Below are 122,732 nucleotides of genomic sequence, written 5' to 3'. Positions count from 1 at the left end.
TGACCAGATTTGCGCATTGTGTTGGTGAAGTCGGCAAACCTTTTGTTAGTTAGAGCAAATGAATCACACCGGCAGTTGCTGTGGTTGCCGTTGTGGCTTTTCCTGGCTTGCTCTTTATTCAAACGCAAAAAATAAACCCTGCAATTGTTTGTCCCCGTGTTTTCTTACTTGGTGAAATGTGCAGATAAGTGGAAGGATGGCTTTTGTGGCTTGGCATCTTGACCAGCTCCCAAGCTCCATCTGCAGCGCCTCCTGCTGGAGAAAGAACCCAGAACATGGTACTGGCTTCCAGGGTCTGAAAGAGAGCCTTAAAAATATCCAGATACTGTACCGAAAATAAATTGTTCTGCTGCTGTTTGGACTGTAATTTTCAGCTGCTTTGTGAGCCAGTTGGTTTCAAAGGCACGTATAAATATAATATTCAACTGAATTATGAATACATGAATATTATCTGTCAGAGCTGCTTGAAGATCCTAGCTCACAGAGGATCACGCTAGCCAGCGATCATTAAGTAAAAGTCTTTATTGAATTACAGTTTCCATTCTCACGCTGCTGCGCGCAAACTCTACGTCTAGTAGCTAGATCGGCGAAGCTCCGTCTGAGTCTCCGCCCCGTGTGCACCAACTTAATATCCTAGCCTTGCTCCACCTTTTCCGCCTGACTGTCCTCCTCTGGGTCCCTCTACCCCCCGGGGCTTCTTCCTTCCGGGATTCTTCTGACGCTGAACCGGACCCTCCTGCCTCCTTGCGCCGGGCTTTAGGACCTGGTTCCCTTTCGGGGCTGCTTACTGCGCCGCCTTCCTCTGCATTTGAACTTGGCGCGCGCGCCCAACCTTCCACTTTCCTCTTAACCGTTTCTTCGCTCCCCGATGGAGGCGTGGCCACTCCTGACTCATGCCCTCCCTCCTGTGGTGAGCTGCCAGCGCTTCCCCCCTGGCTCCCTTTCTCTTCCCTGCTTCCTGGCGGTGACGCTGGTCCCGATTTCCAGCTGCTCCCCCCTGAGTCCCCTCTGGCTCTATCTTCCTGGGGTGCCCCCCTAGACTCCCCCCTTGCCCTGGCCACTGGTGCTCCTTTCTGTGAATCCTCTGATTCACTGGAAAGACTGGGAGATCTCGGGTCGTCGTCATCACTCATCTTTTCTTCTGCCTCCTCCCCTTCGCTCTCTGTCTCCTCCCTTGCCCGTGCCTCTGCTCCTAAACCCCTGACATCCATCCCCCCCTCGAAGCCCCCCAGTCCCCCCTCCCCTCCTTCCGGTGCTGGAGCTGGGCGCTGCTGTTGCAAAGGGACGAACGTCGGATATCGGTCGCTTCCCGTGGCGGGCCTCCATCTGAACTCTTCCGGGACTTCCTCCCTGCTCTCGTCGACGACGGTCACCTCCGCTTCCATCTCTGTGCCGCCGTGCTCGAAACCAGGGTCGTCCCCGAAAATGTCCATGTCCGTCTCTCCCTCACTTCCTCCTGGCGGCGTTGCTCGTCCTGAGCAGTCCAGCCACTTTCTGCGGAACTGCTCCTCTGGCCTATCGTCCCACCAATACGAGGGTTCTGAGACAGATCCCGAGGGTGACCCCTCCGGGGAACGGACGTCTCGCGTTGGTTCCTCGTCCGAGTCGAACCCCCGGAACGTGCTGGCCGAAAGCGTGGGTGTGAAAAGCCAGTCGTCGAAAAAGTCTGCTGGCATAGGTCTATGTGGGAAGAGGGCATGAAACTCGTCTTTGAGCAGAGGTTCGTCTAAGGCGTATCCCGGCACCCAGCTGTTCGCACTGGCCGGGGTGCCCTCCTTGGCGAGAAAGTATTCTACCCCCTCTTCCCCCCATCTGGAGTCCAAAATCTCCGTGACTTCGTTGATGCGTTCCTTCTGTGCCGCTCCCGCGTGTCCTGTTCTGTCTCTGGCCGGACTCGGCGCCGTTCCGGGTTCCTGGAACCTGTGCGGTGCCTTGTAGGGAGTGAGCACCGATCTGTGGAATACCGGATGCATTCTGGAACCCTCCGGAAGTGCCAGTCTGAAAGCTACCGGGTTGACCTGCTCTTCGACTTGGTAGGGCCCCAGTTGTTTATGCCCTAGTTTCTTCTTGGCCAACGACCTGGCCGGCACTGCGTGGGCCGCTAACCAAACCCAGTCTCCCACGTGGAGCTCTTCTCCAACCCTTCTGTGCTTGTCTGCTTGTACCTTGTATGCGTGCTTGGCCAGCTCCAGGTGGCGCCTCAGCTGATCGTGGACTTCCTGCAGCTCCGACGCGAACGCATCTGCTGTCTGCGGCTCCCCCTCCCCCATTCTTTCCAGTCCCGGGAAGGTTCTGGGGTGCCTCCCGTTGTTGGCGAAGAACGGCGTGACCCCCGTGGATACGTGCTTCGTGTTGTTGTAGGCGAACTCTGCAAGCGGCAGGTAATCCACCCACGTCGCAGGCTGTTGATTTGCATAACATCTCAGGTACTGCTGCATGATGGCATTGACCCGCTCCGCTTGCCCGTTGGTCTGCGGGTGTCTCGCCGACGCCAGGTTGATCTTGACGTTCAGGAAGCCCATCAGCTTCTGCCAGAAGTTCGAGATGAACTGCCGCCCGCGGTCGGACAGAATAGACCGTGGCAGACCGTGAACCTTGAACACGTGGTCTATGAACAGTTTGGCGGTTTGCTCCGCCGTGGCCACCTTAGCACACGGAATGAAATGCGCCATCTTGGAAAACAGGTCCACCACCACCAGCACTGCCGTCTTGCCCCTTGAGCTGGGCAGATCCGTGACAAAGTCCAGGGCCACCCTTTCCCAAGGTTCTACCGGAGTTTGCAGCGGCTCCAACAGTCCGGCCGGCGGTTTGTGCACTGGTTTGGCCCTCTGGCAGGTGTCACACCTCGCCACGTAGTCTGCGACCTCCCCTCTCATTCCAGGCCACCAGAAATCCCTGGCTACTAATTCCACCGTCTTCTCCTTGCCAAAGTGCCCGGCCGTGGGCGCGTCGTGCAGCTGCTGCAGCACCTTGGCTCGAAGTTCGTCTCCCGGCACGTAGATGGCCCCTTTACGGATGAGCAATCCATCTCTTAGCTGGAAACCGTCGGCCGCTGCCTTGCCCCTTTGCACCTCTGCCATCTTTGCTTGTGCGAAGGAGTCCCCCTGCAACGCTCGCCGTACCGCCTCTAGGTCCACGGTCGCCGCGGCGCACGCCCACACTGTCGGTGCGAAGATGTGCATGGCGGCCGCTGGTGTTGCGTCCTCCAGATACTGTGGCTTACGGGAGAGAGCGTCTGCCATGATGTTGGTGTCCCCCGGGACATACTCTATTCGGAAGTCGAAGTTCGCAAAGAACTCAGCCCAACGTATCTGCCTCTGGTTCAGGAACTGTGCCGTGCGCCAGTGCTCTAGATTCTTGTGGTCCGTGCAAACCTGCACCGTGTGCTTGGCGCCGATCAGAAAGTGCCTCCACGCCTTGAACGCTGCATGAATTGCCAGCAACTCCCTGTCCCATATGGTGTAGTTCTGCTCGGACTTGCTGAGCTTCCTGGAGTAAAACGCTCCCGGTCGCCACACCCCCTGCGGGTCTTTCTGCAGCAGGACCGCCCCCACGGCTCTGTCCGAAGCGTCTGTCTCCACCCTCATCGGCTTGCTGGGGTTGACATGAAGCAGCTGCTCTTCCGACGCGAAGAGACGCTTGAGTGCCTGAAAGGACTGCTCCGCCTGCTCTGTCCAAATGAACTTCTTTTTCTTGGAGCTAAGCGTGTCAGTGATGGCCGCCGTCTGCATCGCGAAGCCCTTGATAAACTTGCGATAGAAGTTCGCAAAGCCGACAAACCGTTGGACCTCCTTCCGGTTGCGCGGGCTCTTCCAATCCAACACCGCTCGAACCTTGGCGCTGTCCATGGCGAGCCCCTTGTCAGACAGCTTGTAGCCCAGAAAATCCACCTCCGTCACGTCAAATTGGCACTTCTCCAGCTTGGCGTAGAGCCTATGTTGCTTTAGCCTGCTCAGCACTTCCTTGACGTGCCCGTCATGCTCCTGCTGCGACTCCGAAAAGATCAGGATGTCATCTAAGAAACAGACGCACGTCTTGTAGAGCAGTCCCGCCAACACGTGATGCATAAATGCTTGAAAAACGTGGGAGCCATTTTGCAATCCAAAAGGCATAACTCTATATTCGTAGGTCCCCAGGGGCGTGAACATGGCTGTCTTCCACTCATCACCCTCCCGCATGCGAATGAGGTTATACGCCCCCCGCAGGTCCAACTTGGTGAACACTCTGCCCTTCCGTACCTTCGCGAGGAGGTCGTCAAGTCGGGGCATGGGGAAGTCCGATGGCCTAGTCACACTGTTCAAAATCCTGTAATCCACTACGAGTCTCTTTTGGGGCGTGTCCCGCTTCTTAACAAAGAATACGGGACTGCCCCCCACTGCCTTGGACTCCCGGATGAAGCCGCGCTGCAAATTATGATCAATGAACTCCTTGAGTTCTTGCAGTTCGTCCTCTGACATGGAATACAGTTTCCCTTTAGGCAGCGCCGCCCCCGGCAGCAGGTCAATTTTGCAGTCATATGGTCTGTGAGGGGGTAGCCTGTCTGCCTCCTTCTCGCAGAAAACTTCCAAAAATTCAGCGTACTTGTGGGGAATCGCTTGCAGCGTGCCTAGCAGCAGCTGTGACTCCTCTTCCTCTCCTTCCTGCCTGGGCACTATGCAGTGTTCAGCACAAAAGGAAGAGCCGAAGGTCAGCTGCCTCTGGTACCAAGCCATCGTTGGGCTGTGCTTGTCCAGCCAACTCATGCCCAATACAACGGGCGTGTCAGATAGTTGAGTGACGTTGAAGCTGATGATTTCTCTGTGATTCCCAAGTCGCATCACCATTGGTGGCGTCTGCTTCACCACTTGCCCCCCGAGCAGCTCCCTGCCATCCACCGTGACAACCTGCAGGGGCAGTGTGGCCGGCAGCAACTGCACAGCGTGCCTGTCGACAAAGTCCTGTCCTATAAAGTCCGCATTGCTGCCTGAGTCGATGGTGATTGGCACGTCTATGGTGATTCCATTGGGCAGCTGGAGAGATGCTGTGAGCCTCACTACTGGTTTGGGCGGGAGGGGGTTCACGGGCTGTAAAATCTCTGGGGACTGCGTCACTAACACGTCTGGCTGGGCCCCAGTGCCTCTTCCTCCAGCCAGACTGCGTCGTTTCCCTGCTGTGGTCCTGCTTGCTGCGTTGCTGCAGTCACCATTGCCGAGGCTGCAGTGAGCTTGTGGGGCCTCTGGGGACACTCTTTTGCCATATGCCCTGGTTCCTCACAGACATAACACTTCCTGTTCCCTCTAGGAGGCTTCGCTTTCACTGCTGCCGGTGCTAGGGCTCTGGTCGCTGACTGAGCCCTTGCACCTCCAACCTCCATAGGTTCGGCTCCTCCTCCTGGCGGAGGCGTGGATTGCGCCCGCGCTGCTTCTCTGGGAAGGAAGGAGGGGCCCCCGGCTGGTTCGCGCCCTCCACGCCCTTCTTCCCTGCTCCACGGACGTCCTTCCAGCCTCACCCCCACTGCCAGTGCCCTCTGAACGACCTCCTGGGTGGTTCGGGGTCTCTCCCCCCTCGCGATCTCATCTTTAATCGAGTTGTGCAGCCCCTCCCAAAAGAGGTCTCTTACCGGAGCCGAATCTCTGTCCCATTCCAGGGCACTGACCAAGGCGAAAAAGCGGGCATGATACTGCCTGACGCTGGCCCTCCCTTGTCTCAGCCCATGCACCTCCTTCCGTGCAAGATCCACGTCAATACTTGATAAAAAGCCCCCATCCATCGCTTTAATAAAGGCATCCGCATTCTGGAGCGCCGGATCCTTATCTCTCCATAAATTGCGTAGCCATGCTTTCGCATCCCCATGCAGATGGGACATGATGAACCCCACTCTCTCTTGTTCATCTCTAAAGTCTTTATGCAGCAGTTGCAGTGCGCACAGTACGTCGGCTCTAAAGTTGGGATACTGTTGCAGGTTCCCATCGAAGTGAGAGACTAGCCCGCCTGTCCGTCTCGCCAACCCAATTCCCTCCTGCCGGGGTGTCTGCTTTGTCAGCACGTCTAACCTGACCTGGAGATCCCTGCAGGCAGCAGCTGCCTCCTCCTCTCTCTTCCTGGATGCGAGAACCTCGGCGTTCAGTTGTGCCACTGCTTTTCTGAGGTCCTCTATCTGCTGCTCAGCCGTCATGTCGTCTGCCGTTCGTGAGCTCGCTAGTAGGCACCTGTTTCTCTCCCCTCCTCGAGTCTGTAGATGCCCACAATGAAGGGACGGAGCTTACTGTCAGAGCTGCTTGAAGATCCTAGCTCACAGAGGATCACGCTAGCCAGCGATCATTAAGTAAAAGTCTTTATTGAATTACAGTTTCCATTCTCACGCTGCTGCGCGCAAACTCTACGTCTAGTAGCTAGATCGGCGAAGCTCCGTCTGAGTCTCCGCCCCGTGTGCACCAACTTAATATCCTAGCCTTGCTCCACCTTTTCCGCCTGACTGTCCTCCTCTGGGTCCCTCTACCCCCCGGGGCTTCTTCCTTCCGGGATTCTTCTGACGCTGAACCGGACCCTCCTGCCTCCTTGCGCCGGGCTTTAGGACCTGGTTCCCTTTCGGGGCTGCTTACTGCGCCGCCTTCCTCTGCATTTGAACTTGGCGCGCGCGCCCAACCTTCCACTTTCCTCTTAACCGTTTCTTCGCTCCCCGATGGAGGCGTGGCCACTCCTGACTCATGCCCTCCCTCCTGTGGTGAGCTGCCAGCGCTTCCCCCCTGGCTCCCTTTCTCTTCCCTGCTTCCTGGCGGTGACGCTGGTCCCGATTTCCAGCTGCTCCCCCCTGAGTCCCCTCTGGCTCTATCTTCCTGGGGTGCCTCCCTAGACTCCCCCCTTGCCCTGGCCACTGGTGCTCCTTTCTGTGAATCCTCTGATTCACTGGAAAGACTGGGAGATCTCGGGTCGTCGTCATCACTCATCTTTTCTTCTGCCTCCTCCCCTTCGCTCTCTGTCTCCTCCCTTGCCCGTGCCTCTGCTCCTAAACCCCTGACATTATCTATCTATCTGCTTCCAGACCTGTGAATAGTCAGTTTTCCTGATATATTTTGTGTTACTAAACAGCCATACAGTGCAACACAGAAATTAAAAACGCAGAAATTTAAAAAACGCAGAAATTAAAAATAGACTGCTGTTGGTAAAAAGGGATTTAAAAATAAGACTCCTGCAGTATTTTTCAGTATATCATAGGCAACTTCAATTAATTAACTTAGTAATGGTTGCTATTTGTTGCTTGATGTTTTTTAAAGCGTTATTGCTTTTAAAAGAGGCTAACTTTGATGCATTAAAAAATACCTCTTGAAGGCGAGAAGAAGGGATGCCTTTTCAGCAATGATGTGCTCAGCTACTGCATTATTTAGGAAAAACAAATAAGGGCGTTCTGCCAGCAGCCCATATTTAACTGCATTAAAGAAAACCAGCTTTCTATCTTGTTCCCAGTAGTAGCTAAAGGGTTTCTTAAGTTTGCAAGCAAATATTCATAGCTTGGGAATTTAAAATGCAAATATGCTGTTGGACGGAAATATTCAATTGTTCAATGCGAAAAATTAGGACTTTTCCTGCTGTATTTAAAGATTGCTCAAATCTAATAGGTTCACATGAAAATATTTATTTATAATTTGTGGGCAAAGCTTTCTGCCACGTTTGGGCAGAGCTTATTTTATGCGGATTCCCCCTGCAGCATGAGGCGGAGGCTAGATGTAAAATAACGCCAATGCCTATATGGCAATAATATTACCTAGTTAAAATTTTCAAATTCTAAACTGGTGTCTTTTTTGGGTGGTGGGGGCAAAATTACGCCCTTTCCGAGCCAGCCAGGAGTCGAACCTAGAATCTTCTGATCCGTAGTCAGACGCGTTATCCATTGCGCCACTGGCCCTTGGACGTTCTGTGAGCTTCACGGCACCTTCCCTATAGAGCACGCTACGGCGGGCGAGCGCGACGAACAACTGAAAAAACCTTTGCCGCGATGCATGACGGGAACTGCAGTCCTCAGACGAGCGGAGAGCAAGGCATGCTGATCTGAACATCAGTGGAACATAAAAGACTTCAAGCGCTTCTCCACCCAAGAGCATGATGGGAAACCGGTTTCTATCCCCCGAAGCCTCATTGAGCTAGAAAGCTATTTCCCCGCCCCCGGCCTGGAGTCTAATTGGCTCCTCCTCTCAGTCCTGCCCGGGAAAGGCCTCCTGCGATTGGCTGGACCTTTTATTATTATTTTTTCCCCTCTGAGGACGTCCGTTGATTGGCCAGGGCGAAGAAGTGGGCGCGGCTGCCGGGCTCCCGGCTCCTTGTGTGGCGGGACATGGCGGCGAGCGCAGCGGCGGCGATGGCGGCGGCAGCAGCGTCCGCGGTGGGGCCGGGGGCGGCGGCGGCGGCGGCGCGCGTCTCCTGCGGGAGGGACTTGAGCTGCGTCCCGGAAGTGGCGGGCACCCTGGGAGCGGTCGCCAGGCAGGGGTGAGAGGGACCACGTGGTCCTCTGCTGACCCTTGACCCCTCCCTTAAGCGTGCCATGGTGACCCCTGACCTCTACCTGCGGGTCACCTGGGACCATCCTGGGCTGAGGGCTGGTTGGGTTGGGTTTGCTTTTTTTATGCCTTCCCATTTACTCAGAATCCCGGGGTGACCTCTGACCCCAGGGGTGGTCATGCTACCTGACCCTTGACCTCAAAGAATGCAAAGGTGCTGCCTCTGTGTGGCTTCAACAGCTTCCCAGCAGGCAGAGACTCCCCTACCATAGAAGATTGTAGAATGGTAGAGTTGGAAGGGGCCCTCCAAGAGTCATCTAGTCCAACCCCCTTCAACACAGGAATCTCATCTAAAGCATCCATGACAGATGGCCATCCAGCCTCTGCTTATAAACCTCCAGTGAAGGAAAGTCCACTACCAACCGAAGGAGACCATTCCACTTTTGAACAGAAAGATGGGGATCAATGCATCCGCTTCATAGATCCGGACAATGGAACCTTTGGCATTCCTGATCTTGCTAGCCTACAGCTAGCACCGGCTTCCCAGCTCTGACGTAGAGGAACCTTCCCCTAGGGCAGCCTATCTCAACCTGTGGGTCCCCAGATGTTGAACTACAACTCCCATCACCCCTAGCCAGCAAGGCCAGAGCTCAGGGATGATGGGAGTTGTAGTCCAACAACATCTGGGGGACCCACAGGTTGAGAACCGCTGCCCTAGGGTGTGGTGTCAACTCTGCTTGATTTCTGCCACGAAGCTCACTGATGAGTGAAGCAGGTGGCACAGTGGGTCAGTCTGGCTGTTTGAGCCCACCCAGGGATGGCTGTGGGCAGGATTCTTGCAGTGCAGGGAGTTGGACCAGATGACCCTTAGGGTCCTTCCAACTCTATCATTCATTGAGGAAACACTTAAACTGTGAGTTTCCACACCCTCAGCCTTGCTTGGGAAGTAGCTTGCAACCACCTAGCCAACCATGAACTTTGATATCATCTGGGTGAGTTGCTGTGTTTAGACACTACATTCTAGATTTGTAGTTACATCCTTTGCCATATATATTTTGTAGGTCTAAAAATTTAGATTCAGTCTTTGTACTGTATATTGTAAGATTTCTTCTCAGTCAAATTCCTGTAGTTGCAAACCTACAGAGCTATAGGTGAAACCTGGCTGTTAATGTGACCATTGTTAGTGGCATATTGATGGCCTTGGAGGAGAAAAGAAATTAACTTTTCCAACAAGTGAGCGTTTCCCCCAGTTCTTGCACAAGCTTCAATTCTGTCTCAAGGGATTCTATAGAAAAAACTCAACAATTCACTGGAGACAGTGTTGATTATCGCCACTATAAAGATAACATCATCCCCAAAAAGAAAAGAAATGGGGAAGGGACATTGGTATAAGCTGTACAACCGTATTAAAATTTTAATCCACTAGTTAATCATTTTAATCCATTAATTAATAAACTTAGAAAAACTACAGGCAGCTTATCTTTTTTTTAAGCATTTTTTTAAGCATTTGCTATCCCATCTTTCAATTAGTAGAGATGCTGAAGGTGCTTACGTTCTGATTGGCAGGTTAAAACAACAACAAAAAACCATGAAATAATCAGCGATTAAAGAGAGAAGAGGCAGTAGGTAGCACATGAACTAACATTATCAGGGAAGTTAAATTTAATTGCCTGGTTGGCCAAGAGGGAAGTAAACAGCCTTGCACAACAATCGAAGGCCAACAGAACGAGTGGCCCAATCTGCACTATACTTTAAAACCGTATCATTCCAGTTCAAACAGACATAGCTTCCTCCAGAGGTCCCTGGGGAAAAGAATTGATTTGTTAAAGCACTCAGGGAATAGGCAACTCCTGACAATTCTCAGCACCCTTTGCAAACTGTGGCATGATATTGTTTTAAATGTATAGAAAATATGGGGTCTGTTTGTTAAGATGCGACTCCCTTGTCAAACTCCAGACACATCCACAGAGAAGGTTCTTTTCTGCGTCCCAACCAAACACATCTCAGGTGCTGGTGGGATGCAGGGTTGTCATTTTAACTTGCGATACCAGGATCTTAACTTCTCAAATTCCTCTCTCTTCACCCTATAGGTTTGATTTCCTTTGCATGCCCATTTTCCACCCTCGCTACAAGAGGGAGTTTTTCCAGGAGCCAGCTAAAAACCGACCGGGACCCCAGACACGCTCCGACCTCTTGCTCTCGGGGAGAGGTGAGAACTTGAGAACCCAGATTGCTGCCGTTGCTTTCTCTGTCCATTAAAGACTGGGCGGGAAGTAATGAATTTATTTACTTGTCAAAATATAGTGATATTCTCAAGGGCTTGGTGTAGGGAAGGCCCTTTGGTTTATTTTTTATTTATTTAACTCTCTTTCTCTCTAGATATATATATCTCACTTACTTTACCTCTATGCAGTTTACCAGAAACATAGTTTAAAAGAAAGGAACAAAATCGCAATAAAAAGTACAGTCATGCCTTGGAAGACAAACGGAATCTGTTCCAGAAGTCCATTCGACTTCTAAAACATTCGGAAACCAAAGTGCGGCTTCTGATTGGCTGCAGGAAGCTCCTGCAGCCAATCGGAAGCCACCTTCAGGTTCCAAAGAACTCACTTCCAGCAGTGGTATAGCGTGGGTTGTCAGCACCCGGGGCAAGGCAAGTAATTTGCGCCCCCAACCCGTGGATTTTAGCACTCGAGTCTCTTCCGCCCCCCCCCCCCGATGTTGTGCCTGGTGCGGCCAGCCCCCCCTGCACCCTCCACGCTACGCCACTGACTTCCAGGTTTGTGGCGTTTGGGAGCCAAAACATTCAACTTGCAAGGCGTTCGGGATCCAAGGTACGACTGTATGCCCATCTCTATATCCTTAACCAGTGATTGCCAGTTCAGACAAATGTTTTCCACTACAAATGCTGGGAGGTCTGGATTTGGATAAAAGTTTGGGGAGGGGAGATAGTTCCTTAGTAGGAGGTCACTGAGTACTTGTTACTGTGTGACCCATGAGTAGTACAAGTTGTTTTTTTTTTAAAAAAAAAGCTTCCATTTGGTTTTAAAGGGCAAGCTGCATTCTCATTGTGGCTGTTGGCTCTGAACAAGCTCTCTGTCTCCTAAATGAATGGTCACATTCTCCTTAACATCTTGCTTCCTTGCAGACTGGAACACCCTGATTGTGGGCAAACTGTCCCCATGGATCCGAGCAGACTCCAATGTGGAAAAGGTTCGCAGGAATTCTGAGGCGGTGAGTGAGCTTGGCAACGAAGGGTTGGGAGGTGTTTCTAAGATGGTCTACAAAGGTTTGTGTGTGCTGTTTGGGAGATGGGGAAACTGTCCACCAAGACTTTAAAAACGTACCTTGCCATGTTAGACTCAAAACTCTGTCTTGGCCACCATTTCAGAAGTGACCAGCCAGATCATAAGCAGGGGATGTTTGTCTATTAAAATCTGTGTAAATTCAATTTATTGTGCTGAATAAACATTTCAACAGAGATGATGGTCTGTGTGTTCCTGGCATGTGGAAATTGGAGGTATCTTGCATGGGAACGCCTGGTCCTAACTATCCTAACTAATATCCTCTGAAATATAAATTAGTATGAGCTTCCTTTTTTTGACCAGGTACATATAACTGGTCAATAGCTTAAGGACCGCCTCTCCCCATACAAACTGACCCGACCCTGCACTTGTCACCTGAGGCCCTTCGCTATGTCCCCACCCTCCCAGAGAGGTTCAGAAGGTGGCAGCAACAGAGCAGGCCTTTTCTGTGGTGGTTCCCCAATTGTGGAACGCTCTCTCCAGAGAGGCTTGCCTGGTGCCATCGTTACATGTCTTTAGGTGCCAGGCAAAAACTTTCCTCTTTACTTAGGCCTATGGCTATTATGGCCTGTAAAATTGTGGGGGGAGAAGACTGTTATTATGATGATTATCTTATTATTAGGCTGTAGGTTGGTATGCTTTTTACTATGTTTTTATTACGTTTTTGTCATTGTTGTTCTGTAATGTGATTATAATATTGTATACCACCCTGGCATCGTTTGATAAAGGGCGGCATATAAATTGAATTAATACTAATAATGCCAATGGCTGTCATGACCTCTGTGGCACTGAATTCCATAAATTACATGTGCATTGCATAAAGGGACAGAGCTTTGGTCGTTCTAGCTCAGCATCGGCCACTCTGATTGGTGGAAACTCTCCAAGGTCTCTTTCCAGACCTGTTACCTGATGTTCTTTTAGCTATAGATTCAGAGGATCAAATCTCTAGCCATCTACATGCAAAGCAGGCCCTGAGCCACTAAGCCAGGAGTAGCCAATATGGTACACAAGCTGCTGCCCTCCAGATGTTTCTGGACTACAACACCCATCAGCCCCAGCCAGCCTAGCCAGCGATGAGGGATGATGGGAGTTGTAGTCCAGAAACATCTGGAGGGCCCCAGGTTGTGCATCCCTGCTCTAGGATGCTGTTGGACTTCAACTAGTATCATACCCAGCATGTGTGGTGTGGCCAATGGTCAGAGATTATGGGAGTTGTAGTCCAACAAAATCTGGAGGGTGCCATCTTAGCTGCTGGCCATTTCCAATAGTTCCTCCTTTTGTTTTGTCCTGAACCTCTTGTTTGCTTGTTTCCTTGTATCGCTTGGAGTTTTTGTGGAGGGGAAATGAGGTTTCCTTTCTTTGATTGCATTGCCCTTTCAAAAACGAAACACCAGCCATTCTAAACCTTCCTCCAGTTTTGCTGTACAGTATATCTTTACAAGTTTGATTTTGGCAATAACTTTACATGTTGTTCTATGCTTTCTCTGTTCTCCACAGGCCATGTTACAGGAGCTGAATTTTGGGGCGTACTTGGGACTCCCAGCGTTCCTGCTGCCCCTGAAGCAGGCAGACAACCCCAACTTGGCCCGCGTTCTGTGTAACCACATCAATACTGGGCATCACACTTCCATGGTAAGGGCATAAATACCTCCCCCCACCCGCCGCCGCCATTATATCCACAGTACACCTGCAAAAACCTCACCTGCATCCCTCTGACATGCCGTTTCGTTTGTTGGCACAACAACTGAAAAAATAAATGCCATTCAAAGCAATGCAATGAAACACAATATTATAATATTAATATTAATATGCCGCCTATCTGGCTGGGTTGTCCGAACCACTCTGACTGGCTTCCAACAGAATATTAAAAACACAATAAAACATCAAACATTGAAAACTTCCCTATATAGGGCTGCCTTCAGGTGTCTTCTAAAAGTCAGTTTCCAAAATGAAAACCCTAATTTACCTTTCATCAGAAGGTGATGAAGGTTTTTATGCAGAGGTTGGGTGGATATCCGCCAAGGATTCTTTCTCTGTGATTGCTGCATTGCCGGGGGGTGGACTAGATGACCCCTGGGGTTCCTTCCAACCCTACGATTCTCTGATTCTGTCAATATGCTCAGGCCAGTGTTGAAGACAAGGACCGACCAACACTTTCCTTCCTGACTCATGCATGTGATCATTTCCCCCCCTCCCCCAAATTTAGTTCTGGATGCGGGTCCCACTGCTGGCCCCTGAGGACTTGCGGGATGATGTTATCGAGAACGAGGCAGTGCAGGAGATAGAGGACGAGTCCGCAGGCGAGGAGAAGACCTGGCAGTGGTGAGTGGCTGTCAGCAGGAACCTGGGCGGATGCTGGGAAGACAGAGCCAGTTTGCTACTGAATAAGAACAGAGTGCAAGCCACACTTCTAAAGCTGAGTTTTGTTTGTTTGTTTGTTTTATTTTCATTTTAACCGCCCTGAGATCTGCGGATGAAGGGCGGTATACAAATTTAATAAATAAAACAAATTTATTTATTTTAAAAAACTATTAATCTCTTCCTATGAAACCTCTTGAAATGGCTTAGCAATAAATACATAATTTCATATATGAAAACAGTTGGGACAATCACATACCTAAATCAACGTGTATACAAACAATTGCAAAGAGGTCCTTTTTCACCTGGTTGCAGCCCAGTACTTAAGGCAGGAGGAAGATGGTTTCCATAACCCCATATTCATTTATCCCAAACTGGGCAAGAAGTGAATCTAGGGGTCTTGACCTTGCTAGAGGTTATTGTCTCTCTTTAAAAGCAGGGGCGGAATCCAGATTCGTTCTTGGAACTCTTGTTACGCCGCTGAAGAACTAGATATCGTGTTCTTTTTTTAAAAAAATGTTTTGATCCTTCGATACTGGCTGTTTCAATTCGTGTGGCCGTTTGTGGCAAAGTGGGGCTGCCCTTTTGGCTCACCTCTTCCGAGACTCAACACCTGAATCTTCTGACTCACCTCCTGAACATGTCAGTTGCTCAGCTAGTTGCGTAAGCAAGTCCTGAGGGAGAAAGAGAGGAAGGAAGGGAGGGGAAGAGGACAATGCAGGTCAGAGGAAGAAACAGGAGATGCCAGCCTTCCCATGGGGCCACATGAGTTTCTTGTTTCTCCAGGTGGCACAATTTCCGGACGCTGTGTGACTACAACAAGCGTGTTGCCGTGGGTGAGTGACGAGATGGGGGGGGCACCCCCAGAGGCTGGGGGAGGGAGGCTTGCACCCCTTGGCACCCTCGAGGCGCAGAGACTGGTGCCTCTTCTCTTCCTTTGACGCCTTTTTATGCCTTCTCCTCAGCGCTGGAGGTGGGCCCCGACCTGCCGTCCAATCACGTCATTGACCGCTGGCTGGGGGAGCCAATCAAAGCGGCCATATTGCCCACCAGCATCTTCCTGACCAATAAGAAAGGCTTCCCTGTCCTCTCCAAGATGCATCAGCGCCTGGTCTTCCGCCTGCTGAAGGTCAGCTTCCCCCTTTTCTGCCTTGAGAACAGGATGCTGGGCTGGATGGGCCATTGGCCGGATCCAGCAGCCTCTTCTCGCGTTCTTACCTGCTTCTTCCCATCACCGGAACTCTGAGTTTATCGCCTGTGTGAAGGGTTACCTGTCTAAATTATTCTCTTTCCCAGAACAACTCTGGCTATTGGAAAGAGTACAACGCCATCCTCTCTAGGGCGCCATTTTCTGCAACAAATCCATTTTGGGAGAGAGCCTTGCTTTTTGCGAGGGCACGCAAGGAATGAAGGGGGGGTGTAGAACTAGCAGTAGAGAATTCTGAGCTACGGCCCCACGTGATTTTGCTAAATTAAATCCTCCTGAAGAGAAAACGTTAGCTCTACGAGTGAAAAGATGTATGACTAGAACAGGTGCCTGGCAGGTAACTCCTGAGGGACTTGCAGTCTGTGAGGTTGAAGCAGGCATCTGGGAGATCTAGCTAAGCCAAAATAACCTGCAGTTGAAATAATCTTACATTATTTGCCTGCTTGTTCCTGTCTCCATCCCTCTCCTTCCCCTGTTTCTCTGGGTTTGTTTTTAGATCTGGGGTGCGATCATCCAGCATGTGGGCCTAGTCCAGGTCTCCCTGCTCCATGTCAGACGTAATGTCAGGTGCGGGGCTGGTAAAAGCTGAGCTTGAGTGATTTGCAGAGCCTGCAAAGCCTATTGTATGGCACTTCCCAAGAGTCCGGTGGTTGCCAGGCATTTGCGAAGTGCTGCGCACGGGACTTTGACAGGTGTCAGTCACCTATCAAATGATTGATAGGCAGGCTTTGCAAAGCGGAGGTGAGGAACTGGCATGCCAGGCCAGGAAGGATCCCCGGAAGCGTCATGTACACAATTAACGCTAACAATAATTTGCAGAGCGATGGGTCACCAGGGTGGATGAGCGGATACTTTAGCGTGAGCTGGGATGGTGTAGGGGTTAGGCTGTTGGACTAAGATACGGGAGACCAGGGTTCAAATCCCCACTCGACCATGAAGCTTGCTGGGTGACCTTGGGTCTGTCACAGTCTGTCAGCCTGACCTACTTCACAGGGTTGTTGTCAGGATAAAGGAGGGAGGCAGAGAACCCTGTACGCCACTTTGAGCTCCTTGGGGAAAGGCTGGATGTAAAGAAATAAACTTGGCCCTTCCAATCCTTCCCCCAGCTTGAGGTGCAGTTCATCATCACAGGCTCCCACCACCATCCGGAAAAGGAGTTCTGCTCCTACCTGCAGTACCTGGAGTACCTTAGCCAGAACCGCCCTCCTCCTTCTGCCTACGAGCTCTTTGCAAAGGGCTATGAAGACTATCTCCAGTCGCCACTGCAGGTGAGTCTCCTGGCTTCAAGCTCCTCTCCAGCTCTGAATATGTGAGTTGCTCCCTCTCAGCCTTCGTTGTCCACCTCTGAAATTTGACCACCTTGGATGTGTGATAAGCATCAGATCAAAGATGTTACAAAGAGGAGTGCCATGTGTTTTGGCTGAATTCCACCACCCTGGTGCAAAACCCACACTGAGGAATTCTGCACATATTTTGCTTTGGCGTAACTTGCTTGGCTACGGTTTGCCGAGCGCCTCCTCTCCTGGCTGGCCTGCGCCCTTCCCAAATTTCTCTGGGGGTGGGGGCATGACAGGGAGCAGGTGAGACTGCCTCCCCTCCCCCAGCCTGTAGAGGCAAAGGAGTGGAGGGGCCCTCCCTGTCGGGCTGCCCCGTGCCAACGCCGCCTTTCGCACTCGCCTCTTCCTCATCTGACTTCCACTGCAACCTGGATTGTTGCCCAACAACAGCCAGGATTGTTGTTGGACTAAAATAGTTTTATCTATCTCTGGATGTTTAGGATGCTAATAAATTATGATGGTGATGCTTTAGTTAAGATTCCTGCATTCCAAGGGTTGGGCTAGAATTCCCTTGGGGTCCCTTGCAGCTCTATGAGTCTGTGATCTTCCCATTTGACCTCCGTAGTATGTTACTTTGGTGTGTCTGTTCCATCCGCTGATCTCCTTACCCGCAATGCTGGAAGTCCTGCTCCTTAACAAACACCCGGCCCCTTTGTTTGCTGTGTTGCCCACACTGGGTGTGAAGCCTTTCTCCTTGTGGTGCTTTTTCCCCGCGCAGCCCCTGATGGACAACCTGGAATCCCAGACCTATGAGGTCTTTGAGAAGGACCCTATCAAGTACTCCCAGTACCAACAGGTTGGTGTGTGGTGGAGAAGAGGTGTGGGGCTTGCTGAGAGGGAGGTTGGAGCTATGAGAGAGGGGCAAGAAGTGGGGAGGGAAAGAGTGGCGGGAGGGGTATGTGGGGAGGAGCACAGGCCAAATATTTGTGCTTGGGTGGAACACAGAAGCTGGTTGGAGCACTGAAGGGCCAACATGTTGTGGGAAGGAGGAGGAACTAGAGGGAAGGGTTGCTAATGGGCCTTCCTGGTGTTGTTGGACTACAACTCCCATCAGCCCCAGCTGATGGCAAATAGGGGTGATGGGAGTTGTAGTCTAGCAGTGCCTGGAGAACACCACGTTTGGGCTAGAGAGAGGAGGCCTCATAAGGAACGTGAAGGGGAGATTGGAGTGGGAACATTATCCGCTAGTTTTTGATGGCGGGGAGAGGAACTGACTTTTACAGACGCACTCCAACCCATTATTCTCACCCCTGTTAGGCGATATACAAGTGCCTGCTAGACCGTGTGCCTGATGAGGAGAAAGAAACTAACGTTCAGTGAGTAAGAATCCCAACGATGAGCTGGTTTGGCCTAATTTGACCGCCTTTGCACAGGATGCTGGGAAATGGGAGGATGTGGGAGGTACCCTTTGGCACTTTTTAGCCAGCCATTTATTGCTACATTATATTTGTTTATAAAAACATTTCTATATCAGTATGTCCATACACACACACACACACACACACACACACACGTCAAAGCTGTTTACAGCAATAAAATCATCATTTTTTATTTGTATGCTGCCTGTCCACAGTTAAAAAAACAATGATCAAGGCGGCTTACAGCATAACAAGATTTACATAATTACAAAAGCCATAAACAATAAATAAACCACATCAAAATATACACAACCAAATGGGAAACCATTTCCACATAAATCAAAATCTACAACTAAGAATTATAAGCAATAAAAAATATAAAAACATATAAAAAACATGTTTTAAGCAATAAAAACATATAACCCTACAATAAAAACATATAAAAAGGAAAACATAAAAAGGTTAAAAACAAACATTGGTTAACCATTGTGGAAGGACGTATTCCCAATTGCCTGCTGGAATAGAAGTTTTCAGCAGGGTCAGTAGTAGATGAGCAGGCAGGGAAACTTTGGTAATATACCATTTCAGTTCTGTTCAGCTTGTGGTGCCACCTTAGTAGGGATGAAACTCCTGTTCGGCACCACCTGCCCCATTTTCCTTTCATATAAGTGGATTATAAGTTGAAAAGGGCCCTCTCCCTGTTTCTTCTTACTCGGCTTGAACTCCCAGATCCTCTAATCTGCACAGTGTCTTTCAAGCCTCCCTCACCTGCAGGAGCAACAAATTTACTGCCGGCTCTTCCAAGAAAAGCTTGACATCCAAACTACCACAGGGTGCACCCAGAGAAACACACTGTTTGATGAAGCTTTCTCCTTTTTTGTCTCTATCTTGCCCTGAGCACAGGCTCCAGCATTTTCTTGTAGCGCATTAAAAATAAATAAAGAGGGATGAACAGTTCGGAAGTTTCTCATTTTTAAGAGAAATTGGCACTCCTTCACTTTTAACTCTTCTCTCGCTGAGAAGACCGTGTTCGGGAGCGCTAGGCCTGTTTCCTGCGCACACTTAAATTGGGAGCGAACACCATTGAACCCTGCAGGACCACTCCTGAGGAGTAAAGGTCAAAAATCCAACTGCGTGTGTTGGTTAAAATGAAGTAGCCCAACTTGTGTTTGAACGTGGCCTAGCGGGAATTGGCGTACTTCCTTCAGAAATGGAGCACAGATAATGGCCTTCCCTCACAAGTCGTAGGTGGGCCTTGAGTTTATTGTGCTTTCGGGGTCTGCGTCAACGGCTCTTTCCAGCTGGTCAGCCATCTTGCCCCCATCTGGAGAATAAGCTGCTTAGTTGCCTGTTATTTTAGCACCCCTCCACAGAGCCTAGGACTTGCCGATTAGAAGGTCGGCGGTTCGAATCCCCACGACGGGGTGAGCTCCTGTTGTTTGGTCCCAGCTCCTGCCAACCTAGCAGTTCGAAAACATGTCAAAGTGCAAGTAGACAACTAGGTACCACTCCGGCGGGAAGGTAAATGGCGTTTCCGTGCGCTGCTCTGGTTCACCAGAAGTGGCTTAGTCATGCTGGCCACATGACCCGGAAGCTGTACGCCGGCTCCTTTGGCCAATAAAGCGAGATGAGCGCTGCAACCCCAGAGTCGGCCACAACTGGACCTAATGGTCAGGGGTCCCTTTACCTTTACAGCGTCTTCCTCCTTTTTCCCTTCTCTCCTTCCCCATCTGCTCAGGGTGGTGATGGTGCTTGGAGCAGGACGGGGGCCCCTTGTGAATGCTTCCCTCCGCGCTGCACGACAGGCCGACAGACACATCAAGATTTACGCTGTGGAGAAGAACCCCAATGCTGTGGTGACGTAAGTACTTTAGCACTTTCCCCCCCTGGGTGGAAATGGAAAAGAAACGTTTTGTGCCCACTCTTCTGTGAGGAGAGCAGGTGAAAACCACACAGCCCCCCGTACTGGCTGTGAGGAAAAGGAAACTGGAAAACTGCAGGATTTTGGAAGGTTTACAGGACCGGGGCTCTGCTCTTCATCCTGGACAAACTAACAAATTGAAAGATTTTACAATAGTTGGTGGTAATGATAACTTGAAGGTATAAGATTGCATCAGTAAGTCCCCCGCAGGTCATTGCATCTTATTGCCTCAGGCAAATGCCCCAAAACAGGAACCGAGATGGGAGATAATGCAGGAAACCGCAATCTAGAATGTTTTGCTGTCTGTAGATTAACAGATAGTGCAAATTTTGCTCTCTGGCACCCCCCCCCCTTCTTTGTTGTTGTTTCTTAACTGGGGAAGAGAAAATGCCTTCTGAACTAGGGAGGGCTTGGGTTTCCTCTCTGTCCCCCTTCCCTTTGTATTAAATGCTAGTTTAAAATGGAAGCTTCTAGGCAGATACCTTGTACATTGGTTTGTATTCTTTGGGCAGGTTCCTAATTAATCAATAGATTTTACCAGGCTGCTGAAATATAATTACAGGCACATTTGCACTCCCCGTTACTAAATATAACAGCAATAATACTATTACCTCATTGCGGTATGAGGTGCGAAAAGGCTTTGTTCCTTCTTAGAGGCCTCACCCAACCCTGTCGTACTCCCTATATAAGCTGCAGGTGGGAGACCTGATGGCACACTCATTTTTTCTTTACTGGTGAGGAGGCTTCATACTGTGAGTCAAGTGGGGAGTTTAGTTCACAGTGCCCCCAGGGAAATGGCATTGGTTTGGGGAACATGAGGTCCTCTGGCTGTTGCTGGACTACAACTCCCATGAGCCCTAGCAAGTATGCCTGATCGCAGTTGTAGTACAGCAACAGCAAAGGCTCCCCCACAACTAGTCCACACTGTATAGATGTATTACTGGGAAACAGCAAAAGTTTGCTTTTCCTGTGACTCTCCTTCTCAGCCTTGTGCGAACGTGGTGGTTAACTTGAATGGCTTTCAAAGAGGATTAGAGAAATTCACGGAGGATTAGGTTATTGATGGCTACTAATCCTTATAGTAAGGCTCTCCTTCCACTGCTGAGATTACCAGTTACTAGAAACTGCAGTGCTCATTGCAATGAGGCCGAGGATACATTCTTCCATATGTGGTGGACCTGTAAAAGAGTATTGGGAAATAATTTATAATGAGTTGGAAAAAAATGTTTTAGAGCACTTTTCCAAAAAAAACCAGAGTCCTTTTTGTTGGGGATAATTCAGATGGAAATTCCCATGTGTCAAAAAAGGTTATTTATGTATGCCACTACGGTGGCCCATGTTCTCTTAGCCCAAAAATGGAAAGCGAGTGATGTCCCAACCAAAGAAGAATGGCAACTTAAAACTGATGGAATATGTGCAGCTTGCGGATCTAACTTATAGAATAAGAGAACAAGAAGAACATTCGTTCTTCGTAAAGATTTTAAAATGTTTATTGAAAATATGGGGGGAAATTGTGTGCACTTGAAAACACTGGCAGCATAAAGATAAATTCAACAGTGTAAGTAAGTTTTGATGGATGTAATGATGGAATACTGAACGGTTTAGTTTATTTAACATATGCATGGAAAGAGGAGAAGGGAAGTCATTGATATCTTAAGGTTGTTTAAATGTGCATTCTAAATTGTAAAACAAAATTTAATTAAAAAAAACCTGCAGTGCTGTTATGCTCCAGTTTGCAGGCTTCTCCAAGGTGTCTTGTTGGCCACTGTGAGAGGATAATACTGGACCAGACGGGCCTGTAACTTGATCCAGCAGGGCTTCCTCTGTATTCTTACACACAGATTATAAAACCCCTCGTTTTGCGTTGTGGCAATAAGGGGGAAGGTGGTGGGAGCTGTGGCGTCGCCAGAACAAAGAGCCAGGGAAGGAAAAAGCTGGGAACAGTTACTCATTCCAGCCTCCCTTTGAGTGGGGTTGAGGGGTCCACATGCCCATGCCTTGAGTCTCCCTGATGTCCTTGTGGGATTGAAATGTCGGGATAACCTGCTCTGCACACCAAGGTGTTTTATGACCCTCCTAAGCAGCCTCATAAGAAGAGCCCGGCTGAATTGGGCCTATCTAGTTCAGCATCCTGTTCTCACAGTGACCAACCAGATTCCTCTTCTGGGAGACCTACAAGCTGGACCTACCTGAGGGCAACAGCAGCTGAGGGTGAAACTGTGCCCGTTTGAGGCCCTTGACCTCTGCCTTCCCTTCCTGCAGGCTGGAGAGCTGGCAGTACGAGGAATGGGGTTCCCAGGTGACGGTGGTCTCCTGCGACATGAGGGAGTGGGAAGCCCCCGAGAAGGCTGACCTCATGGTGTCGGAGTTGCTGGGGTCCTTTGCTGACAACGAGCTGTCCCCAGAGTGCCTGGATGGGGCAGAGCACTGCCTGAAAGGTGAGTGGGGTACAGTAAAGGGCAGCCGACAGACAGGGAGAGTATAATTTGGGGGGGTTGTTTTGAGTGGGGAGGGGGCACTGCTTTCAGCATCTAGATGCTAAGTAGGTTGGGGCTACCAGCCAATTCAAAGCCCCTGATGCCTTTTCCCTTCTCCCCTTACGCAGAAGGAGGGGTGAGCATCCCGGGCGACTACACCTCCTTCCTGGGCCCAATCTCGTCCTCGAAGCTCTACAACGAAGTGCGCGTCTGTCGCGAGAAAGACCGCGATCCCGAGGTGAGACTTTCTCCATGCCCCGTGATCTGCAGTTCTGCAGCTGCTGCATGCATAAAAGAAATAAAAACTGGTGTACGTTGAAAAAGCAGGATTCTGTGATCTCTGTGAATAACACAGGCAGAAAATGCCAGTTTTCCTAACCACCAGTAATGCATGAAAACTTTGGGTCACGGTTAAAAAGAAATACCTCTTTATTGTTTCAATACCACACACACACAAATGTATTTGGAAGGATATGAGACCAGACAGCTAAATTCAGCTAAGACAACAGTCTTGTAGCACCTGGAAGATGGGAATGTATGTTACGGCCATAAGCTTTCGTGAAATGGACTCTTATCCGGAAAAGCTTATGTCAGTATTGAAGTTGAAGCTCCCATCAGCCCAAACCTGCAGAGCCAACAACCAGGAATGATGGGACTTGTGGTTCAACAACATCTGGACTGCACAGTGTTCGTTACTGATGGCTTTTAGGGCATAATAAATGTGCTAGTTTTCCAGTTGCTACAAGATGGCTCTCATATCATCTCTCAGACTCTTCTTTTGCAGGCTAAACACACCCAGCTCTCTCAACGTTTCCCCATAAGGATTGGCTTCTAGCCTAAATGTAATCAGAGGCGAAGAGCTTGTTACAGTAAGGACTAGAAACTTGTTGTTAAAGATTCGTAAAAGAATCAATGTTAAGAGCACGGGGAATGACATGGTCCGTAGGGACAGGAGAGATTAGTGACATGAACTGAGCTGTTTTGAACTTGTCAGTTCAAGTTCCACAAACCCAGCAGACGAAGGAAGACAGTATTCTTTTGAAGAAGGCCTAACACAGTTTTTGTACAACTGTCTCACTCCCCACCATCCCAAATAATAGGAGGAAATAATTGCAAACCTTTTAACATGGCTCTGTCAAGTACGACAAGCAGTCGGCGCCTATGTATGCAAGGTGAATTTTAGAACGGTGTCCTAACAGTGTTTTGTCCTGTTCCTGTCTTTCACGTCCCCAGGCTCAGTTTGAAATGCCTTACGTTGTCCGGCTTCACAACTTCCACCAGTTGGCACCCCCGCAGGCATGCTTCTCCTTCAAGCACCCTAACCCAGGTAGGAGAACCCAGGTAGCAGAGGAGCGAACCATACGTTCCCTGCTGAGGAGGGTGGGGCTTCAACTAGCCCCACGATGTGGCGGGAACTGCTAGTCACACCTTTAAAAACTGAACTGCCACAGAACCTGGGTTGGCACAGACCAGGTGAGTGGTGGGCGATCAGCTTGTGCCCTTAAGAGAGCAAGGTGGGCTGTCCTTTGAGGGAGCATGGCCTTGGCTGACCACACCCTCTTCCTTCTTGTAGACAGAGTCAAAGACAACAACCGCTACCAGACACTGGAGTTCCCCGTGGATGTAAACACAGTGCTTCACGGTTTCGCAGGCTACTTTGAGACCACTCTGTATGGAGACATCACTCTCAGTAAGTTGAGGGGAGATAAGGGGGGTTATTTATTTCATTTAAATACTTTTAAACCTGTGAAAAGTATGACAGGGCAGCATACAAAACTGCAACAAAAGCAATTTAAAACGTCAGTATCCACTGGTAGGTAAAAAGAAATTTGTGTTGCAAAGGCCTGTCTGAATAATAGGGTGTTTTTTTTAGAGACTCCCAAAAGGCAAGAATTAATATTACATTATTTATTAAATTTGTATACCGTTCTATATCTGTAGATATAGGGGTAAAATTACAATATAAAAAAACACAAAATACATAATAAAAATAAGAGCAAAAACAACTCAACAATCCCTCTTCCACAACACATTTCAAAGGGCATTGGATGTCAGCCAGCCAAAGGCCTGGTCAAAAAGGAACATTTTTGCCCGGCACTTAAAGGTGTATAATGAAAGTGCCAGCCCAAACTTCCTTGGGAAGAGCATCGCACAAACAGGAAGCCACTGCAGAAAAGGCTCGTTCTTGTGTTGCCACCCTTTGGACCTCCCATGGAGGCGGCACACGAAGAAGGGCCTCAGGTGATGATCTCGGGGTCCGGGTAGGTTCATACGGATAGAGGCGGTGTTGAGGTATTGCAGTCCTGAACCATTCCTGCTGAATGGTTACTGCTGAGCCTCTAATGGCAGGGAGTTCCACAGGGTAGGGAACCTGTCGCACTGAAGGTTTGGTTCCTAGCAAAGGCCAACAGAAGCCCAGGTGGTGGGGAACCACCAGGTGTGCCCCCTCAGAGGCTGAAGGTGTGGAGTGAGCGGTCTTGCTTTGATGTTGCAGAATGTGCCTTTTTCAATGTTTCCTCCACGTAGGTATTCGGCCTGAGACTCACTCACCTGGCATGTTTTCCTGGTTCCCTATCTTCTTCCCTCTCAAGGTAAGTGCTTCCTTGAACACTCCCTTGTAAGAGAGGAAGGCATCCCTTGTTACCGCTGGGCGGTAAGACTTTGCACCACGGGAACCTCCAAGGTGATAGGAACAGCTGTAGGAGGTGTGGGCGTTTTGTGCACTTTACATTCAGTGGGGAAAAACACAACAATATGTGCCAGGAAAATCAAATGCTATTTAAGGCAACACGGTTTCTGTCTCCTCATCTCTGTCTTTGCCACTTCTTCCCCCACTGTCTCTCTTCCTCTGCCCTTTTACACACCTTTTCTTTGCTTTTGATCTCTTTTTTACTTTTTTTGTTTGTTGGTGGTGGTAGGACTGCGTGGTTCTTCTAAATTGGTTTTCACATCTATAAGAAAACCTATTTGGGGGGAAAATAACAAAACAGGATGCTCCCAGCTAGCCCACACATTCCTAATGCTTTAGGATTAGGACTGAGAGCACAAGGCTTTTATCTAGAATAGGCAAGTGAGAACTGTCTGAGCACAGGCTGATATTGATGGAGCAGTGCCCTGTTTGCCCTAGTAGACTGCCTCCAGCGGAGAAATTATTTATTATTTCTCAAATTATTAGGTGCTTTCTTCTTTGGCGATCACTCGTAGCCGAGTAAGATTGTCTTCCATGAAAACGGTTTTAACAGTGACTGTGGAGGCCAATTCTGGATCCACATGTCCTTCCACAGTGGGGACGTAGGTTTCTGGTGGGAGTTGATCATGGTGAGGGTTTGCCAAACGTGCCTTCCTCTTAGCATGTTTCTCCCTTTCATCCCGAGTTCGAGTGTCTTCAAAGCCCATGACGCCTTTGGTAAAGGTTGTTCTCCAATTGGAGCGCTCGCAGGCCAGTGTTTCCCAGTTGTTTGTGTTTATACTACATTTATACTTGAGAGAGTCTTTAAACCTCTCTCTTGCCCACGGCAACCCAAAGTGACTTACAACCAAACAAGAGAAGGGAAGAAAAGTCTTTAGCAGACCTCTGAGGGAAAAGGACTTGTGGACAAAGGTTCCTTATATAACACTGTATTAGGGTGGTGTTATCCTGGTTTGTGAACGGACCCTCAGCTATTAATGCTCTTCTCCCCCCCCCCAGCAACCCATGAACGTGCAGGCAGGTGAGCGCATTCGCGTGGCCTTCTGGCGCTGCAGCAACTCGAAGAAAGTGTGGTACGAGTGGGCCGTAGTCTCTCCCATGTGCTCCGTCATCCACAACCCCACAGGACGTTCCTACACCATTGGACTATGAGAGGAATCAAGTCCATTCCCCTTAACCAAGTTCTTCTTGCTGCCAGCCCTGAGACACAAGAAATCCTCTTTCCACTCAGAGTAGCATCAGAGACTGTGCAGAGGCCTGGAGGGGCTCCAACCTTGTTGCGGGTGTAGGTCCAGGAAAGGTCCATTCTTAACACCTGCTATTGTTCTATGTGTTGCTTCCGGTCTGTGAAATTTCAATAAAGTCATACAAATGTGTATTTGGAGCTGCTGTCTGGTAAGGAACTCACGTTCACTATTTGGTTTTGAAAGCGATACAACCGTTATGGAATTAGCTGCCATCTTCTGTCGTGACGTCTTAACTTAGATGCCTTTAAACAACAATTAAAACCAGTTGAAGATAGCCCTGCTGATGGCTGTTAACTGTCGCAGCTAAGTAGAACTTCCATGTTCAGAGGCAGTCTATCAGGAACCAGGGCCAACAGGATGCACGTCAGCTGGAGGCCCCAAGCATCCCAGAGCTGCTCCGGTCTTACCAAGCAGAACACCCAACAGTTGTTATGAAAATATTTTCTATGCAGTGCTGGCTTATTTTATTTTATTTCCTAAATTTATACTCTGCTTGGTTGTGAAAAAACCTCGAAGCAGTTTACAAAAGAATAAGACAAACTGAGGAAAAAAATCACAACCCTACTTTAAAAGTTACAAAAGGTAAGATACTAAAACGGGTTAAAATTCCTTCAACTTCCTAAGCATCAGCAGGCGCCGAAAAAGATTACAGTGGAGGCACCTGCTTGATGTCAAGAGGCAGGGAGTTCCACAGTGCCCAAACAGGTTGAGTAGGCCCTGTATGTAGGGCAAGGCACCTGCGTAAGTTTCTCATTCAAAAATGCTTCAGCTTTTCCTTGCTGGGCAGGGTTGTGGACCCGCAAGCGCCAAAACTAGTTGCAAACCAGTTTAAATCCGATATGTGCTCTTGAAGGAAGGTGATCCCATCTCCCTTTCCCGGACGCAATATTTTTCCCACCCGAGGGCAAAGCCTCATAAGGCTACACTCTGACCGCAGGAGCAGCTTATATGAAGTACAGCTGCCATTATCATTTTATCTGATTTGGTGGTGTGCCCTTTGCCCCCAAAGGTATTTAAAAGGAAATGGCTCCTTTGTGCTTGATGCAGGATTCACGGGGAAGATAAGGGGGTGACAAAATACGGCTCTTGGGTGTCCCATTTTATATGTGTCCCCCACTTTATATGGTTTAAAGGTGGAGCGAGAGGTGCCCCAGGGGAGGGAAGCCATCTTGGATCGGGCTGGGCGATAATTGGCTTCCACCGCAGCCCGTAGGACCGCGGGAGTCGCAGCAGGCCTGTGGTTCTGTTGCCATGGCAACTGCGCGGCACAGCCCCCCCCCTCCGTTCCATCTTTTTCACAGGAGCTCAGCGGCTTTTGGCTTCTACCAGAAAAGAGGCCTTGCCGCCGCCGCGAAGCAGCCAATGAGGGATTCGCTTCCACCATGAAGGCCTCCGTCCAATCAGCTCAAGCGATTGGGTGCCGTTTCCTAAGCTTTTCATAAAATTAAATAGCTTGAGGAGCCCCATCTCCTTCGAGGAATGACAGCCAATAATGATTGTTATGGCGAACAATACTTTATTTTCCCCCGCACTTTTACCCAATCAGACTTCGTCCTCACAGTTCCTCCGTCGTTTCGGCCAATCGCCTTTAAGTATATCCCGCCTTTGGCCCACCTCCGCCTCGCAACCATTGGTTCCACTCGGGGGCGAGGGCGAAAGGAAAACCTTACCTCAAACGTTCCTGAGCCATTATCCAGTGAGCATCGAGATCACGGCTTGGAAGCCCGCCTTCGTGCCGTAGCCCGACCAATCGCCGTCTTGATTGTAATGACACCCTCCCTTTCCCCCGACCCTTCTTGCTCTTTTTCCTCCTCCTCCTCCGCTCTTAGCCAATCAACAGCGCTAGAGTCCACGCGCATGCGCTTTGGGGCCTCCGCGAGGCGAAGGAGAAGGGAGGGGGGAGCTTCTGGAGGGAGAAGTGTTCGCCGCCATCTTAGCATCGCCGCTGCTGCTTGTTGCGGCCGCGTCTGAGGAGAGAGCGAAAGACTTTGGAGCTGACCCGGGCCGGAAAGAGACCTCTGTGGTCTAACGGCCAAAGGGGAGGGGGAGGTGGGTGAGTGACTTCGAGAAAGGCCTGAGGGGAGGGAGGGGGGAAGAGCCCGGAGGCGCCGAACGGGCAGAAGTGGCGGTGGTGACGTCACGGCCGCGGCGGTGACGTCAGCGGGAGGGGTTTCTAGGGCTCCCCGCCGTTCTGAAAAAGAGACGGGAGCGCGGGCCGAAGGGCCGCAGACGCCGCGAGAGGCAAAGGGCGGGGCTTTGGGGAGGGGGCGTGGCCTGGCCTTGGGTTGCCCTCCCGCTTTCCTTCCCACCCGCCTCCCGCATTGCGGGCGGGGGCAGGTGGTGGACGAAAGGCCAGGTAGGCGGTGCAGGGTCTCCTTCCGATGGGGGGGAGGGGGTTTCCAGGCAGGTAACAAGATGGTGCCTCTGAGCCTAAAAGAGAGCGGGGGGGAGGGGTGCTAAACATGGCGGTAGGTGTGTTTTATATATGTATGTATGCTCATCCTTATTAAATTTATATGCCGCCTTTCATCCAAGAATCGCAGGGCGGTCTACAACATAAATGTTCAAGATGTATGTGGCTCATTTCCTACTTGCAGGCGGTGTTTGTTTTTGGAGTGGTGGTATAGCTTACTCCGTTTTTAAAGAGAGTTAGGACTCGAGGAGGGCCAATCTCCCTCGGGATAAGAAAGCTTAAGGCCACACTTTGGAGTGGGGGAGGTGTCTGTTGTGGTGTATCCATTGTACTTTGGTAAACGTGAAGAGGCCCTTTGAAGACTTTGGTGGGAAAGTGGGTTGTGCATATACATAGATATGGATGCTGTGAGGTTCTGATGTTGCAAGTACATGATTGCAGCCTATTGGGTTCCCTTTTAGCCTGCAGGTCTAGTATAGACCTGTGTGTCTTCCCTAAAAAGTAAACGCTGTTGTGTTCAGGTTAGCATGCATGGTATTGCAGTCCCTGAAGCACAAGAAATGCGGTTTTTCTTCTTGTGGTTTGCAGTCCCCTCGTTGCCAATCTCACCAACTCTGAAGTATGGGCAACTTTGACAGTTGAGTTGAAGGCAGAACAGGTATTAAGTGATCTGCGGGAATCTAATATTTCAAAGTTCAGTAGATTATTTGGGGTAGGCAGGGAGTTGAAGAAGAGCCAGCAGGAGTGGAGTGGTGGAGTGGAGTTCTCTAGGGATATTATTTAGGGGGAAATTTTGGAACGTTGTGAACCATTCTTGTCTGTGTCTAGATTCCGCTAGATTGAAGTTTGGAAAGCTGCTGAGTTATATTAGGAAAAGTCAAAATAAGGGTTTATTTAATGCTAGGGGTAGGCAATGTGGTGCTTTCCTCATGTTGTTGGAATACAACACGCCCAATAGTCAGGGGAGATGGGAATTGTAGTACAGTATAAGAACATTTGGAAACTACCCCTGAGAATATGGTGGCTTCTGCCCATTTCCTTAAATCCTCTTTTCAAGATAATGATTCTTCAAAGGCAACTTGCAAGAAGCATTCAAACACATATAATAATAATAATGGCTTCTGCCCATTTCCTTAAATCCTCCTTTCAAGATAACGATTCTTCAAAGGCAACTTGCAAGAAGCATTCAACCACATATAACAACAACAACATCAGTGTATGAAATGCCCTCACAATTCTTCCCATCCAGCCATTGTTGGTAGTATTGCCCTATGGGAGAGTGAAGGAAGTGTAGCCAGAGTATACTCTGGGGTGGTTTTTGCCTGCCGCAAATCCTTCCCACAGAGCAGTTGGTGGTAGGTAGCCCTGTGGTGGAGAGGGAATAGTTCAGCTGGAGCAGGCTGTGAGTTGGTCTTCTGGAATACATGTGTGAGCTCCTTGACCAAAGGTTAGTAAACAAATGATGGAGTTGGAGTTGCATGTTTTGTTTGTTTTGGTATTAAAGAGGACTTGTCTTGTGGCCATAGGGCATCTCACCTATATCTGACATGGACGGAATAGAACAGGAGTGGGGAGCTTGGGGCCGTCCAGATATTGCTGGACTACAACTCACATCACCTCTCACTTGCTGGCCTTGTTGTCAGTGGCTGATGGGAGTTGGAGTCCAACCACCTCTGGAGGCCCAAAGGCTCCCCACAACTGCCTTAGAATAGTGGGTGTCTGGAGCTACAGGTATGTATATCAAGCTGGTCATAGATTTCATGATGGAAAAATTGCACACTGTAATAAAACCTGAGCAGTAATTAAAGGCTGGAATTGGGGAGAGTAGGGAGCAAGCAGGTTCTGCACAGTGAATCCTTAAATTTGAGGCTTGACAATCTTCATAGATGTTTTATCATTTTGATGCTTTAGAGCAGCCTTTCTCAACCTTGGGTCCCCAGATGTTTCTGGCCTACAACTCCCATGATCCCTAGCTCACAGGACCAGTGGTCAGGGATGATGGGAGTTGTAGGCCAAAAACATCTGGGGACCCAAGGTTGAGAAGGGCTGCTTTAGGGCAAGGGTAGTCACTATTGGCGCCTTCCATCAGATGTTGGACTGCCAGCTCACATTAGGGGTGTGGAGTGTTGGGAGTCGCAGGACAACAGCTTCTGAAGGGCACCACGTTGGCTGTTTCTGTTTTAGGGGATACAAAGATTTGAAAAGCCTGACATCCAAGTGAGTTCTTTATCAGGGTGGTTTAGATCCTATGTTCTAGCCTCTCTCTGCTAGCTTTCTTTGGTGTGGTTAAATTCCTCATGATGGAAACATAATAGCTTCTACTGCACCATGAAGACTAGAACTGGGCAACTCTGGATACTCCAGAAAACATCTGCAAGTGACTGGAAGAGCAGCTCCTCTGCATCTTTTGCCTGTTAACATAAGAAGCCCATGCATGTTGTCACAACTGAATGCAGCTGTACACCACGAGAGATCTTAACTAAGTTTGGAGACATTCCAAATTCCAAGGAAACCCCAAGCTTAGGCAGATATCTGCATGTGAATATGCATGGTCTGTTGGGGGCACTATTTAGGCTTCACCAGAATATTTAAGCTAAAAAAAGAAGAAAGAACACCACCACCCAACCCAGAATCTAGGCTGTGTTTGGTAGCCTGTAGGAGTTATGGAGAGTTTTCTAGGCCATGCATAGCCATTGGGAATACTTCTGAAGTCCATTTTTAGCTTCTGAGTCTTCAGTAGACTGTGTGTCCTTTAAAAGCTGTCATTGTTGTAATAAAGCTTAGGCATTTATCGAGAGAAATGAAAAAATTAATTGTACTGTATTATCTAGTGGATACTGTCACTTGATCTTTCTGCCTGAGTAAATCACTGGAAGGTGGGAAATTTTTGCTTCTGTATCCCAGTAAATGATCAGCTACTATTCTAGAGCAAGGTTCTCTTTTAAAGTCCAAAAAACTCCAGGGCAAAGGTGGGGAGAATTAAACAGCAGTGACAAAACTAATTGTTTGAACGAAACAACAAGGACTAGAAACTTTGAATCAACTTAAAATTTAAAACAATGTTGTGATAGTCTTTTCACTGTTGGAAAGCTACATGAAGGTTCTTTCCTACATGTATACTTAGGAATTTCAGAGGAAGCCCCTCATAAATTCTTGCGTGTTTACAGACTATGACTCACTATTCATGAGGTATTTGACAATACACAAACTACATGCATTCCATGCATCCCAAAGTTGCAGGTTTTTCTTAGCCTTAGGGTTACTGTCGGTTGTGTGAATCTACTGTGGGGCACTCTTAGGACAGTGGATCCTGCAACAGACAGAGCCAGATATGCTTTCCTCCTGTCAACAGAAGTTTGCAACAACCCAATCTACTTTGCTAACAGTGAAAGCAGCAAAGAGGAAGGGAACAGACTAGAGTTTCTGATCAAGCTGACTGGCTGTAGGAGGGGATAAGCCAGCTGCACTGGCTCCCGGTGGAGTACAGGGTCAGATTTAAGGTGCTGCTTTTGACCTTTAAAGCCCTTCACGGCCTAGGACCCTCGTACCTACGGGACCGCCTCGCCTGGTATGCCCCACGGAGAGCCTCAAGGTCCATAAATAACAACACCCTAGTGGTCCCAGGCCCTAAGGAAGTTAGATTGGCTTCAACCAGAGCCAGGGCCTTTTCAGCACTGGCCCCAACTTGGTGGAACGCTCTGTCTCATGAGACCAGGGCCCTGCAGGATCTGATCTCTTTCCGCAGGGCCTGTAAGACAGAATTGTTCCGCCTGGCCTTTGGATTGGAGCCAATTTGATTCCCTCCGCCCCCTTTTTCTTTTTTCTTTTCCTTCTCCTGCAATGAGGCTCCATTTTAATATTTTAATGTTCCATTATTTTAATGTTTTATTTTATTTTTGTTTTTAAGTTGTAATCACTCATCTTGTTTTTATTATTGCTTGTAAGCCGCTCTGAGCCCGGCCTTGGCTGGGGAGGGCGGGGTATAAATAAAAAAATATTATTATTATTATTATTATAATAAGAGATGCCCACTTCTGGTTCTTCTACTTCTAGTGTGGATTAGTGCCCCAGTGCTCAGATCCTTACAGTATACGTACAAAAGTGTGCAAGGTTTCTGCATAGTAGCTTCCTAGCTCAGGTAGCTAGAGTAAACGTAGAAGAATATGAGAGTTTAAAAGGTTTGAAGAACAATGTGTTTTGGCAGTGTGGTGTGTGCCTAAAATTCAGTATTGCTACAATGGTATGACAAGAATCTCACCATTTTCATGTAAAATCTGATACTGCCTGTGAAGACTTCATGGCTATAGAGAAAACAACATCTCTCCTATTTGCTAAAGACTTAACTGCTCCATCCTATGCAAAATCCCATAGAAATAAGTGCAAGGCAGTTCAGAGTGGAGATATTTGGGATTATGAGGTGTTAGTACACATCTCTGGTTTTCTAGAGTGAAAATACAGGTTCTCATTTACAAAGGTTGCCAATACACAGTCCCTTTATGTCCTATCTCTGCTCCCCCGCTAAAAAAGTTATCGGTTTCTGTGCCCAAACTTTGATTTTATTAAAATACGTCACAGAAAAATTATTTCCCCACATCAACTCCTGCCCACCTTATTCTAAAGCAAAAATGTTGCAACCAGTATTTTGCAGGTGTATCTGACAGGCACCCCTTTACCCAGACGGAGAAGTGGGGTGTTTTTATTTTTTACTCTCGTGGGGGATGTTTTGCAGTGTGAGGTCTGTAGAAGGAGTGTGGAGTGCAAGTTCCCATATGAAGGAATTTACTGGGTGGATTGAGATCATTCTAGATTAGAAAATGAGGCAGGGACAGGTCGCTAGAGGAGAGGGATTGTTTGCATGGGAAGTGGACAGGCAACCGGAGATGCTCTTTCACGTTTGTCTTGGCATTCCAGAATCCCAGAGGTCACATGGTGGGCTCCAGTTGGTTTTACAGATCCGTAGATTCTAGAACTCTAGCGTATCCAGGCAACATGCACGGTCCTCCCTGCCCACCCCTGCGTAGCCCACTTCTCAATTTCACTCATGCCTCCATCTTCTCCAGGCTGTGATCGAATTCTTTGCCTGCTAGAAGCCCTTCTCCACTAGCAGCTCCTGTGTCTCGGGGTGGTGGGGAGCCCACCCGTTTGGGCCAGCCATGGATCCGGCGTTCCCCAATCCATCCCAGGACCCAGTGAGTACCCACCCTCACCCCCTTCTCTTGTTCTTCGGGAAGGTAGTGTTGTGGGGTTCCATTGCAGGGAACTCTGCGTTTAACCCTTCCGCTCTCTCTCTTCCTACTTGCAGAGCCAAGAGGACGGCATGGCCTCGGATGACTTTGATATCGTGATAGAGGCCATGTTGGAGGCCCCGTACAAGAAAGAGGAGGTATGGAGTGAGTTCTTGAAAGCAGCAGCAGCAGCATGCCCGACCTGTGAAAAAAGGGGGTTCTTAGCCATGCTACCAAGATTGCAGTGTGGTGCCTAATGCAGTCCCTTGTGTAGCTCCCTTCCCTGAGGGCCTCAACTTTTTTATATATATATATATATAAAGTAACGATTCTAGCTTACGTAGCTGTATTTTATTGTTTCCATTGTTAATGTAAGGCCACCAAAGAAACTGGTTATTGGCTTGCATATACATGCAGGCCACTAAAGATGTGAAATCATGTTAATTCAGAGACAAGCTTATTGGATCAGGAGTTGCCAGTTGCTTGCCACAATTCAGTCACCATACTGCCTGGGGTCTAGAAAATAAAATAAAAATGTTCCTTCTCTTTCATAAGCCTTAGACCACTTGTCCTCTCCATCCCTGCCAAAGAGCACCCAAACTTTGCAGCAGAATAACACATTCCAAAGAAAGCTATGTGCATTTGTGTGACATCCTGTTTTCCCCCTGGCCTTTATTTGTTTAAGGTAGTTCTGGAATGCACTTCTTTAGAAGCAGCTCCCGTTAGAAATCAATGGGTGCGAATCTGGCCACGATTTTGGCCGTGGTGACGTTTATCTCTTCCTAAGCATTGGTTGCATGTGGCACTTTGCCCCACCTGCTGCTGTGGCCAGAACAACAGCATCCCATGCAGAGCCTTGGCTCATGCAGTTATTAGCTCGAAAACAACAAATTCTGTGTTAATTAAATCAAGGAATTTTGTTGTTGATGATTCCGACTGCAGGTCCCCGGTCCCGGTCCCCCCCTGGAAACTGAATGCTTGCCAGGTAAATGTTCCTGGAGTGGGTTTTGGCAATAGGAGAGAACTCAGCTAAGTGTCACTGGTATTTTGGGTAGGCTAAACAGTGGGTGAAACGTTGTTGTTTTCATTACAGTAGAAGTTGGGGTTCTCAGGGAAGCAAATCCTGCACCAGTTTCAAAGTGGGTGTAAGGCAAGCAGATTTGACCCTTCTTTAAGCAGAGTGAAACCCCCTTGAAAGTTGAGTTGCTGAATATCAACTGCTTACGACAATTCTGCGTTGAACAGTACCGTATTTTTCGCCCCATAGGACGCACCGGCCCATAGGACGCACCAAGTTTTTTTGGGGGGGGGAAATAAAGGGGGAAAAAATTATCCCCCCCCCAGGTGCTTGTGGGGCCGGCAGCGGGGAGAAGCACTCTTCTCCCCGCCGCCCGCCTTCAGACCAGGTCCGGGGACAGCGGGAAGACGCGCTGCGCTTCCCAGCTGTCCCTGGAGCTTGCGGGGCTGGCAGCGGGGAGAAGCACACGTCTCCCCGCCGTCAGCCTCCAAACCACATCGGGAGACAGCAGGATGACGGTGTTCCGCCTCCTCGCTGTCCCCCGACCTTGTGGGGCTGGCACTGGGGCTCTCCTGAAGCCTGGAGAGCGAGAGGGGTCGGTGCGCACCGACCCCTCTTGCTCTCCAGGCTTCAGCGAAAGCCTGCATTCGCCCCATAGGACGCACACACATTTCCCCTTCATTTTTGGAGGGGGAAAAGTGCGTCCTATAGGGCGAAAAATACGGTATATATATATTTTTTAAAGGAAACAATTCCTGGTAGTAGAATGATGGTCAGGGGGAATTTTGGTACGTGCCAGATATGAAAAGCTAATAATTCTAACTTTCCTAATGAAAACTCTTTGGTTTTCAAACTTCAAAAGTGGCTTATCTCCCTCCAAAGAGCCCTGGAAGTCCCCCTCCCAGCATTTGGTGGTCTGGTGGGGGACAGGCCTATACTGGGGTGCATGTGTGTGTTTTGCTCTTATGTCCCAGTCTGCTGAGGCAGCTTAAGTACTCAGTTGTTCTTGCAGCTGTGCTCCTAATTTTTAGGAAAGACAAAACATTAAAAGCGTAGTATCTTAAAGCAGCTGCACCCTCCAAGGAATGGGAGGGTGCGGCTGCTTTAATTGTAAGTGTTGGGGTTCTGGGTCCCCCCTCCCATGCCTCGTATAATTAATGAGCTCGGACATACTGCCAGTGATTCTCCCAGGTCCCTCAGATGTGCTGCTCTGTGCTAGACATATGGAAAGAAACATGTTTTGGGTGGTTGTTTTCTTGGTTTGAGTGGGGTGAGAAATGGTGGTGTGTGTGTGTGTGTGTGTGTGTATGCCCCCCTCTCCCTGTGTGTCTCAGTGACCCTTCCCTGCTGGGCCCATCCCTCCTGTGTTTGCTCCAGGCCCAGCCAGGACCCTCAAAGCCACCAGCTGATCCCCCCACAGCACAGGTAATGTATGAAAGCGGTCGGGAGCAGCTGGGGGTGTGTGGACAGAGTGGGGCTGGGCTTCAAGGCATGCAAGGGAGGAGCAGGGGCTGCATATTACCCCCCTCTCTTCTGTCTTCCGACCCTTTTTCCAGCCGCCTCAGGAGGAGCAAGCAAAGGACGCAAAGAAAGAAAGCGCCCCCAGCAGCAGCGGGGAAAGCAGCAGGTGAGTTGGTCTGCTTCCTCCGGCGTTTCCTTCTCCCCTCCCTCTTTCCTGCGCACCTCTCACCTTCCTTCCTTCCCGATTGCAGCAAAAAGAAGAGGAGCAAGAGTCGTAGCAGGAGCCGTGACCACAGACATAGGTAGGTAGGGATGGGCTCCAACGAGCGCAGAGAGAGGATTGAGCAGTGAGCAAGGAGCTGTGTGGGTTGCTAGTCTAGGACCCCCACCTGCCATGGTTGGCAAACATGTAGCTGTCAGGAGCTTATTATCCAGGGAGAGCAAGAGGGGGAGCTCTTCCCCTTGCCTCAGAGAGATTGGAGGATTTTGGCCAGGATGGTTGGATTTTAGCTGCATGCATGCATTTCAGCCAGTATCTTTGGGCAGATCCACGCCAGACATTTAAAGTGCATTCTGCAAACTTTCCCCGCAGACTTCCCGGGGGAAGGGTCCTGGCAGTTGTAGTGCTGTGGGGGGGGGGGGGAGCGACTGCAGTTCCCAGGATTCTGAATGTACTTTAAATGTGTTGTGCACCGTGGGCTGAAAGGAGGGCCTGGTATCACCCAGCACGCTTAGTTCCCTGTCTTGCAGTAGGAGGCGCAACGAGGGCAGTTTGGGGCAGGCTGCCGTGCTTCATAATCCTTTCTCGTTCTTCACACCTCTTCTAGCCGCAGTCGGGACCGAGACCGCCACCGCAGGCGCAGCCGCAGCAGAGATCGCCGTAGCCGCCACCGGAGCAGAAGCCGCCACCGGAGCCGCAGCCGGGACCGCAGGCGGGGAAGCCGGTCTCGCAGCAGAGAGCGCCGGCGGGACGAGAGAGTGCGCTACCGGAGCCCCCCACCCCCTGGGTAAGGGACACTGCCACAGTCCTGTCACAAAAGCCCGGGGTGATCAAATGTTTAATGCAAAGAGAGGAAATAATTCGTCTTAGCTGTGTCAGCAACAGGGATGGCTCGAGAGGCTGAGTTAATGGCCATCTTATAGCAGTGGACCATGTCCCTCTGAGCTTCTCCCTCAGTCTCCTTTCCATGTCTCTCAAATCCTCTGCTCTGCCATAGCAGCGTCTCCATGACCTGGCTTGAAGCTTTCTCCACCCATTGCATATCCCAGAAACAACCCTCCCCACCCCCATTTCATTTAATGCACAAGTCTCTCTTTTTAAAACTGAATTTCAGATTGGACGCCCAACATAGCTGACAATACGCAAACAAAGCAAATGTATTGTACAATACAAATGATATGTACAATAATCAATGTACATAACAACCTTTGGCCTTCCTTTGGCTTAACCACAACCTGGATGATCCTTGACCCTTTGTTGTTATTGCTGGGGCTGAGGAGGGTTGTAGTTGAGCAGCATCCGGACGGCCAAAGGTTCCCCACACTGGCTAGACAATCTGTATATAAACAGTATAGGATTCTTGCTTCCTATCTGAACCCTGCCCTGGAAGGTGTTTCAGGTGAAAGAGCTAAGACGGAAGCAACAGTATTGGGGAGTGGGTAATATATGGCAGCACATAGTAGCAGTGGTACTGAGCCTCTCCCTTGATAGCCAGGCTGTCACTTGCCTTGGGATGTTTTCTCTTGGCTTTGATCTCAAGCAAATGAGAAAGGACTTGGCAGTTTGTGTATTTTGACAGTGGTTGCTCTGTTTGTGCTCTCGTGGTTGAACTAGGCTATCTTGCATTGTGTCCCATTCCCTTTCCTTGCAGGCGTCGGTTTGGGCACAGCAAGAGTCCCTTGTACAGAGAGAAAAGCCCCCTCCGGTGAGTGTTTGTGACTGGGGAGGGCTGGGTGGTGGCTCTTGGGCCACATTAATAATAATGATAATAATTTTATTTTTAATATGCCACCAATCTGACTGGGTTGCCCCAGCCCCTCTGGGCACCTTACAGCAAAATATAAAAACACAACAAAACATCAGATGTTAAAAACTTCTCTATACAGATGTCTTCTGAAAGTAAAAAAGTTGTTTATCTGTTTGACATCTGATGGGAGGGTATTCCACAGGGTGGGCACCACTACCAAGAGGGCGCTCTGCCTTGTTCCCTGTAACTTCACTTCCGCTAGAAGGACCTCAGTGCTGGATCTCAGTGTTCAGGCTGAACAATGGGATAGAGACGTTCCTTTAGGTATACAGGGCTGAGGCCAATTAGGGCTTTGAAGGTCAGCACCAACACTTTGAATTGGGCTTGGAAACGTACTGGGAGCCAATGTAGATCCCCTAGGGCTGGTGTTATATGGTCCCGGCAGCTGCTTGCAGTGACCAGTCCAGCTGCTACATTCTGGATTAGTTGTAGTTTCCGAGTCACCTTCGAAGGTAGCCCCATGTAGAGCGCATTGCAGTAGTCAAAGTGGGAGATAACCAGAGCATGCACCACTCTGGCAAAACAGGGCACAGGCAGGTAGGGTCTCAGCCAGTGTACCAGATGGAGCTGATAGACAGTTGCCTTGCATGCAGAATTAACCTGCACCTCCGTGGACAACTGTGAGTCCAAAATGACCCCCAGGCTGTGCACCTGGTCCTTCAGGGGCACAGTTACCCAATCAGGACCAGAGAGTCCCCCACAGCTGCCCACCCCTTGTCCCCCAGACCCAAGAAGGCTTGTTGAGTCCCTCCTCCCAGGTTTGAACCTCCTTGGCAACTTCTGCTTTTCTCCCACAGGGAGCCCTTGGGCAGCTTGAGCCCAGAGGAGCGTGATGCCCGCACTGTCTTCTGCATGCAGCTGGCTGCCCGTATTCGCCCACGTGACCTTGAGGACTTTTTCTCTGCTGTCGGCAAGGTTGGCCATTTCCCCTCCCTCCCTCCATTGGGCTTTGACATCTGCTTATTTCTCCCCCCCCCCTTTCAAGTGCAGACTTGAAACCCACCGTTCCCTCTGTGTTTTGCATGGTACCCAGTGATCTCAACCAGAAACGCCTTTTTAGTTGTCCTCAGCTGCACTTCTATGGGCTACCTGCAGCCGTTCAGTCTCTCACTTGCCTCCCCTTGTACCTCCGAGCAGGTGCGCGATGTGCGGATCATCTCCGACCGAAACTCCCGTCGCTCCAAGGGCATCGCCTACGTGGAGTTCTGTGAGATCCAGTCGGTACCGTTGGCCATTGGGCTGACAGGGCAGCGCCTCCTCGGGGTGCCCATCATTGTCCAGGCCTCCCAGGTGCGAGACGCATTTGAGGTGGGGGGGGGGGGCGGGTAAAGAAACTTTGTATGCATGGCCTGAGAAAGAGAAGGAGGGGTGTGGATTGGGGTAGGTGTGTGTGACCCGGTGAACAAGTTAATGGCAGGAAATGGAGCTAGAGATGATGCAGAGAGGTGAAGCAAAGGGGCGTTCGGAGGAACTGGAAGGGTTGGGTTTTTAAGGAAAGGGATGGAAGTTCTTAAAGCCCAAGCCCAGAGTTAGTAAGATACTCTTTTGGGCATGTTTGTGCAGCCCTCTTCTCCCGCCCAAAGACCAGGGGATGAGGAGCTGCTTACACTAGTGTAAGACTCATACCCGGCTCTCAACTTTTTAACACTGTTACTGTTTTTAATATTGCGAGCCCTGTTGTGGGAACAAATGTTTGCAAAAAACATTTGATTTTTTATTTTATTTTTTTTAAAATAATGCCTAATGCTTGCGGCTGTTTCTAATCCTCCCTGGTTTTCCCTGCCCTTAGGCAGAGAAGAACCGGCTGGCAGCCATGGCTAACAACCTTCAGAAAGGCAGTGGGGGCCCCATGCGGCTCTACGTTGGCTCCCTTCACTGCAACATCACCAAAGAGATGCTGCGTGGGATCTTTGAGCCCTTTGGCAAGGTAGGAGGCCGTAACTGGGGTGAGGGCTGGAGGAGCGAGTGGGCGGAGCGTGTGGGGGCTCACGGAGTTCTGATTTGTGGCTTTTTCGTCCTGCGTGCAGATTGACAGCATTGTGCTGATGCGTGACCAGGATACCGGGCAGTCCAAGGGCTATGGCTTCATCACGGTCTGTATCTCTTCTCACCTGGCTCTGAAGGTGGGTGGGGAGCCTCAGATACTTCCCTTTTAAAGCACTTTCTTCCCCTGTCAGTTTGCAGAGGCTGAGTGTGCCCGGCGTGCCCTGGAGCAGCTGAATGGTTTTGAGCTGGCCGGCCGACCCATGCGGGTGGGGCAGGTCACTGAGCGGCTGGACGGCACCACCGACATCACCTTCCCGGATGGTGATGAGCCCGAGCGGTCGGCCCTTAATCTCAGCACCACTGGCTCCCAGCTCCAGCTCATGGCCAAACTGGCAGAAGGTGAGTTTCCTGGTAGGAATTGAGCAACGAGGAAACTGGGAGAGATTTCTTCACATGAATCATGGAAACAAACTGATTTGTTTATTAAGAAGTGATATGCCATGCAGGGAGCAGTAAAAGCAATATTAAAACAGGCTGGAGACAAGAAGACGGATGTCTGGAGAGCAGCAGTCTTTAAAAGCTTGGTACTACAATTGAGGGTGTTGATCTGATGGGAAGGAAATTTTACGGAAGGGAACGGGTACCACCAGGAAGGCACCTGCTTCTAGTAGATATCTGCCTAGCTTGCCTCTAGGGGTGTGCCTTGCAAATAGGACCTCTAGATCTCTGTTTTCAAGGGATTGTACATTAGAAGACAGTCCTTCAGATATCCCCTTCTCAGGCCATTTTGGTCTTAAAACCTTTGAACTCTTTGACTGGGAACACACCAAAATCAAGTAGTTGGGCAATACTCAGGACCGCAATACCTCAAGGACTGCCTCTCCATATATGAACCCGGACCCTGTGATCACTGTCTAATGCCCTTTGTGTGCCTCTTCCACAAGAGGTCCAGAGGGTGGCAACAGACAAATGGGCCTTTTCTGCAGTGGCTCCCCACTTACTTCATTGCATATCTCTAGGTGCCATATCACTAACCTCAGACTGGGATTTGGGGGAGTGCAGGGGAAACTTTTGAAAGGGTCCTCATTCACGTCCCAATATACTTGTGGCTCAGGCAGCAGCCTAGGGCAAAGAGTTGTTAAATCACTTAACGCCTTCTGCTAAGGAAATGCTTGTTGGATGAAAATGTGTTTGTGGCTGAGTCTCCCCTTTGGGGCTTCTCCCCTTTCAGCAGGTTCTGGGATCCCCTTGTCAACTACAGCCGCGGCTCAGGCGGCCCTGCAGCTCAACGGAGCGATACCCCTGGGAGCACTGAACCCAGCTGCCCTGACAGGTAAGGTGGGGAATGTGTGCGATCCATTGGATGGGTTTGTTTGGGGGTGGGGGAGGTGACCCTGATGAGAACCTTGAGAGACATGAGGTCCAGCCACAATCTTTAATAAAGCATCTTTAGCAAGGAGACAGACCCCTGGCCATTGTTGTACACTCCTGGGAATTGTGTCTGGAGATACCTCTTTATACTGAGCAAGTCATTGGCCCCATTTGTCTGCTCTGACTGGCAGTGTTCTCCACGGTCTTGGGGATAGGTCCTTTCTACCTCTGCTACATGAGCTTCTCTAAACTGGAGATGCTGCAGATTACGGAAATACGGGTCACTCTGCGTTCAAGGCATGCATTCTGCTATTCTCCAGTGGATCAAGTTTTCCTAACTTGGTGCTCTTCAGATATTGTTGAACCATAAACTCCCATCACCGCTTAATATTGACGATGCTGTCTGGGGCTGATGGGAATTTGTAGTCCAATCTCTTGTGGGCACCCAGTAAGGGAAGGCTAAAAGGTAAAGGGACCCCTGACCATTAGGTCCAGTCGTGGCCAACTCTGGGGTTGCGGCGCTCATCTCGCTTTATTGGCCGAGGGAGCTGGCGAACCAGAGCAACACATGGAAACACAGTTTACCTTCCCGCTGGAGTGGTACCTATTTATCTACTTGCACTTTGACATGGTTTCGAACTGCTAGGTTGGCAGGAGCAGGGACCAAGCAACAGGAGCTCACCCCGTCGCGGGGATTCAAACCACCAACCTTCTGATCAGCAAGTCCTAGGCTCTGTGGTTTAACCCACAACGCCACCCGGATCCAAGGGAAGGCTACCCTGGCCTTAATCCAACCAGACATTTGCCCAGCCTGCTTACATAGGTCTCAGCTAAGAAACTTGAGTAGCTCCCTAAGGCATGAACTTGTTTGGGAATTGCTTCCTTAAAAAAAAAAAAATCTCTTATTGTTTTCCTCTGTCCTTCTCCACTTCTAGCTCTCAGCCCAGCACTGAACCTGGCTTCACAGACATTGGCTTCCCAGTGCTTCCAGCTTTCGGGCCTCTTCACTCCCCAGACAATGTGAGTGGCTGAATCACAGAGACGGGTGGGGTGGGGGGCAAGGGTCGTGTACTATGTGCCGGGAAATACAATGGTGCCGGTTTAATTTCCCTCAGCCAGATTGGGCTGATACTCTCTTAAATTGGTGTGTGGAAATGGAGTCGTCCTGGCCTAGTGTTCTCCCGCATTCCCAAAATGCACTGCCAGGCAGCTCCCTTCCTCCCTTATCCCTGAGTCCCCCTCACTTCTAAACTTGCTACTCACAGATGCCAGGATGCCCACCAGTGTCTTGACAGTTCTCCTCAGGATATACTTCGTTTTCACATCAAACAACTTCTGTGTGATTTTTCTGAGCTGCAATATTTTGGCATGAAACCTATGTGGCAAAGTGAGGTGGAAAAAGAGAGGTGGTTTGCCAGAAATGGTTTTCCAGCCTTTTCTTTTTTCTTTTTTTTTGTCTGCAACCTTGTGGCTCAGAAAATTCTGCTGTTAGAAACCGACACACAAAGGCCTCATCTGCCCTCAGTATTTTATGTTGGTTATCATGTGCGTGCATGAAATCTGTGCAACTGGATGCTGGACGGAGAGGGATTATACTGTACCTTCCTAATCCTTGTACGTGTCTCTCTCTCTCTCTCTCTCCCCAGGTAACTCAACCCGGTTCCCCCCCTGCCCTCCCTCTCCCACGGAGCCAGGAGGGGAATGATCATCTCCACATCATCACCACATCACCGCCCTCATTGAATGCAAGGCAGAGCGGGATGGACTCTGAAGGAACACCCCCTCCTCCTCGGGGCCCCTTCTCAATGCGAACTGATTTTACTCCGATTCCCTTCCCACCAGGAGCCTGGGGGTGGGAGGGGGTTGGTGTTCTTCCCCTTGATTCTGGAATCATAATCGGATGTGGGGGGCGGGGGGGGGGCTACGTTAAATCCCCCGCATGGGACCCTCAGGAGGACCAGGGACCCGTTTCCCCCACAGACGTGGGCTCTCAGCATCTCTTCTTGTTTTTTGCCGCCTCCTGGCAGAGGCCCTGCGGGGCTTGCAGCGCCAGGGTGTACATTTGCCATTCCTCTTTCCCACCCTCTGCTCTCCAGTGGTGTGTTGTGGGTATTTGCTGGACGGCTTCATGAATTGAGCTCATTGCAGATGGGTGTGCGCGTGTGTCTTGTACATAGCAGAGAGGGAGGAAATGGGGAGAGTCGAGAACCAGCATTTGGGTGGGAGGCCTGGCCCCGAGGGGATATCCCCCCCCTCCTTCCCAAGCAGTGTTTTGTAATCCCCTCTCGATCTCTCTGAGGTTGCCTATAGTGTGGGGATGTCGTCCCGTTCCTCCCTTTCCTTTCCCTCACCCCTCCTTTTACTTGGGTCTGTATCCTCTTCTTGGTGTTCCCATTTTCTGCCGCACCTTCCCTCAAACAAGTCCCTTGGATCACATCTTTCCCCTTCCCCCTCCATCCCCCAAATTTGAAGGTGTATTTTGGTTTTCTTTTTATCTGTCTCTTTTAATTTTTTTTCTCTTTTTTTCTCTTTTTTGCTTATAAATGAATAATAAAAAGTCACCAAATGTAGCTAGGTGTGTTTTTCATTTTGTGGCAGTGAAAGGGCAGCAAGATGTGAGGTTGCTTCTACTCCTTGATTTGAGGGGCAGAGGTGATGCACATCTGCAGGTTGAGGCTGAAATATGGGGCTGAAAGTGTTATTGGGAGGGTCTGTCAGGTTAAGACTATCTGTTGGAGAGACAGGGAGGCTGCTGTGGTTCTTAGTCTAGATAAATATTTCCAAACCGTCTGGGGCAGATGCACACTTCAGTCATGTACACCAAATTAAGTCAGAACTGAAAACATCCTCAGAACTACCCAGGAGTGATTGATGGGTCCGCTCACGCCTCATGCCAGACAATTGGCAAAATTGCCACCCCTGGCAGAGTCGATGAGTAGAAGGCCCTAAGGCCAGAGGAGGAAGTCCAGGGCAGCCCTGGACTAGGGGTGGGCAGACTTTCAGGCTTGCTGGATCGACTTTTGTTTCCTCAAAATGAGAGCCAGGTCCGAAAGCTATACAATTAGAATTAAAGAGTAAGAAGCCTTGAAATTCGTTCTCCACGCCAGAATTTGCGCACACAAAAAGTCCAGAGTTTGTCAGCTTGTTTCAGCAGCCTGCTGTAGGCAGAAGAAGTCACATTTTTGTTGCTCTTGTCAAATAACTGGGAGTCTGAAACCTTGTTGGTCCCGACAGCAGATCTTGAGATCTACCATTAGATCTTGATCTGCTTTCCTTCTGTTGACTTGCCAGGAGCCTTTGGTTTTTAACTTGTTTATGGCACATCACCAGTCTTCCCATGGCTCCCTGTTCAGGAATGACTGATTTGAGAAAGAGAGGGACCGTTTTCCACCAACGCTCTGGGCAGGATGCCTTGCCTGAACGGTGCAAGTCAACATCCGCGGTTAGGCTGCCTGGGTATCCCTGGGCCAAATTCAGCCCACTCGCCATCGCTCATCCCTACACACCCTCCTTGTGACTCAAAGGGGTCTTTTGATCCTGGTTGGCCCACCTAAGCTTGCCTCCTGGTGGGAAACAGCTAAGAGCCATGGGATACCCCACCCCACAGGATTTTCTGCAGATTTTATTCCCGGGGGGTGATCCTCTTGCCCGGCAGAGAGTGTGGTTAGCCTAGAGAAAATGGCTGTTCAAAGCGCACGTTGCTCTGAGCTGCCACCTTGTCTTATTTTCTGATTCTCTCCTCTTGTTCTCTTCACCGTGTTTAGAGAGTTGTGAAATACAAGGCATATGTTGGTAATTGGGTCAAACGTTCACTGCTTGGGTGAGTGCAGATGTACATGCATTGATGCGCTTCGGGGGTGTTTTTTTGCTCCTGGTCTTGCACGAAGATGACCAGAGCCTGTTCACGGTGCCACATTAAGTTGCTCAGCTGTGGCTGTTGTTTGTTGCTTGAAAGCCACAGGATCCAGCTGGTGTGGGAGCGGAGGAGCAACCCTCCAGCTCCCTTCTCCAGCCTTGTGACAGAAATGTGTGACTTGTAGGGTGTGAGATTATTATTTCCCCCCACCCCCATGCTGGTTTTGCTCATGGATATCTTGGCAGATCTTTTTCTTTTTCTTCCTTTGGAGATGGAGGCTGTGCGCACACCCCAGGAGTAAATTATGTGACCCATTCTTCTGCTACCTCCTGCTCACGACTTCTCGGTTGCCTGCTCTTGGCTCCCAGGTGCTGCTTCGCTCTGAGCTGCAGATGGCTCCGAATGTACTGCGAAATCTGTCGGCAAATTCAGCATCCCCCCCCCCCAGCCTCCCGCAACCTCTAGCTATGCACCTGCATGGCCTTCCCTAGGGACACGGAGAGTGATGATCCATAAATAACTCTAACCTCTTTCTCCCATTTCCCAAATGGCAGTCCTTTCCCCTAATTACAAGCCTGGGTTCATCTGTGGGGACCTCATATCTTCCACCCCCCCCAAGCCCCTTGTCCTTGATTTCGGTTGCAGAAGACTAGGGTGGCAGTCTGGCTGCCAGCTTGCTCAATCGATGATCATCGCTATGGCAATGGAAAACATTTTGTCTCCATGGCAACCACCCAGCTGTGGACCCATAAGGGTGTTTCCATGGTGAAGAGATGCACATCTCCTTCCCATCCCCCCATTTCCTTGCTCATCCAATTTCTGAATACTTGAGCCATGGAAAGGGAAGGGAGGGGAAGGGGAAGACATTTTGTTCCTCATTGTTTTCTCAAGTGTGATAGCTTTGATAGCTTTTGCTGGCAAAGGAAGGAATTGGGGAGGGGAGAGAGAAAAAGGGGCTGCAATGTGGGTTTGGTTTTGCTAAGCTAGGAGGCAGTGGAGTCGAAAGCATTCCTTGCTCCTTCTGCAAAAAGATCGCACCCTCTTTCTGCAATATTTGTATGGCAGCAACATCCGTCCTTGGTGACCTGAAATTGCATTTAGGTGTTTACTGAACAAATGCTATCTCTTTTTACTTTTTTTCTTTTCTAAAAAAAGAGCCATCTTCATGGTGAACACACCTGTGCTATAGTTGATGAGCAATCAGTGCTACGTGCTCCTGTGTATGAAAATGAGAGGGTCTGCTTCGAACCAGTTATCTGGTTTTGGAGACGTGTGAAGGGGAAAGAGTACATTATTGAGGCATGTTTAGTCATTGGTTGAAAGTAAATTCAATTTGGGGATGCATTCTGTTGGTTCTCTTGTGGGTTCAGTTCTGGTATGGGGGGCATATTCACTTTGAGGACCAGCACGCTCAGAGGGTTGGTTTAGGAGCTGGGAGATGTTCAAATCTTCTTCAAATCCCCACTTGGCTATGTAGCTGACTGCAGGGGTGTTCACATATTACATTCAGCAAGTATACAACCAGTGTGCACCAACAGTATAGCATTATACTCATAGAATGTGTAATGTAAGGATTCCTAATATACATAGGGAGGTGTGTGTGTGTGTTAATGCATCTATAGCTTAACATAATAATAATAACTTATTATTTATACTCCGCCCATCTGGCTGAGTTTCCCCATTGATTGGTGGCTCCCAATTGAGTGTTAAAAACAATACAGCATTAAGTACTAAAAACGTCCCTAAACAGGACTGCCTTCAGATGTCTTTTAAAGATAGGATAGCTGCTTATTTCCTTCACATCTGAAGGGAGGGCATTCCACAGGCGGGCGCAACTACCGAGAAGGCCCTCTGGTTCCCTGTAACCTCACTTCTTGCAATGAGGGAACCGCCAGAAGGCCCTCGGCGCTGGATCTCAGTGTCTGGGCTGAACGATGGGGGTGGAGACACTCCTTCAGGTATACTGGACCGAGGCCGTTTAGGGCTTTAAAGGTCAGCACCAACACTTTGAATTGTGCTCGGAAACATACTGGGAGCCAGTGTAGGTCTTTCAGGACCAGTATATATAGCCTCGGCGGCTACTCCCAGTCACCAGTCTGGCTGCCGCATTCTGGATTAATTGCAGTTTCTGTGTCACCTTCAAAGATAGCCCCACGTAGAGTGCATTGCAGTAGTCCAAGCGGGAGATAACTAGAGCATGCACCACTCTGGCGAGACAGTCTGCGGGCAGATAGGGTCTCATCCTGCATACCAGATGGAGCTGGTAAACAGCCGCCCTGGACACAGAATTAACCTGCGCCTCCATGGACAGCTGCGAGTCCAAAATGACTCCCAAGCTGTGCACCTGGTTCTTCAGGGGTACAGTTACCCCATTCAGGACCAGGGAGTCCTCCACACCTGCCCACCTCCTGTCCCCCCAAAACAGTACTTCTGTCTTGTCAGGATTCAACCTCAATCTGTTCGCCGCCATCCATCCTACAACCACCTCCAGGCACATAAGAGGCTGCTGGATGAGGCCAGCAGTCCATCTAGTCAGGAATCCTGTCCTCACAGCGGCCACCGCTAGAATATATACCTGTTTATACCTTCAGTAGCCTTCTGCTTCCTCAATTGACCTGGTTCTCTTTTAATGCCCTCCCAAGTTTAAGAACTTGTAAGGGGCAAAGGGGTTGCAGGACACACAACACATCCAGGTGTTGAGGTCCCCTTTTTTCTGCAGAAGCTGCTGACTCAGACACCCTCCGCCCACCTCGAGTCTGCCTTGTGGCTGCGAGGTGTGACCAGCTGGTCCCTTCAGAAAATGCAAGCGCTTCTGAAGTTTTTGATAAGCCCCTTTCTCTCCCCACCCACTCCTTAGGAGTAGTAAGGACACAGGGGCAGAGGCAGTGACACATCAAGGGTGCCTATCACGGCTCAGGGTGGAGGTTTTGAAGGTGGCAGCGGGTGCTTTGGATCTGTGCAAAGGTAAGCTTTGCAGAAAGTGGAGGGTTGGTGGTGAGGGAATAGCAATCTTCGTTGCAGGTGCTTCTCTTTTAAGGCAGGCGTAGGAGGGCCCCTGGCAAGCGTTGACAGCTTGAACCGTCAGCCTGTCTCCTCTGCTGATGAGGGGAGGCACACGGCTTGCATCGTAAGCAGGCTCCTTGCACTGCCTTTTGCTTCTAGGCCTGCTGACTGCTGTGCCGCTCTCATTGCTCATCGGGCCTCGGCTTCTGTAGGCAAACCGCCTCCTCTTCCTCCCTCTCCTGCTCCTGATCTGTCTTTTCCCCAACCCCCAGCCTATAGAGGCAAAGTGCAGCCCCTTGAAACCTGCTCTCAATGGGTAAAAGCCCAGGGAACAGATGAAGGAATGGACGGTAACAGAGCATACAGTGGTGCCTCGCAAGACGAAAAGATTCCGTTCTGTGATTCTCTTCGTCTAGCGGTTTTTTCGTCTTGCGAAGCAAGCCCATTGACGGATTAGCGGATTAGCGCTATTAGAGGCTTTTAGCGGCTTATCTGCTGATCGGATCAGCTGATAAGCGGCTTAGCGGCTTAGAAAAAGGGGGGGAGGGGGAAAAACCAGCAGGAACTCGCAAGACATTGTCGTCTTACAAAGCAAGCCCATAGGAAATTTGTTTTGCGAAGCACCTCCAAAACGGAAAACCCTTTTGTCTAGCGGGTTTTCCGTCTTGCGAGGCATTCGTCTTGCGGGGCACCACTGTATGAAGAAGGCCTTTCTTTCTTGCCAAGTCCCTGCAAAGCTGAGCGGAAATCACATCTTGGAGGGTCCTCCATACTGGTGGGTTTTCTGTTTGGCTTGTTTCTGTGGATGCACTTTGCAATTTTAAGAACATAAAGAAGAGCCTTCTGGATCAGGCCACTGACGCACCTCGTCCTGCCAGCCAGCCAAATGCCTGTGAGAAATCCGCAAGCAGGATTTCAGCACAACAGCATCTTCCCTGTGGTTCCCAGCAAGTGGTAATTCAAGAAGCTTGACTGCCTCAGCGAAGGTAGCCTTAGCCATTGTGCCTAGGAACTGCTTATAGCCTTGTCTTCCATTAATTTGTTCAGTCCTCTTTTATAAGCCACCTTGGCTGTCGATCATTGCTGCTGCCTCCTCTGGAGCCGAGTTCCGTAGTTTAACTATGCATTGCACGAAGAAGTACTTTCTTTGAGTACTGACTCACTAATAGGGAATTACGGTAGTGGTGGATTTACACTGCCCTGTCGTCCACACATGGTTCTAATTCACGAGTCATTCTGCGATGCTTCCTCCACTGCCGAGCCTGGAGGGGAGATCTTGCACTAAAGCACAACAAAAAAGAGGATTTTGTGGTATAAAATCCACCAGGATTCCATCAGGAAGTTAAGGGACACATGCCAAAAGCCGTGAGCTTAGCCACCCTTTGAGTTGACCCTTATTTCGATCGTGTTGCGTCCTGATTAATTCCCTCTGGGTTTGAGAGCTTTTCTCACTGTTCTGCCTTGCGAAAATGTGATCTGACCTGCTGAGCCGAAGTTCGGTTCAGCAAAACCTTTCTTCCGATTTTTCCGTGCATCCGATCCAATTCAGTGGGTAAGATTGGATTGATTTTATTTTTTATTTCGCAAGGCATAGAATGACAGGAAAAGCGCTCTGACCCAGGGGAAACAGGCTGAGTAAAGGTGTGGATCAGCCAATCTCCCGCAAAACACTTGAGGGCAAACATGGAAAATGGGTTTACGTATAACTGCCCTGATCCGGTTGTGAACACAATGGATGTCCAGTGCGTTTGAGCTTCTCATCCTACGCCCCACCCTGCTGTCAAACGTCCATTTCTTGAGTAGGAGCTGTGCACTTCCAGGATCGCATAATTTTCATGGCCTTTCCGCAAGTAATCTTGCTTACCACTCACTGCCTTACCTCCTGCGTTCTTCCTGCCCTCCCTGCAGCTTCCCTGCCAGTCCATCCTTTTACATCCCTTTCCTTGGTTGCTCCCCACATCCCACACCCCACTGAGCAACCCCTGGCCCAGACGCTACAGGTTAGAGAAATGAAGGTACTATAATAGAAAATGGCTTTAATTGGAAAATAAGCACACAGCATTTGTCAGGCACTCATCCTCAAGGTGTTTTTTTGTTTTTTTTTGGCAGGTGTGGGGTGTACATATAAGGCTACTTCCTTCAAATCCATCATTTTGGAATCTGAAAGCAGCCTTCTTCCAGGAATAAAATTCCTGTCCCTTTAAGAAAAGAACCAGGCTCCAAGCTGGTTAATCATTAATTGTTCCATTTCATTATTGGTTGTCGCCTTCGAAACAAAAGGTCCAGCAAGTCAGTCAGAAGACACACACACACATCCCTGCCCCACAGTCACAAATGCTTTGAGGTTTGTGCCTTTAGTCTGCCTCTTAAAAGGGAGGTTATAAGCTACGGCATGTGGAGAATTCTCCATCTGTAGCTGAATTGAAAAGGCTGCTGTTGCGATGGCTTCTTTAAAACGATGTGCTAGATATGGCGGTTAATTGATAATCCATCTTCCACAACGACTCTCCTTAAGGAGAGCATGCCCTTCAGGTGGGTGATGATATTAAAAGAAGAGCATATGTGTTTGGTATTTAAAACAGCAATTCCTTTGATGAATTCCTTAATAATATATTTTTTAAAAAAACAACAATTGTTTAAAAGGTGAGCATTGGCAGAGGAAGCATCATTAAGCAAACGAATTAAGCTTTCCAAAGCTGCAGTTAGCTGGCTGAAATAAGCACAGGGTTGGGGAACGCCCTTATGTGCTCTTTAAAAGTGAGGTACACAAAGCTTTAGAGGTGCTGTTCCTCCACTGTGTCGATGCAATGAGATTGAAATATTCCCCAGCTGGTGCCTTTAACTACCTTTTCAAAGTTGAACATTTAAGCGAACACAAAGCATTCCTGTTTGCTAGACCATACAGGAAGGGACATTCTAAAGTCGGTGCCTTTAAGCAAGGGCCTCTGAAAAGCGAGGTGCGCCGCACAACTATAGAGAAAATAAACTTCCACTATTTTATATCCTCTTCGGTATATGTACGGACGCAGAGGGCAGCAAAAAACAGCACCTCTAAAAATACCTCCTAAGATACAGTATAGCAAAGTAGCACGACGGATAAGGCTTTGCGCAAAGAGTCTAGGGGCCATTTGTTTACATACACAGTAGACGTAACGTTTCACTCTAAGAGTTAGTGCCTTGGGGGGAAAAAATCTTGTCCCATGAGAGATTATGGGCACCTGAGCGTCACGGACGAGAAAGGAACAGAAATCCCAAACAAAAGTCCTGAGTCTCTTGACTGAAGCGTTCTGTACCAGTTGGGCACCTTTAGGACAAGACACCCTTAAAGGCAGACAAGAAAATAAATCCCACAAGAGTGGCACAAGCAATATTTGAAAAGGTGAGAGGCACGTGAGTTTGGAGAGCAGCTGTCTCCAGGTCCTGTAAAGCATACTGTATATTAAATGTGTGTTTTTTGTAAAACTTGTTTGTTTGAGAAGCCCTCTCAAGGAGCCAAGCTGCTGCACAGGAGCAAATAGTTTGTTTGGTTAGGCATTGAAGATGATGGGAGGAGAGCTGAGCCAAGGAGGATTTTGGGAACCTTGCTATGGTTGGGAACTGCCCCTGGCTCGACGTGGCTGCTCTCCCGAGCTCGATGCAGCTGGGAATAAGGGTAATATTACGTGTTTCCTTTCATCGCAGAGATTTCTGGCATGCTGGCAATGGGGAGCTCATAGCACTGAAAGGTCGTTGCAGGATTTTGACCTCTGCTTGAAGAAGCGTCCATTCCTCGGCACCAGGCTAGAGAGAAAGCGTTTGGCTTTCTTGGTGAGGCTCTCGCGCCGGCCCCCGGCCCCTTCCCTGCTGAAGCCATCGCCCTCGCGCCGACGGCGGCGCAGCCGTATCTGCCGCACGACGCCTTCGAAAAGCTCCTCCGTGTTGTGATGCAGCGCCGCGGACGTCTCGATGTGCTTGCAGTTCATCATGACAGCCAGGCTGCGGCCCTCTGGATATGGAGGCAAGAAACATGAGAAAATAAACTATACCGTATGTGGTGGACATGTCCAGAGATCAAAATTTTGGGGGAGATGATCCATGAAGAGATTAAAAAATGGATAAAAGTATCATATATCAAAAGGGCAGAAGCATATTTACTAGGAATCTTGAGTAAGGATATCCCCAAAGACAAAATTAACATCTTTCTGTATGCAGCAGCAGCAGCGAGAACGTTGGTAGCCAGTCATTGGAAAGGAAATTGCCGTATTTTTCACTCTATAAGATGCACCAGACCACAAGACGCACATAGTTTTTGGTGGAGGAAAACAAGAAAAAAAAAAGATTCTGAATCTCAGAAGCCAGAACAGCAAGAGAGATCGCTGCGCAGTGAAAGCAGCAATCCCTCTTGCTGTTCTGGCTTCTGGGATAGCTGCGCAGCCTGCATTCGCTCCACAAGACGCACACACATTTCCCCTTACTTTTTAGGAGGGAAAAAGTGAGTCTTATAGAGCAAAATATTTGTAATGTTTGAAGCATGAATTTGGTAATATGGGTTACGAAAAGTATTTTTTTCTTTTTTCTTTTTTTAGTTTTTAGTTTGTATTTTGGAAAATATGTATATAAACGTGTTTATAGTGTGATGCATTGTTCTTTGTTTATCTTTTGTTGTCTTTCTCTTTTCTTGTAAAATTCAATAAAAAAATAAAAATGAAATGAAAAGGAGAAAATAAGCGAGCAAACAATTCTCCTGGGTTCCTTCTCCTGCCTCGGCCCTTCAGAAAGAACGAATTATTCCAAAATGGTAGACCGGAAGCCACCTGGATGGTGCGCAGGCGATCTCCCCACTGTTTAGGGAGCGGCGCCTCTGGCAACTCACCTTCGCGTGAGACCTCCCGGGATCGCGCCAAGTCGCTCTTGTTCCCCACCAGGATAATAGGGGGGTCTGTCCGGGGGCACCCAGCCCGTAGGCTCAACAGGGTGGGGGGGACCCGTGTGAAGCTGCGGCGATCGGTCACCGAGAAAACCAACAGGAAGGCGTCTCCCGTCTGCAGGCAGGATTCCTGCATCCAGCCTCCGGGATCTCCCTGCGGAGAAAAGTTTGCAGGGAGGGAAGAGGTCAAAGTCAGGAAAAGTGAGGGCATGTGCATGTCCAGATCAGGGGCTGCCAACCTTTGTTTGACAACGAGCATTCTGGGGGAAGTGCCGCGGGCGCCGGTCACAAAATGGCCGCCGTTAGGGGTGTGGCATAAGACAAAATGGCTTCCCACTTGAACAAAACACAGGACCACAATATTGGGGGGGGGGAACCCACTCCTGCCTCCCAAACAGTGCCTGTCATATATTGGGGGCGGGGAGGGGCTTGGAAGGGAAATTTACTGAGAGCCACGCTGGTGTGGATTATTTGGTGATTCTATCCAGTTATAGTTCACAGCTACATACAGAATCTATTGTTATAGACATTTCCCCTGTTAAATCTTAGCTAGTAAATCATGCAATTTTTATTTTTCTATATCTGTATGTGATTTTAAAAAAACCAGAAACACACAGAAATTGTTCTGAAGGGGGAAAAAGTTTTGGAAGTCGTAACGAGCAACATGTTCAAAGAGGCAACCTCTCTCTCTACAAGAGCTACCTGTATTTTTTGTATACGTGGATGATATTAAACAGAATTACGTTAACCAAAGCTGCACCTTTTAAATATATTGGAAAGTGTAATGGATCAATCCAGCCGGTTACCAGAGTGAATGTGACAGCGATATTAACCGGGGTGGCTGTTGAATGTTTCCGATTGGTGTGTTTGGATACTGGAAAGTTCAGATAAACAGGAGTGTGTTATTCACATTTTTTTATTACAGTATAATTATTCGCATCTCACCTTTAAGGATGCGAATTGTTCCAAGGTGACTTACAACTAAAGTCAAAACACAATAATCAAAATCGCAATTAAGATAATATTGAAACACATAACAGCTCCTCAGGATCCTTCCCTGGGCCCTTCCAAATTGGCAGCCACGGGAGGGGAGAAGACATGCAGGTATTTGAAAATGGCAAGATTTTGATAATCGAGGAATTTGGATAATTGTAATGCAGATAATGGAGGTTCTATTGCTTATTCTCCTTGGCAGTTGGATACACTCTCCATGTATTTGCATAATGGCACTGTATGCTGCTATCAAGCCGCCCAAGAATGCTGCCAGTTTCCAGAACAATTTGCATATTCGTGCATGTCAGTGGTATACACCCCCGCCTGACTCCCAAACGGCTGTGTTAATTTAATATGGATTTGCATAAATTTGCATACCACTCTCCCTCACTTCAGGGATGCTGGGCAATTTTGGAACGCATTTCCATGCAAACGAGATGCTAAAACAAAACAATAATAAAACAAGGCAATTCCATCCGGTTGTCTAGCTTTGCGTAAATCTTGGATATAATTGCATACGTTCATCATAACCATGCCATGATTTTTTTGGCATAATTTTGCCTTGTTTCTGTTTGCCCCTTGCAGTAACCAAGAGCTGCAGAGAAAACTGCCCTTGCCAACCGGAAATCCCACTCCACAATCTCTAAAACATTCCGATATTGCCTAGCATTGCCCACAATATTCTCTAAGCCTTAAGATCTAGAAAACTGGTTCAAATAAACAATAACAACAGAGATTCTCAGAATGCTGGATTTGTAACTGACTGAGAATTTCTGTAGACCTGAAAAATTGTGGAATACCCCAATTTTGAAAACAGAAAACCAGGGCAGATGCTGGAGCCACCTGTGTAAATACTCTCAATCTCAACAGGATGAAGCCTGCTATGTTCTGTGCTAGACTGGTTAGATTGGGGCTGTCACCCATTTAAAGATACATATTACCATTTGTGGGGCAATGAATCCACTTTGGAAGATGGGTGACTCACAAAATGCTGTTTGGGGAGGAAGAGTAAATTCCCCTCCCATGCCGCTAAGGTCCCAATCCACCCCTTCTGCTCCTGATGACAGCTGTACGTTAAAACTAAAAGGAATGAGAGATCAAATCACAAGTCTCCAATGTATGGTCCGGTTACAAGTTTTGATTCAGTCATCATGCCTTTGCTTATGAACAACAGCTTTGAAGACCAGAGCACATTTTCTGTGGGTGGTATTCAGATAAGTCATACCCAAAGTAAACCCACTTGAAAGGAACAAAACATGATGATGTTAGGCCCGTTAATTTTGGTGGGTCTGCACTGAGTAAAACTTCATTGACTATATCACCTTTTGTTGTTTTGGATTACAAGTGGTTTGTGTCCTAGCAGATGCTTATTTTAGAATCAAAAACATTCCTTCGTTTGTGTGTAAGAGATAACTCTATATGGTCATGCCTTCCATCTTATGGTTGACACAACTACTTGCATTAATAATAAATTTTAAAATGTTTCCGGTGTTGCAAGATTTATCAGCTTTTAGATGGGATGAGAAGAGAAGACTCCCTGGAAAAGACCCTGATGTTGGGAAAGATGGAGGGGACAAGGAGAAGGGGACGACAGAGGACGAGATGGTGGGACAGTGTTCTCCAAGCTACCAGCATGAGTCTGACCAAACTGTGGGAGGCAGTGGAAGACAGGAGTGCCTGGCGTGCTCTGGTCCATGGGGTCACGAAGAGTCGGACACGACTAAATGACTAAACAACAACAAAGATGGGCTGGAGAACTTCTTGCTGTAATATTTCTCCCCCTGCTGGGGATGACGCTCTGGGTATATCCCATCTCGATGGCTAGGAAGGTGACCAAAACGCACCTACCTGGTCCCAGATGTCATATAATATTAGAGTGACTTCTTCATCATCTACGTAGAAATTTCTTTCGTAGGAATCCTCTGAGGGAATAAAAGAAATGTGGAGGGGGAAAGAAAGGGGGGGGGGAGGAGGTTTAGTATAGCTTGAGTATCGCCTTACAAACTATTGCCAGATATGTCTGTACCATCAAATATCCACTTTGTGGCTGATTTGTCAAGTTATATGGGTAGAATGTGACCATATTCTATTCAAAGGAGACCATTAATGGGACTAAATTAGCCATGGCCATTAATTTCAGTGGCTCTGCTCTGAGTAGGACTAACTGCAATCCTATACATTTAATAGTTGGGAAAGTTAAAGGGAGCCTAGGAGAGCCTTCTGGGTATAAATGTGGGGTAGGAATTAGATAAATGAAATTATTTTTTGAGAACTATCTCAAGGTAGTGTACCCCTCACCGAGTCACAATTTCCAGCAACCTTTAGCATACATCCTGCCCATTATTTATTTGCAAGTGTGCTTTGAAGGCTTAGTTTGTACACAGCCTTAGACACAAACACACACTCTGTGTATATTATATGGTGTCAGGTTTTTAAGATAGCAGTGATTTGAAACTTTTCCAGAAGATCTATCCCAGCTTCCCATACTTTCCCCCCTCAGGATTTTAAGAAAATCACCAGCACAAAGTCAATTCCCACAGCCGTCACTTTGAAATTCTGGCCTAACAGCTTAAATTCAACACAAAACCTCCATTTATCTGGAGAGTTTTGACCTTGCCCTTCCTCAACAACAATGCTATGGAAGGCAGAAATTCAACAGGTGAATGGAGAGCAGGATGCTGGGACTTGATGGGCCTTTGGTCTGATCCAATATGGCTATTTAAATCGATAAAAATAAAATGTCCTCAGGTGGAGCACGCCGTTCTCTCCTGTTCCCCTTCTGCTGCATGTATGGCAAGAAAAGCAGGGCCTCTCGAACCTCTGCTGTTTTGCAGAGTGAAATATTGCAAGGCCATCCCCTGGCATCTTCTGGGCTCACCTGTGTGCTCTTCCTCGTGGTGGGGGCCCCCTCTAAGGCCTCCGAAGATGGCCGCCAAGGTGGTCTTCCCCACCCCGCTCTCGCCAAGCAACATGACTTTGTAGGGGCCACGTCCTCCTGCAGGGCTTGCCCCCCCAGTGCTCCCCACTTCGGGGGAGCTGGGGGGAGAGTCCAGTTCGTCCACTGCCGACGCCCTCACCAGCTGGTGCTTGATGGGCAAAGGCATGCTCCCACGCCGTGGTCCGGCACCCGCCAGCGCCGAGGGCAACGTCATGGTGGACGGCAAGCTGCAAGAACAGGGGCAAGATGCGCAAGAGGGTCAGAGCATTTCAAGCACCAGGACACATCATGCGCACAAAATATTTTCAGGCGCGATTCAGGCCACTGAAACCACTCAGGGTCAGGGGTCAGATAACTCCTCACCCTCCAACATTTCTCCGAAGGAAACAGGGACATCCTAAGGAAAAAGTGGGAGCTTCCACGATCAAATCAGAAACCGGGTCGGCTTCTCTAAATCTGGGACTGTCCCTGGAAAACAGGGACTCTTGGAGGGTCTGAGGTTGCCTGGGACCCAGATAGCTGAGTTATCTTTGGTCACAACTGCCCCATGCGTTTAAAGCACATTTATGCCACTTCATGGCTTCCTCCAAAGGATCCTGGGAACTGTAAGCTACCTCATGGAGGCACCATTCACAGCACCCTTAACAAACTACAGATCCCAAGATTCTTGAGGGGAAGCCATGTGCTTTAAATGGACTCTTAAATAGCTTTTTAAACCCAGAATGTATTGGTTTTGTGATGCCGTTTTCATTCTTGTTATTTGTATTTTATAACGTTGTTTATTTTTATGATACTTGTGTGGTTCTTCTTCACTCACTGGCTCTTTACCACAGAAAAGGACAGTCTGGGAAAGCGAATTGATCCCATTAATTTTACCACGGGGTGTAGAGCAGGGGTCGGCAACCTAAGGCCCATGGGCCACAAGTGGCCCATGAGGGTCGTTTAACCGGCCCACGAGCCGCCCTTGAACCGAGCTGCCCGCTCAGCGAGTCCCTGCGCGCTGTGCTAAACCGGCGTAGCATTGCGTGGGGACTCGCTTCCCTGGCGCCAGAAATCACGTCTGTGCAGATGCCGGAAATCGCCGGAAATCACGGGTGTGGGCGCTCATACGAGCGCGCAATCCAGCCCACAGAGGGATCTCTGCTGGAGTGAACCAGCCCAGGCGAGGAAAACCTTGCCAACCGCTGGTGTAGAGATATCACAAGGTTGTCCAAAGATACTCAGTGTACTCTCTGCCTCAAAAATAATGTGTGAAAAAAAGGAATATGGAAATTGTTGTGGGTTTTGTTTGCTTGCCCTTTTGTAGCTGAGATGTCCACAAGTACCTTTGAGGAAATCTTGAGTTATCTCTAAATGGTAAACATTATTTTCATCACAGCACCATGCCACACACAGAATACCAACTAGGCTCATGTGCCAGGCAAATAGCACACATTCTCTGAGGCAATGCCTATATTCCCACGTGGTATTTTATGGCTAGCAAAATACAAATATATTCACCAGGGGTGTGACAGAGGGAGAAGGAGGGAAGGATGCTGAGTGCACACCATTCATTTACAACCTATTTACCTCTTTAATGTCATGGCTTCTCCCCCCCAAAATACTGGGAACTGTAGTTTACCCCCACAGAGCTACAATTCCCAGCTCCTTTCATAATGCACAGTTCCCAGCATTCCTTTGTGTGTGTGTGTGTACTTGAAATCTATGTTGTGTATGTAGCCAAAGCGTGTGCAATACCGTGTATCTGTTCTGCAGGTTTTCAACATGACACAACACACAATCACGCTTTGGTTAGAAGCACCAAACTCCCCTTCTCTTTCACACACACACCGTAGAGCTAGAGAAACAGTAAAGGACATAAACAATGCACATCTCTCTCTCACAAACACACAAACAAGCACATTTTCTCTACCTCCCTCACTTGCACATTCTCTACTTCACAAACACATTAAAACTACCCATATTGCTGAATATAAAGACAGGCAGGCAGCCAGACACAATATTCGATGGTCTCTTTGTTTATTCAAAACATTTACACTCTGCCTGTTCTCCATGAGCTCAAGGCAGTTAATCACGCAAGTGAAAATAATGGTGGAATTTGATACATGTCTGTATAGAAGACTACCAGTTACCAGGGACTGCTAAGCTGAAGGAGACCTGGGGTCCCTGGGAGGATACACCCCTTTTCTCCCAGAAATTACATCAGGGCAGGAAACAGACCAGCTTGGCCCCATCCATTGGCCAGTGAAGGTTCAGCTGCTCAAACACTTGCTTTCCTCTTCCCTCCCCAATCGTTATTCCTTTTGAATCATGACTCAAGATTGTGAACCTGCAGGCAGGGGCTGGTGTACTTTTTAATATACGCACAGTGCTTTAAAAATTGTGGGTACTTTGTAAGTGTCAAATGAAAATTTAAAAATGCAACAATATTTCTACTAAACAAGTGAGCATGGGGCAGCAGGCTTAGTTTGCAATTTTAATTAACAATTTAATCGCCTTCAACGAAGCAGCCATAAAACACTAAGAAGAGAAACAGTACAGCAATCATTATATTAATTAAACATAATTAAACCATAGCAATTGCTACGGCTTTTATCCAATGCTAGTTCTGCTATGCCATTGAAGTGAATGGACATGACTTAGGTTAGTGGGTCTAATCTAGCTGGATACAACTTGTCACTTCCAAAAATGGAGCAACAATTTATATCTGTCCTCCCTCGAAAGAGATAAGATTTTGGAGTGTCATAAGTAAAGCTATTTGAGATGCTACAAGGCAGGCCTCCCTTTGGAGGGAGCCACTGAAAAAAAGGCCCTTTCCCTTTTCCAAATCAGGAATATTTCTGGGTGATACAGCACACACAGGAGGATCTCTGATTATGACGATCTTGATAGGGAAGCAGGTTCCCATAGGAAAAGGTGGGTCAAGTCTCATTCTCTGCTCCACGGGAAATAAATGGCTTTTCAGAGACACCCGGTGTTGAAGCTTTGGTGTCTGAATTGGCACATAGAATTTTCTCCAGGGTTGACCCTTGCGTAGTTTGACATGTAGGGCAGGGTATTGCCATCCCTCGTAGCTTGGCTCGCTTTCTTGAGCTACCAGGCACCTGGGAGTCTATTTCTGTTCTTCAGTTATGGTTTGCATATGGGCCTCTCTCTTTCTAAGTCAGGGGAGTGTGAGTAAGTGAAGCTGCTCTCCCACCCCGCTGCTTTTTCCTTTCCACATTGCAGACCTCCTGTTCTGCAATACAGACAGAAATTCAACTGGCAGAGCTTTCTCTAGGTTGGAGATGCAATAACGGAATACATTTTGCCTGGCGTGCAGTTTGTACAAGGCAGAGGAGGAGCTTTGCTGGGGTAGGGGGTGGGGTGGCCATCTTAAAAGGACAGGTGGGAAAAGCATCCTGGCTTTGGGCAGAAAAGTGGACTGCTTTTACAGCTTTCTAATTCCACACAACACAGCAATAAACACACCTTCGGGAACAGCCAGGGCCTGCCAATAAAACCCACATGCGGTCCCCTGCTTAGAAGCATATACAAATAGAACGAGAGAGAGAGAGAGAGAGAGAGAGAGAGAGAGAGAGCAAACACAAACGCCTTCTGCTCACATAGGACAGACACACCCACAGAAAACGACACCAGCGTTGACACCAGCCCAGGGAGACTGTGTCAGTTTGACACCAATACACAACAGTACTGCATCTCATGTGCATGTGGTCCCTGGGAAAACACACCAATACTTGTGGCAGTGTCACAATGCAGGCGCACGCACAACAGCACGATCGCCATGTGCGTGCAAAAGCCATGCATGCTTGGGTTAAAACTATATCCTCATTCGATCCACCTGATGGGTTCAGTAGACACTGAAACACAGAGGCAGCCCAAACTATTAGGTTCTCTGTGTATGCACATCAACAGAGGGCATGTGCGTGCACGCAACTGCACACTGTGGCTGTATACACACACTGTGTGTATTGACTGAATTTATAGCCCAGCCCACCTTCCTCCCAAAGGAGCCGAGGGTAGCAAACAAGGGGTTAAACAATAAGCATATCTTGAAAACGATTCTGGCACAGATGCAAACTGGGAAAGAACTTCAGATTCAAAGGCTTGTTCAGATTCAAAGGTTCAGCAAGCACCAAGAAGACAACAGAGATGGCACACATCTGATGGTCAAGGGGAAGACATTCCAAAGGGCAGGTGGAACAACACTAAAAGTCCGATTTCTTCATTGTGTGGAACAGACCTCCTAATAAGGTGGTGCCTTCAGGAAGCCCTCAGCTGTAGATCTAGCGGGCGTATAAGGGGTGAGACAATATTTCAGGTGTCCTGGTCCCACACTGTGTATAGACCAAACTAGCACCTTGACCTTATAGCCTGGTAGCTAATTGTACCACCCCTAGAGAATACTGGGAACTTTAGTTTACCCCTAACAGAGCTGCAATTCCACATGTCAAACTACAGTTCCCAGGATTCTATGGGAGAAGCCATATGCACCGTGCGCACACAGCTTCAGACTCAAAACATAGCTGAGGTTTAAGCGGGCATCACAATATATCTCTCAGGCACCCAAATATGTGATGCATAGGTTGTCTACTGAACACTGAAAGAATATGGAGGCATACACAGTAATGCTACACAGACACATCAACATTCCTCACTCTGTGAGCCTAAAAGCAGAGATAATACCACTCCAAACATCAATACTTACACAAACCTAATTATCCTCCATTTCATTGACTACTGGAATGACAGGCGTCTACGGCATGTCACTCACGACCCCGTGAGCCGCAAGAACAAAGAGCCAAGCTAAATATAGCTGCACCATCAGGGAATGGGTTAGAATCACAGAACTGTAGGCTTGGAAGGGACCCCAGCGGTCATCTAGTCCAACCCTCTGCAATGCAGGGATCCAGTGCTAAAGAATCCCTCACAGATCTCTGCCATCCAATCTCTGCTTAAAAACCTCCAAGGAAGGAGATTCCACCACCTTCCGAGGGAGTCCATTCCACTGTCAAACGCTTCTTGCCGTTGGAAAGTTCTTCCTAATATTTAGCTGGAAGCTCCTTCGTTGCAATTTGATTCCACTGGCTCAGGTCCTACCCTTTAAATATTTGAAGATGGCTATCTTATCACCTCTCAGTCTTCTCCTCTCCAGTCTAAGCACATGCAACTCCCTCAACCATTCTTCATAAGGCTTGGTTTACAGACCCTTTGTCAAAGCAGTGTTGTGTACTGCAACTACTTCTGCATGAGGACCCATGGCACACTCGCTGTGGAAGCACCAATCTCACCGATGGCACAGACACACTCTTTTATCCGCGCGAGCCCTCTCGTTCCTTACAAACGCTGCTTGCAAGCGAGGTTACACGCACCCACACCCAGGGCAGACAATGTGCGTGTCCTCAAACACCACCATAAAACCAGGAACACGAACATTAAATTGTACTTTTGGCTGTTGCACACCAAAGCACATGCCAATCATTTCTCCCAGTTTGCAGCTCTGTGCGGTGGGAGGAAACCAGCTGCCTAAAGGGGTCCTCCAGTGCGGCTACCACATCAGACAACTTACGACAAACTCGTGAACATTGTGACAACACTGGCGAGCACTGCACATCAGACCCATCGGATTTGACTAGATTCTTACTTGGGAGGCAAAATCCACCACGCACCATAAAGGCGAATTCAGCTGAGCCGAGATGGACTGTCTGAATTGTATTCTCAGTGGTACTCCATTGTCTGAAGGAGCCCATGTGGTGGGTTTGATCATCTCCCTTTACCCCCACCCCCCAGCTTGCCAAAATCTACCTTGCTGGAAGTGTTGGAATCCTTTAGGGCAATTAGGGTGCCTTTTCCCACCAATCTGGTATGATGGGAGCAAGGTGGAATAGAGTTCGAATATCCGCAATTGTTTCGTGCAAAATCCCAAGTCAGAAAAGTGTGCTGGCTGGCACATCAGTTTAATAACCGCTTAGATTGTGGCAGGAGCATTTGCAGCCAGGCGACAGCCTACTTTGTCGGATGCCCGAGTCGAAGATGGGGGCTTTTGACTGTCCTCATGTCTCCGACAGAGGCATTCATGCTCTGCCATGTTCTCCGCTCATACCCACGCCGGCTGGCACACTCATCAGTGCAACAATGCCGGTCTTGGCACACGCCGTCTCTCACAGACATCTGCTGGAGACACGGCGACAAAGGCACAATACCCTGTGGAGGGGACAAACCCCTGGCTCCCACATCGCCTCCCCCCACCTACACCCCACCCCCCACACACCAGAGAGCCTTTATACCCAGCTCACCGCTTGCTTTTGAATGGTGGTAGGTAAAATGGGGGCCTTTTCACCCCTTGGAAGATCTGCCTTCCTCCTCCTCCTCCTCCCTCTTTTTGCCTCCAGAGCTGTCAGCTAAGCCCCCCATTTAAAACCCCTTCCCCTCCTTTATTAAAAACAAAAAAGCAGGAAAAATAATAATGCAAACAAACCTGGGAATGCCCCGCGCTGGAGGAGAGTCGCACATGTTTGGAAACTGCCAGGCCGGTCCGTGTCCCCAAACCCACCTGTTCGCGAAACGCCAAGACCCAAAGGCGAGGATGCCAAATTCTGGAGGGGATCCCAGGTTATGCCCACGGCTCCCTGCAGCCCTAATGTGGAGGGAGGAAGGAAAGAAGGAAGGAAGGGGGAGAATTAGCAGGAGGGATGTGTTTGGATGATAGGCAGGTGGACCTAGGCGAAGGGGGTGTGTTTATGGAGAGGGGAGAGCGTGGAGGGGGGGAGAGAGAAAGAGGGAGAGAGAAAGAGGCTGTAAATGATTGGAGGATGGATGGAGAGGGAGGGAGGGAGGGGGAGAAAGGTGCACGGAGGGAGGCACAGCCAGATGGGAAGCAAGATTAGGGCATGTATATAGGGGATTAAGGAAGCCTATGTGTCTGTGGATGGGTTGGCAAATTGCTAGGCAGGAACATTTGCACTGGGAACGGATCAATAGGCTGATTAATTTTAGGGGGACGAGGGTGCTGGTGGATGGAGGGAGGGAGGAGAGAGACAGGCAAAGGAGAACGAACACACACACACACACACACACACGTATCTATTCTGCCTTTCGGCTAGAAAACTCAGCTTTGAAACCCAACATGATGAAAAGGTGTAAAAAGATATAGCATGGGCTTTGTTTTCCCTCCACCGAAGGAGGCAGCGTGTCTCTGAACGCCAGTTGCTGGGGGAATCACAACTGGGGAGAATGCTGTGGCACCCAGGTCTTGCACGTGTGGCTTCCTAGAGGCCTCTGCTTGGTCACTGTGAGAACAGGATTCTGGGCTAGGTGGCAGGATCCAGCAAGGGTCTCCTTCGGCCTTTAACACCTTTCAGAATTGGGCTTGGAGGTGCTGTGGTCGATTCCCTCTGCTGCAGGACACGGTTACACACCCACCAGCCCCTTCCCCCTGAACAGTGTCCACAAAGAGGGTGCCAAAAGTGGAGGTAAGGTACCTGCCTTGCGGTGAAACTGCCTGCAGGCGACTCAAGGAAGTGAGCCATGCTGCGCACTGTAGGTAGAGCAATGTAGAATTAACGATAGAGGTATCTTCTTCTTCTTTGGCGATCACTCGTAGCCGAGTAAGATTGTCTTCCATAAATACAGTTTTAACAATGAGTCTGTAAGTGACTGTGGAGGCCAATTCTGGATCCACAGTGGGGACATTGGTTTCCGGGCAGGAGCTGATCACGGTGTGGATTTGCCAAGCGTGCCTTCCTCCTAGCACATTTCTCCCTTTTGTCCTGAGTTCGAGTGTCTTCAAAGCCCATGACACCTTTGGTAAAGGCTGTTCTCCAGTTGGAGCGCTCGCAGGCCAGTGTTTCCCGATTGTTGGTGTTTATACATTTTTTTAGATTTGCCTTGAGAGAGTCTTTAAACCTGTTTTGTTGACCGCCAGCATTACGCTTTCCATTTTTAAGTTGGGAATAGAGTAGTTGCTTTGGAAGATGATCATCAATATCAGTGTACTGGAAGAAGCAAAGATAGAGGTATATCTGTGCGTGAGAGACCCTGAGGATTTGGAACGGTGACTCCCATCTGTTCTAGGCATTTAAAACAGTGTCATACAACTTTATAGGGTCATGGCTTCCCCCAAAGATTACTGGGAACTGCAGTTTGGAGAGTTTTTAGAAGACCCCCCCCTCCTGCAGTGCTACAGTTCCCAGAGTGGTCTGTCCATCTTCTCAGGGAGCTCTGCGAATTGTAGCTCTCTGAAGGGAATACAGGGGTCTCCTAACAGGGGTCAGCATCCTCAACAAACTACACTTCCCAGCAGGGTTTTTGGACTACAATCCCCATCATCCTTGACCACTGGTCCTGCAAGCTAGGGATGATGGGAGTTGTAGTCCAAGACAGCTGGCGACCCAAGTTTGGGGAACCCTGCTTCCCGGGATTATTTGGGAGAAGCATTGACTATTTAAAAATGGCGTGTCACTGCTTGAAATGTACAGTATAGCACAAATGGGGCCAAAGAAAGAAATATGGTGTGTGTATATTTGTTTGTGTGTGTGTGGGAGGGTATTTGTTGGAAAGAGTAGAGAGTGAGAGCCTAACGCAAAGAGAGATATATATAAGATAATGAGAAAGTGAGCATGGAGGGATAAACAAAGGAGACAGATGGATGGGTGGATTAAGGGAAAGACTGATAAGGGCAATTTGTGTGATTGCGAAAGCACATTTGCAAAATCCACTCTGCTGTAGCCAGTGCTGGTCCTTCAGCAGAGCAGACCCACTGCAGTTAATTAACATGGCTAAATTAGGTTCGTTGATTTCAGTGGGTCTACTCTAATTAGAACTGTGTATGTTTATTGGTTTGTTAAATTTGTATCCCCGCCTTCATCCCAAAGGAGCCCAGGTTGGCAAACATGGGTGCACACAAAATCAAAACAATGCAGCATTATTATTATTATTATTATTATTATTATTATTATTATTATTATTACCTGCCCCTCTATTTTAAACAGCTTTAAAAATATATCCAAAACACTGATGCAGTCATCGAGGTAACTGATGATGTGGAAAGACGGTGAATGTTAGGTGGATAAATGAATATTCAAAATAGTCACGGGAGGAAGAAAGAGTAAACAAAGTAATTGGATGGAGAATGAAACCAAGAGGGGGTGGGGGGCTGTGAATGGTTTTCGTCTGGGAAGGGGATGGGCAGAGATGAGAGAGAGCGCACAGGAGAGACTCTCTCCCTCTTTAATGAGGCTGAATTAGCTGCTCAGCCTAATTAGGCAGGGGGGAGGGAATTATACAGTTAGTCACGGGTGGGAGGATGCTAATTAGGCATAATTAATGCCTGCCATAGGGTGAGAGAAGGGAGCCCCCCTGGGAGACACAGGAAACAAGGCTGAGGCTGGCTGGGCCTGTGGGGACCCTCTGCGGGCAAGCGCCCCCTCCTGCATGCTGATTCTGCTTGTTTTGTGCTTAGAGGTTGAGGCATCCAAATGACAGCACACCTGGTCGCTCTGCAAGGCCTGGTTCAACATCCTTGCGCTTTCGGCCTCTCTCTCTCTCTCTCTCTCTCTCTCTCATACATTCAGCCTCAGCTGCAATCAGCGAGGCGTCCTCCTTGCCCTAATTGCAGCCCGGGGAGGATTTGAACTCATGGCCTTTCTGATCCTCAGGAGGCAGTTTCCATGCTGTTGGCAGGGCAACAGACTGGAGCCGTTAAGAGGCGAGGGCGGCGGTAGAGAAAGGGACGAACTCTGGCCCTCCATTTTCCATCTGTGTTAATGAATCCAGAATGACCACCCGTTTGGCACAGCAGTGCGGCATGTGGAAAGCTTTCTGTGCGAACAAGGCCACCGATGCAGGCTGGATGATATTAGCCACGCAGAGCGAAGCAACCCCCTCAACCTTATGACTGAAAATAAATAGTTATTTTTACGAAGTTGCTGGGATTTCCCTGTTTATTGGTGCCTGGCAGCTATGCCAGCTGCAGTTATGTCCCAAACAGGCCCAGGCAGTCGCTGAAGTGGCTACAAACCCCCTCACCCACAAGAACTTTTAGGCTGGGGGAAAAGGGTATTAAGGGATAATCTTGGTAAAGGATTATTTGCAAATAAAATAGCCCGTGCTGTTGGCTGTTGGTAGTTGATCACTTCCCCTCATGCTGTTTTCTTTGCAAACCTTCCCAGGTAACAGAATTTGGTGATCTGTATGCCAACCTTTTGTTTGTAGTACTGAATTTACTGCATGCTGCTTAGTTAAATTAATCTGAAGTGTGTGTAGATACATTTGTTAGAAGAGTTGGGAAGGAACATCAAGAGGCCCTCTTGCAAAGGCATAATAATATAATTATTAATTATTATTTATACCCCGCCCATCTGGCTGGGATTCCCCAGCCACTCTGGGCAGCTCCCAATAGAATATTAAAAACACGATAAAACAACAAACATCAAAAACTTCCCTAAACAGGGCTGCCTTCAGATGTCTTCTAAAAGTTATAGTTGCTTATTTCCTTGACATCTGGTGGGAGGGCGTTCCACAGGGCGGGTGCCACCACTGAGAAGGCCCTCTGCCTGGTTCCCTGTAACCTCACTTCTCACAGGGAGGGAACTGCCAGAAGACCCTCAGAGCTGGACCTCAGTGTCCGGGCTCAACGATGGGGGTGGAGACACTCCTTCAGGTATACTGGACCGAGGCCGTTTAGGGCTTTCAAGGTCAGCACCAACACTTCGAATTGTGCTCGGAAACGTACTGGGAGCCAGTGTAGGTCTTTCAGGACCAGTATATATAGCCTCGGCGGCTACTCCCAGTCACCAGTCTAGCTGCTGTAGGCTTCAATCACCAGCTTCTTCAGAGCCTTCACAGCTTGACTTGTGCTAACTGCAACAAGCAGAGTTCACTGCCACAGACACTTTCTTGATTTACCTGCACCAGGCAACACATCTCCCTCTTCCCGCTTTTAGAACTGCGTGGGTCCACTGGCTGAGTTATCTTCACAGCAGCTCAACAAAGGCACTGTTTTTGTCGGTTATGTCTCACATACAGGAAACTGAGACTCTGAGTGAAGACGACTCCGAGCCATCCGTGGCTTGTTTCCATAGCGAAGGCTTTGGGGCTGCTGTTCTTACAGACTGATGTAGCAGTCTGTAAGAACAAAGGGTCCCGATGTATTTTCACCCACATACAGTGGTACCTCAGGTTACATACGCTTCAGGTTACAGACTCTGCTAACCCAGAAATAGTGTTTCAGGTTAAGAACTTTGCTTCAGGATGAGAACAGAAATCGTGCTCTGGCAGTGCGGCAGCAGCAGGAGGCCCCATTAGCTAAAGTGGTGCTTCAGGTTAAGAACAGTTTCAGGTTAAGAACGGACCTCCAGAACGAATTAAGTACTTAACCTGAGGTACCACTGTATGTCTTTGCCAAGTATCCTGGGATAACGTCAAGCCATTCTGTCTTTCTGTGGCTCCCCACATTTCTTCTCTTAATTCTGCATGACGTTGGGGGGGGGGGCTGACTGGCAGGGACTGTTGGGAATTGTAGTTCCCAAAACATCTCAAGGGCACCAGCTTGGGAAAGGCTGGTTTACACAATCTGCTAACCCTGGGATGAGAGAGACACAACCCTGATCATGGCTAGAGAGGTAGACTCTCCAATTTGGGACTCGCCCTCATAAGCACGTCAGAGGTGGACCAGAGTTGAAGTACCGTATTTTTTGCTCTATAAGACTCACTTTTTCCCTCCTAAAAAGTAAGGGAAAATGTGTGTGCGTCTTATGGAGCGAGTGCAGGCTGCGCAACTATCCCAGAAGCCAGAACAGCAAGAGGGACCGCTGCTTTCGCTGCGCAGCGATCCCTCTTGTTGTTCTGGCTTCTGAGATTCAGAATATTTTTTTTCTTGTTTTCCTCCTCCAAAAACTAGGTGCATCTTATGGAGCGAAAAATACGGTAATTGCTACAACTGACCGTAGAAACAGCTTTAGGCAAATGGGTCTCTCCCTCATCACATCCCCCGAAACCTACAAGCCTTTTTGGGCAGCCGGTTAATTAGTTGGCTCAGAAACAGAAAGACTGGTGTGGGAATCCACCTTACAGTTCAAAATCTCTCTTTTTAATTCTTAGCAAAAAACTCGAAAAGGCAACAGAAGGTGAAATAACAAAACAGCGCGGCCCCAGTTAGTGGTCACAGCTCAACGGACTAAAATACACAGTGCAAATATTTGCTCATCTAGAACTCGACGTTGTCAGTTATCCACACACACCTACCCAGATAGGGGAGAGAACAGAACAAGACAGCAGTAAAACATGAACTCCTGGCTTCCATTAAATGTCGCCACTGATTTCTCCGAGAAGCATCTCTTGTCAGCAAATAAGAATAAATTATATATAATTTATATATGTATCTATATCTATATATCTCACACGCATACATACTTGTGCCAGCAGCTAAAAAAGCCAGGGGAGCCAATGCACCGTGGGTTCATTTCAATGGGGCTTGAACATCTCACCTAACTCTTTTTTAAAAAGGGGGGGGGGACAGGGAATTTGTGGCCTTCCAGATGTTGCTAGACAGCAGCTCCCATAATCCCCGTGTACCGACTGTGCTGGCTTAGGGATGATGGGAGTCGCAGCCCCACTTCCCATCCTTGCTGGGGAAGGAGTTCAAGGCCAGGAGAGGTACAGTAATAGCTGCCAACTGCAGAGGCCCCCCACCTCTGCCCTGGTTTGCTTCGTCCGAGTCACGTGGAGCGCCCATAGATTGTGCGATTAAGAAGGCACCGGTTTAGTGAAATCCTGTTAGGAGGTTTCTTTACCTGACAGGATTGCAGCGTATCGTTTTGATTTGGAATGTTCTGCAGACTTTCTAATCTGGTGGGGCTCCCACCTCACCCCCCGTTTGCATATCAACAGCTGGATCAACAATTGAAGAAGAAGAAGAATCCATCATGGTCATTGCATCTGAGCCTGTTATTGCCAAAATGAATCTCCGGACAGAGAATCGTGTCAGTTGAAAAACAACAATGAAAACCTATTTTCTTTCACCTCTATAAAGCTTTATACAGACATAGCTTAGCCTTTCAGCAGCACGGCCACCACATACCCTGTGGTAGGGGATAAGGAACCTGCGATTCCTCCGACGCTGCTGGACTACAACTCCCATGAGTGCCAACTTCTGTCCAAGATAGTTGGGGTGCTGGGAGTTGGAGTCCAACAATATTTGGAGGCTCAGATGTTCCCCAGCTCCAATTCACACCTAATGGGCAAGAGGCAACAGAGTGTGAGAGAAATTCCACTTCTGAGATGTGGGCTCTCCTTCCTCTCTTGCCCCTTCAGCCCCTCCTGAAGCCCTCAAATTATGCTCCTGAAGAAGATCTGGAGGCAGCAGAGGAGAAACCAGAAACATTCTTCCGCAAAGCTGATATCTTTTGCACAAATGGGCAGATAACATTGGAAGTCACCCACAACGTCCTTTTGAAAATGTTTTTCGAATATTGTCAGTTAAATTATTATTGTTGTTGTTTTTAAAAATAGACATACAAAGATCTGGGCAAAGACTCAATAGAGATATTACCCTTTTATGCTCCTTTTTAAACACCTGTCTAAGAAAGATGCTTAAGAATGAGCCACTGCCTTTAAAAAAAAAATCAGGTAGAATTAAGAGTTGTTAACTGTTCTAACGCCATGTTTAGAAAAACATCTCTTCATGCTCTGACTGGCTTGAATGAAGCCTTAGCTTCATCTTTAAAAAAATAGGACTCTTTATATTAAATAGCCAGAGATAACCTTTACCTCTTAAAATCTATTTTTCAATCATCATTTATACCAAGTTATGTTAATTTATTGGGCCTTTGGATCCATGCATCGTTTTCTGTGCTTTTGGTCACCGCTCTCAAGGAGCGTTTTCTTTAAAAAAATAAATCCTTCATACAAATTTTCCTTATTTAAAGCTGTTCAGATATTCCATGTGCAAAATTTAACTTCTTTCATTTTCTGTGTTTTTTCAAAAAATAGCTTACTTACAAAACATTTAATCAATAAAAGGAAGAAAACATTGTCCATCCTTTTCTTTCCCTAAGGCTGCAATTCTATATACTGGGGAGTAAGTCCATTTGAACAAATTTGGGCTTTACTCCTGAGTAAACATACACAGGGAGTGCACGGTCAAAATGTTGTTTTGCAACTACTGCAGAAGAATTTAAGCTGAGTTGCTGACTTCAGCCTTTCCTCCTCCTTTTAATCTTTCCACAACTCCACAATAATAATTTTCTAGTCCACCCGAATCACGTGATTTTTTCCTCTCTGCTGTGGCATTGCAAAATAAGGATTGGGGTCCCGCCAATTTAGTCACTGCTTTTAAGGGTTACAGTGCCTGTAAGGGTTACTTCTGACTACTACATAGCTCTCCTTCCTTCAGGCAGACATATCTGAGCTTCTCCCTGCAGAAGCATATTTCATTTCCTCCTCCTCCTCACTTTCCAAGAACATTTCTTAAAATGTCAAGTGCATGTACTCCTATCACTTCTTCCACACAAGCCGCGATTTCAGCACCGACTGAAACAAAACCCGCGGCAGGCAGCTCTCAGAAGATGGAGGTGTCAAGATAACTGGGTGCCCCCTAGGGATTTGTTTTCTCTCGTCTCGTTGCGCAGAACTAGAAACAGCGATGGTATACCAGATCAGAATCTCTCCCCCTTTAAAGAACCCCGATTTACGTGGCACACAAGCATCGCTCCCCTGTTCCGCTGAGCTGGTATTTGAATCCTCAAAGTGACTGGGGAAAGAGAGGTGTCACGGTGGCCCCTATTCTCTTGCTCAAACGCCAAGCATGGAAAATAACCTTTAAGAACTTTCTTTTTTTTTTTTTAACTGCCATACACTGCCATCCTTTCCCATACACCACAAAATATACCTTTAGGGAAGCGGGAAGGGAAGGGATTGCTGGTGGGTTGTGGGGGAGAGGTGGTAAGTGGGAGAGAGCTGGGGAAAATTCTGCTTCTGCTGTTGTGCATAAGTAACCCTGTGTGCAGTTCTTAAAAGGCAACGTCCAGTGTTTGGGTAAGAGAGTCCGGATGCTGCAGCAGAAGGTCGCTCAGGTCAGAAGGGGCTCGTCGTCTGCAGCCCAGTCGGCAGACGCACTTCCGCTCTCAGAGTCCGGCACGGTGAGGGACACCAGAAGGACGTCATCCTCGTCTTCGGGGGACGGAGGGGCGCTGAGGGGATTGCCTGCCTCCACAGAGCACGGCAGCGCAGGGGAGAACAGCCGTACGCGGAGAGAGCGCATCATCCCCGAAAACCGCGGGGTGGGAGGGGGCGGGGCCTGGGGCTCTGGCGCAGGCTCAGCAGGCGGGGGCGGGGCCTTCTGGGGAAGAGGCGGGGCTTGCTCTTCCAGCTGGCCGGAAGTTGTGTTTTCCTCTCCGGGTAGTGGCTCAGGCAAGGTATCCGGAGTGGAGTGTGACGAAGAGGTGGTGGTGGTGGTAGTGGTGGCGGCGGCAGCGGAGGCAGAAGTGGAGGTGGTTGGGGCAGACCGAGGCAGCAGTCCCAACCGCCGCATGCGCCTCGCCAAGCGGCGTAGGAAGCGGCTGCGATGCGGGCGGTGGTTCCCACCAGCGGTAGTGGCGGCGGCTGAGTCGTGGCGGAACATGTGCAGCAGAGACCTCAAGTTCCCCAGCACTGAATTCTGAAATGAAAGAGCAGAGGGAAGGGTGGTGAGGAATTAGGACAGACCGAAAACCAAACACAAGTGTGTTTACCTGGCAGGGAGAGTCTCTCAAGGAATCCCGGGAGGGCATATTTACCCATTCATTAATTTATTACCTTTGCAACCTGCCCGTCCCACTCCCCAAAGCAGCCCAGTGTGGCAAACATGTCAAAGCAGTACAATCTAAACTAGAAAAGGTTTTTGAAACATCAAAAACGCAAATCTGGAAGACACTAAAAACAATTGCATTCCCTCACAGTTACTAATTTCAACATTTTCAGTAGCCATCATCAGTCAAATGCCTGGGTAAACAGGGATGTCATGAAAATTTATCCTGAAAGCCACTAATGAAGGAGACAGGTGCACCTCACCATTGAGGGCATCACACAAATGCAGAGCCACCACCCAAAAGTCCCCGTCATGGGTCAACGCCATCCAGGCAGCAGCCAGAGGTGGTAACATTAACAGGGCCTCCCCTGCCAATCATAGGGCCTGAGATGGTCAATATGTTGAGAAGACTCCAGTAAGGTATTTACGCTCTCTTTCTACAGATGCATGCCCTACAGTTCCTTTGCTGGGCACACCTATTATTCAGGTCTTCACATCTTCGCTTGCGATGGTCCCAGAGTTTTCAGAGCCCTCTTCAGAACTGAGTGATATGGGAGGCTGCAATACTGACATTCATTGCAGGCCCTCAATATGGCGAGAGCTACTTGACACAGCCTCGCCCGAGTGCTCTTGTTGCCTATTGCTCCTGAAAACTCCCGGCTCAGAGTCCCCAGACTTCTGCCTCAAAGACACGGCTTTCTAAGAATGAATTGCACCTTAATATGAGGGCCATTTCCCAGCTGTGGTTATAATTGGCCCGAGCCATATGGATATCCCATCGTACAAGCAATGGAGCTTACAGAGAGGCATCTGTGCGGTTTGCAATCCCAGTGGCAGCCAAGTAGCCAGAATAATGTAACATCTTAGACCTCAGAGACAATTTCAGGAAGGGAACCTTGCCTGGCTATGTGGGGAGACGTGGGGAGTCAAGACATAGGGAACCCGTAGTAATCTTTCTGGTAGGGTGGACAAACAAAATGCTTTCTCACACACACAAAAATGAAGTGAGTGTTTCTCACACACACAAAAATGAAGAGAGTGGGGCCTGTACATTTTGCCTCATACCTCAGGTTCTACAAATGATAGAAATTTGCTGACCTGATGAGGGTGCTCTGTGGGGAAGCCTTCGACGGGCGGGATGACGCCGCGAGCAATGAGTTGCCCGTAGGAAGGCGGCGCCTGCCGTTGCACCAGCCGGGCCTCCATCCGCGACAAGGGGGATAAGATACTGTGGGGAGAAAGAGACGACACAAAGTGTGAGACGAGAGCTGAACCCGTCACCCCTCTCCATCCCTCAATAACATTCTTTTCTTATCCCTCCTCAACTCTCCCTCTCTCTGTCTAAGTGGAAGTTTCTAACTTCAACTTCCTTTCACTTCATAAGAACAGACATTGCGCCCTGCTGGATCTGGCTGGGGGCCTGTCCAGCCCCAAATCCTGTTCCTACAAGTGGCCAACCCAATGTCCACAAAAAGGAACAGGGTTCAACGGCACTCTCCCCAAATGCAATTCCCATTGCCTCCGGCCGTGCAGGTGGCGCATAGCCCCTGTGGCCAGCAGCCACTGATAGCGTTATCCTCCACAAATTCGTCCGATCCTCTTTTAAAGCTGTCCAAGTTGGGGGTCCTCACTGCTTCTCATGGGAATCGATTCCATAGTTTTAACTATGCGCCGTGAGAAGAAGCATTTTCCCCCCCTGTCCCGAATCTTCCAACATCCAGTTTCGTTAGGTGCGCCCCAGTTAATTTTTATCGCCCACATTTTCCAGCTCTACAATATCTCCTGTTAAAACGGCAACATTCTTTACAGGGACCCAGGCAGAGGGCCTTCTCGGTAGTGGCGCCTGCCCTGTGGAATGCCCTCCCAGAAGATGTCAAGGCAATGAACAACTATTTTACTTTTAAAAGACAACTGAAGGCAGCCCTGTTTAAGGAAGTTTTTAATGTCTGACGCTGTATTATTTTTAATATTCAGTTGGAAGCCGCAGAGAGTGGCTTGGGAAACCCAGCCAGATGGGCGGGGTATAAATAAATTATTATTATTATTATTATTATTATTATTATTATTATTATTATTATTATTATTAATTATTATTATTATTATTATTATTATTATTCAGCAATAGCTGCACCCACAGCGGCTAGGTCACTGGTTCACCATGTCCCCCAGGCTCCTCTCTCAGTTGCCGCCCACAGCAGCCATCCCATCAGGCTACAGGAACAGAGGGATAAGATGGCAGGATCTTGCTATCACCTCTACTGAGAAAGGCTAGCAGCTTTCCCTGAACAGTCCAGCAGGCTGCTACAAAAGCTCTGTCATTTAAGACAGCCTTTGCTTTTTTCTTTTTCCCTCCAGATCCTATCTTCCTTTCATGTTATATCCTTTGGACTGTAAGCCTGAGGGCAGGGGCTGTTCTGTCACAGACATTTGTAAGCTGCTCTAGGAGCCTACTTCTGGCTGAAGCAGGGTGGATAAAATCAAGGATTTTTAAAAATAAAATTAAAAAATCGGATTTTTAAAATAAAATGCTTTTGGAGGATAAATATTTGTAAAGATAGTTTTCTATTTAAGTTACACTATAGTCCAAATGCTATTCATCAGGAAATAAGGATTTGTTTTAAGTTTTTCATGTGTGGTAAAACTCAGTCTGGCTTTTTTTTTTAATTGTTTAACCACATCAGTTAACAAACATGAATACATGTGCTATAATGTTATTGTTTTAGTTAATAAATTGTTTAAATTGTTATTAAGGAAATTATTATTTCTCTCCTTCCAATAAAGTACAGCAGAAAAGTTGTCCCAATATAAACAATTAACTTATTAAACCTCACAGTAATTTCATAATTATCTGTTTCTAATGGTTTCTAATAATTATCTATTTCTAATAGTATAACCAAATCTGTAATTTTTATATAACTGTAAAAACAACTCTGAAAACTTATTATTCAAAAAGGAAACCTTCGTCTGCGTGTAAATATTAAGATTATACCAGCAAGAATGGGTCTTTCTGTAAAAAAAATGATTTATATCAAGTCTTACTGACTAGTTATTTAGATTGATTTGATTTAAATTAAATCCACCCTGGGGTGAAGAGGAGGGTATTTAAGCAAATAAAGCAGATTTCTATACACCAGGGTACCACGATCACTGCACAGTACTTCCTGGGGACATCTGTCTTTCCTCTCTGTATGGCTCCATTCCTATACTTCCCACCAGTCTTCCCAGTCCTGCCCCTCCAGTTTCCATTGCTCTCCGCATTTTTGATATCTCATGGGCACATTCCCTAAGTCCCAGCCTTGCCCCTCGCTGCCCGGCTGCTCCTCTCACCCAAACTCGTGGCTGCGGAGGGCATACAGTCGGCAGGTGCAGCCCAGCGCGATCACCAAGAGAAGGCCGCACACCAGGCTGCCGATGACGGCTGCCGTCACCACTTTCCGCGGGAGGACGTAGGAGCAGTCCGCCTCGTCGGAGGCGTCAATGCAGTCCGCCTGCCCATCGCACACCCAGCTTTCGTAGATGCAGCGCCCATCCCGGCACCGGAAGTTGCCTGGCTGGCACGAATAGCAATGGCGCTCGTCCGCAGCGTCGGCGCAGAAAGTCTGGTAGTTGCAGCGGTCGGCCGGCCCGTAGCAGCCGGCTCCGCCGATCCCACGCCCCCCGCAGGGGTACTGCCCTACTGGGCAGCCTTTGCAGCCGTCCTCATCGGCACCGCTGGCGCAGTCCCAGAACCCGTCGCAGCGCTCAGCAGCACTGTAGCAAGTGGCCCCCTCGCCGTCGCCTCCGCCACAGGGGAAATCCCACGGGACGCAGAAGCCCCGCACGTGGTAGGTGGCGTTGAAACCACGGCCTGATGTTCCCGGCGCCGCCTCATAGGACACCCACGCACGGCTGGAAGGTGAGTCCACGGCGACCACTTTCTTGTTGCTGGTGTAGTCGAGGTTGCGCAGCAAGCGGGGGCGCGGCACGGATCCGGGCGCCCCCTCATACACCCTCAGGGAGTCCCCGACGCCCAGGCTGAGGGCGGTGAAGCGGATGCTCAGAGGCCGGCTGTCGTGGGCGTCGAGGGCCCACTGGCAATGCGCGGCGCCCAGGTAGGAGTCGGATGCGAAGCCGGGCGAGAAAAAGATGCCGTAGAAGTTGTCCAGGGTGAGGTTGCAGGGGAAGACGGGTGGCCTGCTGGCTTCTGGAGCAGAGAAAGAGAGTGAGGAAAGGGGTGTGGAAAACACAGAATGAAGCTGTCAGAGGGGACTGATAGCAACCCAAAAGAGGCATGGAATGGGCAGAGTCAATAATACACAGATTTGTATTCCATCAGCTTTGGAGATGTGTGTTGGTAGTAACAACAACAACAACAACAACAACAACAACAACAACAACAACAGCATATTTATACCCCACCCATCTGGCTGGGTTTCCCTGCCACTCTGGGAGGCTCCCAAAAGAATATCAAAAACACGATAAAGCATTAAACATTTAAAACTTCCCTAAACAGGGCTGCCTTCAGATGTCTTCTAAAAGTCAGATAGCTGCTTATTTCCTTGACATCTGATTGGAGGGCGTTCCATAGGGCGGGCGCCACCACCGAGAAGGCCCTCTGCCCGGGTCCCTGTAGCTGCACTTCTCACAGTGAGGGAACCGCCAGAAGGCCCTTGGTGTCTGGGCTGAACGATGGGGGTGGAGACGCTCCTTCAGGTATACTGGGCCTCTGAGGCCCTTTAGGGCTTTAAAGGTCAGCACCAACAGTTGAATTGTGCTCAGAAACGGTAGAGATGGGGGTTCCCTTCAGTTGTGGTTTCTCTCACTTTCTGATTTTTTCAGCCTTGAGATTTTCTTTCCTCCTTCCCAAATCAGTTTGTGGTGGTTGTTTTTTAAATAAGAAAGAAGGGCGAGCCACACTTTATATGAAAAATAGCACCCCACCCATGATAAGGAGGGAAAGGAGGTCCATGTATACATGCGTGTGTGTAGAAGGAGATGGATAATTAGAAACAATAACCAGGGAGGGAAATTGATGAGGAGAGAAGCTTCCGTTTTCTTCCCATAATGCACCAGGGCTGTGGATTCTGCCGTACCTCTCTCATATTTCAGCTGAAACCCATCTCCTGTCATGAACTTCCAGTTGTAACTAAGGGTCACGTTGCCTCCCTTTATCCGGAGGGGCTCAGGAGTGTGGTAGCCACAGATTTTCCAAGGGGATGAAGGGAGCGAGGCTGACTGGATGATCAGCATCTCTGAGGTACAGGAGAGATGAAAGTGCTGGAACCTGTGGAAGGAAAAGAGAAAGAGATTGAGAGAGATCATGTATGCATGCCAACTTTTGCTTTTATGTGGTGCTCCCCAGGAAATCTGAAGGATGCGCTCATGTGAGGATGGTTTCCGGGCCCAACTAAAAGTGCTCCCTTCTCACCTGATACTGATGATCTCCTCAGGGTCGGCCAGAATGACCCAGCTACAACTGCTGTATGTCGTCCCTTGGGAAGAAGGGCTACGGATCTGGCCCTGCGGCTCCATCCGGACATCAGGATAGCCTTGACAGACAGCTGTGGGAGGAAGGAGAAGGTCAATGAAACAACGTTGAGCCCCTTCCCCATACTCCCAGCTCCTCCAGACTTTCTTTTATAGTTCCCCTTCGTAACACAGTGGTACCTCGGTTTTCGAACATCTCGGAAGCCAAACGTTTCGGCTCCTGAACGCCAAAAACCCGGAAACAACTGCTTCGGTTTTCGAACGCTTTTCAGAAGCCGAATGTGCCACAATACGGCTTCCGTACCGAGTTTCCCAGAAGCAAATGCTTCCGGAAATGGCATGCTTCGGTTTTCAAACATTTCGGAAGTCAAATGGTCTTCTGGAGTGGATTACGTTCGAAAACTGAGGTATCAAGATCTTTTTAGGCACCATAGTCTCCATGGTCATTTCAGGAGTCTCTCCCTTGCTGTCACTTATCCCCTAAAATGGCTACCATCCCCACCCCCACTTTGCTCAGTGCCCTCCTCAGTCCTTTCCTTCTCCTTCTGAGCCTTTGTCTTGGCATCCTGGTTCTCCAAACCCAATGCGGAGATAGCCAGCTATTTTTGGACAGCAACTCGCATCACCCCTTATAAGGGCTGTATTGGCTGTTGGCTACCCTTGCCTTCCCCTCAGGGGTGGTGAATGTGTGACACCCCAAATATTGATGGACTGTAATTCTCATCCCTGACCAGGAGCCATGCTGGCTGCGGCTGAGGGGAGCTGGAGTCCCACAAAGTCTGGAGGGCCACAGGAATCTTATTTCTAGCAAACTACTATTTAGGTGGCTGCATAAAAGTAAAACTAGGCCGCAATACGAGCCTGCTGGATCAGAGCATCCTTTTGTGGGAAATCCACAAGCAGGATTCGAACACAAGAGCATTTTCTCCTCCTGAGGTTTCTCACAACTGGTGTTCAGAAGCATTACTGCCTACAACCACAGAGGCAAAGAACAGCCATTACAGCTAGCAGCTACTGATAGACCTTGTCGTGCCTGATCCCTTTCTAAAGCCACACAAGATGGTCATCACTGCCTCCTGTGGGAGCAAATCCCAGTTTAATTATGCACTGGTTGAAGAATTGCTTCATTTTATCTGTCTGAAATCTTCCAACATTCAACTTCGTTGGATGTCTGTGAGTTCTCCCGAAGAGGAGTTTAAGGGGGGAAATAGTTTTTAAAGTCATGTGTCTGTTTCCCAATTTGACCCTTTTACATGGTTTTGTACGCACTGTGGTACACACTTTATGCATTGCGACTTGCAGTTATCTTTATCGATCGTAGTTCAGTAATTATTTATTGGAATTGTTAAGGGTGAATCTCTTGTTTAACAATGATATGCTGATGTTTTGAGAGTTGATTTTATTGTGTACTATGACTAACAGACGATTCAACATGACTTTATCTGATATAAGTCGTTCCATTTGAAAGTTATGCTTTATTACGACTTTTGGTATTGGATCAGATTATTATAAGGCGTGTGCTGTTTGCTGCGTACTGTGAACCGCCTTGGGTATCGTAATATAGAAAGGTGGTATACAAATTAAAAATGAAATGAAAATGAAAAGTTATGAGGGGGAAAAAACTTTTCTCCATCTCCTTTTCTCTAGGACATGCATAATTTTATAAATTTTCTATCTCGTCTCCCCTTACTCACTAAGTCAAATGCTACAGCCTTTCCTCATAGGAAGCGCTCCACCCCCTTGACAATTTTTGTTACTCTTTTCTGGACCTTCAAATATCAGCAATACCCCCCCTCCTCAGCACCCACCTTCCCTCTCTGCCCCATGCCTTGTTCCCCCCCTCTCTACCCCCCCAACTCACCCGTGTGTGAGGAGTTGCTCTCAGTGAGCTGAATCCCACCTAAGGAATAGAAAGGAAAGAGAAAGTCAAATTCCAGCCAGGCTGTCTGTGTTAAGTCTGCTTATCTGGAAAACACACAAACGAAGGACTTCCTGGTATGTTGAAGGAGCACATTCATTGTGGCCTAAGCCTCCATTAGGTTGGAGTGCACTTTGCCAGAGTTCAGCTGGTAGATAAATACTCATGCATGGCAACAACAACAAACAACACCTTGCCAGCACAAAACACCTTTGCAACGGTTGCCGATTTGCTACCCAGCCAAGTGGCTACTCTTCGTATATAAAGCCCTCAGCAGCTTGGGAATAACATACCTGCAATATGTTTACAAGGGGTTTTATTTCTTTATATGTCCACTTGGCCACTTCAGTCTGGGGAACTGTTACAGGTGCCACATATTGTCTGTTCCACATTGGAAAGAAATCAGTATTATAGTGTGGCAATAGCCACACTTTGGAATGGCTCAGGACCGCAATACCTCGAGGATTGCCTCTTTTCATATGAACCTGGGATCATCTTCTGAGGCCCTTCTTTGTGTGTCTCCTCCTCAAGAGGTCTGGAGGGTGGCAACATGAGAACGGGGCCTTCTCTGCAGTGGTTCCGTTTGTGGGGTGCTCTCCCCAGAGAAGTTCGCCTGACGCTTTCATTATACATCTTTAGGTGCCAGGCAAAAATGTTCCTTTTTAACCAGGCCTTTGGTTGATGCGATTTACATCCTATGCCCTTTTAAAATGTGTTTTTTTTTGGGGGGGGGCTACTTTTATTTTTATTAGGTATTTTGTGGTTTTATATCTTGATTTTATTCTGTGAACTGTCCTGAGATCCCTGAGCATAGGGCAGTATATAAAATCAATCAATAAAAAAATAGTAATAATAACTCCTTGTCCATTGATACCAGACAAGCACCTTGGCTATATTCTGATTGGTGCATGCTAAAACAATTTTGTTTAGGCAAGCCCATCTGTGAATGTTTTACTTGAGGTTCCTGCATTGCAGGGGGCTGGATTAGATGACCCTTTGAGGGGGGGTCCCTACCAACTTTATTTATTCTATGAAATACTTGTTTTCATCTTTTTTTTTAAAGACTGATAACTTCTTTTTGTAAACTGCTTTGAGGCTGGTTTGTTGTTGTTGCTATATAAAACAGTCTATAAATTCTATGAACTAAGTACACAAAACCCCTTATAAACAGAAAGGTGAATAGCCTGTTAAAAACAAGATAAGAACAGAGCAACCCTTTGCAATAAATATATATATATATATAGATTCCTGGACTACAGCGACTCTGAGGTCAGCAGCAGAGTGCCCCGCAAGACCATAGCGTGTCTTCCAGAGTTTTCTGAACACTGACATATTTTGATGTCAGGTTTCTCTCAGATTAGAGAACCTGAGAAGAAAACAAGGCCTTTGACAGGTTGCCTGTAGGAAGAAGAGAGGATTCAGAGCAGGTTTGACCTGGTGCATGACTCAGAGCAGATTCTGTTCCCCATATGTTTTAACAGACTGAAGTTCAAAACAACTAGAGGCACCAGCTTGGGGAAGCCGGGCAGGAAGGCTATTAGGCCGAACTCCATAGTCTCAGGTTTCCTCCATCAGGTATAAACCGGAATGCATGCAAGGGAAATGCTTTAACTCCCTCCAGTCATGGCAAGGCTCCCTGTATCCCATCCATCAAGGAAGCTTCCTCCTCACCTGGGCTGATACCAGGTCTCCTGGGAGAAAAGGACTCCCAGGTGCAACAAGGGTCCAGTGACCCATAACTGCAAAAAGTACTGCGCTGACCCCTTTTTTCCCAGACCTGGGGTTAATGTCCACACCAGTGGATTGGCCATCACCACACTTAGCTTAGGTTTAGAGACCAAACTCTACAGGTGTGCCTTTGAATGGGCAGATCTCTGCCCCCACCCCTGCCCCACTCCTAGCCACCCAAAATGTGGGGTGCTGCAAAGGACGACCTTTGACCCTCCAGGCTTTGCTGGACCACAACTGCCATCATCTCTGACCACTGGATATGCTGGTCGGAACTGATGGGAACTGGAGCCCTGGCATATCTTGGGGAGGGGGCACAGAATGAGTCCTCCCCCAGCCACTGGGCACCATACGAAAAGGGGCGCTTGTGCCCCCAAAGGCAAGCCGACCCCGCGCCCAACGCGCCCCTCTCTCTTACCCAGCATGAGCGCCAGGAGGAAGCCCCGGGCGATCCCCGAAGGCGTCGGCATCTTGGGGGGCCCCATCGCCCCCTCCGCCCGATTCCCCGTCCTCTCCGGCGCCTGTTGGGTTCCCACGCGTCGTGGCCCCGGAGGAGGAAGCCAGATCTCAAGGCTGGTCGGTGGATCCTTCCTTGGGGATGGTGGAGAGGAGATAATCCCCCCTCCCAAAAAAGGAAGAGACTCCCCCGAATCTGCGATGGAAGCCGGCCGCTTTCACTTTCTCGCGCCTCTCCCTCCCCAGCTTTGACCTCTACGCCTCCATCCCCGGCCCCTTTGCCAAGTCAGCGCTGCTGGTGGCCCATCGCCGCGGCCTCGGGCCTCGTGGCGCCCCGTTCCGCCGACTCCTCCCCGTGTATTCTTGTTTTTCGGGGTGTTTTTTTCCGGGCGCTGCAGAGGACGCGTCCCCGTCGCCCTCCTCTCCGCCCCGAATGTTTGCAAACTTTTGTTTCCTCCTTCCACTTCCTGCCTTTGCAACTTTCTCAGCCCGTAGCGGGGAGGAGCGCGGGGTGGGGTGGGGGGTGGAGAGGTGGAGGGGCGAGCCACGTGACCTCTTCCTTCCTGACCCTCCCCTTTCCTCATTCCTGTTTTCACACGCACACCCATCCTCCTCCTCTTTTTAACTGCTTCGTGGCACTGCCAGCAATTTTTGCATTTAATTCCTACCCCCCTCCCACCCCCGGTGGGTAAAGACTCAAAAAAGGAAAAAGAGATAGAGGGAGAGACTCTCCCGACCTGAAAACGAAGCACGACCCACAAAAAGCAATAGGGGGGGCATTAAACCGGAGTGACACCGGTGTTTACATGAAAACCTGATCTTTCAAACATTTCCCACCCCCCTCCTTCTGAATCCTTCCCATCGAAAAGGATCGAGCGGAAAAGTCAGCGCCCCTTTTTGTGATCCTGCTTGCCCTGGGGAGAATAAATACCATTTCACACACACCCCACCAAATGGTCCGAAGTTATGTGGGTCTGTCCTTTTAAGAGTGGGCGCTCCTAATCCCAACCTCCTCCCCTTCCCAGACTCCGCCGTTGGCCAGCGTTTGGCGCCACCTAGCGTCTCCGGCGCGATTCTGCAAGCCGGGACAAGAAGGGGAGCCAAGCGCCACCCAGGCCTCAAATTGCAGGTTTCAAATTTGCTTGCTCAGGCTGCCGCTTGCATTCCTCCCCCATCGCCCCCGTTTCCTATTGCCAGCTTTAACCCTTTTTGCGAAGAGTTGCATCTCATCCATCATTGTCTCTCCCCAGCTGTTTCGCCCTTCTTTTTTCTTCCTTCTTCTGCCTGCCCCAGAATAATCAGGATGATTAATATATAGTTTTACTGAATGCAAGCAGGCAACAGAGTGTGCTAACACATTCCTGCTAACATCAGAAGCAGGGAACACATTTATATCCCAACTGCCGTAGCTTCTAGCACTCTGGCCCTCCTAGGTAGCTTGATGACCAAAACAGCAGCAGCAAGGAAACCCAGTGGTACTAACCTGTCACAGTGGCATGTGCAAAACTAAAACAGGCCCTCACCAAAACCAATAGGTAAATATTCCACTATTATCTATACTAGCTTGCCATGATACCTCAGGGTATTATGTGCAGAGTCTAGAATCTAATCTACGGTGCGCAGGATTTCCCCCCTAACCAGAACTCATGAATGCACTTGATAAAGGATTGTTTATGGATAGGTTCTAATTTTCACTTATTTTATAGATTGACTGGGCAACTGCCATTTAGCAGGGACTTCCTAGGGGGGCAAAGAGGGTGGGTACCAAGCAGCTGGGATTTTTCACACACCTTCTTATGCAAAAGTATCGGAATGCAGTAATGGAGCCAGGAATAACTACTATGGGACAAATATTCTGTGGCACAGGGTTTAATGTCACCTTGAATGAGTCAGTGTCTCTCAGCAGAAGCTACCTGACAGGTTTGTGGTGAGAGTAAAATGGGGGGAGGGGAGGAGAAGGAACTGTAGCTCCTTCGAATAAGGGTGATATGAATTTATAATAAATCTAACAGTCAAATAATAAGATACGAGCCCGAGCACTTTGGAGCTGGAACATGCAAGCCATTATAAAGACAATACAATCTTTGACCATGTGCAGAGTGCACTTCCACTCACATCACACACCCATTCCCACTAAATTAGCGGGTAGTCCTTTCACATCAAGCTTACTCTCTGGGACCTCTGGAATTCGGAACAGCGGTTCCCCCTTCCTTGTGCACTATTTCCAACAGGCAAGCAGCGCTCTCGAAGTATTTTTTGCAGCATTTGGGACTTTTTAGAGAAAAGGCCAATAAAAGGTGGCATGATAGAATTTTGTAAAATTATGCATAGCATAGAGAAGGTGGATGGAGAATATTTGTCGCCCTGCGTTTCATTGCACTAGAAACTGCTGGGTATTCCCTTCTCTTTTAAGTGCATGTCTATGGAATCCTAACCCTAATCCTAACCAAGAGCTATGGCCTTTCCCCAAAAGTACGGTATATTCTGCACGAAGAGCAAAAACACACACACAAAACATTTTCTTTTTTTTTTTTCTCGTTCCATGGAACTTGGATCTCTTGCTGTCGGTCTCCAGACGTGGTTCCTGGCGTTTACATTTTGCTGATCCCAGATTTTTAATTTTTTTTTAAGGTTTCCCACTTCCTCTTTCTCCTTTGCCCTATGCATTTTCTCTTCTTTTCTTGTGCTGGCTGGGTCCCAGGACTCCTGGGGTTCTTCTCTAGGAAGGGGAAGCATGCTCCAGTGATCATACAGATTAAATCTGAGCCGCCCCCCACCCCACCCCACCATACCTGGGAGGAAGGATGTAGATGTTTGCGGTGGGTGTAATGAGATTGCAAAAGGAGGTCATTTGATGGGTGGGTAGGGGGGTAGGCAGAGAAGCAGGATTCCTCAGTCCCAGCTACGGGGGGGGGGGGGGAGAGGAAGGGAGCTAGGTGCCACCAGGACTAATGGGTTTTGTTTTGGTGGTTACCAAGTTATAGCTAAGCTCCCCAGTGGGAGAGAGAAACACAGGATGCAGGACTCTTGAATTCCATCCCTTGATCCGGGAGGGATCTTGCGGGCTAGAGAAGGCAGAGCTGAGAGAGAGAGAGAGAGAGAGAGAGAGAGAGAGAGAGAGAGAGAAGCCCCCAGGTCTTCCCACCGCCTCCCCCACTTTGGCTGAAGTAGCCAAGAGGAGTCTCTCTTCTTCCAACTCAGCAAAAATCAGTGTTTGCTGAGTCAACTGTAGGAGCCACTGTCCCCACCCAGCAGGGGAGCAGACAAGGATCAGAGAGAGACATGCAGGATGGGGGGAGAAGGAGGGGGGATAATTTTTTGCTGAGAGGGGAAGCCCACATCATTTGCAAAATCAACATCCTCCACTGACTTGACTTGCTTCCCCTACACACCCTTTCGATTTCCTTCCTATTAGTCCTCTTGAAAGGCTTGCAGGTTCATTTTTAAGCTGCCGTGCTAACAATTTACCTGGTTTATTGGCAAATTCAGAAATTTTCCTGTTTCATTAGTTTAATTTTCTGTTCAGTCTCTCAATTCGCTCATGTCAAGAATTGTGCTTGCAGAAGTTTGATCGCTTGGGCAATGTTTCTGTCCTTTGGTTTTTAAATTAACCCCTTCTCCTTTTCCAATACAGTGGCAGCAGCAATGGTTGGATGATTGAAACCCACCAGAGGCAGTAAGGCAGTGGTGCCAGCTTTGAAAACCTCTCAGCCCACTAGCTCCACCCCTTTCTCCTTTGACCACACCCACTTAGCACTGCATCACAAGCTTGGCCACACCCTTTCTGCGGGAAGCGGTTGTATATGTGGAAGTAAATGCGGCCTCTGAGAATGCACAGAGTGCCACCCTCTCAGCCTCTGCACACGTATTTGCAATTAACAAGTGGAGCTTCTGGAAGGTGGGAGAAAGTGCTTTGGATGTGCTTTAAGCATGCTCACGCTCCTGTCTCAGCGAGTCTACACTGGCTTGGTCATGTACACAGAATTGAAGAGGGCAGGATCCCCAAGGACGCGCTCTATGGGGGGCTGGCTTCAGGCACCAGACCAATTCTGCGTTACAAAGATGTCCGCAAATATGACATGGGTGCTGGCAATATCAACCTGGCCGTGTGGGAATCCCTTGCAGACGACCACAGAACCAGGAAACAGACAGACAGGTTGTGTACCCACAGTGACCAGAGGAGGAATGACTGCTGGGAGGAGTGCAGAGAAAAGAGATGCTGCAACAGCGAAACTGGATGTATTGATCTGCCCTGGCTGCAATAAACATGTCTCTCCCGTATTAGTCCCTACAGCCACAGCAGGCGCCGTAACTCTCCAATGGTTTGAATTAATCCCCAAAGGCGCACTTTTCCATTGTCTCCCAAGACAGACGGACGCCAGCTCTTGTCTGCAGCCCTAGCATTAGGAGAGAGGGAGAAAAATTGCATTCACGTCACATTTCTAAACAAAACCAGTAGCACTGCAGAACTGACTGTATTTGCTGATTTCTACCCTTGGGTTATGATGGTGTTTTCTTCCCTTCCCTTCCCTTCCCTTCCCTATAGAGACTCAGGGTGGATTACAGGGATGTATAAATGTAATGTTAATATCAGTTAAAAGCAAGTTGCAGGTGAGATAATAGGGTGGGTCATCTATATCCCTTTACCTATTTCTATGTAGTTTCCAAGGCCAGGAAAAGCAAAGACCTGCATCTTTACTATACAACGGAAAGTGCATAGTGAAAGTGCCAGGACACAACTCTTTGGGGAGGAAATAGTTAAGAGCAGGGGTCAGCAAACTTTTTCAGCAGGGGGCCAGTCCACTGTTCTTCAGACCTTGTGGGGGGGCGGACCATATTTTGGAAAAAAATGAATGAATTCCTATGCCCCACAAATAACCCAGAGATGCATTTTAAATAAAAGGACACATTCTACTCATGTAAAAACATGCTGATTCCCGGACCGTCCGCAGGCCAGATTTAGAAGGCAATTGGGCCAGATCCGGCCCCCCAGGCGTTAGTTTGCCTACCCATGGTTAAGAGGCTGCCACAGAAAATGCCCTCTTCCTGGGCTACTGCCCTCCCCACCCCCAACTTCTGAGGGCAGTAGAACTACCACCAAGGGCCCAGATCCCATCTAGATTTAATTCTTGGAACCAAAGTTTCAGCGCAAAGGTGTGTGTGTGTTTCATGTGTGGGGCGATAAAGCGATGCCAAAGTCCACAGCACACATACCTGGAATTACTCTTCCAAAACAGAGTTGGCTTTGCAGGCTTTGCCCTAGAAAGCATGGCAGAGCTTGTTTTCCCTCTGCGGAAAGAGAGACCCTCTTAATAGAGGCAGAGTGGTGAGGGATGGTGGGATGTGGGCTGCCTCAAATGGGAGCGGCCATCCCATAATCCTCAGGTGAGGTCTTAAGTAGGCACAGGGCAGGCCTCACCGGAGAATTCCCATGCCCAGAATTTGGCAATCACCCAGTGCTGGCTGGCTGATGCCACCCAGCGCTGCTGAGCAGTCCATCCTTATCAGGAAGGAAACCCCTAATGACTTCACGTTTCATATCCTCCCGCAAAGCGGATATTAGGAATATCTGGGTTTGCGCAGACCATTCGTGCGTCTGAGTCACCGCCTCTCGTAGACAATATGCGCCCACCTGTCTGCCCTGCTAAGAAAGCCTGCGGTGCAACTTCTGAAATAGACGGTGCTCAGGCAAACCTCCAGGGCAGAGCAGCTGGAGCCGAAACTCGCCAAGTTATCCCCGCATTGTAACATGTTTGTCTTAACAGCTCGGCAGAACAGAACCCCAGGAAGGTCCTTTGGCTCCAACCATTTCCTCACTTTCTCTGGAAGCCAAGACCACCGGTTCGCTCAGCCCAGCCCTACCTCTCTGGTCTGAAATCTGGGTGGGGGTGAGCTCTGGCTTGAAGCACGTTGCACCCGGAGGTAGACGCAGAGTCCCAGGTCATAGCGGTTTTTTTGTTCACTGGAAAAGAAACCAGCATCCCAGAATCACAGCGCCAGCTGTGGCTGCAGAGACCGGTAACTCGTAACTGCTGCCTCCCATGTTGTTTTTGCTGTTTTAGCAGCACCCACCGACCTGTTTGGGATGCAAGGCACCCCTCCCCTTGCCCCGGTCTCACTTTTGTGGTCCAAACGAAAGCAGAGCAAAACATTTGGCAACAGCTTGGCTGCAGGAGTTGCCGGAAAGAGGCATACAAGACGCCATCCAACCCCTTAGGGACTCCACTTCAGATGTGAGTAGGGTTTAAGATGTCCCACAAGACAGAGCGTACGGATTTGTCCTTGGGGTTGACTCCTAAAGCCCTTTCTCTCAAATGAGTATAGATACAAAGCAGCGGAGGTTTAGGATCAGAGTTTCCCTTCTCCTAGATGGGTTACGTTCCCAGTTGGGCGAGCCTTGTCTGCCCCTCGCTTCTCTCTACAAGACATGCAGAAACCGCTTTCTTGACCATTGGACCCACTCTCGGTCTCATCCTCTCCATCCGCCAGAGCCTGTCTTCACCTGCAGAGGAAGTCCCTAACTCACTGAGGACTTGAGACCCATCGGCTACCCTTGCCTCCGGCCAGTTGAAGTTGTTTCCTGGGGTGAGGCCGCTGTCACTGCGTTAACCTAACCTGCTCCTCCTGCTCCAACCCTTTGTTCCATGCTCTAGTTATCTCCCGCTTTGACTACCGCAATACGCCCTACGTGGGGCTACCTTTGAAGGTGACCTGGAAACTACAACTAATCCAGAATGCGGCAGCTAGACTGGTGACTGGAGGCGGCTGCCAAGACCACATTACACCATTCTTGAAAGACCTACACTGGCTCCCAATACGTTTCCGAGCACAATTCGAAGTGTTGAGTGTTGGTGTTGACCTTTAAAGCCCTAAATGGCTTTGGCCCAGTATACCTGAAGGAGCGTCTCCACCCCTATTGTTCTGCCCGGATGCTGAGGTCCAGCGCTGAGGGCCTTCTGGTGGTTCTCTCATTGCGAGAAGTGAGGTTGCAGGGAACCAGGCAGAGGGCCTTCTTGGTAGTGGCGCCCGCCCTGTGGAACGCCCTCCCATCAGATGTCAAAGAGATAAATAACTACCTGACTTTTAGAAGACATCTGAAGGCTGTTAGGCAAAACTTCAGGGAAGTTTTTAATGTGTGACATTTTAATGTATTTTTAATCTTTGTTGGAAGCCGTCCAGTGTGGCTGAGGAAACCCAGCCAAATGGGTGGGGTACAAATAAATTATTATTATTATTATTATTATTATTATTATTATTATTATTATTATTATTCCTGGCCCTCTAGCCCAGCCAGCCAGGTGCCTGTGGGATTGAAGCATGTGAGAAGGACCGGAGCACAGCAACACTCTCGCTTCCTGCAGTTTCAGCAGATGGGATTCACAAGCATTTACTGCCTCTGACCAGTGGAGGCAGAGTATATAGCCATTGTGGCTAGTAGCCGCTCCACAGATTTGTCTAATCCCCTTTACAGAGCCATCCAACTTGGACGCCTTCCCTGCCTCCTGTGGGATCAAATTCCAAGAACTTAACCAAGTGCTGTGTGAAGAAGACCTTTCTTTCCTCAGACACAAATTCTTCAACATTCAGCTTCTTCAGATGTCTGCAAGTTTCTAGCATTATGAGGGGGTGGGGAAAAATCACCCTCTAACCACATTTCTCCATGACTTGCATAATTTTACATAAACTTTCGTCTTGTTGCCTCTACTTGCCTTTTCATTTAATTGAAAAGCCCCGCATGCTGCAACCTTTCCTCAGAGGGGAATTCCAGTCCCCTTTCTAGATCTGAATTTCTTCCTCCCTCTCAAGTAGGTAGAGCCTCTTAATCTCAGGGTTGTGGGTTCGAGCTCCATGTTAGGCAAAAGATTTCTGCCTTGCAGGGGGGTTGGGCTAGATGACCCTCGGGGTCCCTTCCTAATTAATTTCAGAATTTACACATTGCTCTACATTCAGAGAAGACCCAAGCTGTGTAAATAATAATAATAATAATAGTAATAATAATAATAATAATAATAATAATAATAATAATAATAATAATAATAATAAATGTTTTACGTTAATGTCTAATGCTTTGCAATTTTTATGTGCTGGAAGCCACCCAGATTGGCTGGGAGTAAATGAAATTATGAAATAATAAAGTAATAATAATAACATAATTCTTATTTTGGCAGGCACAATGATGGTATACCACCACCACCACCACCAATAGCAGCAACATGATAGAGAAAGACCAGAAAGGCAATGTGGGGTAGTGGTTAGTGTAGGACCTGGGAGACCAGGGCAGGGCCGGATTTAGGTTTGATGAGGCCCTCAGCTACTGAAGGGAATGGGGCCCTTTATATATCCAACTGTCCTTTGTCGACAACAAATTGTCGCTGTTTTTTGTGCTGAATATATGCTATATGGTAATTCATGGACCTAATAGGTATCGAAAGCCATTTGCACATAACAAAATAGGAGCCTACACAACACAAAACACTGTTGCTGTATGTAGGTTTTGTTTTATTTGCTTTTTATCTGATATTTTGGAAATGTACATCAAGTTTCTTCCCTTTGATTTTTTTTGGGGGGCCCAAGAGAGTGGGGCCCTAAGCTATAGCATGTTTAGCTTATACACAAATCCGGCACTGGGCCGGGGTTCAATCCCCACTTAGCCATGAGCCTCAGGAGGTGACTTTGGTTCAGCCTGGCTCTTTCACTGCCTAACCTACATTTTAGGATTGTTGTGAGCAGGCAACGGTGACAGCGGGAGCGAACCATAGCTGTCAATTTCCCCCTCTTATTGCGAGGAATCCTATTAGGAATAAGGGAATTTCCCTTAAAAATGGGGACTTTATTGACAGCTATGGAGCGAACCATGTATGCATGCCGCCTTGAGCTGCTCGGTGGAAAGGCGGCATATGCATGCAATAGTAGTCGCTGCAGGCACATTAAGTCACATTAAGTTCCTGCCCCGAACTTTAACGGCGTTAAAGTTCAGCGCAGAGGGAAGAACCAGGGGATGGGAAAAGAGAGGTAGTAGAAGCGGGAAAGAGCGAGCATGCATGCATGCATTTCGGCCGCATGTGCAGAGATCCTCTGCTCAGAAGTTGAGCTCAATAGGCTTTGCTGCCTCCCAGGCGCATGCAAGACTGCAGGCTCCCTGCCTTTCTTCCTCTCCTTTCTTTTCCTCCTTCCTCCCTTCCTCCCTCCCTCCTCCCATCTTCTCCCCTCCGAGGGGAGTCTCTTTCTCTCTCTCCATCCTCCTCGCAACCCTCTAATTGGAGCCAGACCCCGCGCCCGACCACGTCTCCACTTTGGGCGAGGGGGAGAGACGGGGCGGAAGGAGGGAGCGAGGGAAAGCAGCGCGAGGAGGGGAGAGGAGAGAGAGGGAGGGAGGGGCAGAGAAACTCGACACCAGCAACTTTTTTCTTTTTTGCACGACGGGAGAAAGGGAGAGGGGGAGAGGAAAAAAAAAAGGCTTTCGGGTGAGTAGGATCGCCACAGAGCGCCACACTCGGGGGGAGAAGCAACATGTGTCCGTGGCTCGCCCTCCTCCGGCTGCTGCCCCTCGCCGTGGCCTTGAGCGCCCTCCTGCCCCGCGGATCCTCCACCTCCCGCTTTAGCCCCGAGGTGAGTGCCCTGCAAAATCGAGGGAGGTAATGCCACCTCCTCCTGGCCAGCTTTCCTCCGTGCCTCCCTCCTCTTTTTCTCTTAATCTCCCAGGGTTTCCTTTGCCCGACCTGCTTCTCCGTTCCTTCCCTTGCATCCCTCCACCCGCCTGCCTTCCCCACTCCTTTGCTCTCTGCTTTCCTCCCCGCTTGCGTTTTTTTCCTCCTTTTCTTTTCCTTACCGGACAGTTCATTCCTCCACGTTCCCGCTTGGTGCGCTTTTGTTCCGGGGAACCTTTATTATTATTATTTTCCTATGAATGAGACCTATTGGAGAAGATCTCCCCATTATTTCCACCCCTTCACTTGCTGGCTTTCCCACTCCCTTCTTCCTGCCCTCTGCCTCGCTCTCTCATTCTCTTGCTCCCGCAGTAGCCTTTCCCCTTGTTTCACTCTTCTCTCACCTCTCTCTCTCTCTCGCTCGCTCTCTCTCGCTCTCGTTTGCATTCTGTACTCCTCTGCCAGCCCAGATTTCTCATTCCTCCCTTCTGCGCTTTCCCCTCCTGCTAAGTTCTCTTAAATGCTCCATTCTTCGATGTTCTTGTCTCCACTTGTCTGCTGCAGAGATGGCTCTATTCCCTCTCTCTCCTTTGCTCTCTCTTTCCCTCGGCCTCTACCACACTCATTCGCTTTCAGCTTGGCACACATTATTCTCTACTTATTTATCAACCAAGTGGCTCCCCTCCACCTAAACAGGATTCGTCCATCTCTCCAGTGACAGAGCCTTCACCTCTTCCCATTGACTGGGCTTATATATTGATTTCCCCCACTTTGCTTGATTGCTGTTTGCAGTTTAATATTTCTGCCTTCCTTTTTGCAAATTCCTTTGTATGTGTTCTGCCTTCCCCAGCACTCCTCCTTTAGGAAGCTTCTGACATCCACCCTTCCCTGGTGGTCAGTATGGCCTTTCCCAATCACTCCTGATCTTTCCCCCTTTTCTTCTTCTTCTTGAGACGCCCCTTCACAAGTCAGGCACGTTCTGAATTTTCCTTCCTGTATCTCCCTTCTGCCAAACTTCCCATCACCTTTGCTCCTATTCTTTTATTCACATTCCTTCTCCAGCTGTTCTTTCCATCTACTCCTCCCTTGCTTTTTCTTTTACCATCCTTTGTGTTCACCCCCTCCCCTCTTTTCTTGGATGTGTTCTTCAGCTGGACGGAGAGATGGTGTTTTCTATGCCAAGGCATTTTCTGTTCCATTCGTTCTTTTGCCAACCTTCCCCATTCCCTCACTTCTCTGCGCTTTCGTGTTCCAGTTTTGGATGGCTGTCCCTTTGATGCAAGCTCCCTTTCTTCCTTGATTTTGCCCGTCAGCTTAAACACTTTCATGCCTTCTGCCCCCCCCCCCCAATATTGATGTCTACCAAAATCCCTTCGTTTTAAGGCCTTTATTCTCTTTCGCAACCTTTTCTCTTCCCTTTTGGAGAAATATTGCAGCTTAAACTCCCCTAAAGTGGATGGAAATCCACCTTGCCTGTTCCCTTCCCTTCCCTTCCCCTTTGTTTATGTACTTTTAAAGTTTTATTTATTTGCATTTATGTACTGGGTTCACACACCACCATTTCCACCCAGACACCCTCGAGGCAGCTTGCAACAGTCCATCAGATTGTCATGTAATCTCTTCCTTCCTTTCTGTTATTTGAACTGGCTCCCTGCTCCTTTATAAATCAAGTACAGTGGTACCCCGCAAGACGAATGCCTCGCAAGACGGAAAACCCGCAAGACGAAAGGGTTTTCTGTTTTGGAGGCGCTTCGCAAGACGAATTTCCCTATGGGCTTGCATCGCAAGACGAAAGCCCATAGGGAAATGCTGGCGGTCGGGAGCAAAGACTTTCGCCCACAGCCGGCCTTCAGAAGAGGACCTCTTCTGAAGGCCGGCGGGGGGCAAAAGTCTTTGCTCCCCCCCGCCTGCCTTCCCCCCACCTGCCCCGGGCGATCTTAAAATGCTGGCGGGCGGGAGCGAAGCGTTCGCTGCCGACCCCCAGCATTTTAAAATCTCCAAGGGACAGCAGAGAAGTCTCTGTCCCGGGGAGGTTTTAAAATGCTGGGGGTCGGGAGCGTTCGCTGCCGACCCCCAGCATTTTAAAACGATGTTCCGAAGTGGGGAGGTGGGGCGGGAACATCTACCCCAGCCGCCCCACTTCGGAACGATGTTCCGAAGGGGGGAGGGGGGGCGGGAACAGCTGCCCCATCCGCCCCACTTCGGAACGATGTTCCGAAGGGGGGAGGGGGGGCGGGAACAGCTGCCCCAGCCGCCCCACTTCGGAACGATGTTCCGAAGTGGGGGGGTGGGGCGGGAACAGCTGCCCCAGCCGCCCCTCTTCGGAACGATGTTCCGAAGGGGGGAGGTGGGGCGGGAACATCTGCCCCATCCGCCCCACTTCGGAACGATGTTCCGAAGGGGGGAGGGGGGGCGGGAACAGCTGCCCCAGCCGCCCCACTTCGGAACGCTGTTCCGAAGTGGGGAGGTGGGGCGGGAACAGCTGCCCCAGCCGCCCCACTTCGGAACGATGTTCCGAAGGGGGGAGGTGGGGCGGGAACAGCTGCCCCATCCGCCCCACTTCGGAACGCTGTTCCGAAGTGGGGAGGTGGGGCGGGAACAGCTGCCCCAGCCGCCCCACTTCGGAATGATGTTCCGAAGGGGGGAGGTGGGGCGGGAACAGCTGCCCCATCCGCCCCACTTCGGAACGATGTTCCGAAGGGGGGAGGGGGGCGGGAACAGCTGCCCCAGCCGCCCCACTTCGGAACGATGTTCCGAAGGGGGGAGGTGGGGCGGGAACAGCTGCCCCATCCGCCCCACTTCGGAACGCTGTTCCGAAGTGGGGAGGTGGGGCGGGAACAGCTGCCCCAGCCGCCCCACTTCGGAACGATGTTCCGAAGGGGGGAGGTGGGGCGGGAACAGCTGCCCCATCCGCCCCACTTCGGAACGCTGTTCCGAAGTGGGGAGGTGGGGCGGGAACAGCTGCCCCAGCCGCCCCACTTCGGAATGATGTTCCGAAGGGGGGAGGTGGGGCGGGAACAGCTGCCCCAGCCGCCCCACTTCGGAATGATGTTCCGAAGGGGGGAGGTGGGGCGGGAACAGCTGCCCCAGCCGCCCCACTTCGGAACGATGTTCCGAAGGGGGAGGGGGGGCGGGAACATCTGCCCCATCCGCCCCACTTCGGAACGATGTTCCGAAGGGGGGAGGGGGGCGGGAACAGCTGCCCCAGCCGCCCCACTTCGGAACGATGTTCCGAAGGGGGGAGGTGGGGCGGGAACAGCTGCCCCATCCGCCCCACTTCCGAACGCTGTTCCGAAGTGGGGAGGTGGGGCGGGAACAGCTGCCCCAGCCGCCCCACTTCGGAACGATGTTCCGAAGGGGGGAGGGGGGTGGGAACAGCTGCCCCAGCTGCCGGGCTTCGTAGCGCTGCTGCGAAGCCGGGCGGGGGGGTGGGAACACCTTCTGAAGGCGGGCAGGGGGCGAAAGTCTTTGCTCCCCCCTGCCTGCCTTCCCAGGGGCTTTTAAATCGCCCCGGACAGCGGAGAAGTCCTCCGCTGTCCGGGGCGATTTTAAAATGCCGCCCGCCAGCATTTTAAGATCCCCCGGACAGCGGAGAAGTCCTCCGCTGTCCCAGGGTTTTTTAAAATGCTGGGGGTGGGAAGAAAAGCCCTTGTCCCCCCCCCCAGCCTTCAGAAGAGGTCCCGGGACAGACTGTCCCCGGACCTGGCCTGAAGGTGGTTTCCCTAGGAACGCATTAATTGATTTTCAATGCATTCCTATGGGAAACCGTGCATCGCAAGACGAAAAACCCGCAAGACGAAGAGAATTGCGGAACGAATTAATTTCGTCTTGCGAGGCACCACTGTAATGTTAAGTCACAATTCATTCCTTGCTTCTGAGCCTTCACCATTCTCAACAAGCAGATAATTCCCTCTTTCATTGTGACCCTTTTCCTGTGCCCACTTTGTTCTCAAACTCCCTCCCTATCTTCCCATATCTATCTGCCTGCTTGTCCGCTTATCTCTCTCTCTCCATCCACTGTTTTGAAGGGAGTTTGAAAGAGGGATTGTTACTTGTGGTGGTCACACTCATCATCCCTTTTCATTCTTTTTTTTGCCTCACTCAGCCAGACAAAAGAATTATGTGTATACACCAGAGAGAGTGAAGTCTGTCTCAAACCGCTTTCAATTCCCTTTAAAAAAAGCTTCCACCTGCCCATCAATCATCTAATCTTATCTACTTCTTAGTCTGCCATCTCTCTGTCACCCATTGAACATCTCTCATCCATATTTCTCCATTTAGCCATACATATCTCAGGCTCCCCATCCATCATTCTTCCATCTTCCTTCCCTCTTTCTTGATCACACTGCTCTCAGTTACGCAATCCTTGAAGGAAAAAAAAACCCCAAACAAACCACCTTGGTCTCCTTCCAACTTTTCCTTGGCTTTTGACGGCGTGTCTGTTATTGTTACAGTTCCTTTCTTTCTCTTCTTCTTTTTGTTCCTTGCTTTTATTGCCAATCCAAGCAACTTTTGCTGCTGAAACACACACACATACATTTTTTGTGGTAGCTGGGAATATTTTATGTTATGGGGGAAGAACCCGAATCAAGTCCTGAAATGTCCTCAGAGGAACAAAGAAGTCTGTGGCCTTGGTGGCTGGTTTGGAAGAAAGAGCTCTGAAGGACTTGGGGATCAATGAGGGCTAGAATGATGGTGGTGGACATCCACTGGCAGAAGATGCAACTGGAAGGATGTTTTTTACCTTGTAACCTAATTTTTGTGATAAGTTTGGAAGAAAAAATGAATGCAAAGGGAGAGAGAGAGAAGGAGAGAGGAATATGGGGAAAGAACTCAGGCAGGAAAAGGGCAGCTTTTCATGTGGGTGTTCTCAGCCAATTTTACAATTGGAAAGAAAATAATAACAAGAAGAAAAGGAAATGGACCCAGCATAGGAAGGCAGAGGAAAGAACAGTTCAGGGAAGTGGCGGTACCAGCTCTGAAAGGGGGTTGGCGGCTGTGACCTTAAGCCACTGGGGTCTGAATGCCAGGAATGAGGATGTGGGGAGGGACGAGACAAAAGAGGGCCTTGTCTGAACCCTCGAGGAAGTTTGCAAGTTTGCTCGGACAAGAGCGAAGGCCCTGGGATGGCTGGGGAATTCACTCTAAGGAAGGCTCTGGCCTAGGATGAAACGAAGGAGGAGGGCAGGGCAGGACGGTTACTGTACCCAAAGGCTGCGTGGGCTGTGGGTTGTTTGTGTCTCTTTCTCTTCCAAGGGATATTTTTGAGACTTCAGGGATGAGACACGGTGACTTTTTTTAGGGACCGCTCCATCCCGAAGCGAGGGAAGGGAGGCAAGAGGGAGTGCGAAGGGAGAGCAAGCGGAAAAAAGCGGGGGCACGGGGTCTTTTTTTATACCCAAACGTTGGCGAGTAGAGCAAGGGAAATTGGGGGGGGGGGAGCGTCATGGACGGATAGGAAGGCAAGAAAATAATTGGCAACGCCCGAGGGTGTCGAAATTTGTCAGGCTCCTTGACATCATCACCTGGGCCTGCTCCAAGTTCTTTTTTTAAATCTTTGCCTTAAGGGGGTGTGTTTCTGGGAAAAAAACACGCACACAAGGCCTTTATGTATAGAGGCTGAAATGTATACATTGCTGCTCACTTTGACCCTAAAGTCCTCATTTCCCTGTGCCCACTTGCTTGACTTAACTCTCATAAGTAAGGCCAAATATATCAGGAAAAGGTTTAGGCTGCAAGTGTAAGCACACTTACTAGGAGCGAGCCCCATCAAATACTTGTTTTGATTATTTATTAGATTTATATCACACCTTTCCTCAAGGTAGCATGGTTTTCCCCCTTCCTCATCTTATCCTGGGAGGTACTTTAGGCTAAGAGACAGTGACTGGACCAAGGTCACCCAGCGAGCTCCAAGACTGAGAGGGGATTCGAACCCTGGTCTCCCAGGCCCTAGTCCAACGCTCTAACTACTACACCACCTTACTTCTGAGTAAGCACATATAAGATTGTGCATGCATAGTATTCTCCTTTTGTGGAGCGTGGAAAAGGATCTCCTGTGGTGATGTTAAGAGCTCAAGCAGCTTGGCACAAGAGGAGGCACTCCTGCAGATATTTGAACCCCGGGCTCTTATACAGCAGACGTCACTAACTTTGTGTCCTCCCAGGTGTTTTGGAGTACATTCGCACCGTCATCCTGGCTGGGGCTAAAGGGTGATGGAGAGTGCAGAACCAGCAGAGTGCAAGCACCATATTGGTGAAGGTTGATTTAGGGCAGCATTGCCCTGAACTGGTCTCTGTGGTAGAATCATAGAATTGTAGAGTTGGAAGGGACCCCAAGGGTCATCCAGTCCAACCCCCTGCAAGGCAGGAATCTCATCTAAAGCATCTGTGACAGATGGCCATCTAACCTCTGCCTGAAAACCTCTAAGGAAGGAGAGTCCACAACCTCCCAAGGGAGACAGTTCCATTGCCAAACAGCTCTTAGGCCAGAAAGCTCGTCATTGGTTCAAATCCTACCCTCCAGAGCAGGAGAAAACAAGCCTGTCCCCTCTTCCAGGTGACAGCCCTTGAGATATTTGAAGATGGCTTATCATATCTGGTGAATGGGGAGCCAGCGTAGGTCCTTCAGAGTTGATGTCGTATGTCTCTAGATAAACCAAGTAGATTGCTAGCAGGTGAATTCTGTATTAGGGGAAGGTCCTGAACTGTATTCAAGGGCAGCCCCATGCATAGCACATTATAGTAGTCCAAGCTGGAGGGTGCTAGAGATCAGGGTGGTCAGACTACTGCTATTCAAGAAAGGCCACAGCTGTCAAACCAACCTAAGTTTCTATGTTTCTTAAAACTTAGTGCAGTCGTGTGTGTGTTTACTTCAAATTACCGTATTTTTCGCACTATAGGACGCACTTTTTCCCCTCCAAAAATGAAGGGGAAATGTGTGTGCGTCCTATGGTGCGAATGCAGGCTTTTGCTGAAGCCTGGAGAGCGAGAGGGGTCCGTGCGCACCGACCCCTCTCGCTCTCCAGGCTTCAGGAAGCTATCCCAAGTCTTGCAAGCCCGGCGGGATGTCCCGCGGGCTCGCAAGGCTTGCGGGCAGCAGCCTGCACCCAAAAGCTGGGGACAGCGGGGAGGCGCAGAGCCGCCACCCCGCTATTCCCCGACCTGATCTGGAGGCTGGCGGGGGGAGAAGCAAGCCTGCTTCTCCCCCCCCACATCCCCACAACCTCCAGATCAGGTCGGGGGAAAGCGGGATGGCGGCGCTCCGCTATCCCGCTTTTCCCCGACCTGATCGGGAGGCTGGGGGAGGGAGAAGCAAGCCTGCTTCTCCCCCCCCCACCATCCCCACAACCTCCAGATCAGGTCGGGGGAAAGCGGGATGGCGGCGCTCCGCTATCCCGCTTTTCCCCGACCTGATCGGGAGGCTGGGGGAGGGAGAAGCAAGCCTGCTTCTCCCCCCCCCACCATCCCCACAACCTCCCGGCTTCAGGAGAGCCCCACCGCCAGCCCCACAAGCTCGGGGGACAGCGGGAGAGGCGCAGCGCGCCATCCCGCTGTCTCCCGACATGGTTTGGAGGTTGGCGGAAGGCTTCCTCCTCCCCCAGCCCCGCAAGTTCCCAGAGCGATGCCAAAGCATGGCTCTGGGTCCCGTTCTGGGGGAGGGGGAAGCTCGGGCTTCCCCGCCCCAGCCCCGCGCCTGGGGGGGGGATAAATTTTTTTTGCCTTTATTTCCCCCCCCCCCCCCAATCTAGGTGCGTCCTAAGGACCGGTGCGTCCAATAGTCCGAAAAATACGGTACATTTCACTGGCTCAGTGTACCCAAAGCACTAAGCCCCAAACCATTATTTAAGTGGGAAAGAGCAAACAGGTTCCTAGGTTGTGGCTGTTTTGTTCCTTCTCTGGCCCAGCTGCTGCTGTTGTGAGTGAAGCTATGGTTTGGCAAGGTGTTATGTCTGATCCCAGACTTGTGGTTTATCCATGAATGGTAAAACCATGGAACAAACCTTGGTTGCATCTCAAAAGGTCATGTTCAGCCAAACCATGTCTTAGCAAACAGCAGTGCAGGAGGAGAAGTGGTCACAATCTGCTATCCAGGAAACCTGCATGTTTGTGCATTCGCACTAAACCATGGCTAAGCTGGGTCAGTACATTGTTATTATTATTATTATGTATTGAATTTTTATACCTCCTTATACCAGGAGGTCTCAGGGCAGTTCACAGAACAAAATCAAAATATAAAACCACAAAATATATAATCAAAATAAAAACAACAACCTAATAACTCTCCCCAGTGGGCTTTAATCAGCTGATGAATTGGTTAAAAGGTAGGTGATTAATCAGCTAAAAAAAAACCCCTCTTGGATTGTTTGACAGCTATTAAAAATAAAACTTGCAGACAGAGGGGCAGCAGCTGTGTTGTATCATCCACTGTATGAAAAGCCAAAATTAGGGTGTTCCAAGGACAGGGCTGCCAATGGCTACCAGCCATGATAAGAACACCAGAATAGAAGAAGAGCCCTGCTGGATCAGGCCAAGAGTTGATCTCATCCAGCATCCTCTTTCTAGGGGTGGCCAGGAAACTCTCAAGCAGTGTGTGTAAACAAGAATAGCCCTCTCCTGTATTTGTGCCCTTCCAGCAACTGGCATTGAGAGAGGTACACTGTTACTAGGCGTGGAGGTTCTACAGTATTTCATTTGTCAAGGCCAGTAATCACAGACAGACCTCTCTTTCCTTCTGGGAATGTGGCTGATTGCCCCTCTAATGCCCTTCAAGCCAAGCTGGCCATTGTCATACCTTTGCAAGTTGCACTGTCTGCCCTCTCAGCTGATTTTTCATGGCGTGCCCCTGAGTTCTGGTCTTCCGAGAGAGGGAGAGACATTTCTCTCTGTAGCTAAATGACACTTCCATGTGCAGAGGCAGTCTACCTCTGAGTAAAGAACAGGCACCAGGGATAGATATCAGGAAAGACCTGCCCTGCTTATGTCTCAGGACGTTCTTTTGGGGTCGGCTGCTGTCGGGAAATGGATTGACAGGCTAGGAGGCCCTGTTAAATGATCCGGCCGTGCAGTTGCATTTTGCAGAGGTGGGAGAATCGCCATTGCAAAACCTATCGCATCACAAAGAGTTAACTCTTCTCCTTTCCCAGTTCTTCTCTCTGTCTTCCCCACAATAATTCATTTGCTGCTTGTTCCCTGGGTTTCTCCCTCTGAGCAACATCCCTTTTGAATCACCTGATGTTACGCAAGGAGATGATCTATAATGAGTGTCAATCCTGAACCACAGTTCCTTGTAGAGATGACCCCCCCTTCCCCTTCTTCTTCTTCTTCTTCCTGCTCTGTTCTTTTCATGCTGCTCAATTCCAGTCTCGCCACAAGAGCAGCTCCCCAAAAGCGTTGCAGAGACCAGCATCTGAAGATCTGATCCCAGGCGTCTTAGATCTGAGGAGAGTCTTGCCCAGCCTGCTTTACCAAGGGTCACCATGCCTGAAAATGGCTGCAGACAGAGTGATTCACTGTAAAGATCAATGGAAGGGGAGCAGTGGGGCGGTGAGGGGGGAGGAACTGAGACAGCCACAAGGCCTGTGTGCCTGGCAGAAGCTGACACACAAAGCAACTGATAAGTGAAGGAAGCACTTAATAAATCCCACTGAAATTTGTGGAACTTAAGGTTGCATTTGATGTTCCCCTGACTGAACTGGGCAGGGGGCAGGGTGTGGGGTAAGTTCCCCTTAGCACCAGCCACAGTCATCACAGAATTGTAGAGTCCAACCCCACTGTTCTGGGTATGACTCCTCTTGAGATCAGGTGGTTCTTTGTATTGGGAGCAATGGAATGAATTTATCATGCCCTGTTCGTCGCTATTGCCTTTCATCCAGTGAAGAATGATGGGAAGGAGGGCAACGCGATCACGCAGAGGCACAATGTGTCAGCTCCTGAATCAGTAGGTGCTTTGGGCTCACAGCATACTTTTAACAGATTGGCAGATGGACAGAAAGATGAGTTGAACGTATGGGAATGAGTCGGTGGATGGGCAGCGATTGGGGAGGAAAAGCGGATGGACAGAGAAAGGAAAGAAAGATGGAGTCAATAGATCAGGACTGAGGATGCTAGGGCCAGTCAGGTGTTGTTGGACTACAGCTCCCATGATCCCTGGCTATTGACCATGCTGATGGGAGTTGGAGTCCGACGGCATCCAAAGCACTAAACAGGTCCTCATACCCCATGATAAACTATATATATATATGGAAACAGAAGGAATGCACTGTGAACTTTATTTGTTTAGTTCATAAATTTGATATTCTGCTGGATTGTAAAAACGAAACCACAAAGTGATTATGTAGGTGGATAGGCGTATGTGGAGGGGAAGGTTGATAGTTGAGGGGTGTCCTTTCTAAAAGATGCCCTACCTCAAAGCAGGCAACAGAGAACACACAAATGGATTGATATGTAGGGAGGAGTGTGGGAAGGACAGAGACGGGAATATGCTGAAAGACGGAAGCACTGAGTGGGATTGATACCAGCAATTATTGGGCGGTGAGTCTTTGCCATGGATAGTATGGCAGAGCTGACAGTATATGGAAATAGATCAAGGGTGGGGGACATGTGGCCCTTTGGGTGTTGATAGACTACAATTCCCATCATCCCCAATGAGCATGACCAGTGGGCAGGGGTGATGGGAGTTGTAGTCCAGCAACATCTGAAGGGGCCAAATCTTCCCTACCACTGGGATAGAAGAAGCACAGAATACCAATAGTGGGGAGCCTTGTGCCCCATTATCCAAGTCCTTTGTAAATGGATTCGTAATCTATGGAGGGTCCTGAACTTTTTTGACCCTCTGGACATTGCTGCACTCCAACTACCCTCAACCCCATCCAGTGTGGCCAATGGCTAAGGATGATGGGAGATGTAGTCCTGCAAAGGTCTTCAAGGCCACAGGCTCCCCAACCCAGTTTGTTTGATCCTCCTGGCAGCCAGCTATTTTGTTTTTCTTGAGCTATCCAGAGCGTGCCTGCATGCGGCGAGCGGAGCTAGCAGGAGAAGGGCTGGGATTTGTGGAAAACCTTGTTCTGAGGCCAGGGGTTGGCCTCTATCTGTGTCTGGTTCCTTCGAACCCTATGATTCTGTGGCCGAGCTCTCACCAAAGCGGTGAGCCAAGACTGGGCTGTACCACTTCAGATGGTCGAAGGGGTGGGCATGTAGGCCCAAATTCCTGTCCATATGAAAATAACCCCCTTGCAGAAAATATCAGCACATCAGAGAGGCGGCTGCTCTGATATTCTTTGCCGTGCTCATCCTCTGCCTGAAGGGCTTTTGTTTTAAATCGGGTGAGCCCCCCCCCCAGCAGATTGAGGTGGCACAGTCCAGACACAGGTCTGACCATCTTAGTGAGAATGAAGCCTGTAGGTAGAAATGGACGGAAGAAAGAAAAAATCCTGAAACAATTTGTCATGGCTCAGTCTTCCATTCTGCATTTTTTGGGTTGTGTACCCTTTGCAGTGATTCCGGCTTCACAAGTGCGCTTGTGACCAAACTCGAGATATATAAGCTAATCGCCAAATGGCACCTTAAACCTGGTCACTGCAATGCAATGTCTAGGCGCCTTTTTTGCGGTAGAATTTCTTGTTGTCTTCATTATGATTATTATTCATTTCATTTCTATACTGCTTAATATTTTAAAGAAACAATCTCAAAATTTGGTTTCCAGCTCACTGAAACGTCGAATAAAACAACCCAGAATAAAACAGGTTCAAGCTTCAAAGAAAATATTTCAGATCCTTTCTAAGTGACATTTGGCTTTCCCCATATTTTATTTACCTACTTAATTTATAGAGCTGCCCCATTGCAGAAGTGCCCCAGGAAGCCAGTGGGCTGGAGCCATTAAGAGTGTCAGACTAGGACCTGGGAGATCAGGGTTCAAATCCCCACCCGGCCATGAAGGTCACTGGGCCAGTTACAGTCCCTTAACCTACCTCACAGGGTTCTTGTCGGGATTAACTGGGGGGGGGGGTCAACAATGTACTCCTTGGAGAAAAAGTTGGGATATAAATGCAATAAATAAGCAAAACATGCCTGGGGAATTTCGACCACTGCTTGTGAGGACGGCTGTGCTTCTCACACCCTTCTCCTTTCTCCCCCCAGGCCTGGCTGCAGCAGTATGGCTACCTGCCCCCCGGAGACCTTCGGACGCACACTCAGCGCTCCCCACAGTCGCTCACGGCCGCCATTTCGGCCATGCAGCGGTTCTACGGCCTTCAGGTGACGGGCACGGCGGACTCCGAGACCATGAAGTGAGTTCCCTTCTCCTGCTGCTGCTGCCGCTGCTCGCTTCCTTCCTGGGTCCACCCAGTTCAGCATTGCCTACACTGGCTGGCAGCAGCTCTCCAGGGTGTCAGGCAGGGGGCCTTGCGGACGTCTACATTGCAATGCTCAGGCTCTGCCACCATGGCCCTTGGTGTGACAAATTCTCCCTTTCAAAATCCAGTGGCAACTCTTCTCTCTTTTCACCGATAAAAGCCTTGGGAACTTTGCTTCACCCCTACCCACAAGAGAAGACCCTCTTTTAAAATCTCTTTTAGACCCATGCCCTTTTGAAGGCAATAATGCTCTTCTCCCTCCCAATAATTTAAATTTTTAGCTTTATTTTGGGTGGTGTGGGGGTTTGTTTGGCTGGGAGAGTTGCATGTTTCTAGAGAAGGCTGCTGCCTGCTTTTTTTTGTCTGTGTTTTCATTCATTTTGGGGTGTTTGTAGCTGTTTTGCCTTCTTTTCTTTCTTGAGGGGTTTCTGAGCATTGCTGGGTTTTCTCATGGGAAATGCGTGCTTTTGAGGCTCCCCTACAACAGTTTTTGGGGGTTCCAAATGTGCCCCAGGCCCCAAATCATTTGGGACCCCAGTTTTAAGGTGTAGCAGTAAATAGTAATAATAATAATAACAATAGTGATTTATTGCAAACCATGTCCAAAAAAATGGATTGTATTTACATGGTTCACTGAGGTGCTGTGGCAACCGAAGAGTTTTTGGTCTTTTAGTCACTGTTTTGCTTTACTGGGAAACAGTATCAGAGGGGAATTGTCTCCCTACGTACTGAAAGCAAGCACCAATCAAGCAAATGGGATATATTTCTCACAGGTCCTATCATGGCGACCTTCAGTGACCGTGCTTCAGCCATTTTGAAATGAGCGTGTGGCATAGCTGTCAACGTTTCCCGTTTTTTAAGGGAAATTCCCTTAATCTGAATAGGATTCCTCGCAAGAAAAGGGAAAAGTTGACAGCTATGGCATGTGGTCTGCAACTGTGTGCCTTGGTTGCCTGCCGGCCTAAGTTGGATAAAGAGGAGAACTGAGGGAGAGGACAACTGTGAGGGCCTTCCTCATTCGGGGTACACGGTTGACGAGACCCAGCCTTGATAAAGCTCTACTGGATTTTCTGAATTCAAGGAGCACCTCATAGATGATAAATCTCGAACTCAGGACAGGCAAGACCACCAGTTCAAGAGCTGAGATTTGTCCCTTGCGAGGTGCTTCCTGCATTCAGAAAACTCCTATCCAAACTTCTGAAGACTTGAAGGCCTACGGGCAGTTTTTCCAAAATGCCGCATGGCGTTTCTCAAAACGCTGGTGGTGGGAACACGATATTATGAAACCACCTAAAAGGGCCATGATGTAACTGAGAGAAAGGCTGGGACTGTGGTTGTGGCTGGGTGGCTGGCTTCCAGCTCCCAGTGCTGGCAAGCAGGCAGAACGGCTGAGCGGCATCCTGTCCCAGGGGTGGCCCTAGTATTGCATACAGAGCAAGCAGTGTCTGGTGGAGTTAGGGCTGACCAGTGGAACTCCACACCACAAGAGCTTGGCGAGGGTACAAAGAACAGAGGAGGAGGAGGAGAATTTTAAACAGGACTCAGAAGCAGCTTCCGGGTGGGAAATGGTGGGTTTTCTAGTGCCTGATCTACAAATTTTGCAGTGGGGGGGGGGGGCAAATGTATGTACTTCTGCCCCCCCCTTGATTATGAACTCTCTCTCTGTGAGGTGGGGGCTCATCTTTCGTGGTGGCAGTGCGTACTTGCCAACTGCAATGTGCAACATCGTCCTTTAAAGCACGTTAAGTGGTTCCTAAACTATAAGCTAGCAAAAGATTTAATTAACATTTTTTTTACAAGTGTTTACCTTTCCCCTCTCCATCCCCTCTCTGCTCCCTCTTTCTAAGCTCCCCCCAACCCAGTTTAGTCTAGGGCTAGCACTTGCCTGTCACATAATTGCAAACTCCAGCCGAAAGAGCAATTTTATTTGCCACGCCTGTTGAGGTATGCCAGGACTGCCCTCTGCTCTCCTCCCCTGCAAAGCCTCAGCCAGGCTCCACCTTGAGAGCTGGCATGGACGTCTCCTGCCTACAAGCAGAGATGTGCATTGCCTGGAGCTGGCCTTGTCTCGCTTTCGCCAGCCTTGCCACTGCCAGCCCAGCAAACTATGGCCAAACTGAAGGTGACAGGCCTGGTGTCTTCTCTGCCTTGGTCAACAAATATTGGGAAAGCGAAAAGTCTAGCACATCTCCACTATGTTTGGCATATAGAGCTAGGTGACTGGCAGCAAATTGGCACCCCTTGGCCTGTATAAAGCTGATAAACCAGTGTAAGAACTCCATGCACACGCTGGATGATGGGATTTGTAGTCCAAGGCATCCAGAGCTGTGGAAAGCTGTTTGGGGATCCTTTGCAAAAAGGAAGAGTGGGGCAAGAGAAACCCTTTAAAACATGTTATTTGCTTGTCTGTTCTGGCTTAGTAATGATACGGGGAAGGGCTGGGCGAGAGGGTTGATCAGGGATGATGGGGCTTGGAGTCCAACAACTTTGGTGGGGTGGGGCTACTGTTTTCCTTATCCCAGTGCCGAAAGCATCCCAGAAAGGCTTCTTATGCTAGGCAGAGGAAGTCAGAATTGTGGGTGTGGAGGAAGGGAGAGGGAATTGTGGAATTGGCAAAGAATGACTTAGTGTGCACCCTGGCAAACGACAGTGCCGGAGAAACAAGTTGGCGTGCATATGCCGTTGTTTCAGGCAGCAGCCCCTCCTCACAACAACCCTGTGAAGCAGGTTACGCAGAGAGACTGCGATCGGCCTCAGGTCCACCCAGGCAGCTGAGTAGGGGTTCGAAACCTGGTCTCCTAGGTCCTATTCTTGCATGCAAAACTTTGTGCTACTCTCCCACAACACTATGGCTCCTGAAGCAGAAGCCCGGAACGATACCCCTCCGCATGAATCCATGGGGGCCCAATCCACCAAAAAGTTACCTCGTACAATCTTCTGTCTAATGGAGCTGTCGTCAGCCTGCCTCCTGCTCTCAATAAGACCCAGAATCGGTTGTCTGAGTTACGGGCCGGCGGCTACTGGCTTAGCTTCCTCAGTCTATGATACCACCTCTTGTATTTCTATGTTGTGAACTGCCCCTGAGATCTACGGTTGAAGGGTGGTATACAAATTTAAAAATAATAATAAATGATATCAATGCAATCAGAGAGCAGAGACAGGGCTTTGCCTCCTTAGGAGTCTTCCTTCTCTTGGTCTTCATAGCAGTGGGAATCGTGTATGATCACAGCATCATCATCTTGAATCGTTCTCCATCTGTAGTTTCAAGCGGCAGAGGCTGGCTTATTATTATTGTTATTAATTTTTTTATTTATACCCCACCCGCCCTGGTCAGAACCGGGCTCAGGGCGGCTAACACCAATAAAACTGCAATAAAACGTAATAGAAAAAGAAAAAACCGTTAATTAAAATACAGGTTAAAATACAATTTAAAATGCAGCCTCATTTTAGTAGTAGCCTGTAAATCAAAACCATAAGGGGAGGGAAACATGAGGGTCAGACTGAGTCCAAACCAAAGGCCAGGCGGAACAGCTCCGTCTTGCAGGCCCTGCGGAAAGATGTCAAATCCCGTAGGGCCCTGGTCTCTTGTGACAGAGCGTCCCAGCAAGTTGGGGCCAGTACTGAAAAGGCCCTGGCCCTAGTTGAGACCAATCTAACCTCCTTGCGGCTTGGGACCTCCAAAGTGTTGTCATTTGTGGACCTTAAGGTCCTCCGCGGGGCATAACAGGAGAGGCGGTCCCATAGATACAAATACCACACTGCCCCACCAACCTCGGTTTGCAGCTCTCCACCTCTGCTTTCCTGTCTACAGTCTGGCCAAGGGTGGAAGCACCCTGTCTGCTTCCTCTCCCTTAGTCTCAGTGTTGCCATTTTAGGACCAAGCAGGGAAAAGGATGGCAGACAGAACTAGAATGAGCTGGCTCTGTCTGCCATTGACTCTGACTTCACCTGCTGTTGTGTCCCCATGTCTTCCATTCTACCTGTCTTGATACGCACCAACCCCCACTAGTTTCAAGATGGCTAGAATGTAAATAACTGTTCCGACAGAAGCAGCGGTAAATGCTGGCCAGATGTCAAGGCATCGTCAACCACCAACATCACCATTTATCTCATGCTTTCTAAATGTAAGTCTCAAAGCAGTCCATAAAATATGCAAATACTTCGAACTTTTAAAAGCAAACGCGTCAATAAAATACAATTATAATTTTTTTGCTGAAAGCGCTCCTCCAACAATACTGACCCTATACGAAGGACACATGCTACCCCAGCCTACTAAATGATTAACACCACAGACAGGCCGGAAATCATACTGTAGTATGATTCCAAGAAGGAACCAAGGGTAAACAGGAATGACTTAGCCTGGCAACTGAAAGCTGGCAATGGTGGTGCCAGGCTTTCCACAATTCCACAATCGGGGAGTGATCATTGAAAAAGCTTTTCCCACATTGTCCCCCTCTCTCAGAGGCGGCGCATGAAGAGAGACGGACCTCATGACAAGTTGCTGAGCCCGGGCAGGTTGTCCGCACGGCTAACATGGGGAGGTCGACCTACAGAGACTTTGGTGAGATAGAAATGTGTTTCTCAAGGGCAGCTGGAACCTTAAAGGCGTCTTCCTTCTTCTAGGGCTATGAAGAGGCCCCGCTGCGGCGTCCCAGATAAATTTGGAGCGGAGATCAAGGCCAATGTCCGGCGCAGGCGCTACGCCATCCAAGGGCTGAAGTGGTCGCACTACGATCTTACTTTTTGGTGAGGTTGGCAGAGAAGACGGTGTGGGGCAGGGAGTCGAAGGGCTGATCTGTGGGAAAGGAGAATTAGCTGTGGGGATGGCTCTGTCAGAAGAAAGGCAGGCGATATAGAATTACGGGGGGCAGAATTCTGACTTGTTACCAGAAGAAAATGCAAATATGGAGTTATTTTTATACACATTTCGTGTCGTCCTGATGTTGAAATCAACGTGGGACTTCAAAGGGGGAACCTTTTAGGAGATGAGACAGTGAGGCAAAAAGCATGAGTAAAAAGGCAGCGTAGTGGCCTCTTGAGAAAGACCTGGGAGTACATGGAAGGCAAAGTCTGACTCCTCAAGCCCCACTCTCAATTTCCTGCTCTGCAGCTTCATTTTTGAGTGCCCCACATGTATTCTAGCAAACATCATTTGCTCAAACTAAACACTTAAGATAGGAAGAAATCTGATGGTCCGAATAAGCCAACACGTTTAGCGCTACAAATCCAGATTCCCAGGTTTCCAGGCAACGGAGCAGATTTCTCCCACCCTATTTTTCAGTGTTTTCCCTGAAAGTTTCCCAAAGTAGCTGTCAGAGGAAGGGCAGAAGTCATAACAAGCTTTTGGCACCATTGTCCTGCCTGAAGAGCCATCTTAAGAGGGGGAAGCAGCTAAATGGGGTGCGTGACTGAGAAAGGAGGGAGAGCTTGGAAGGTCATTTTAGCCGGACAAAAGGAAATCTGAAGCTGGTTGGACAGGGATGATTGATTAGGAGGATTCTAGGGATCCTGAGAGGGATGTCTAAGTGATCCCTTTGTGGAAGCAACACAGGTTCAGAGGCCTACATGCCTGAGATGGTTGAGGTATCAGGACGGGCCTTTCCAAAATCCTTGGTATTTCAACGTCTGCTTCTGTTCCAGTATCCAGAACTACACACCCAAGGTAGGAGAGCACGCCACTTTCACCGCAATCCGACGCGCCTTCAGTGTGTGGCAGTCTGTAACGCCACTGCGCTTCCGTGAGGTTTCCTACTCGGACGTGCGCGAGGGCCGCCAGCCGCAGGCCGACATCATGATCTTCTTCGCCGAAGGCTTCCACGGCGACAGCACCCCCTTCGATGGCGAAGGAGGCTTCTTGGCCCACGCCTACTTCCCTGGGCCCCACATCGGTGGTGACACTCACTTCGACGCTGCGGAGCCCTGGACTTCCCGCAGCGATGACCTTAGCGGTGAGTGGAAGTTTAAGGTGCTGGAAGGACTTTGGGGTGGGGGGAGATAAAATGTCAGGAAGAAGAAGCGTAGATGGTGGCAGACATGACTGATGAACCCTTGCGTGGGAATGAGTCACTATGAGTAACAACCGGTGAGAAAAAGGAACCCCTCTCTCCTCATCGGCTCGAGACCAGCCAGAACATCACTTCCTTTTTCTAGTTCTCCAAATCTCATAATGAAGTGAGTTCTAGACAAAAGCAGAAGGACTTCTTAGGAAGGAAACCCCCTGTATCCAATTCCTTATTTTCTCCTGAGCCCAGCCTTTGTTCGATCAGAACCGATATCTGTGAAAGAATGGCCCCGTGTCCAGCTATCCTTGACCCAAGTAGTGCTAAATTCCCCTTGGCCAAGATTTTTGCACTCCTTGAACCATTCAGTGTCCTTCATCTTGAGGGGATGGTTGACTCTGGCAAACCATTTGCAAAGGACGCTGGTAAATCGTTGCTTCCCTCCTCGTAGGAAATGACATTTTCCTGGTTGCGGTGCACGAATTGGGCCACGCTCTGGGTTTGGAGCACTCGAACGACCCGTCCGCCATCATGGCCCCCTTCTACCAATGGATGGAAACGGATAACTTTGAGTTGCCGGAAGATGACCGGCGTGGCATACAGCAATTGTATGGTATGACCCCTCTTAACTTCCGTTGTGACTTCTGACCCCTTGGCCTGATTCCATTTCTACTCTTATATCACTCTCACATGTCAATTGTTGTTCCCTTAGCATGGCCAATTAAGAGAGTGCTTCAAGGGAATGGCGGCCATGTTTTCCTGGCCTACTTTGAGGCTTTCTGCTTCCAGTTCCACTCAGCTGATTTTCTGACTTTACACTGACAACTAGCTGCTTTCTTTGGAATAGGGATATGCTCCGGAGCGCAACGGAGTCATTCATCTCTGTTGTTTGCCCCCTGCCATTTTGTAATTGGCGGAATAGTGCCCTTGAACATGGAGGTTTGATTTTAAGTTGTTATGGCTAATGATTCCTCAAAAAAGGGGGAAATCTCAGGCCAAACTAAAATCACCCCAGTTCTTCGCTGTAACCCTGACTTCTTAGAACTTTCATTGCATGTTTTATTCACACACAAAGCTGAGCCTAACCCTGCCCTGAAAGGTTTGAGATTATTAACCCTTTCCATCCTTGTCTCCAGGAACTGAAATCGGCCACCCCAGTAAACCTCCGCCTATCCCTCGAACCACTATGAAGCCCCGGGTCCCAGATCGGCCGCCCAAGAACCCAACATACGGCCCCAACATCTGTGACGGGAGATTTGACACCATCGCTGTGCTAAGGGGCGAGATGTTTGTCTTCAAGGTTAGCCCAGTGTGGGGAGCACAGTCACAGCCTTAGGCTGTGGGGTGGGCAAAGCAGAGAGGGGAGGTTATGAGTTTGTAGGAAGGGCGATAGCCCTGCTTTGGAGCCATCTCTGAAAATGCTGTTATTTGGGTTTATGTTTGCTACATAAAAGAGATAGATTCATCATTATGCGACAAGATTTTCTTTGGGGGGAACCCTGAACTCTGCAACCTGTATATGGAATACGGAGATTTAGCATTTTTCTTATTTTGCGTAATTTATTAAGCCTCTATTAGTCATGGTTGTGCAGACTAAGGTGTGTGTAGGCCTCTAGTGCCCATTCCCTTGATAGCTACTGACATTCTAAGTGGAATCTCCACAAACACAGGTTTAATATTTGCTATGTATTTTCAAGCTTGTCTGTTTAACCTTAAGGGCTGAAAATGTTGTGGTTTTTTTAAATTTAATAGTCAGAATGTAGAAACCAGTACCCAACATCAACTTTCATTAGTAACCAACATCAGCCCAAACTCTGGAATTGCAAAAGCGTGCAAGCACCAGCTATTATTGCAACATCCATTAGCATCAATATCCTCATGCATGGACCCATCGATCTAAGTATGCAGGGCAATTTAAACACTGTTTTACATCATTTGACACATTTGGAAACTCGCTGCTTTTCAGGACAAATGGTTTTGGCGAGTCCGGAACAACCGAGTGATGGACGGACACCCTCTCCCTATCGGCCAGTTCTGGGTTGGTCTTCCCTCAACAATCAACACAGCCTATGAGAGGAAAGACGGCAAATTCGTATTCTTTAAAGGTTGGTGGACTGTTATGAACTGTTTGCTTCCGAAGGCAGCAAGGTCTTCCTCAGTGTGGGATGCCAATATGTTACATAACTAAATATATTATTCCACTTTTCCCAAATATATATATATTTTTAAATTACTGTGATTTATATACCTTTTAATTGCTGAGGTGGGCTGTGCTGCTGTCCTGCCAAAGTCCCTTCCATGGGAAAACAGCCTTGTAGGCCAAATTGGGACCTGTGCCGGGCTAAATTTGGCCTCCAGGTCAAAGCCCCACCCCATAATTCTTTGTGGTGTTTGATGGGGGTGGAAGTTTGGTCCTCTGGCTAGGGAATGCTAGATATGGTTAAGGCTGCTGGTGCATCTTGGGAAATCAGGTGGCCTTCCTTCTTTCAGGGGACAAGCATTGGGTCTTCAACGAGGCCACCTTGGAACCCGGCTACCCGAAGCACATCAAGGAGCTGGGCAGAGGGCTTCCCACAGACCGGATCGATGCCGCTCTTTTCTGGATGCCGAGTGGGAAAACCTACTTCTTCCGGGGAGACAAGTGAGTTACCGATAAGCTGTTGTGACCCACTAAAGCGGCTCACATTTCGCACCCAGCAAACCAGACCTCTTACCCAGCAAACCATTGAAATTGTTTCAGCTTCAAGACTTCTAGTCATTGGCTTTGCCAGGTGAAAATGCGGGAGGATTTGGGTAACGAGCGCCGGCTGTTTTGGGGGAAGAAACCACTGGGTGGTTCAATGAGTCCTTTGTCCCTGCACCCAGGTCAGAAGGGTAATTTGCACGTCAGGACTGCTGCAAAATTCCCTGTGGCTTTGCCCTGCCTGGGCACAGTTCACCATCTCTCAGGTCCCTGGACTCACACTCAGGCTCCACCTCCCTGCTCGGCAGGCGAGACAGGCTGGCCGCAACCTTGGGATCCCACTTCAGTCAGCTTCCAGCAGCCCTCCACTGCGCTGCAGGACACCTGTGTCGAGCCTGGGCCCAAAACTCTGCCTGCGTACATCTGCTCTGGCTCCTTGGGACCAAAACAGAGTTGGAAGAGGTTGGAGGTCTCACAGCCAAGCCCCTTCGCTCAGCGCTCCCACCCCTATCCATCGTGGTCTTTCGAAGCATTCTGTGCATGAGTGTCTGAATCTCATTGCTGTGTCCAGGAGGCCATGTGCAGAGAGGGTTGCCATGCAATGGCAGCTTCCCTGGGCAGAGTGGAGAGAAATTGCTGCAGTTTCTCAGAGCGAAGCAGGTTGCCAGCCAAGTCTCTGTGGGAAGCGAGTGGTCATTGTGAGACCCTTTTTGTGAGATTGCAGGTGACGCAGTCCTTTTTGTTTTCCATGCATAATTTTTGGGAAGCTTTTTCGCAACACACCCCGAGCCCTAGAATAGGTTGCTTGTGCAAGCAAATGGACACAGGAGGCTAGGAAGTTGACATAGTACTGAGTTAGGCCATTGGGGGCCCATCTTGCTCAGTACAGTGGTGCCTCGCAAGACGAAATTAATCCGTTCCGCGAGTCTCTTCGTCTTGCGGTTTTTCGTCTTGCGAAGCACGGCTATTAGCGGCTTAGCAGCTATTAACGGCTTAGCGGCTATTAATGGCTTAGCGGCTTTAAGAAAAAGGAAACAAACTCGCAAGACGTTTTATCTTGCAAAGCAAGCCCATAGGGAAATTCGTCTTGCGGAACAACTCAAAAAACGGAAAACTCTTTCGTCTTGCGCGTTTTTCGTCTTGCGAGGCATTCGTCTTGCGAGGTACCACTGTTCTGTCTTCGCTGACTGACGGCGGCTCTCTAAGGTTTCAGGCAGCCCTGCTTGGAGTTGCCAGAGATTGAACCCCTTCTGTATGCAAGTCAGATGCTGTACCACCAAGCTATAGCCCTTCCAAACAATATTCTACTGTGAGTTGCAGGGGGGGAGGCAAAGAGCTGAAATCAGGGCACGGAAGCAAGTTCTGCTCCTCCAGCTAACTAGGAATCTTCCTCGTCCTTCCCTTCTGGGTTCTGTAATTTCACCAGTCAACACCTGCACATTTCCAAGGCTGTCTTCCCATCCTTGAGGGCGAAGAGATTGGATTTTATTTCAAAAGAACGGCAACTGAGATTGACAGGGTGCTGAACGCTGCACCTGCCCTCAGAATCTCTGCTTTGCATGATCACCTTGAGAGATAGGCCAACATAGAAGTGTTTCTGGTTCCTTATTAAACCTAAAGGTTTAGTTCTTTTGGTTGCCAGTTTGCTGTGTGCAAGTTAGTAGCCCTGCGGACCTCAGAATACTGCCCAGGGCAAAAAGTCCCAAGTCAAGGCAGTGGGGGATGTTCTTCTGAGTAAATTTAGCTTGGGCTGCACACTGCAGACGTTTTACCTGTAGATCCTCAAGAGCTGTCTTGCTCATTGACACCAAAGATCCAACAACTGCAGGCATGAGATGTTTCAGATATTCTTAGACTGCAACTTTCTGAGCACTGGCCATGCTTGCTGAAAGGGCTGGTGGGAGTTTTCCACCCTTGGTCTAACCCTTTCTAAAGGCCCTCTTAGCCACATCATGCAATCTTGAATTCCAATTTAAGGCATTGTCTGGCCACCAGAGGGAGGTTTGATCACTGCTGCTGCAGCTTTCTTGCTCATCCCGTCAGGGGGTTTTGCTACAAAGAGGGAAGCAATTACTTTTCTCTTTCTGCTCTGCAGTCTTTTTAACACAGCGTTCTTTTTCATTTTTCAGATATTACCGCTTCAACGAAGAGAGCCGAACGGTCGAGCCCGGCTACCCCAAACACATTTCTGTCTGGGAAGGGATCCCTGAGTCACTCCGGGGGGCTTTTATGGGCAGCGATGAGGGTGAGAAAGGGGGAGCGGAGGGGGGGCTATTGGGTGGGAAGAAAAGGGGGTGATGAAAATGCTCCACTTTCTAATGCAAAACTAGGAAGGATGCAGCCCACCAGATACTGACTGATGTAAGAAGCAGCTGCCAACATTCTGTGACCAAGAAAGAGTGAACAGGATGCACATGAATAAAATTGGATGGTGGTGTGCAGATAGGGTCAGGATTTGATACCTAATAGCTGGAGTCATTGTAGCAGGGAGCTTATTCAGCAGCCACCATATTGCAGCTATGCAGAAAAAGCTGAATTGCTGCACTCTAGGACATTGTTACTCATTCATTGATTATTATGAAGGGAGTGCACGGTTTCCCTTCAGAACTATCCTTGTGAGGCTGGTGAGGCTGAGAGACATGGGCTGGCCTCACCCAGTGAGGATCATGGCTGAGAGAGTGATTTCAACGGGAACAGGCCCTCGTCCAATATTGCGTCTCCTCACCGTTGCAGTGAAGGCAATGCCTGCCTTGTCCCCTGATGTTGGCAGAGGGTAGCCTGGCCTCAGCCGCAGGAATCTCCTGAAGAAATGCAATGCACCTAGGTGCATAGATTATGCAAAGAATGCCTTCCAGGTGCTTCTAGTGTGAAAATCAGCCCCCTGCACACTCAGCTATTCAAAAGGCGTCCCGTTTTAATGACTAATAATCGTTTGAGCCTTCATGAAAGATGGCTGATGCGATACCGTTGACCGCCATTGTGGAGTTAATGTTGTGTTCCTAAAATGATTCAGCGGGTTGCAGCAGGTAATCGTTTATTAAAACATGAATTTTTCATTATGTGAATTTTTTTTAAAGGAAGCTTTACCCTTCCCAACTCTGATCAGGAAGCCATTTTGCTACAATGAAATGTAAAATGCCTCAAAAAGTGATTATAGCTTGAATTGAAACCCAGCCGTAAAAACTTGTTGATCTGGAACCAAAGGTTATTTTTACAAATTTCTAACGTGAAATGAAAGTGAAGATTCAGATAGAAAACATTTTGCTTTCAGAATAATGAAACTACTCAGTGTGAAATACCATTTTTTTCACAAAAAAGTCTTGCTTTTATAATTTACACATGCCTTTATAATTGACACATTGGTGTCAAATCCAAAGGGAAGGTCTGAAATCAACATTAGGGCCACAAATTCTCCATATGTACTCAAAATGGGGGCAGAAAATGAAATTCGGATTCCAAAGCTTAATCTGCAAAACACAGGCAGATATCACTTGAATTCCAAATCTGCACACGAAATAAAATGTGCTTTGCAAGGTCCTCAACTTGAGACTGAAAATTAACTTTGAAGTAGCCACCAGACAGATCCTACATCCCTGCCTCAGATGGGTTTACAAATTAAAAGTGGGGTTCAGAATTTCACAAAACCCATCTCGAATTTTATTTTATTGGGAATGATCCCATTGTTGCCCTCGGATAATTTTTTCCTTTGCTGTTATAATTGACTCTCATTTTCTTCCCTGTTTCTTGACCACCCCCTATTCCTCCCCTGTATAGTTTTCACCTACTTTTACAAGGGAGATCGTTACTGGAAGTTCAACAACGAGAAGCTGAAGGTAGAACCAGGGTACCCCAAGTCTGTGCTCCGAGACTGGATGGGATGCAGCTCGGGCGGGGACCGCCAGGAAGACGGCGAGGAGGTCATCATCATCGAGGTGGACAATGCGGAAGCAGGGGAGGTGAACGCAGCCGCTGTGGTGTTGCCCATCCTCCTGCTGCTCACCATCTTTGCCCTGGGGATCGCCCTGTTCATCTTCAAGCGCTATGGCACGCCCAAACGGTTGCTGTACTGCCAGCGTTCCCTGCTGGACAAGGTGTGACAAGGCGAGCTCCCTCGCTGGGCTGGGAGCACCAGGGCCCTCCTGTCTCCCTCGCCTTGGCCACCATCTCTCCTCCGGTGCTTCTTTCGTGAACCCTTTTGCCCTAGTCGCCACACTCTTCCTTCTCTGCCTTTCCCCGGTGCTGCCCTGCCGCCATTTTGTCCTCCCTGCGTTCCTCTTCTGGCCTTCGTTCTGCCACTGCTCCTTGCGTGCTACTTCCTTAAGCCATGTCCCGATCTCCTCTTCTCCACTTCCATTTTCTCCTGCTGCATCCTTTCCCCTGGTCCTGTTCTCCCTCCTCTCCTCCCCACTTCTCCTTCTCGGTCTCTTCACATCCCCTCCACCCCCAGCGGGTGCGCTGAGCATGCTCACCATGAGTGTAACTTGAGGAGGCAAAAGAGGACTTTCCCCCATGCTGGTTTCGGTCTCCACCCGACCCCCGTCGCAGTGCACCCCTTGACCTCCGCTCGGGAAAAGGAGACTTCGCTTTGACCTGCCAACCTGCAAGGCAGGGGGATAAGACGGCACACTGTGAACGCCCACCAAGGTTCCCCCCACCCCCCCGCGATCTCCCATGGGTGGGATCGAGGTTAAATTATCACGGCGACCCTCCCAAGTATCCGCTGTTGTTAATGCCGCCCGCCTTCTTTCAGGGTCACATGGGAATGAATGATGGGCAGAAGGATGGGTACCCTCTATTAGGAGTGATGGGAGGGGAGTTGCAGGTTTCGGCCTCGTAGTGGGTGGAGCTATGCAGACGAAATAGGGAAGCTGCAGAATTTTGGGGCGGGGCAACGTAGCACAGCATTCCAACTCGTGTTATCATTCCATTGGGCGTGGCTTGATAAGGAGGGAGGAGCCATGGCTGACCAATAGAAGCGCTTATGTAGATGACCCAACAGGGAGGGCCCTTGGTGGAAGACAAGGGGTGGGGTTTAAAATGTGGGGCGTGGCATGACAGCTCATACCTTTCGGAGGTGGGGAAGCATCTTAAAGGGCCAAACCTTGGGAAAGTGGAGGTCTCCCACGCAGCAGAGGTGGAGTTGGCCATTGGTACCTTGAATGCAACAGAGAGCGGGGCAAGTTTGGGAGCAGGAGGAAAGGGAAGGGTGGTTGTGGCGGTCGGTCTGCAGGTGGAGATGGAGGAGGAGGTATAGAATGGGATGGAGGTGGTCAGCACGGTTCAAATGATTTAGCATAAATGTTTACTCCAATGTCTGATTATAACTGCATGAAGTTTACAGTTGTCACTTCCAATCCATTCTGGATTCTTTAAAAAAAACCAAACAAAGCAAAGTAGCAATTTCCAAAAAACGGGGAGGGGGGGAGTGGAAGAAAAATTCCTATTGCACCAGAGAACTGCCTCAAACTGCCTTATCCTCCTTTCTTAGGGAAAACGTTTAATTTTGTTTGTTTGTTGAATATGTAATTTTTTAATTATTCTATAGAAATGCCTTTTTTGAAAAAAGAAAGTTTAAAATAGTGCATTAACAGGGTGGGGAAATCAGAATAGGGGTGGGAGACGGAACCCCCAAATCCTGCAGGCCGGGAACGAGGTATCTAAACTCTCTCCTATTCAGACCATTTTCCATTGGGGGTGGGGGAGGGCGTGTCTGAATTCTGGGTCTTGTGTTTTCAAATGGTCTCCAAACGGAATTAAACTGTGTTTAACGATACATTTGGGTTTGTGGGCGGGTTTTTAATATTGTTTATTGTTTCACTTTATTGTTATTATTATTTTGCTATTATTAATAAACACCCATTCTTTGGGAGGGGAATATAACATACATTGCTGGGGCCTGTAGGCTGTTTTAAATCTGTTATTCCTTTTAACGTTTAGCAATAAAAACCCCCATTTCTGGGTGGAAATGGACTCAAAATGCTGGGAGTTTTCAAACATTTATTTTATTTTATTTTTGTCCCCGCACAATTTGTTCATGACTATTTTGTTATTAAAAATAATCACCAGAGATTTTTTTTTTTTTTGGAAAAAAATAAATGCTGGAATTTCCCCTCCTTTTTAGTAGTATGTTGTATTAAAGTGTGATTTATATTTATTTTTTGGGAATTAATATCTAAATACTCCTGAGATATTTCTGCACATTCCTGGAAAGTTTGCTTGCCATTCCTTTTCATTGACCCAAAGAAATGCTAATATAGAAATGCACAATGTGTTTGGCCCATTAAGGGCTAAGAGCCAAGTTCAAATCTAAGAATAATCGCAGAGCTACGCTTCTCAAGAGTGTTTTAACAATCAATCCCTTTTCCCAGGGAACTCTTGAAAACTAGCTCTGTGAGGGATCTAGGGCTCTCCTCTTAACAACTTTCAGCACCCTTAACCAACTACACTTCCCAAGATGCTATAGGGCAGGCATCCCCAACCTGCAGCCCTCCAGATGTTTTTGCCTACAACTCCCATGATCCCTAGCTAACAAGACCAGTGGTCAGGGATGATTGGAATTGTAGTCCAAAACATCTGGAGGGCCGAAGGTTTGGGATGCCTGCTTTAGGGGAAGCTGCTGTGGCTGTTGAAAGTGCTATGATACCGCTTTAAATGTATGGCCCTGAATGGCCCTGAATGAATGGCCACTAACACTTCTCTGCCAAAATTAGCTGCTCAAAATCATCCTGGGATACTTGTGGAGTCAAACACCAGAGCGAGGCTTTGACTGTGATGAAAGTCACAGGGAGAAGATGAATTGCAGAAACGCCACACTTCCTGTCCCCCTGGCTCCTCTGATCTTTTCAGAATTGAAGCTTCATGTTTGGGAAATTTTGTGATGATACCGCATTTGGAAAAGTGCATCTCATTGTGCAAGGTTTGTTTTGAAATCTAGTTTCCGAGTACTGTATTTTGCTTTGCGCGTCAACGCCATAATTCTGGGAAATTCAGGGGTGAGTTGTTTGTTGCTGGGGGAGTCAGCTGAGTTGGCACAGCGATTAGGGAAATGCACTCTGCACGTGGCAGGAGCACTGTGCTCCATCATCCGTGCGTTCTAGAGCTGAGCTGCAGACTTCACAGTTGTGCGGCTGAAATCCTGCCGATCACACTTTGGTTCAAAGTGAGCCCTGGACAGCCTCTGGAACAATGTTTTGGAAAGTGGCTGAAGTTTTAGCAAGTATTCCTTGACTGGGATAAGTGGGATGTTTGTATGTCCTTAATGAATGCCCATTTATGCCGAAGGCAACTTTTGGCCATCTTGGGGACTACCTCTATGGCAGTGCTGTACACTTTGTTTAACATACCATAGCCAAACTATTTTGCATAGTAGGCGTGTTTGCAAAATGGAGAAACTTACAGGTGCCATGAACCACCCTGTTCTCAGGGCTGCAACAGAATGCTTCTCTCAGTCCTGGTTTTCACAGGGACAGGTGGAGGGAACCCTGTGGGCACCAAGGAAGCCCCCTGTGGGTGAACGTGCACCCATGGGTGCCATATTGGCAGCCCGCAGCCTAGCGAGCTATAGCCAATTAAAGGAAGGGGTTGTTTTCAAGAACCACGCTTGTGTGTGTGAGAGAGAAAAACTATTTTAAGCACTCTCTCCTAGCCATGATGGCTGTCGTCCCTCCACTGCCAGACAGAGTTTACCTGCAAATGCCAGTTGCTGAGAGCCACAAATTCCTGCCTTTCCGGGGGTTGGGCTAGATGACCCTCGTGGTTCCCAACTCGTATGATTCTATAAAAAGGGTGCGAGACCACACGAGCCATTCGCAGGGCTAGAACAAGTGCATAACCCCCCCCCCCGCCAAAAATACGATATAAAAGTCAAATCACCAGAGATATATGCATGACGCACAGCCCCTGTCTCCTGTCTCCTGTATTGTGACGTTGGTATAACCGCGGCGGTCCATCTGTCCCCCCCCCCCTGACACACACATTCAACCGAGTCAGGAATAATTCAATAGATACTGACAAGGGCTGCAGCGAGGCTACAGCTCAAATGTTTTGGCTGCCCCATTGGCTTCATGCGCGAAGATGTGTGTGTGTGTATGAGGGTGACCCTGAAGTAGAGGGGAGCCCTGAGAAAGTGGGGCTGGGAGGGTGGTTTGCCGAGGCTTGGGCGAGGGCGGTGTGTGCAGCAAATGGCAACCCTCTGCATTGCTGTCTCTCCAGCCCCTTGGATGTCCCTGTGGGTCTCGTGCACTTGGCATAGGCCCCAGGCGCTGATCTCATCCATGCTTTCGTGGCTGCTGCATCTGGAAGCAATTACCAATATGGGGTGGGTGGGAGGGAAGGAGGGGGGGTGAGAGATGTGTTCAAAACACAGCTGGGATCAGCAAGGCAGAGCTGGCAGGGCTGGGGGGAGGAATGGGGTGGGGAGGGGGAGAAACTAAACACACACACACACACAAGGCCTCAAAATCCCGAAGCTTTGGGGTTGGGCTTTGTGTTGTCAGTCGCAGCTAGGGTCACGGGATGGAAAGAGGATTTCTTGGAACGGAGGGAAGAGGGGGAAAAATATCCCTACTCTGTTCCCGCCCCGGCTGAGCCACTGACCCAAATTTGGCATCCAAGTTCCTGTATTAGAAAGCTTAAACAGAGACAAATCCAGGGGACTGCGCTCGAGACAATGGAAGAGTTTCGCAAAACCACGTCCTCCTCCAAGATCACAAGCAACACAGGCCAAGCCTACATAATCAGGCGGCTTGTTGCCATTTCTCTGTACCAAACCTGCCCCTGGCAGGAATGATAGAATCGTAGAGTTGGAAGGAACCATGAGAGCCATCTAGTCCAACCCCCTGCAGTGCAGGAATCTTTTGCCCACGGTGGGATTCGAACCCACCGCCCCGATGCTCTACCAACTGAGCTGTCCCAGAAATCTGAAAGCAGATCGTGAGCAGTGTGTCAGTACTCTCCCGACAGGATTTCCCAGATACTGCTGTCCTGCCTCCAATAAATTTCAGAGGCCCCCGTTTGCACAAATCCCCGGAGGGAAAAAGCCTCCAGGGAAAATCAGCGACAGGGCCAAAGACTTAACCGTTTTTAAATTATTATGGCACCAATAATTACAAGCGTAACCACTTTGTTAAGGTGTC

The 122,732-nt window shown here is 49.0% G+C and overlaps 5 protein-coding genes and 1 long non-coding RNA gene across 22 annotated transcripts; 4 read left to right on the top strand and 2 right to left on the bottom strand.

Moving 5' to 3' along the window:
- Positions 1-8,303: 8,303 nt before the first annotated feature.
- On the top strand, positions 8,304-26,499 carry PRMT5 (protein arginine methyltransferase 5). The gene is made up of 17 exons (XM_081167887.1): positions 8,304-8,460; positions 10,562-10,680; positions 11,620-11,705; positions 13,274-13,408; positions 13,983-14,098; positions 14,921-14,970; positions 15,100-15,263; positions 16,448-16,609; positions 17,397-17,474; positions 17,936-17,994; positions 19,775-19,897; positions 22,220-22,395; positions 22,563-22,672; positions 23,668-23,761; positions 24,008-24,124; positions 24,961-25,025; positions 26,123-26,499. Exons 1-17 carry the CDS (start codon positions 8,309-8,311, stop codon positions 26,273-26,275), a joined length of 1,959 nt encoding a protein of 652 aa, XP_081024013.1. The 5' UTR covers positions 8,304-8,308; the 3' UTR covers positions 26,276-26,499.
- Positions 26,500-28,248: 1,749 nt separating this feature from the next.
- RBM23 (RNA binding motif protein 23) lies at positions 28,249-44,441 on the top strand (the record flags this gene model as incomplete). Of its 13 annotated transcripts, none has more annotated exons than XM_081167966.1 (16): positions 28,250-28,419; positions 33,844-33,972; positions 34,086-34,166; positions 36,404-36,451; positions 36,583-36,653; positions 36,739-36,789; positions 37,315-37,494; positions 38,359-38,412; positions 39,312-39,429; positions 39,652-39,804; positions 40,304-40,441; positions 40,542-40,607; positions 40,692-40,899; positions 41,735-41,833; positions 42,807-42,891; positions 43,518-44,441. In XM_081167966.1, the coding sequence occupies exons 2-16, from the start codon at positions 33,937-33,939 to the stop codon at positions 43,519-43,521; spliced, it is 1,392 nt and encodes a 463-aa protein (XP_081024092.1). In that variant the 5' UTR covers positions 28,250-28,419; positions 33,844-33,936. The 13 variants fall into 13 exon arrangements, with proteins under 13 accessions (XP_081024093.1, XP_081024092.1, XP_081024091.1 ...); XM_081167958.1 differs by having other exon boundaries at positions 28,251-28,419; positions 41,732-41,833; XM_081167963.1 differs by having other exon boundaries at positions 28,251-28,423; positions 41,732-41,833.
- Positions 44,442-47,457: 3,016 nt separating this feature from the next.
- Positions 47,458-51,910, top strand: LOC308572325. Its single transcript, XR_014001720.1, has 2 exons — positions 47,458-49,098; positions 49,435-51,910. It is a non-coding gene; the product is annotated as an uncharacterized lncRNA (long non-coding RNA).
- Positions 50,750-64,606, bottom strand: REM2 (RRAD and GEM like GTPase 2). Of its 5 annotated transcripts, none has more exons than XM_081168164.1 (5): positions 64,121-64,606; positions 57,508-57,794; positions 56,478-56,551; positions 53,583-53,790; positions 50,750-52,715 (listed from the first exon to the last, which is right to left on the bottom strand). In XM_081168164.1, exons 2-5 carry the CDS (start codon positions 57,779-57,781, stop codon positions 52,441-52,443), a joined length of 831 nt encoding a protein of 276 aa, XP_081024290.1. In that variant the 5' UTR covers positions 57,782-57,794; positions 64,121-64,606; the 3' UTR covers positions 50,750-52,440. The 5 variants fall into 5 exon arrangements, with proteins under 5 accessions (XP_081024290.1, XP_081024289.1, XP_081024292.1 ...); XM_081168163.1 differs by having other exon boundaries at positions 64,046-64,598; XM_081168166.1 differs by lacking the exon at positions 64,121-64,606 and adding an exon at positions 63,864-63,928.
- A 7,152-nt stretch (positions 64,607-71,758) lies between these two features.
- LRP10 (LDL receptor related protein 10) lies at positions 71,759-83,444 on the bottom strand. Its single transcript, XM_081167542.1, has 7 exons — positions 82,882-83,444; positions 80,679-80,717; positions 78,759-78,891; positions 78,424-78,614; positions 76,679-77,534; positions 74,450-74,579; positions 71,759-73,222 (listed from the first exon to the last, which is right to left on the bottom strand). The coding sequence occupies exons 1-7, from the start codon at positions 82,946-82,948 to the stop codon at positions 72,635-72,637; spliced, it is 2,004 nt and encodes a 667-aa protein (XP_081023668.1). The 5' UTR covers positions 82,949-83,444; the 3' UTR covers positions 71,759-72,634.
- An 8,604-nt stretch (positions 83,445-92,048) lies between these two features.
- Positions 92,049-119,721, top strand: MMP14 (matrix metallopeptidase 14). The gene is made up of 10 exons (XM_081167918.1): positions 92,049-92,528; positions 104,702-104,850; positions 109,540-109,662; positions 110,557-110,864; positions 111,367-111,528; positions 112,052-112,215; positions 112,882-113,020; positions 113,406-113,556; positions 115,728-115,843; positions 117,373-119,721. The coding sequence occupies exons 1-10, from the start codon at positions 92,430-92,432 to the stop codon at positions 117,693-117,695; spliced, it is 1,734 nt and encodes a 577-aa protein (XP_081024044.1). The 5' UTR covers positions 92,049-92,429; the 3' UTR covers positions 117,696-119,721.
- Positions 119,722-122,732: the final 3,011 nt, after the last annotated feature.

Source organism: Podarcis bocagei (assembly GCF_964188305.1).
Source record: "Podarcis bocagei genome assembly, chromosome: 13".
Classification (NCBI taxonomy): Eukaryota; Metazoa; Chordata; class Lepidosauria; order Squamata; family Lacertidae; genus Podarcis; species Podarcis bocagei.
Note: the sequence above shows the minus strand (reverse complement) of the source record. Positions and strands in the feature narration are given on the sequence as shown.

Excerpts from the sequence above, each read along its gene's own strand:
- REM2 (XM_081168163.1), bottom strand. The coding sequence starts at position 64,080 with ATGTGCGACTCTCCTCCAGCGCGGGGCATTCCCAG. Across the intron at positions 57,795-64,045 it reads CCAGCGCGGGGCATTCCCAG|CTTGCCGTCCACCATGACGT; the intron begins GTTTGTTTGCAT and ends CTGTTCTTGCAG. Across the intron at positions 52,716-53,582 it reads CCGGGAGGTCTCACGCGAAG|AGGGCCGCAGCCTGGCTGTC; the intron begins GTGAGTTGCCAG and ends CTCCATATCCAG.
- MMP14 (XM_081167918.1), top strand. The coding sequence starts at position 92,430 with ATGTGTCCGTGGCTCGCCCTCCTCCGGCTGCTGCCCCTCGCCGTGGCC. Across the intron at positions 109,663-110,556 it reads CACTACGATCTTACTTTTTG|TATCCAGAACTACACACCCA; the intron begins GTGAGGTTGGCA and ends CTTCTGTTCCAG. Across the intron at positions 110,865-111,366 it reads CCGCAGCGATGACCTTAGCG|GAAATGACATTTTCCTGGTT; the intron begins GTGAGTGGAAGT and ends CCCTCCTCGTAG.
- LRP10 (XM_081167542.1), bottom strand. The coding sequence starts at position 82,948 with ATGGGGCCCCCCAAGATGCCGACGCCTTCGGGGATCGCCCGGGGCTTC. Across the intron at positions 80,718-82,881 it reads CCTCCTGGCGCTCATGCTGG|GTGGGATTCAGCTCACTGAG; the intron begins GTAAGAGAGAGG and ends TCTATTCCTTAG. Across the intron at positions 78,615-78,758 it reads GAGGAGATCATCAGTATCAG|GTTCCAGCACTTTCATCTCT; the intron begins GTGAGAAGGGAG and ends TTCCTTCCACAG.
- PRMT5 (XM_081167887.1), top strand. The coding sequence starts at position 8,309 with ATGGCGGCGAGCGCAGCGGCGGCGATGGCGGCGGCAGCAGCGTCCGCG. Across the intron at positions 17,475-17,935 it reads AGTACTCCCAGTACCAACAG|GCGATATACAAGTGCCTGCT; the intron begins GTTGGTGTGTGG and ends CACCCCTGTTAG. Across the intron at positions 24,125-24,960 it reads GTATGGAGACATCACTCTCA|GTATTCGGCCTGAGACTCAC; the intron begins GTAAGTTGAGGG and ends TCCTCCACGTAG.